Source organism: Homo sapiens, chromosome Y (assembly GCF_000001405.40).
Source record: "Homo sapiens chromosome Y, GRCh38.p14 Primary Assembly".
Lineage (NCBI taxonomy): Eukaryota > Metazoa > Chordata > Mammalia > Primates > Hominidae > Homo > Homo sapiens.
The window spans coordinates 11,276,610-11,402,033 of NC_000024.10; the positions used below are offsets into that span (position 1 = coordinate 11,276,610).

General features: G+C 41.5%; 7 pseudogenes, besides 24 other annotated features; 6 read left to right on the forward strand and 1 right to left on the reverse strand.

The window, feature by feature from the left end:
- Window positions 5,340–5,841: an enhancer, noted in NCBI's record as "OCT4 hESC enhancer chrY:13437625-13438126 (GRCh37/hg19 assembly coordinates)". NCBI's record gives its function as "activates a minimal SCP1, AML or CMV promoter by ChIP-STARR-seq in naive and primed H9 embryonic stem cells {active_cell/tissue: H9 hESC(naive and primed)}" and the evidence as "EXISTENCE:reporter gene assay evidence [ECO:0000049][PMID:30033119]".
- Window positions 19,136–19,637: an enhancer, noted in NCBI's record as "NANOG hESC enhancer chrY:13451421-13451922 (GRCh37/hg19 assembly coordinates)". NCBI's record gives its function as "activates a minimal SCP1, AML or CMV promoter by ChIP-STARR-seq in naive H9 embryonic stem cells {active_cell/tissue: H9 hESC(naive)}" and the evidence as "EXISTENCE:reporter gene assay evidence [ECO:0000049][PMID:30033119]".
- Window positions 20,499–21,115: an enhancer, noted in NCBI's record as "OCT4-NANOG-H3K27ac-H3K4me1 hESC enhancer chrY:13452784-13453400 (GRCh37/hg19 assembly coordinates)". NCBI's record gives its function as "activates a minimal SCP1, AML or CMV promoter by ChIP-STARR-seq in naive H9 embryonic stem cells {active_cell/tissue: H9 hESC(naive)}" and the evidence as "EXISTENCE:reporter gene assay evidence [ECO:0000049][PMID:30033119]".
- Window positions 21,116–21,733: an enhancer, noted in NCBI's record as "OCT4-NANOG-H3K27ac-H3K4me1 hESC enhancer chrY:13453401-13454018 (GRCh37/hg19 assembly coordinates)". NCBI's record gives its function as "activates a minimal SCP1, AML or CMV promoter by ChIP-STARR-seq in naive and primed H9 embryonic stem cells {active_cell/tissue: H9 hESC(naive and primed)}" and the evidence as "EXISTENCE:reporter gene assay evidence [ECO:0000049][PMID:30033119]".
- Window positions 21,734–22,349: an enhancer, noted in NCBI's record as "OCT4-NANOG hESC enhancer chrY:13454019-13454634 (GRCh37/hg19 assembly coordinates)". NCBI's record gives its function as "activates a minimal SCP1, AML or CMV promoter by ChIP-STARR-seq in naive H9 embryonic stem cells {active_cell/tissue: H9 hESC(naive)}" and the evidence as "EXISTENCE:reporter gene assay evidence [ECO:0000049][PMID:30033119]".
- Window positions 22,968–23,584: an enhancer, noted in NCBI's record as "OCT4-NANOG hESC enhancer chrY:13455253-13455869 (GRCh37/hg19 assembly coordinates)". NCBI's record gives its function as "activates a minimal SCP1, AML or CMV promoter by ChIP-STARR-seq in naive H9 embryonic stem cells {active_cell/tissue: H9 hESC(naive)}" and the evidence as "EXISTENCE:reporter gene assay evidence [ECO:0000049][PMID:30033119]".
- Window positions 23,585–24,201: an enhancer, noted in NCBI's record as "OCT4-NANOG hESC enhancer chrY:13455870-13456486 (GRCh37/hg19 assembly coordinates)". NCBI's record gives its function as "activates a minimal SCP1, AML or CMV promoter by ChIP-STARR-seq in naive H9 embryonic stem cells {active_cell/tissue: H9 hESC(naive)}" and the evidence as "EXISTENCE:reporter gene assay evidence [ECO:0000049][PMID:30033119]".
- Window positions 25,510–26,183: an enhancer, noted in NCBI's record as "OCT4-NANOG-H3K27ac-H3K4me1 hESC enhancer chrY:13457795-13458468 (GRCh37/hg19 assembly coordinates)". NCBI's record gives its function as "activates a minimal SCP1, AML or CMV promoter by ChIP-STARR-seq in naive and primed H9 embryonic stem cells {active_cell/tissue: H9 hESC(naive and primed)}" and the evidence as "EXISTENCE:reporter gene assay evidence [ECO:0000049][PMID:30033119]".
- Window positions 26,184–26,859: an enhancer, noted in NCBI's record as "OCT4-NANOG-H3K27ac hESC enhancer chrY:13458469-13459144 (GRCh37/hg19 assembly coordinates)". NCBI's record gives its function as "activates a minimal SCP1, AML or CMV promoter by ChIP-STARR-seq in naive and primed H9 embryonic stem cells {active_cell/tissue: H9 hESC(naive and primed)}" and the evidence as "EXISTENCE:reporter gene assay evidence [ECO:0000049][PMID:30033119]".
- Window positions 26,860–27,533: an enhancer, noted in NCBI's record as "OCT4-NANOG-H3K27ac hESC enhancer chrY:13459145-13459818 (GRCh37/hg19 assembly coordinates)". NCBI's record gives its function as "activates a minimal SCP1, AML or CMV promoter by ChIP-STARR-seq in naive H9 embryonic stem cells {active_cell/tissue: H9 hESC(naive)}" and the evidence as "EXISTENCE:reporter gene assay evidence [ECO:0000049][PMID:30033119]".
- Window positions 28,359–28,859: an enhancer, noted in NCBI's record as "OCT4-NANOG-H3K27ac hESC enhancer chrY:13460644-13461144 (GRCh37/hg19 assembly coordinates)". NCBI's record gives its function as "activates a minimal SCP1, AML or CMV promoter by ChIP-STARR-seq in naive and primed H9 embryonic stem cells {active_cell/tissue: H9 hESC(naive and primed)}" and the evidence as "EXISTENCE:reporter gene assay evidence [ECO:0000049][PMID:30033119]".
- Window positions 28,860–29,360: an enhancer, noted in NCBI's record as "OCT4-NANOG-H3K27ac hESC enhancer chrY:13461145-13461645 (GRCh37/hg19 assembly coordinates)". NCBI's record gives its function as "activates a minimal SCP1, AML or CMV promoter by ChIP-STARR-seq in naive and primed H9 embryonic stem cells {active_cell/tissue: H9 hESC(naive and primed)}" and the evidence as "EXISTENCE:reporter gene assay evidence [ECO:0000049][PMID:30033119]".
- Window positions 30,309–31,582, forward strand: DUX4L16 (double homeobox 4 like 16 (pseudogene); annotated as a pseudogene).
- Window positions 32,522–33,023: an enhancer, noted in NCBI's record as "OCT4 hESC enhancer chrY:13464807-13465308 (GRCh37/hg19 assembly coordinates)". NCBI's record gives its function as "activates a minimal SCP1, AML or CMV promoter by ChIP-STARR-seq in naive and primed H9 embryonic stem cells {active_cell/tissue: H9 hESC(naive and primed)}" and the evidence as "EXISTENCE:reporter gene assay evidence [ECO:0000049][PMID:30033119]".
- Window positions 35,266–35,767: an enhancer, noted in NCBI's record as "OCT4-NANOG-H3K27ac hESC enhancer chrY:13467551-13468052 (GRCh37/hg19 assembly coordinates)". NCBI's record gives its function as "activates a minimal SCP1, AML or CMV promoter by ChIP-STARR-seq in naive and primed H9 embryonic stem cells {active_cell/tissue: H9 hESC(naive and primed)}" and the evidence as "EXISTENCE:reporter gene assay evidence [ECO:0000049][PMID:30033119]".
- Window positions 35,768–36,267: an enhancer, noted in NCBI's record as "OCT4-NANOG-H3K27ac hESC enhancer chrY:13468053-13468552 (GRCh37/hg19 assembly coordinates)". NCBI's record gives its function as "activates a minimal SCP1, AML or CMV promoter by ChIP-STARR-seq in naive and primed H9 embryonic stem cells {active_cell/tissue: H9 hESC(naive and primed)}" and the evidence as "EXISTENCE:reporter gene assay evidence [ECO:0000049][PMID:30033119]".
- Window positions 36,453–37,013: an enhancer, noted in NCBI's record as "OCT4-NANOG hESC enhancer chrY:13468738-13469298 (GRCh37/hg19 assembly coordinates)". NCBI's record gives its function as "activates a minimal SCP1, AML or CMV promoter by ChIP-STARR-seq in naive and primed H9 embryonic stem cells {active_cell/tissue: H9 hESC(naive and primed)}" and the evidence as "EXISTENCE:reporter gene assay evidence [ECO:0000049][PMID:30033119]".
- DUX4L17 (double homeobox 4 like 17 (pseudogene)) lies at window positions 38,312–39,736 on the forward strand (annotated as a pseudogene).
- Window positions 41,917–42,436: an enhancer, noted in NCBI's record as "OCT4 hESC enhancer chrY:13474202-13474721 (GRCh37/hg19 assembly coordinates)". NCBI's record gives its function as "activates a minimal SCP1, AML or CMV promoter by ChIP-STARR-seq in naive and primed H9 embryonic stem cells {active_cell/tissue: H9 hESC(naive and primed)}" and the evidence as "EXISTENCE:reporter gene assay evidence [ECO:0000049][PMID:30033119]".
- Window positions 44,016–44,517: an enhancer, noted in NCBI's record as "OCT4 hESC enhancer chrY:13476301-13476802 (GRCh37/hg19 assembly coordinates)". NCBI's record gives its function as "activates a minimal SCP1, AML or CMV promoter by ChIP-STARR-seq in primed H9 embryonic stem cells {active_cell/tissue: H9 hESC(primed)}" and the evidence as "EXISTENCE:reporter gene assay evidence [ECO:0000049][PMID:30033119]".
- DUX4L18 (double homeobox 4 like 18 (pseudogene)) lies at window positions 44,949–46,374 on the forward strand (annotated as a pseudogene).
- Window positions 49,069–49,744: an enhancer, noted in NCBI's record as "OCT4-NANOG-H3K27ac hESC enhancer chrY:13481354-13482029 (GRCh37/hg19 assembly coordinates)". NCBI's record gives its function as "activates a minimal SCP1, AML or CMV promoter by ChIP-STARR-seq in primed H9 embryonic stem cells {active_cell/tissue: H9 hESC(primed)}" and the evidence as "EXISTENCE:reporter gene assay evidence [ECO:0000049][PMID:30033119]".
- Window positions 49,745–50,419: an enhancer, noted in NCBI's record as "OCT4-NANOG-H3K27ac hESC enhancer chrY:13482030-13482704 (GRCh37/hg19 assembly coordinates)". NCBI's record gives its function as "activates a minimal SCP1, AML or CMV promoter by ChIP-STARR-seq in naive and primed H9 embryonic stem cells {active_cell/tissue: H9 hESC(naive and primed)}" and the evidence as "EXISTENCE:reporter gene assay evidence [ECO:0000049][PMID:30033119]".
- Window positions 50,804–51,321: an enhancer, noted in NCBI's record as "OCT4-NANOG hESC enhancer chrY:13483089-13483606 (GRCh37/hg19 assembly coordinates)". NCBI's record gives its function as "activates a minimal SCP1, AML or CMV promoter by ChIP-STARR-seq in primed H9 embryonic stem cells {active_cell/tissue: H9 hESC(primed)}" and the evidence as "EXISTENCE:reporter gene assay evidence [ECO:0000049][PMID:30033119]".
- Window positions 51,633–52,134: an enhancer, noted in NCBI's record as "NANOG hESC enhancer chrY:13483918-13484419 (GRCh37/hg19 assembly coordinates)". NCBI's record gives its function as "activates a minimal SCP1, AML or CMV promoter by ChIP-STARR-seq in primed H9 embryonic stem cells {active_cell/tissue: H9 hESC(primed)}" and the evidence as "EXISTENCE:reporter gene assay evidence [ECO:0000049][PMID:30033119]".
- Window positions 53,053–53,587: an enhancer, noted in NCBI's record as "OCT4-NANOG hESC enhancer chrY:13485338-13485872 (GRCh37/hg19 assembly coordinates)". NCBI's record gives its function as "activates a minimal SCP1, AML or CMV promoter by ChIP-STARR-seq in naive and primed H9 embryonic stem cells {active_cell/tissue: H9 hESC(naive and primed)}" and the evidence as "EXISTENCE:reporter gene assay evidence [ECO:0000049][PMID:30033119]".
- DUX4L19 (double homeobox 4 like 19 (pseudogene)) lies at window positions 55,722–57,244 on the forward strand (annotated as a pseudogene).
- Window positions 56,112–56,649: an enhancer, noted in NCBI's record as "H3K27ac-H3K4me1 hESC enhancer chrY:13488397-13488934 (GRCh37/hg19 assembly coordinates)". NCBI's record gives its function as "activates a minimal SCP1, AML or CMV promoter by ChIP-STARR-seq in naive and primed H9 embryonic stem cells {active_cell/tissue: H9 hESC(naive and primed)}" and the evidence as "EXISTENCE:reporter gene assay evidence [ECO:0000049][PMID:30033119]".
- Window positions 59,794–60,500, forward strand: PABPC1P5 (poly(A) binding protein cytoplasmic 1 pseudogene 5; annotated as a pseudogene).
- On the reverse strand, window positions 63,781–109,086 carry SLC9B1P1 (solute carrier family 9 member B1 pseudogene 1; annotated as a pseudogene).
- Window positions 119,065–120,907, forward strand: ACTR3BP1 (ACTR3B pseudogene 1; annotated as a pseudogene).

Genomic DNA, 125,424 nt, shown 5'->3' on the forward strand with positions numbered 1-125,424 from the left:
ATGAAGGGCATTAGCTGTGCCTCATAGGATGTTAAAACTCTAGGTGCTGAATGAGACAAATAGGGTTCCCACATCAAGTGCCTGGGCTCCTGTTATAACCTGGACTGTGCTTCCAATGACTTCTCTTGTTTCTGTTTTGGTAAACTCATCATTTGGCTTAGTCCCTATCCTTGCCATGCTCACCCACCAGTAGGTGGACCTCCTTGACCATAACTACAGGCATAGATCTTTCATTGTTTCTTTTCAAATGTTTGCTTACTTTAGAGCCGCAGTCAAATGTTGTTTGGACCATAAGACTCTGAGGGTGTGTGTGGTTGAAACTGTCTTGAGACTCAAAGAGCTATTGAGGAAGGGATTTGGTAGCTGAACTCTTTTTAAGTTTTTCTCTGTCTCTCACACATCTGGGGCTGAATAGCTTAACATATTGTTTAATTTCTACGTCAATGATAGTTTAATAGGCATTCATGCAAATCAGTTGTGCTGGGAGTTTATTATCCTACTCCAATAGCAAGTAACGCATTCCTTAAATTTAGTGTACGTATAAATTCTACATGGTAAGTGAAGCTGTCTTTATGAATTGCTGCTATAGAATATACTAGATTGTGTAGGTTTTAGTACAATCCAGGTAATTATCAAGCCTTTGTAATATTTTCAGGAAAGTGATCCTTTCACTTCAGTTTATGGAACTTGGAAAGTTTTCAATGGCCACCCACTTGTTAGATCATAAACTTAATTCTATGTATCTGAATTTATTTTTCTATTTATAAATTTATCTGGATGTTTTCTCAAAGGTTTCCCAGATTAAAAAAACCTATGGCTTTGTAAAATAAAAACAGAAGTAATAAGAATTGTGTTAAAAAACAGAATCAGGCCAAGCATGGTGGCTTATGCCTGTAATGCCAATACTTAGGGAGGATCATTTGAGGTCAGGAGTTCAAGACCAGCCTGGGCAACCTGGCAAAACCCCACCTGTATTAAAAAAATACACAAATTAGCTGGCGTGGTGGTGAATGCCTTTATTCCTAGCTACTCAGGAGGCTAAGGCAGGAGAATAGCTTGAACCCCGGAGGCTGAGGTTGCAGTGAGCCAAGATAGAGCCACTGCATTCCAGCCTGGGTGACAGAGTGAGATCCTGTCTTAAAAAAAAAAGAAAAAAAGAAAAGAAAAAGAAAGAAAACCAGAATCATACAATGAGAGAGATTGAATAGCCCTTTTAATTGTCCATAATGGATACATTTCTTTTTCTGTGTAATAGTTTATCAGCATGAAAATTTTCTTTTTCTGTGTAATAGTTTATCAGCATGAAAAAAAAGAGTCACTGAACACTGATAATTTTTTTTCTCTCTTTCTCTCTTTTTTTTTTTCCTTTTTTTGGAGATGAAGTCTCACTCTGTTGCCCAGGCTGGAGTGCAATGGCAACATCTCTGTTCACTGCAACCTTCACATCCTGGGTTCAGGCGATTTTCCTTCCTCAGCCTCCCAAGTAGCTGGGATTCCAGGTGCATCCCGCCATGCCTGGATAAGTTTTTGTATTTTCAGTAGAGACGGGTTTCATCATGTTGGCCAGGCTGGTCTCAAACCCCTGACCTCAAATGATCTGCCCTCCTTAGCCTCCCAAATTGCTTGTGATGATTTTCATTTAATGGTGTTCTACAAAGTGAGTTTAGGCAATGAAAGCGCACATGTCATCTATAGTTTACCAGAAAGTAGTACCAGTCACCAGCATTGAAGCATACTCCTAACACTGGAAAATTTCTTCAGCAGCCAGAATTAATCTGATTTTGAGACTGGAGCAAAGACTAATTTGGTATGTGTTCATTCATATTAGTAAATCTCCATGGTGTTCGAACTGTATAATACCAAATCTAAAATAAGTCAAAAGAGTTGAACAATATCTCATCTCTGAGAAAAAATGCATTATTTTCAACAGATTTAAGACTGAATTTAAAATCCAACTGCCTATTCTAGTGTATGTTTCTCTAGAATAAGGCCAAGCCCTACAAATTCTGGATAGTGTCCTCCAAGTTGTGTTTCAGTGATAATTGATAAATCTATGGTTTAGATACATATGGAATTCCATATAACTCTAGCTCCAGCCTTTGTGAGTAAAAATTGGCAGTGATCATGGCCTTAATGGGGGCATGTCGTTAATTGGAATTTTCGGTACCAAAAGTCGTCTTCTTAGTAGTTTACCAGAGTACCCTATAATAATATCCATAACTCATTGCTCACTTGTCTGTTTTGATTTCTTTTTTAAAAAGACAATTTTAAACTTAGAGGATTTGTACCTCAAGTCACATATGTGGCACATTTATAAAATAATCATGACTTTGCATATTTTTCCTTTGATATCTTAGCTATATATCCAAGCCATTTATGTTTTTTAATTGCCACAAATATTGCACTGAAATAGAGCTCTAGTTGCAAAAATGCCTGGTATAACATTTCTTCTTGTTCTTGAAAGTTATTTTAATACCCCATGTTTAAGATATTCCTAGACAACTATATGTAACTATAATTATTTCTGCTAGGTAGAAACATCTTTGTGGTCAACATTTGTGAAGTTCCTTGTAAATAAAAATATGCTTGAGTAGAAATAGTATTTTGCAAATATTTCCCTAAATAGAGCTACTGATTTTACAAAGAATTAAAGACTCCAACCTCTGTCTTTGTCTTTCAAATTAGGTTTATAGGAACATCTCATTACAATGAGCCAAAAGCCTATCTGATCATTAATGAGATAATTTTGACACTTCCAAATGACACAGCTAATTTGTAGTAGGTTTTTGAAGTGCAAATTACATGTTTCTGTTTAAATAATGACAGTAAAATATGGACACTATCTAGTCACACTCTATATACACAACTACAACATGTCTCTAGAAGAAAAGTTTGATTTTTAAGGTCTCATCCACAAAATGAAGTGTTAATAAGCTGTATCTTTATTCTCACTTTTAAGTAATTTCTTCTTAACCATCGTATAACACTACCAAAGTTTGTACGGAGATAAAATAAATCATGGTGAGAAATCCAGTTCTTTAAAAAATCATTTTACCTTCAATCACTTTTAGGATATATATGGTTTTAGAGTAAGGACAAAAATTTATAAACATTGTTAAATTATGCAACTGTTTTTGAAGATGTTTCAAAATTACATTTTCCTTATTTTACAACTAGTTTTCTTGTATTCACAAATGAGACACATGAGAATTATTAATGCAAAAGCAAAGCATATCAACAAAGTTTATAATGTAAATAGTTTAGTTCGGAAAGAATGTAATGAGTGAATTATCAAAGGTATTTTATTGGTTCCTAGATTTACCATAGAAGAAAATAAAGCAGCCTTATAAAAATTTCTCAGCACTGAGTCCATTTAAGGTCTATTTTGTATGCTGTAAGTTCTACAAAATGTTATTGCCGGTAAAAATAGGGTGCCTATCTAAAATTGTCTTTTTAAAGGTTCTCTCTTATTCTTCTTCCCTTCCTATGTGTGCACAGAATACTGTCATCGTCTTGATTGGAACACTGTGTCTCTTTCTCAGAGGGTATACGTTTGTAGAAGGGAGAAAATATTTGTTAATTTTCTTCCTATAAGATAAGGTCTCAATGGTTGAAGGTCAGTTAACAAACATTTTTTTGTCTTCATACTATTATCTTGGAATTACCAACTGGCTTCTATTTAGATTTTGAATAATGAAAGAAAAGAACTAGCATTTGTTAGAACTTACTGTGTTCCAGAAACTTTATTGATACCATTTCTTCTCATTATCACATTCGTTCTTTCAATTAGTATTATTTTTTTTCATCTTAATAAGGTGGGACCAGAGGTTTTGTAATATCTACTAACCCACTGTGGATTTCATGGCTTGCAAGAGGAAGAAAGCATGGTGGAACTCAGGTTTCTCTGATTCCAAATTCACGTCCTTTCATGTCTCCATGAAAAATAGAAAAGATAAGTTGGGCTCTATTCTAACAAGAGAAACACAATTTTCCGTCAGTTAAATGAATAATTCTTAAACCACAAAAATAAAACGTAGCAAAACCTCAATTCAAGAGTAGACATAAAGCTTGTGGCATGGGTAGAAGGGAATTATGTCTAGTGACATAGATTTGCTATGCTTATCTGACGAAAAATCTCCCTCATGATTTTCAAATCAGATGCATAACTGCATTTAATGAGTGTCACGAATCATTAATATCAGTCTCTGAAAACAGGATCATTAAAAATGATTAAGATTTTCAACAACAAAGATTTTATCTAAATATTAAGGAAATTATATTAAATGGCTCCATTCCCTGAGCAGTCTAGTTAATAATTCAACTTGTTCAAAGCTATAAAATATGGCAACTTAAAAAATTATGAAAGTTTTTCTAACATTTTGCTTAAGGTAGTTGGCCATTCTTCCTCTTGGGAATAAGAAGGGCAGATTTTCTGTCGAAGCATTTTGCTATTGTTATTTCAATTTCCATTTATGGAAAATAGATAAAATAGCAATTTTTTAGTTATAAATTTAAAGTCTAAATGGAGATAATTAAGTATCTCCATTAATTAAGTAAAGATTAATTTTTCAAAAAATAACATTTACTAAATTCTAATCAATCGATTGACTATTTTTATCCCTGGCTCAATGTAACTCTCTTTGACATACTCTTGTCTTAATTCTAGTTTATGTCAACAATGTGTAATCATAGATGACTCTTTGCCATTTTGATCTCTCAGTTCTATAAACACCTTTGATCTAAGGATAATGTTTTCCAACAGAATTATTTCTACTCAAAATTCTGAGATGGAATTTGTGGATTTAGTCTCACCCCAATCAATTTTTCAACTCTCAGGACACCAGATGGTGTCCTACAATTCAATTCAATCCTGAGACTATCTATCTGGAGATAGCATCAGATCCCACAAGTTCAGGGGTCAGGCCCACAAGACTGCCCCCCCACCATTAGAGAGAAGTTGTGGGCCTCCCATACTCCTGACCAACTGGCTATAAATTAGGACTTCCATGGATTCCTTCCCCAGGTTCTATAATTTGCTAAGATGGCGCACAGAACCCAAGAAAGCACTTTGCTTACAGTTACTGTCTGATACAAATCAGGAACTGTCAAATAGAAGAGACACATAGGGCCAGGTATGGTGAAAAGGGGCACAAAGCTGCCATATGACCTCTAAGTATATCATAGTATCACCTTCCCAGCACCTCAGAGGTGATGGAGGAGAGGGCTGACAGTTTCAACCATCTAGTTATGCCTTCATGTTTCTGGTGTCGAGCACCCACCCTGAAGCTATACAGGTCTCCAGCTACCACTCATGTCATGTCAATAGCATAAACTCAGGTATGTCTAAGAGGGACTTATGACTAGTAAAGGATGGTCCTCTCATCTCTATCAGGAAATTTCAAGTTTTAGGAGCTCTGTACTGTGAACCGGGGAGGAAGACCAAATAGGACATACACTAGACCAGTTGTGCTAACTACTGTGTGCCTCAAAATTGCCTACAGTTGTGTTACAATAAGAGATTGCTGAGACCTGCTATTGGAATTTCAGATTTGGTAGATCTGGGGGTGTAACCTGAGAATATGCAGTTCTAGTAAGTTCCCAGGTGATGCTGTTGCTGCTAGCACAGGGACCACACTTCCAGAGGGACTGAGTGAAGCATCGTCGTTACTTATAGTAGCAACTTCTCTGTAGTCACAATTTCATTCATCCCATTCTCTGAGCTCCTCCTTTAATCATTCCCTTTCATACGCTGACATAAAATTTTTCAATCTCTCTGAGACCTCCAAAATATATTTTGTCATATTCATAATGACCCTTACCTACTGATGTACTCTGTTTCCTGTTCTCCTGCCTAAATTCCATGGCCAACCATTCCCAGGAAACTTCAACTTCCTTCTTTCTCTTTCACTTTGCTGAACCTAACCAGGAAAATAACCCTGGTTACATCCAAATTTCCACCAAATCCCCACATATATTTTAGCAACTAGCTATATGGATCAAATTGAAAAATATCCCACTTGAAACTGAGAATCTGAGTGCCGCCTATCAATCAATCATACTACATATGTTCCAATCTATTCACTCTCTAATTTACCTAGTTTTGTATCTTATCCTGTCTCTAATCCCTAACACTTCCCCATAAATCCTCAATGTCTTTTTGGTTGTGCTTCCCTGAGAACATTGAATCACCCAAAGACAATTTCCACAGACTCCTGAAACCATTTAAGTTCACTTTCCCATGTCTACACCCACATACTCTCTATTTTCACCTATTATTATCTGTGAAATAACTGGCCCCTATCTTTATATTGTCTGATGATGATTTCTATATTACAGGTGAAGAAAATGAGAATAGGGTTAGAGCTACTTTCTCATTATAGCATAGCTTAGAATCAAACCCACGCAGTCCACCACTGAAACTGGGGTTCCAAGTCAGTGTATTTGGAGAAGGAGAGCTAGTAGAAAAACAATGATGAAAAGATCCAGGATGAAGTTTCTGATGGAAGAAAAGGACATTTTTACTATTATGAACTCCTTGAAGTAAACCCTAAGCATTCTCATCTAGACAAATATCCATTCATCCACTCCAGTGAGCTGATTAAGTTTTAGGATTTTAAGGGTCAGTGAACAATTATTACTCTTTCAGCAATTAAAGAAAGATTAATATGAATATTATATTGGAGAAATTTCATTTAAAACATATTTGACTGATTTTTGGCAATTGTCTTCTATCAGATCATTACCAATCCATATGAGTTGGTAGGAAGGGAGAAAACCCAAAACTTAACCAGATGCCTGAAGTTAGGGCATATTTTATAGCCAACCCAGGGGGGAAAAATGCTCAAAAGGGGAAAGATGAGGACAGAAAATACATTTCAAGGATTTTAACTTTTTGACAAAATGTCAATTATGTGCAAGAAAAACTGATTGTGTGAATATAACTTTGTCATTTACATCTGCCAATTTATTCAGAAATATATAATCTATAAGTTTTTTTAATAGTAGTTTGTTAACACAAAATTTATTCATCAAAGTATCTAAAACATTCTAAAAACACTAAAAATTTTCAATTTAAAGATTAAGCTAAACAGCTCTGTATATATAAGTAAGCTCAAACAAACGTGCATGCTCTCCAACAATAACACTGCTACAGATATTGACTGGTGGTTTTGGTTTCATTTCATTTTATAATGGCAAATCTGGTTAAGACCCAGATTCTGGGCTGGGCGCAGTGGCTCACGTCTGTGATCCCAGCACTTTGGGAGGCTGAGGCAGGCAAATCACAAGGTCAACAGATCCGGACCATCCTGGCCAACATGGTGAAACCCCATCTCTACTAAAAAAACATACAAAAGTTAGCTCGGCATGGTGGCACGTGCCTGTAGTTCCAGCTACTTGGGAGGCTGAGGCAGGAGAATCACTTGGACCTGGGAAGCAGAGGTTGCAGTGAGCTGAGGCTGTGCCACTGTACTCCAGCCTGGTGACAGAGAGAGACTCCATCTCAAAACAAAACAAAATCCCAGATTCTGAATTGAATCTCACAATAAGGATCTCAATTGCCTCAAAGAGAATAAAATACCTAGAAATCCAACTTACAAGGGATGTGAAGGATCTCTTCTAGGAGAACTACAAACCACTGCTCAATGAAATAAAAGAAGATACAAACAAATGTAAGAACCTTCCATGCTCATGGGTAGGAAGAATCAATATTGTAAAAATGGCCATACTGCCCAAGGTACTTTATAGATTCAATGCCATCCCCATCAAGCTACCAATGACTTTCTTCACAGAATTGGAAAAAACTACTTTAAAGTTCATATGGAACCAAAAAAGAGCCTGCATTGCCAAGTCAATCCTAAGCCAAAAGAACAAAGCTGGAGGTACGACGCTACCTGACTTCAAACTATATTAGAAGGCTACAGTGACCAAAAGAGCATGGTACTGGTACCAAAAGAGAGATAGAGGCCAATGGAATGCAACAGAGCCCTCAGAAATAATGCCGCATATCTACAACTATCTGATCTTTGAGAAACCTGACAAAAACAGGAACTAGGGAAAGGATTCACTATTTAATAAATGGTGCTGAGAAAACTGGCTAGCCATATGTAGAAAGCTGAAACTGGATCCCTTCCTTACACCTTATACAAAAATTAATTCAAGATGCATTAAAGACTTACATGTTAGACCTAAAATCATAAAAACCATAGAAAAAAACTAGGCAATACCATTCAGGAGATAGGCATGGGCAAGCACTTCATGTCTAAAACACCAAAAGCAATGGCAACAAAATCCAAAATTGACAAATGGGGTCTAATTAAACTAAAGAGCCTCTGCACAGCAGAAGAAACCACCATCAGAGTGAACAGGCAACCTACAGAATGGGAGAAAAATTTCACAACCTACTCATCTGACAAAGGGCTAATATCCAGAATCTACAATGAACTCAAACAAATTTACAAGAAAAAAACAACCCCATCAAAAAGTGGGCGAAGGATATGGACAGACACTTCTCAAAAGAAGACATTTATACAGCCAAAAAACACATGAAAAAATGCTATCACTGCCCATCAGAGAAAAGCAAATCAAAACCACAGTGAAATACCATCTCACACCAGTTAGAATGGCAATCATTAAAAAGTCAGGAAACAACAGGTGCTGGGGAGGATGTGGAGAAATAGGAACACTTTTACACTGTTGGTGGGACTGTAAACTATTTCAACCATTGTGGAAGTCAGTGTGGTGATTCCTCAGGGATCTAGAACTAGAAATACCATTTGACCCAGCCATCCCATTACTGGGTATGTACCCAAAGGTTTATAAATCATGCTGCTCTAAAGACACATGCACACATATGTTTATTGTGGCACTAGTATCAATAGCAAAGACTTGGAACCAACCCCAATGTCCAACAATGAGAGACTGGGTTAAGAAAATGTGGCACATATACACCATGGAATACTATGCAGCCATAAAAATAATGAGTTTATATCCTTTGTAGGGACATGGATGAAGCTGGAAACCATCATTCTCAGTAAACTATCGCAAAGACGAAAAGCCAAACACCGCATGTTCTCACTCACAGGTGGGAATTGAACAATGAGAACACATGGACACAGGAAGGGGAACATCACACACTGGGAACCGTTGTGGGGGGGGGGAGGGGAGAGGGATAGCATTAGGAGATATACCTAATGTAAATGACGAGTTAATGGGTGCAGCACACCAACATGGCACATGTATACATATGCAACGAACCTGCACGTTGTGCACATGTACCCTAAAACTTAAAGTATAATAATAATAATAAAAAGAAATGAAAACATATGTCCACACACACACACAAAAAGAAAAAAAAAAAGGTTCTCAAAGAGGTCAATATGTATATAATCTATTCTTAAAAAAAATTTCTCCAATTGTTTATTGAAATATCACACAGGCTCTGCCTTTTTTATACCCTTAAGAAGTAAGTATATTTATGTGTAGCTTTTATAAGTGAAAGCTCAGATTGTCTACTCTGTTCTGGTACCACTTTAGTTTAATTATTGGAAAATATTTAATAAAAATGAATTACTCAACAAATGGAAAATTTGAACTTCGCATACTAAATTTTTACTTCATATTATCAACTCTTGAAAAATAAGTGTGTCTATTAGAAATGACACTCATTTGACTATACCATAATATATTTCAGACTTTTTATCTTCAGCTACAGAATTTCTCTGTCCTTTGAATTATGTTAGTGGGCATTATTTTGCCAGTATTGGTGATCCACCTCCACTAATTCGCAACTCTATTATCTTACCCCCAGGGATGCATTTCCATAGTTCTGCCTTGTTATGAGTGTCATTTTTTTTCTTCTGTTTTGTTGACTGCCATTCAAGTAGTTTTGGCTTTATGAGAGATTTTCACTTTATTGTTTATCACCTCCTCATTTTTTTAGCTTCTCATAATTTACTGTATTATATCTGCCTGGGCTTTTGGTTCCTTTACAGATTTGTTTCATTTTATTTTTAGCTTATGATACTTCTAAAGTCTGTACCCTTTTAATTTTCACTTGCTTCATCGTCACATTCTTTTGTTTTGTTTTTATTTCAAAATACCAGAAAGTAGGATGTCTCAGCATATTGGTGAGTGGAATAGTTTATTTATAATCCAAAAAAATCCCATACATTTTGAGAGCTATCTGCTTCTGAGTAAAAATTTTATATATAAATTCTTGAAAAAAACCTTAAACTTCTGAGGGATTGAATGAGATTTTAAAAATCATTTTATACAACAACAGGTGCAAAATTTGTATTCCTCTACTCAAGAGAAATAATGAACATTTGTTATTAGTTTACTAACATCTAAAAGTTAATGTATTCAATTATACATTAATAAAACACAGTTAGGCTTAAGAGGTGGAAAAGTGTAAAACAAACAAGTGTATAATTTACCTTTATTCATATGAAACATCTTTTTGTCTCCTGAAAATAAAGATTAACCAGTGGTGTGCTGAGGCGGGAGGGGGTGTGTTGGAGGGAGAAAAGCCATGATTTGCCAATTTCAGCACAAAACTGAAAATGGTTATTAATCTTTACTAGCTCCAGATATCTTTTAACATATATTGAAATATATGACCCTTAAAAAGAAAACATATATATAGATTTTGACAAAACTTTGCAGTTCCACTCATGGATCCCTGTGTAAGAATCACTTTTCTATGTGTGTTTGCAATTTAAAGAGTTCAGACTTTATGATTCACAGGTAACAACTAATGATTTAATCTCAACACTTAGGCTTTTATAATATGGGAGTCAGGTGTTTAACTGCTGTAGTAGTAACTACTTCTTCTCAGAGAAACTTAGTAGCTAAGACCAGGGAAATGTCTCTTGGTGTGCAACACACCTCTTCTTTCTGAACCTAGAGTATAAGAAGCTAACTTTGTCTCAAAGTTTATATGACTTTTGCATGTGCAGTTACTAGCTATTTTCTTTTGGAACTGTAGGACTTGGAGACCTTTCCCTCTACCCTCTGAGGGTATGATAACAGAGTCTATTGAATAAATGGATAACAAGCATGTCAAAAGAAGAAAATGTGTACACATTTATTACACTCATGGGGGAATCATGGAAAGAAAAGTGGAATCAAAAACAAAACAAAACAAAACAAACAAAACACCACCAAGAAAAAACCCCAGTGAGATTTAGGAGCTTATAAGGAAGGCAGGAGGAAGAATGTAGGAAACTTAGGGGAGAGCAAATGATTTTTGGGAAAGATGACCAGACCCCTAGGAGAATAGATGATAGTTTGTGGCAGTCTGTCTTGGTGTGGAATGGACTCTTAGTCTTGTCTCCTGTGATATGAGGAGTCAATTTTCCCTGGCTGATGAAACTCCTAGGAAGGAGATGAATGTCTTTGTGCTGACAAGACAGTATCTTGAAGCTTTGTTTTCCAATTCAGTTCTAAATCTGCAGTGTATAAAAATCTCCTCATCATGCTTTGGATGTTATGGTAGATAAATGGTATCTTTACAAAGATGCATTCATTCTGGTATTGAAAGTTCCTTTTGGAGGATCTCTCTTGAGGAACGTAAAGAGAGTGCAGAGAAAGCATGTCCCGCAGTTGTTATTTTTCAAATATTTTCAGTTCGATGTAATCAGTACACCAAAGCAATCCATTCAGGACTGACATTTCCTGAACACCTTCAGAACTCTTTTTATCCCATGTTATTTCTATGAGATCACGTGATTTAAGAATAACTTTTACTTGCCACTTACATATATATTGAAAAGGCAAACTTTCCTTTCATAATTTGCTAATTTTGGCAAAGTACTTTAACAAAAGTTAAATTAAGTGAGTAAGTGAAATTTTCTGTTCTATTGTTTTGAAAACAATTCTAGAAACAGTCCTTGTAAGAACAGCAAAAAGAAAAAGATAATTCTCAACTGCAGCTTCAACCATTCTTTGCGTAACAATGTATCTAATTAAAAGGCAAAACTCTCTATTTCAGGTTTATATATATCAATTGCTTGATTAGAACGTAAATTATTTACCCCACATAATCTGGTGTCAAAAAACTTATAATAAAATTACTTTGATTTTATTGCTTATAAGTTTGTGAATTTAAATCTCAACTGACAATGATGAATTTATTTGCTTTGTGCTGACAAGACAGTATGTTGAAGTTTTGTTTTCCAAGTTAGTTCTAAATCTGCAGAGTATCAAAATCTCCTCATTGTGCTTTGGATGTTATGGTACATAAATGGTATCTTCACAAAGATATATTCATTCTGGTACTGAAAGTGCATACTTCAAATTCTTCATGAACAGTTTTATTGAAAAAATATGTAGACAAGCCATTAATTATACACAGTGATCTGGAACAAATTCTTACAAGAAGCATAGCGTGTCTTCCATTAACTGTATACAATTTATAAAAAGTTACTGAAAGCCTTCCTGAGGTTAAACAATAAATCTTTTAAATTTAACCACTGTGCTCCCTCAAAGGTAATTTTTTCTTTATGACACTCACTTAGGGGATACAGTCAGATCTCAGCCTACTTTAAACAACTAGGCAGTATTTTTAGTGCACTTTTCTGTTTGTTAAAAAGCTAGTTGTCAAGAATAAGTTGCTCAATTATCTTCCTCAATTACTTTTTATTTTGTTTTATAATTATTATTCTATTTTGGTTTTCCTTTAGAATTGTGGACTACCTTGAATCAGAAATTGCAGAGAATATATCAATATGTAAGAATGCACTCTTCAATCAAACTAGATCTCGAAAGTGTTTTGTTGTAGTTTATACCTTGAATTCAAAGGCCATTCTATACAAGGCACTTGAATAATTTTCAAGCTCTTATATTTCATAATAGTACAGAATTTATTGTTCTTGTATTTGCAAGGAGATAGACCAGATAAAATATCACTTTATTTTTTACAGTGTTGACTTTGATATTCTAAACTTGTCAGTTTATACAGATCAATGAAGACTCTGTACATGTAAAATTCACTATAATTTTTTTCTGGTATGACAGTCCAAACAAATAGTAACTACATACCCAAACAGGTAAAGTAAAAATATACAATAGCTTGACAAAAAAAAAAAAAAAGAAGAAAAAAGAAACCCCTATACATTCCTTAACATTCTAAAACTCTGAGGACCAAATTGAATTCAAAAGAAACATTTCTGGTGGGCACAGAAAGGGCTAAAAAGCTAAAGTATATAATAAGTAAATTCCTCATTGCTATAAAATATATGACCAGCATGACATTTCAATACATGTTCAAGTTTTCTGAAAAAAGTTCTAGGATAATAGGATTTCAACTTTTGATTCTACAGATATCATTCTTGTGATTGGTATGGTAGGATCATCCTCTTCATGTATTAGTGGATTCAAATGAAAAAAAAATCAGGCAGCTAGTTCCTTTCCAAGAAGCCTTAGAGATTGTTGTACATAAAAATGTGAGCCATATTTCTGATTCAAATTTTAATTAGAGAATTCTCTTTATTCCCTCTTCTGCATAAAATTATGCACTTGCACTCTGCTCTCCAGACAAGTAAAACTTCTTACCTGCTATAATTTGAGATAATCAAGACTCAGAACATATTACCTCCTAGCTGAAAGTCCCAACAAACTTCTCAGGACAAAAACAACAAAAAGTTAAATACACAGAGATAGAGTATAAAACAGTGGTTACCAGGGGCTGGGGGTGAGAAGAGAAAATGGAGATAGAGAATTCGAAGGATGCAAAGTTGCAGATATGTAGAATTAATAAATTGAGGTATCTAATGTACAACATGAGGACTGTAAGTATTAATATTTATTGTATATGGCATTTAACTGAAAGGGTAGTTTGTAGGTACTCTTTCCTCACACACATATCCAAAAGAAAGGTAACTGAGATTTTCAAAGGGAATGCTTCCAGGTTTTGCCCATTCAGTATGATATTGGCTGTGGGTTTGTCATAAATAGCTCTTAATATTTCGAGATACATCCCATCAATATCTAATTAATTGAGAGTTTTTAGCATGAAGGTTGTTGAATTTTGTCAAAGGGCTTTGCTGCATCTATTGAGATAATCGTGGTTTTTGACGTTGGTTCTGTTTATATGATGGATTACATTTATTGATTTGCATATGTTGTACCAGCCTTGCATCCCAGGGATGCAGCCCATTTGATCATGGTGGATAAGCTTTTTGATTTGCTGCTGGATTTGGTTTGCTAGTATTTTATTGGGGATTTTTGCACTCCACTCCACTCCATTCCATTCCATTCCATTCCATTCCATTCCATTCCATTCCATTCCATTCCATTCCATTCCATTCCATTCCATTCCATCTCATTTCATTCCACTCCCTTCCACTCTACTCCACTCCATTCCACTTTACTCCAGTCCACTACACTCCATTCCATTCCATTCCATTCCATTTCATTCCAATCCATTCTATTCCATTCTTTTATTTCGTCAGGAACTCACTCTGTCACCAGGCTGTAGTGAAGTGGCACAATCTCAGCCCACATTTCATGTCACCGTGCCATTCCATTCCATTCCATTCCATTCCATTCCATTCCATTCCATTCCATTCCATTCCATTCCACTCCACACCACTCCATTCCACTCTACTCCACTCTACTGCATTCCTTTCCATTACATCCGATTCCAATCCTCTTTATTCCACTCTACTCCACTACACTCAACTCCACTCCACCCCACTCAATTCCATTCCACTCTAATCCATTCCATTCCTTTCTTTCGATAGAATCTCACCTGTAACCCAGGATGGAGTGCAGTGGCACAATCTCAGCTCACATTTCATTTCACCATTCTATTACTTTCTATTCCATTCCATTCCATTCCATTCCATTCCATTCCATTCCATTCCATTCTACTCCATTCCTCTCCACTCCACTGCACTCCATTCCATTCGATTCCAATCCACTCAACTCCACTCCGCTACATTCCATCCCATCCCATTCCATTCCACTCAATTTCACTCCACTCCATTCCATTCCACTCCATCCCATCCCATTCCACTACATTGCATTCCACTCCACTCCACTCCACTCCACTCCACTCCACTCCACTGAATTCTACTCCATTCCATTCCATATCATTCCATTCTATTCCTTTCTGTCGACAGGATCTCACTCTGTCACCCAGGATGGAGTGCAGTGTCATAATCTCAGCTATCATTTCATTTCACGATTACATTCCATTCCATGGCATTCCATTCCATTCCATCTTTTCCGATTACACTACATTCCACTCCATTCCTCTCCTCTCCGTTCCATTCCATTCCATTGCATTCCATTGTATTCCATTCCATTGCAATGCATTCAATTCCATTCCATCCCATTCCGTTCCACTCCTGCGAGCTCCACTCCACTCCACTCCACTGCATTCCATTCCATTCCATTCCATACCATAACATTCCATTCAACTCCACTCCACACCACTCCCCTGCATTCCATTCCCTTCCATTCCATTCCATTTCACTCCATTGCATTCCATTCCTTTCTTTTGACAGGATATCACTGTGTCACCGAGGCTGGAGTACAGTGGCACAATCTCAGCTCACATTACATGTCAACTTTCCATTGCATTGCATACTATTCCATTGCATTCCGTTCAATTCCATTCCATTTAATTCAATTCCATTCCATCCCACTCCGTTCTACTCCACTCCACTGCATTCCACTACATTCGATTCCATTCCACTCCATTCCACTCCTATTCACTCTACTGCGCTCCACTCCATTCCACTCCATCCACTCCATCCCATTCCATTCCGCTCAATTCCACTGCTCTCCACTCCACCCCACTCCACTCCACTTCATTCCATTCCATTCCATCCCATTCCGTTCCGCTCCTTTCTATTTCAATCCACTTCATTCCAGTCCACACCAATCCAGTCGACTCCATTCCATTCCATTCCATTGCATTCCATTCTACTCCACTCCACTCCACCGAATTCCACTCCACTCCACTCTACTCCATTCCACTCCACTCCATTCCACTCCACTGCATTCCATTCCACTCCACTCCACTCCATTCCAGTCCATTCCACTCCACTAAACTCCACTCCCCCCTATCCCATTCCACTCCTTTCTTTCTACAGTATCTCTCTCTGTCACGCAGGCTGTAGTGCAGTGGCACAATCTCAGCACCCATTCCGTTCCGTTCCGTTCCATTCCGTTCCATTCCAGTTCGTTCCACTTCACTCCACTCCAGTGTACTACATTCTATTACATCTGATTCCATTCCACTACATTGCACTTTTCTCCACTTCACTGAAATCCACTCCACTCTATTCCATTCCATTCCTTTCCACTCCTCTCCACTTTGCTCCACTCCACTTAATTGCATTCCATTCCATTCCATTCCATTCCATTCCATTCCATTCCATTCCATTCCATTCCATTCCATTCCTCTCCACTCCACTCCACTCCATTCCATTCCACTCCATTCCACTCCACTCCACTCCACTCCTCTCCACCCCATTCCACTCTACTCCACACCACTCCACTCCGTTCCACTCCACTCCACTGCATTCCATTCCATTCCACTCCATTCCATTCCACTACAGTCCATTCCAGTCCACTTCATTCCATTCCACTCCACTCCAGTCCACTCCACTCCATTCCACTCCACTCCACTCTGCTCCAACCCATTGCACGACTATCTTTCGACAGGATCTACCTCTGTCACACAGGCTGTAGTGCAGTAGCACAATCTCAGCACCTGTTAAATTCCTTTTCATTCCATTCCACTGCATTCCATTCCAATGAGTTCCACTGCACTTCACTCCACTGCACTCCACTCCATTCCACTCCACTCCACTCCATTCCGTTCCACTCTACTCCACTCCACTACATTTCATTCCATCACATTCCGTTCCACTCCACTTTACTCTATTCCGTTACATTGAAATCCATTCCATTCCAATATTTTCTTTCGACAGGATCTCACTCGGTCACCCAGGCTGGAGTGCAGTGCCACAATGTCAGCTCACATTTCATTTCCCCATTCCCTTCCCTTCCATTGCATTCCCTTCCTTTCCCTTCCATTCCATTCCATTCCCTTCCATTCCATTCCACTCCACTCCACTCCATTCTTTTCCATTCCACTACACTCCATTCCATTCCAATATTTTCTTTCAACAGGATCTCACTCTGTCACCCAAAATGGAGTGCAATTACAAAATCCCAGCTCACATTTCATGTCACCATTCCATTCCATTCCACTCCCCTAAATTCCATTCCACTCCACTCCACTCAACTCCACTCCACGCCACTCCACTCCACTCCACGCCACTCCAGTCATTCCATTCTACTACATTCCATTCCATTCCTTTATTTCAAAATGGATCTCTCTCTGTCACCCAGACTGGAGTGCAGTGGCACAATCTTAGCTCACATTTAATTTCTCCATTCCATTCCATTCCATTCCATTCCATTCCATTCCATTCCATTCCATTCCATTCAACCCCATTCTATTCCATTCTATTCCATTCCACCCCATTCCATTCCATTCCCTTCTTTCGATGGGATATCACTGTGTCAAAAATGGCTGGAATACAGGGGCAAAATCTCAGCTCACATTTCATTTCACCATTCCATTTTTTCTTTCCTTTCCATTCCATTCCATCCCACTACACTCAATTCCACTCCACTCCCCTCCCCTCCCCCATTCCATTCCATTCCATCCCATTCCATTTCACTCCATTTCTCTCCACTCCACTCCCGTCCACTCCACTCCCCTCCACTCCATTCCTTCCACTCCATCCCATTCCATTCCATTCCATTCTATTCCACTCCACTCCACTCCACTCCACTCCACTCCACCCCATCCCATCCCATTCTATTCCATTCCATTCCATTCCATTCCATTCCATTCCATTCCACTCCATTGCATTCCATTCCTCTCTTTCGAGAGGATCTCACTCTGTCACCCAGGCTGGAGTGCAGTGGCAGTATCTCAGCTCACATTTCAATTCACCATTCCATTCCATTGCATTCCATTCCATTCCATTGCATTCCATTGCATTTAATTCCATTGCATTCCATTCCATTGCAATGCATTCAATTCTATTCCATCCCATTTCATTCCACTCCTGCGAACTCCACTCAACTCCACTCCACTCCATTCCATTCCATTCTATTCCATTCCATTCCATTCCATTCCATTCCATTCCATTCCATTCCATTCCTTACCATACCATACCGTTCCATTACACTCCACTCCACTCCACTTCACTCCACTCCATCCCATTCCATCCCATTCCATTCCACTCCATTCCAATATAATGCACTCCACTCCGCTCCATTCCATTCCATTCCATTCCACACCTGTCCATTCCATTCCTTTCTTTTGACAATATTTCACTCTGTCACACTGGCTGGAGTGTAGTGTTACAATCTCAACTCATATTTCATTTCATCATTCCATTCTATTCCGTTACATTCCTTTCCATTCTATTCATTTCCATTCCACTATATTCCATTCCACTCCACTCCACTTGGCTCCACTTCATTCAATTTCATTCCGTTCCACTCCACTCTACTCCACTCCTCTCCACTCCACTACATTCAATTCCATCCAATTCCATACCACTCCACTCCCCTCCATTTCATTCCATTCGATTCCATCCCATTCCATTCCATTCTACTCCACTCCCATCCACTCCTATCCACTCCCTTCCATTCCATTCCTCTCCACTCCATTCCATTCCACTTCACTCCTATCCACTCCACTACATTCCAATCCATTCCACTCCAATCCATTCCATTCCTTACATTCCACACTATGTCACTCTGTTACCCATTCTGGAATACAGTGGCATAATCTCAGCTTACATTTCATTTCGCTAATCCATTCCATTCCATTCCACTCTATTCCACTGCACTCCACTCCACTCCTTTCATTCCATTCCATTCCACTCGACTCCATTCCACTCTCTGCCACTCCATTCCACAGCACTCCATTCCATTACAGTCCATCCCATTCCATTCCACTCCACACCACTCCACTCCACACCACTCCACTCCAATCCATTCCATTCCATTTCTTTCTTTCAACAGCATCTCACTCTGTCACCCAGGCTGGCGTGCAGTGGCACAAATTCAGCTCACATTTCATTTCACCATTCCATTCCATTCTATTCCATTGCATTCCATTCCTTTGCATTCCATTCCATTGCATTCCATTCCATTCTATTCTGCTCCATTCTATTCCACTCGACTCTATTCCACTCTCCGCCACTCCAGTCCACTCCACTCCACTCGATGGCATTCCATTCCATCCCATTTAATTCCACTACAATCCACTCTACTCCTCTCCAATCAACTCCACTACACCATAATCCATTCCATTCCATTCCATCACATTCCATTCCACTCCATTCCACTCTACTTCATTCCACTCCACCACATTCCATTCAACTCCACTCCACTCCAGTCCATTCCACTCCACTCCACTCCATTCCACTCCGTTTCACTCAACTCCAATCCACTCCACTGCTTCCGATTACAATTCTTTCTTTTGACAGGATCTCCCTCTGTCCCACAGGTTTTTATGCAGTGGCACAATCTCATCACCCATTCCAGTCCATTCCATTCCATTCCATTTCATTCACCTCAAATCCACTCCAGTCCACTCCACTCCCTTCCACTCCACTGCATGCCACTCCGTTCCATTCCATTCCACTCCACACCACTCCACTGCTCTCCAATCCACTCCAATCCATTCCACTCCAGTCCATTCCAATCCATTCCACTCTACGCCATAACATTAAGCTCCACTCCACTCCATTCCATTCCACCACACTCCACCCCATTCCATTCCACTTGATTCCATTCCACTGCACTCCATTCCACCCCCATCCACTCCATTCCAGTCCACTCCACTCAACTCCATTCCATTCCACACCAATCCGTTCCACTCCATTTCACTCCACTCCACTCCACTGCAATCCACTCCACTCCATCCCAGTCCACTCCTTTCTTTCCAGAGGATCTCCCTCTGTCACACAGTCTGTAGCACAGTGACACGATCTCACCACCGATTCCATTCCATTCCATTCCATTCCATTCCATTCCATTCCATTCCATTCCATTCCATTCCATTCAAATACACTCCTTGCCACTACATTCCTTTGCATCCGATTCCATTCGAATCCATTCCACTCCACTCCACTCCATTCAATTCCACTCCACTCCACTCCATTTCATTCCACTTGAGTCCATCCACTCCTCTTCACTCTATTCCACTCCACGCCACTGCATTCCACTCCACACCACTGCATTCCACTCCACTCCACTCCATTCCATTCCACTCCACTCCATTCCATTCCATTCCAGTCCAGACCATTCCACTCCATTCCACTAAATTCCACCCCACTTTATGCCATTCCATTCCACTGCAATCCATTGCACTCCTCTCCACTACTCTCCACTCCTCTGCACTCCATTCCACTCCATTCCACTCCACTTCTTTCAACTCCACTCATCTCCATTCCAATTCATTCCATTCCATTCCACTGCACTACATTCCACTGAATTCCACTCCACTCCACTCCTCCTTTTCATTCCATTCCATTCCATTGCATTCCATTCCATTCCATTCCATTCCATTCCATTCCATTCCATTCCATTCCATTCCATTCCATTCCATTCCGCTCAGGTTGATTCAATTGCATTCTATTGCATTCTATTCTATTGCATTCAATTCCATTCCATTGCATTGCATTCCCCTCCCATTCATTCAATTAGAGTCTATTCCATTCCATTCCTTTCCATTCCATTCCATTCCAATGTGGTTGATTCAATTCCACTCTCTTCCATTCCATTCCATTTCATTCCATTCCATTCCATTCCATTCCATTCCATTCCATTCCATTCCATTCCATTCCATTCCATTCCATTCCACTCGGGTTCACTCAATTCCATTCTATTCCAATCCATTCCATTCCATTCCATTCCATTCCATTCCATTCCATTCCATTCCATTCAGTTTGATTCCATTTCATTCCATTCCTTTCCTTTCCATTGCATTCCATTCCATTCCATTCCATTCCATTCCATTCCATTCCATTCCATTCCATTCCATTCCACTCGGGTTGATTCCATTCCTTTCCTATCCATTCTATTTCATGCCATTCCACTCGGGTTGATTCAATTCCATTGTATTCCATTCCATTCCATTCCATTCCATTCCATTCCATTCCATTCCATTCCATTCCACTCGGTTTCATTCAATTCCTTTCCATTTGTTCCATTCAATTCTGTTCAATTCAATTCCATTCCATTCCTTTCCACTCGGAGTGATTCAATTCCATTCTATTCCTTTTAATTCCATTCCATTCCATTCCATTCCATTCCATTCCATTCCATTCCATTCCATTCCATTCCATTCTATTCCATTCCATTCCATTCCATTCCTTTCCACTCTGGTTTATTCAATTCCATTCTATGAAATTCCATTCCATTCCATTCCATTATATTCCATTTCCTTCCATTCCAATCCATACCACTATTGTTGATTCAATTCCATTCTATTCCATTCCATTCCACTCCATTCCATTCCATTCCATTCCATTCCATTCCATTCCATTCCATTCCATTCCAATCCATTCCATTCCATTCCACTCCACTTGTTGATTCAATTCCATTCTTTTCCATTCCATTGAATTCCATTAAATTGCATTCCACTCCATTGCATTCCATTCCACTCCACTCGGGTAGATTCAATTCCATTGCATTCCATTGCATTGCATTACATTCCTTTCCATTCCATTCCATTCCATTCTATTCCATTCCATTCTACTCTTTTTCCTTTCCATTCCTTTCCATAGCATTCCATTCCATTCCATTCTATTCCATTCCATTCTATTCCACTTGTGTTGATTCAAATCCATTCCATTCCATGGCAATCCATTCCATTCCATTCCTTTCCTTTCCATTCCATTCCATTCCATTCCATTCCATTCCATTCCATTCCATTCCATTCCATTCCATTCCGCTCGAGGTGATTCAATTAAATTCTTTTCCATTCTATTCTATTCCGTTCAATTCCATTCCATTGCATTCCATTCCCCTCCCGTTCATTCAAGTAGAGTCCATTCCATTCCATTCCATTCCATTCCACTGTGGTTGATTCAATTCCACTCTATTCCATTCCATTGCATTCCATTCCAATCGGTGTGATTGAATTCCACTCTATTCCATTCCTTTCCCTTCCATTCAATTTCATGCGATTACACTCGGGTTGATTCCATTCCATTCCATTCCATTCCTTTCCATTCCATTCCGTTCCGTTCCATTCCATTCCACTCGGTTTCATTCAATTCCTTTCTATTTCTTTCCATTCCATTCTGTTCAATTCCATTCCATTCCATTCCTTTCCACTCTGGTTTATTCAATTCTATTCTATGAAATTCCATTCCATTCCTTTCCATTATATTCCATTATATTCCATTTCTTTCCATTCCATTCCATTCCACTCTTGTTGAATAAATTGCACTCTATTCCATTCCATTCTACTCCATTCCATTCCATTCCATTCTATTCCATTCTATTCCATTCCATTCCATTCCATTCCATTCCATTCCATTCTATTCTATTCCATTCCATTCCATTCCATTCCACTCCACTTGTTGATTCAATTCCTTTCTTTTCCATGTCATTGAATTCCATTAAATTGCATTCCATTCCTTTGCATTCCATTGCGTTCCATTCCACTCCACTCGGGTAGATTCACTTCCATTGTATTCCATTCCATTCCATTCCATTGCATTCCATTCCATTCCATTCCATTCCATTCCATTCCATTCCATTCCACCCTGTTTGTTTCCTTTCCATTCCATTCCATTCCATTCCATTCCATTCCATTCCACTCCACTCTGTTGCATTCCATTCCATTTCACTCAGGTTGTTTCAATTCTATTCTATTCCATTTCATTCCTTTCCATTCCATTCCATTCCATTCCACTCGTGTTGATTTAATTCCATTAAATTGCATTTCATTCCATTTTATTCCCTTCCATTCCATTCTATTCCAATCCCTTCCATTCACTGGGGATGATTCAATTCCATTCTTTTCCATTCCATTCCGTTCCATTCCGTTCCATTCCACTCCATTCCATTCCGTTCCATTCCATTCCATTCCATTCCACTCCATTCCATTCCATTCTACTCCACTCGGGTTGATTCAATTCCATTACATTCCATGGCATTCCATTCCATTCCATTCCGTTCCAATCCATTCCACTCTGGTTGATTCAATTCCACTCTATTCCATTCCATTCCATTCCATTCCATTCCATTCCATTCCACTCCATTCCATTCCATTCTACTCCACTCGGGTTGATTCAATTCCATTACATTCCATGGCATTCCATTCCATTCCATTCCGTTCCAATCCATTCCACTCTGGTTGATTCAATTCCACTCTATTCCATTCCATTCCATTCCATTCCATTCCATTCCATTCCATTCCATTCCACTCAAGTTGATTCAAGTCCATTCTATTCCATTCCATTCCGTTCCATTCCATTCCATTCCATTCCATTCCATTCCATTCCATTCCATTCCACTGGGTTTGAGTCAATACCATTCTATTCCATTCAATTTCATTCCATTCCATTCCATTCCATTCCATTCCATTCCATTCCATTCCATTCCACTCCACTCAAGTTGATTCAAGTCCATTCTATTCCATTCCATTCCATTACATTTCATTACATTCGTGTTGATTCCATTCCATTCCATTCCATTCCATTCCATTCCATTCCATTCCATTCCATTCCATTCTATTCCATTCCTATCCATTCCATTCCATTCCCTTCCATTCCATAACCCTCGGGTTGATTCAATTCCATGCTACTCCATTGCATTCCACCCCAATCCATTCCATTCCATTCCAAAATCCTCGGGTTGATTCAATTCCATTCTATTCCATTGCATTGCATTCCATTCCATTCCATTCCTTTCACTTCCATTCCACTCGGGTTGATTCAAATCCGTTCTATTCCATTCCATTCCATTCCATTCCATTCCATTCCATTCCATTCCATCCCATTCCATCCCTTTCCATTCCATTCCCTTCCACTCGGTTGATTCCATTCCATTCCATTTCATACCATTCCACTCCACTGCATTCCATTCCATTCCATTCCATTCCACTCAGTTGATTCCATTCCTCTCCTTTCCATTCCTTGTCAGTTCATTCAATTCCATGACATTCAATTCCACTCGGGTTGATTCCATTCCATTGCATTCTATTCCTTTCCATTCCATTTCATTACATTCTGTTGCATTCCACTCCTGTTGATTCCATTCCATTCCATTCCATTCCATTCCATTCTATTCCATTCCATTCCATTCCACTTGGGTTGATTCCATTCAATTCCATTCCATTCCCGTCCTTTCCATTCCCCTTGGGTTGATTACATTCCCTTCCATTCCATTCAATTCCCCTCGGGTTGTTTCCATTCCATTCCGTTCCATTCCATTGCATTCCATTTTATTCCTTTCCACTCGGATTGACTCTATTACATTCCATTCCATTCTATTCCATTCCATTCCATTCCATTCCATTCCATTCCATTGCCTTCCATTCCACATAGTTTGATTCAATTACATTCTATATCATTGCTTTCCATTCCATTCCATTTCACTCCACTCCACTCTCATCCATTCCATGCCATTCCTGTTGATTCCGTTCCATTTAATGCCATTCCATTTAATTCCATTCTATTCCATACCATTCCACTCCGGTTGATTCCATTCCATTCCATTCCTTTCCATTCCATTCAATTCCACTCGGGTTCAATACATTCCATTCCATTCCATTCTTTTCCTTTCCATTCCATTCCATTCAAATCGTGTTGATTCCATTCCATTCCATTCCCTTCCATTCCGTTCAATTCCATTCCTCTCGGGTTTATTTCATTCCATAGAATTCATCTCAATTAAATTCCATTCCATTCCATTCCATTCCATTGCACGCGGGTTGATTCCGTTTCATTCCTTTCGATTTGATTCCATTCTATTCCCCTCGTTTTGATTCCATTACATTCTATTCCATTCCATTCCATTCCATTCCATTCCATTCCATTCCATTCCATTCCACTCGAATTGTTTCCATTCCTTTCGATTCCATTCCATTTCATTCCATTCCATTCCATTCCATTGCATTCCATTCCATTCCATACCATTCTATGCCAATTGGTTTGATGCCATCCGATTCCATTCCATTCCATTCTATTCCATTCCATTCCATTCCATTCCATTCCTTTCTTTTCCACTCGGGTTTACTCTATTCCATTTCATTACATTCCATTACATTAAATTCCATTCCATTCCATTCCTCTCGGTTGATTCCACTCCATTCCAATCCATTCCATTCCAATCCATTCCAATCCATTCCACTCCATTCCACTAGTGTTGATTCCATTCCATTCCATTCCATTCCATTCCATTCCATTCCATTCCATTCCATTCCATTCCACTCGGATTGATTCCATTCCATTCCATTCCTTTCCATTCCATTCCACTCTTGTTGATGCCATCCAATTCCATTACATTACATTACATTCCCTTCCATTCCATTCCATTCTAGTAAATTCCGGTTTATTCCATTCCATTCCATTCCATTCCATTCCATTCCATTCAATTCAATTCCACTCCACTCCACTCCACTCCACTCCGTTCCGTTCCGTTCCGTTCCGTTCCGTTCCGTTCCATTCCATTCCATTCCATTCCATTCCACTGTGGTTAATTCCATTCCTTTCAATTCCATTCCATTGCATTCCATTCCATTCCATTCCATTCCATTCCATTCCATTCCATTCCAGTAAATTCCGGTTTATTCCATTCCATTCCATTCCATTCCGTTCCATTCCATTCCATTCCATTCAATTCCACTGTGGTTGATTCCATTCCTTTCAATTCCATTCCTTTCCATTCCCTTCCTTTCCATTTCATTCCTCTCTTGTTGATTTTTTTCCATTCCATTCATCTCCATTAGTTTCCATTCCATTCCATTGCATTCCCTTCCCTTCCTTTCCATTCCGTTTCATTCCCCTAGTTTTGATTCCATTCCATTCCATTCCATTCCATTCCTTTCCATTCCATTCCATTCCATTCCCTTCCATTCCATTCCACTCGGAATGATTCCATTCCATTCCATTCCATTCCATTCCATTCCATTACATTACATTTCATTCCGTTCCTTTCTATTCCATTCCATAACATTCCATTCCAGTCTTGTTGATGCCATCCGATTCCATTCCATTCCATTACATTCCCTTCCCTTCCATTCCATTTCATTCCAGTAAATTCCGGTTTATTCCATTCCATTCCATTCTGTTCCATTCCATTCCATTCCATTCCATTCCATTCCATTCCATTCCACTCCACTCCACTCCACTCCACTCCATTCCACTCCATTCCATTCCATTCCATTCCATTCCATTCCATTCCATTCCATTATATTCCATTCCATTCCTGTTGATTCCATTCCATTGCATTCCATTACACTCGGATTGATTCCTTTCCATTCCATGCCATTCCATTCCATTCCATTCCCCTCGTGTTGATTCCATTCGATTCCTTTCTATTCCATTCCACTCGGATTTATTCCTTCCCATTCCATTCCATTCCGTTCCATTCCATTCCATTCCATTCCATTGTGTTCCATTTCTTTCCATTGCATTCCATTCCATTCCAGTCGGGTTGATTCTATCCCGTTCCATTCCGTTCCGTTCCATTCCATTCCATTCCATTCCATTCCATTCCATTACATTCCATTTCTTTCCATTGCATTCCATTCCGTTCCAGTCGGGTTGATTCCATTCCATTCCATTCCATTCCATTCCATTCCATTCCATTCCATTCCAATCCATTGCATTCCATTCCGTTCCATTCTATTCCGTTGCATTCCAACTGACTCAATTCCATTCTATTCCATTCCATTCCGTTCCATTCCATTCCATTCCATTCCATTCCATTCCATTCCATTCCACTCCACTGCACTCCATTCCATTCCATTGCATTCCATTCCATTCCATTCCATTCCATTATATTCCATTCCATTCCTGTTGATTCCATTCCTTTGCATTCCATTACACTCGGATTATTCCATTCCATTCCATGCCATTCCATTCCATTCCCCTCGTGTTGATTCCATTCGATTCCTTTCTATTCCATTCCACTCGGGTTGATTCCTTCCCATTCCATTCCGTTCCGTTCCATTCCATTCCATTCCATTCCATTCCATTCCATTCCATTCCATTCCATTCCATTCGATTCCATTCCATTGCGTTCCATTTCTTTCCATTGCATTCCATTCCATTCCAGTCGGGTTGATTCTATCTCATTCCATTCCATTCCGTTCCATTCCATTCCATTCCGTTCCATTTCTTTCCTTTGCATTCCATTCCGTTCCAGTCGGGTTGATTCCATTCCATTCCATTCCATTCCATTCCATTCCATTCCTTTCTGTATATGTCCACGGATATCCCTGTATAAAACCTGGGTGATCAGTGCAGTGATATGTCACAATGCCATTTAGCCATGGCGTACAGTATAGTTACATCACCTGGGAGATCATTGTAGAGATATGTCACAATGTCCCCAGTAGGCAGAGACCAGACAATATTTGGATCTCCTTGGGATCAGTGCAGAGATATGTCTCAATACCCCTGTGGGCATAGCATAGATTAGTGTTACATCACCTCGGTTAACATTGCAGAGATATGTCTAAATGCCCCTGTAGGCACAACCTACACAACTGTTACATCACTTAGGTGATCACTGCAGAGATATGTCACATTGCCCCCTGTAAGCAGAGCCTAGACAAGAGTTACATCATCTGGGTGATCAGGGCAGAGATATGTGACAAGGCCCCTTTAAGCAGACCCTCGACAATAGTTACATCACCTGAGTGATCACTGCAGAGATCTGTCACAAGGCCCCTTTAGGCAGAGCTTAGACCAGAGTTACATCACCTGGATGATCATTGCAGAGATATGTCACAATGTCCCCATAGGCAAATCCAAGACAAGCGTTCGTCACCTGGGTGATCATTGCAGAAATATGTGACAATGCCCTCAGGAGGCGGAGCCTACAGAAGAGTCCAATCACCTGCGTGATCAGTGCAGAGATATTTCACAATGCCCCTGCAGGCAGAGTGTAAGCAAGAGTTACATCACCTAGATGATCAGTGCAGAGATATGTCACAAGGCCCCCTATACGCAGAGTCGGACAAGAGTTACATCACCTCAGTGATCAATGCAGTGATATGTCACTATGCCCCGTAGGCAGAGCCTAGTCAAGCGTTACATCACCTGGGTGATTACTGCAGAGATATGTCACAAAGTCCCCATACACAGAGCCTAGACAAGAGTCCCATCACCTGGGTGATCAGTGCAGAAATATGTCACAATGCCCCTATAGGCCGATCGAAGACAAGAGTCCTTCACCTGGGTGATCAGTGCAGAAATATGTCACAATGCCCCCTTAGGCAGAGCCTAGATAAAAGCCCCATCACCTGGATGATCAGTGCAGAGTTATGTCACAAATTCCCTTTAGGCAGATCCTAGAGAAAGGTTACATCACTTGGATGATCAGTGCAGAGATATGTCACTATGCTACAGTAGGCAGAGCCTAGACTAGAGTTACATGACCTCGGTGATCAGTGCAGAGATACATCGCAATGTCCCTGTAGGCAGAGCCTTGACAAGTGGTACATCACCTGGGTGATCATTGCAGGGATATGTCACAAAGCACCCTGTAGGCAGATCCTAGAAAAGAGTTACATCACCTGGGTGATCAGTGCAGAGATATGTCACAATGCCACTATAGGTAGAGCCTAGAAAAGATTTACATGACCTAGGTGATCAGTGCAGAGATACATCGCAATGCCCCTGTAGGCAGGGCCTTGACAAGTGGTATATCACCTGGGTGATCATTGCAGGGATATGTCACAAAGCACCCAGTAGGCAGATCCTAGAGAAGAGTTATATCACCTGGGTGATCAGTGCAGAGATATGTCACAAGCCCACTTTAGGCAGAGCCTAGACAAGAGTTACATCTCCTCGGTGATCAATGCAGTGATATGTCACTATGCCCCGTAGGCAGAGCCTAGTCAAGCGTTCCATCACCTCGGTGATCAGTGCAGACATATGTCACAAAGCCCCCATTCACAAAGCCTAGACAAGCGTCCCATCACCTGAGTGATCAATGCAGAGATATGTCACAAAGCCCCCATACACAGAGCCTAGAGAAGAGTCCCATCACTTGGGTGATCAGTGCAGAAATATGTCAAAATGCCCCCATAGGCAGATCCTACACAAGAGTTACATCACCTGGGTGATCTGCGTAGAGATATGTCACAATGCCCCCATAGGCAGAGCGTAGACAAAAGTCCCATCACCTGGCTGATCAGTGCAGAGTTATGTCACAAAGCCCCTGTAGGCAGAGCGTAGACAAGAGTTACATCACTTTGTTGATCAGTTCAGAGATGTGTCCTGCTGACTGTTTCCTCCCGGAGCTCTGCGGGCACCCAGAAACATGCAGGGAAGGGTGGAAGTCTGGCATGGTGCCCTCGCTCTCCTTGCCAGTTTCCAAACCGGCCACACTGCAGACTCCCCATGTTGCGGCACACGGGAATCCATCGTCTGGTCATCACGCCGGGGTGGCATCTTCTCTCTGGGTTCTCGCTCTTGTCTCCTACTTGGAAATGAACGAGAGCCACACGCCTGCGTGTGTGAGACTGTCCTGGCAACAGCGACACCCACAGGCACTGCCTCCTTCACTGAGAGAGGGCTTGGAACACTCCAGACTCCAACGGAGGTTCAGTTCCACACTCCCCTCCACCCTCCCAAGCCGGTTTCTCCCTGCTGAAGACGCATGGGAACCCAGAGAGCAGCTTCCAGTTCCCGCGGGATTCCTGGAGTGGTCCGGAGAGCCAGCCCCCGAATCGTGCCCCCCTCACCCCTACCCCCTCGCCCCCTTCATCTTCGTGTCTCTGGCCCCACCACCGCCATCACCACGCCCACCCCCCACACTCCACCATCCCCCGGCCTCAGGCCTCGACGCCCTGGGACCCTTCCGGGGTGGGGCGTGCTGTCCCAGGGCTCACGGCCATTCATGAAGTTCTGGAACCTGCCTACCTGAGGGCCTTTATAAGAGTCGCTGGCTGGCTGTCCGGGCACGCCTCCTGGCTGCACCTGCCGCAGTGCACAGGACGGCTGTGGTGCACGGGAGCCCGCTGGCCTCTCTGCCCATGTCCGTCCGCGAAATTTCGGCCGGGGCTCCCCGCGATGTCCCACCCGACACCTTCGGACAGCACCCTCCCTGCAGAAGCCCGGGGACGGGGACGGCGAAGGAGACTCGTTTGGACCCGGAGCCAAAGTGAGGCCCTGCGAGCCAGCTTTGAGCGGAACCCATACCCGGGCATCGCCACCAGAAAACGGCTGGCCCAGGCCATCGGCATTCCGGAGCCCAGGTTGCAGATTTTGTTTCAGAATGAGAGGTCAAGCCACCTGAGGCAGCACGGGCGGGAATCTCGGTCCTGGCCCAGGAGATGCGGCCCGCAAGAAGGCAGGCGAAAGCAGACTGCGTCACCGGATCCCAGACGGCCCTTCTCCTCTGAGCCATTGAGAAGGATCGCATTCCAGGCATCGCCGCCAGGGAAGAGCTGGCCAGAGAGACGGGTCTCCCAGAGTCCAGGATTCAGACCTGGTTTCAGAATCGAAGGGCCAGGCACCCGGGATATGCTGGCAGGGCGCCTGCATAGGCCGGCGGCCTGTGCAACGCGGCCCCCCACGGGTATCACCCTGCTCCCTCGTGGGTCGCCTTCGCCCACACCGGCACGTGGGGAACAGGGCTTCCCGCACCCCACGTGCCCTGTACGCCTGGGGCTCTCCCACAAGGGGCTTTCATGAGCCAGGGATCGAGAGCCATCCCCGTGCTCCAGCCCAGCCAGGCCGCGCCAGCAGAGGGGATCTCCCAACCTGCCCCGGCATGCGGGGATTTTGCCTACGCCTCCCCGGCTCCTCTGGAAGGGGCTCTCTCTCACCCTCAGGCGCCTCGGTGGCCTCCGCACCCAGGCAAAAGCCGGGAGGGCTGTGACCCGCAGCGCCACGGCCTGCTGGGCCCTTGCCTGGTGGGACAGCCTGGGCCGGCTCAAGCGGGGCCACAGGGCTAAGGAGTGCTTGCGCCACCCGCGTCCCAGGGGAGTCTGTGGTGGGGCTGGGGCCAGGGACCCCAGGTCCCCGATGCGGCGTGGGAACCACAAGCCGGGCCGCTCCACCTCGCCAGCCCGTGCCCCCGGATGCCTCCACGCTGCAGGGGCAGTAGCAAGCCATCCCGGTGCCCTCCCAGGCACTCCAGTAGCCTGGGCGCTCGTCTGCACTCCCCTCCGGCCTGCTGCTGGATGAGCTCCTGGTGAGCCCGGAGTTTCTGCAGCAGGCGCAACCTTTCCTAGAAACGGAGGCCCGGGGGAGATGGAGGCCTTGGAAGAGGCCGCCTCACTGGAAGCACCCCTCAGCGAGGAAGTATACCGTTTTCTGCTGGAGGAGCTTTAGCACGCGGGATTGGGACGGGGTCGGGTCGGGGCAGGGTGGTGGCCTCTCTTTCGCGGGGAAAACCTGGCTGGCTATGGAGGGGTGTGTCTTCCCCCCCCTCCACTGGGCTGACCGGCCTGGGATTCCTGCCTTCTAGGTATAGGCCCGGTGAGAGACTCCACACAGCGGAGATCTGCCATTCTTTCCTGGGCATCCCGGGGATCCCAGAGCCGGCCCAGGTACCAGCAGGTGGGCCACAGACTGTGCACGCGCCGGTTAGCGGGCAGCCACGTGGGCTGTGGGAGCAGCCCGGGAAGAGCTCTCATGCCTTTCCACCCCCACAACCCCGCCTGACCAACGCCTCCCCACCCCCACCCACCAGCCCCGGAAAGTGCATCCTCCCCTGGGATGGGTGGAAATCCCCATCCCACGAAACACCGGCCCGCACAGCTCCAGGCCTGACACCCCTCTGGCAGCTCGCATCCTCTGGGCCTCTGCGCCACCGTCGCCCAGCCGCCGGTACCCTGCAGCATCCCAGCTGCCACCATGGAGCACTTGGCGGTGGAACACAGACCTCTAGCTCTCCTTGCCGGCCTCCTGGCTAGACCTGCGCTCATTGCGCACTCCGGCTGACGTGCAAGGGAGCCCGCTGGCCTCTCTGTGCCCTTTTCTGTCCCTGAAATTCCTGTTGAGGCTCTCCCAACACCTTCCGACGCTCGTTAGTCAAAGCCTGGAGAATAGTTACATATCCTGGATGAGCAGTTCAGAAATATGGCACAATGTCCCCTCCCTGTGGAGCCTAGAGAAGATTTGCATCATTTGCGTGATCAGTGCAGAGATATATCACAATGTCCCCTGTACAAGAAGCCTGGAAATGATTTACATCACCTCGGTGATCAGTGCATAGGTATGTCAGAAATCCCCAGTAGGCTGAACTTAGACAAGGGTTACATCACTTAGGTGATCAGTGTAGAGATAAGTCATAAATCCTCCTGTAAGCAGAGTGTAGAAAAATGTTTCCTCCCTCGGGTGATCAGCGCAGAGATATGTCACAAAGCCCCTATAAGCAGAACCTTGACATGGGTTACATCACCTGTTTGATCAGTGGAAATATATATCACAAAGCCTCCTGTAGGCAAAGCCCAGACAATTGTTACATCACCTGGGTGAGCAGTGGAGAGATCTGTCACAATGCCCCTGTAGGCAGAGCTTAGACAAGGGTTACATCACCTGGGTGATCAGTGCAGAGATATGTCAAAACGCTCCTGTAGGCTGAACCTAGACAGGAGTTACATCACCCAGGTGGTCAGTGCAGAGACATGTGAGAATTCCCATGTAGGCAGAGCCTAGACAAGTGTAATATCACCTAGGTTATCAGTGCAGGTATAAGTCATACAGCCTCCTGTAGGCAGAGAGTAGACAAGAGTTCCCTCCCCAGGGTGATCAGTGCAGAGATGTGTCACAAAACCCCTGTAGGCAGAGCTTAGACAAGAGTTTCATCACTTGGTTGATCAGTTCAGAGATGTGTCACAATGTCCATGTAGGCAGATCTAAGACAACAGTCCATCACCTGGGTGATCAGTGCAGAGATATGTACCAATGACCCAAGTAGGCAGTGCCTAGACAAGAGTTGCATCACCTCAGAGATCAGTGCTTAGATATGTCAGAAAGCCTTCTGTAGGCAAAGCCCATACAAGGCTTACATCACCTAGGAGATCAGTGTAGTGGTATGTCACAAAAATCCCTGTAGACAGAGCCTAGACAAGAGTTACATCACCTGGGTGATCATTGCAGCTATTTGACACAATGCCCCCATAGACAGAGCCTAGACAAGACTTCCATCACCTGGGTGATCAGTGCAGAGAAATGTCACAAATCCCCCTCTAGGCAGAGTATAGAGAAGATTCCTATCACCTGGGTGATCAGTGCCGAGATATTTCAAAATGCCTCCTGTAGGCAGAGAGTGGATAAGAGTTACATAACATATGTGATCTGTGCAGAGCTATGTGAAAACGCCCCTGTAGGCAGAGCCTAGAAAAATGTTACATCACCTGGTTGATCAGTGCAGAGATACGTCACAATACACCCTGTAGGTGGAGCCTAGACAAGAGTTACATCACCTGGGTGATCAGTACAGACATATGTCACAGAGCACCTGTAGGCAGAGCCTAAACAAGTGTTACATCTCCTGGGTGATCAGTGCAGAAATATGTCACAAAGCCCCTGTAGGCCGAGCCTAGACAAAAGTTACATCTCCTGGGTGATCAGTGCAAATATATGTCACAATGCCCCCATAGACAAATCGCAGAAAATTGTTACATCACCTGGGTGATCAGTGGAGATATCTGTCACAATTCCCATTTAGGCGCAGCTTAGACAAGCTTTACATCCCATGAGTGATCAGTGCAGAGATATGTAACTATGCCCCCATAGGCAGATCCAAGACAAGAGTCCATCACCTGGTTGATCAGTGCAGAAATATGCCACAATGCCACCAGTAGGCAGATATAGACAAGAGTTACATCACCTGCGTGATCACTGCAGAGATATGTCACAATGCCCCTGTAGGCAGAGCCTAGACAAGAGTCCCATCACCTGGGTGATCAGTGCAGAGTTATGTCAAAATGCCCCCTTTTGGCAGAGGCTAGACAAGGGTTACATCACCTGGGTGATCAGTGCAGAGATGTGTCACAAGCCCCCTGTACCCAGAGCCTAGACAAGAGTTACATCAGGTGTGTGATCAGTGCAGTGACATGTCACAATGTCTCTGTAGCCATATCCTTGAGAATAGTGACATCACCTGGGTGATCGGTGCGGAGATATGTCACAATGCCTCCAGTATGCAGAGCGTAGACAAGAGTTACATCACCTGGGTGATCAGAGCAGAGATATGTCACAATGCCCCCGGTAAGCAGATCCCAGACAAGAGTTGCATCACCTCGGTGATCAGTGCACAGATATGTCTCAATGCCCCCTGTCGACAAAGCCTATACAAGAGTTACATCATCTCGGTGATCAGTGCAGTGCTATGTGAAAATGCCCCTGTAGGCAGAGCCTAGACAAGAGTTACATCACCTGGGTGATCAGTGAAGAGATATGTCATAAATCCCACTGTAGGCAAAGCCTAGACAAGTTTTACATCACATCAGCGGTCAGTGCAAAGATATGTCCCAATGTTCCTCTAGGCAGAGCTTATACAATAGTCACATCTCCTGGGTTATCAGGGCAGTGATAAATCACAATGCCCCCATAGGCAGAGCCTAGACAAGAGTTACATAACCCGGGTGATCCGTGCAGAGTAATGTCACAATGCCCTCTGTAGGCAGAGCCTAGAAAAGAGTTACATCACCTGGGTGATCCGTGCAGAGATATCTCACAATACACCCTGTAAGCAGAGCCTAGAAAAGAGTTACATCACCTGGGTGATCAGTGCAGAGATATGTCATAAACCCCACTGTAGGCAAAGCCTAGACAAATTTTACATCACCTAAGTGATCAGTGCAGAGATATGTCCCAATGTCCCTCTAGGCAGAGCTTAGACCAGAGTCACAACTCCTAGGTGATCAGTGTAGAGATAAGTCACAATGCCCCCATAGGCAGAGCCTAGACAAGAGTTAAATAACCAGGGTGATCCGTGCAGAGTGATGTCAAAACGTCCCTTGTAGGCAGAGAAGAGAAAAGAGTTACATCACCTGGGTGATCAGTGCAGAGATATGTCACAATGCCTCCTGTAGGCAGAGCATAGAGAAGAGTTGCATCACCTTGGTGATCAGTGAAGAGATATGTCACAATGTCCCCTGTAGGAAAAGCCTAGAGAATAGTTACATCACCTTTGTCTTCAGTTCAGGGATATGTGAAAACGCCACTGTACGCAGAGCCTAGACAAAAGTTACATCACCTAGTTCATCAGTGCAGAGATATTTCACAACACCCACTGTAGGCAGAACCTAGACAAGAGTTGAATCACCTGGGTGATTTTGTGCAGAGATATTTCACAGTGCCCCCTTTGGGCAGAGGGTAGACAAGAGTTACATCACCTAGGTGATCAGTGCAGAGATTTGTCAGAATTCCCTGTAGGCAGTGCTTATAAAAGTGTTACATCACCTAGGTGATCAGTGCAGAGATTTGTCAAAATTCCCTGTAGGCAGTGCTTATAAAAGTGTTACATCACCTAAGTGATCAGTGCAGAGATATGTCACAAAGCTCCTGTAGGCAGAACTTGGATGAGTTATATCACCTGGGTTATCAGTGCAAAGGTATGTCACAAAGCCCCCTGTAGGCAAAGCCTAGACAATAGTTACAACAGTTGGTTGATCAGTGGCGAGATCTCTCACAATTACCCTGTAGGCAGAGCTTATACAACAGTTACATCACCTGGGTGATCAGTGCAGAGATATGTCACAATGCCCCCATAGGCAGATCCAAGACAAGAGTCCATCACCTGGGTGATCAGTGCAGAAATATGTCACAATGCCCCCTTAGGCAGATCCTAGACAAAAGCCCCATCACCTGGATGATCAGTGCAGAGTTATGTCACAAAGTCCCGTTAGGCAGATCCTGGAGAAGAGTTACATCACTCGGGTGATCAGTGCAGAGATATGTCACAATGCCACTGTAGGCAGAGCCTAGACAACGGTTACATGACCTAGGTGATCAGTGCAGAGATACATCGCAATGTCCCTGTAGGCAGAGCTTTGACAAGTGGTACATCACCTGGGTGATCATTGCAGGGATATGTCACAAAGCACCCTGTAGGCAAATCCTAGAGAAGAGTTATATCACCTGGATGATCAGTGCAGAGATATGTCACAACCCCCTGTAGGCAGAGCTTAGACAAGAGTTATATCACCTGGGTGATCAGTGCAGTGGTATGTCACAATGCCATGTAGACGGAGCCTAAACTAAAGTTACAGCACCTGGGAGATCATTGCAGAGATATGTCACAATGTCCCCAGTAGGCAGAGACCAGGCAAGAATTGGATCACCTCGGGATCAGGGCAGAGATATGTCTCAATCCCCCTGTGGGCACAGCCTAGACAAGAGTTACATCACCTCGGTTAACAGTGCAGAGATATGTCAAAATGCCTCTGTAGGCAGAGCCTACACAATTGTTATATCACTTAGATGATCAGTGCAGAGATATGTCACAATACCCCTTGTAAGCAGAGCCTAGAGAAGAGTTACGTCACCTGGGTGATCAGTGCAGACATATGTGACAAGGCCCCTTTAAGCAGAGCCTAGACAATAGTTACATCACCTGAGTGATCAGTGCAGAGATCTGTCACAATGCCCCTTTAGGCAGAGCTTAGACCAGAGTTACATCACCTGGGTGATCAGTGCAGAGATATGTCACAATGCCTCCATAGGCAAATCCAAGTTGAGATTCTGTCACCTGTGTGATCAGTGCAGACATATGTGACCATGCCCCCAGTAGGCAGAGCCTAGAGAATAGTCCCATCACCTGGGTGATCAGTGCAGAGATATTTCACAATGCCCCTGAAGGCAGAGTGTAAGCAAGAGTTACATCACTGAGATGATCAGTGCAGAGATATGTCACAAGGCCCCCTATAGGCAGAGCCTGGACAAGAGTTACATCACCTCAGTGATCAATGCAGTGATATGTCACTATGCCCCGTAGGAAGAGTCTAAACAAGCGTTACATCACCTAGGTGATCAGTGCAGAGATATGTCACAAAGCCCCCACACACAGAGCCTAGACAAGAGTCCCATCATCTGGGTTATCAGTGCAGAAATATGTCACAATGCCCCCATAGGCAGATCCTACACAAGAGTTACATCACCTGGGTGATCAGTGTAGAGATATGTCACAATGCCCCCATAGGCAGAGCCTAGACAAAATTCCCATCCGCTGGGTAATCAGTGCAGAGATACGTCACAAAGCCCCGTAGGCAGAGCATAGACAAGATTTTCATCACTTTGTAGATCAGTTTAGAGATGTGTCATGCTGACTGTTTGCTCCCGGAGCTCTGCGGGCACCCAGAAACATGCAGGGAAGGGTGGGAGACTGGCATGGTGCCTTCGCTCTCCTTGCCAGTTTGAAAACCGGCCACACTGCAGACTCCCCATGTTGCTGACCACGGGAATCCATCTTCAGGCCATCACGCCAGGGAGGCATCTTCTCTCTGGTGTCTCGCTCTGGTCTCCTACGTGGAAATGAACGAGAGCCACAAGCCTGCCTGTGTGAGACTGTCCCGGCAACGGCGACACCCACAGGCACTGCCTCCTTCTCGGAGAGAGGGCCTGGAACACCAAAGACTCCCACAGAGGTTCAGTTCCAAACTCCCCTCCACCCTCCCAGAGGGGTTTCTAGCTGCTGAAGACGCGTGGGAGCCCAGAGAGTGGCTTCCAGTTCCCGCGGGATTCCTGGAGTGGTCCGGAGAGCCAGTCCCTGAAACGCGCCCCCTTCACCCCTTCCCCCTCACCCCCTTCCTCTTCATTTCTCCAGCCTCACCACAGCCATCAGCACGCCCTCCCCACCACCCCACCACCACACGGCCGCAGGCCTCGACTCCCTGGGAACGTTCCGTGGTGGGGTGGGCTGTCCCAGGGCTCACCGCCATTCATGAAGGGGTGCAGCCTGCCTGTCTGCGTGCCTTTATAAGAGCCGCTGGCTGGCTGTCCGGGCAGGCCTCCTGGCTGCACCTGCCGCAGTGCACAGGCTGGCTGAGGTGCACGGGAGCCCGCCAGCCTCTCTCTGCCAGTGTCCATCCGTGAAATTCCGGCCGGGGCTCCCCGCGATGGCCCTCCCGACACCTTCGGACGGCACACTCCCCGCGGAAGCCCGGGGACTGGGACGGTCTAGGAGACTCGTTTGGACCCCGAGCCAAAGTGAGGCCCTGCAAGCCTGCTTTGAGCGGAACCCATACCCGGACATCGCCACCAGAGTACCGCTGGCCCAGGCCATCGGCATTCTGGAGCCTAGGGTCCAGATTTGGTTTCAGAATGGGAGGTCACGCCAGCTGAGGCAGCACCGGTGGGAATCTCGGCCCTGGCCTTGGAGACGTGGCCCGCAAGAAGGCAGGCGAAAGCGGACCGCCGTCACCGGATCCCAGACCACCGTGCTCCTCTGAGCCTTTGAGAAGTATCGCTTTCCAGGCATCGCCGCTAGGGAAGAGCTGGCCAGAGAGACGGGCCTCCCGGAGTCCAAGATTCAGATCTAGTTTCAGAATCAAAGGGCCAGGCACCCGGGACAGGGTGGCAGATGGAACACGCAGGCAGGCGGCCTGTACAACGCGGCCCCCAGGGGGTGTCACCCTGCTCCCTCGTGGGTCGCCTTCGCCCACACTAGCACGTGGGGAATAGGGCTTCCAGAACCCCACGTGCCCTGCGCACCTGGTGCTCTCCCACAGGGGGCTTTCATGAGCCAGGGAGCGAGGGCCGCCCCTGTACTGCAGCCCAGCCGGGACACGCCAGCAGAGGGGATCTCCCAACCCGCCCCAGCACGCGGGGATATTGCTTACGCCACCCGGGCTCAATCGGAAGGGGTGCTCTCCCACCCTCAGTCTCCTCGGTGGCCTCCACAACCAGGCATAAGCCAGGAGGACAGGGACCCGCAGCGCGACGGCCTGATGGGCCCTTTCGCGGTGGGACAGCCTGGGCCTGCTCATGCGGGGCCACAGGGCCAAGTTGTGCTTTCCCCACCCACATCCCAGGGGAGTCCGTGGTGGGGCTGGAGCCGGGGTCCCCACGTCGCCGGGTCAGCTTGGGAACTCCAAGTTGGGGCAGTTCCACCTCACCAGCCCACGTCCCCGGAGGCCTCCGCGCGGAAGGGGCAAATGCAGGGCATCCCGGCGCCCTTCCAGGTGCTCCAGGAGCCGGGGCGCTCATCTGCACTCCCCTCCGGCCTGATACTGGATGAGCTCCGGGCGAGCGCGGAGTTTCTGCAGCAGGCGCAACCTTTCCTAGAAATGGAGGCCCCGGGGGAGCTGGAGGCCTTGGAAGAGGCCACCTTGCTGGAAGCACCCCTCAGCAAGGAAGAATACTGGGCTCTGATGGAGGAATTTAGGTCGCGGGGTTGGGACGGTGTCAGGTCGGGGCAGGGCGGTGGCCTCTCTTTCGTGGGGAACACCTTGCTGGCTATGGAGGGGCGTGTCTTCCACCCGCCCCCTCCACTGGGCTGACCGGCCTGGGATTCCTGCCTTCTTGGTCTAGGCCCGGTAAGAGAATCCATACAGCAGAGAACTGCCATTCTTTCCTGGGCATCCTGGGGATACCAGATCCGGCCCAGGTACAAACAGGTGGGCCACCCACTGCGCACGCGCAGGTTTGTGGGCAGCTGCCTGGGCTGTGGGAGCAGCCCGGGCAGAGCCCTCATGCCTTTCCACCACCCCACCCCCGCCTGACCAGACCCACCCCACCCCCACCCCCCACCCACGGAAAATGCTTCCTCCCCTGGGCTGGTTGGAGAAACCCGTCCAGCGAAACACTGGGCCCCTGCAGCATCCAGTCCTGACAGCCCTCCGGAGGCTCGCCTTGTGTGCGCCTCCACGCCACCGTTGCCAGCCCGCGTGTGCCTCTGCAGCCTCCTAGCTGCCACAATGGATAGCCTGGCGGCGGAACGCAGACCTCTAGCTCTCTTTGCCGGCCTCCTGGCTAGACCTGCGCTCATTGCACACCCTGGCTGATGTGCAAGGAGCCCGCTCGCCTCTCTGTGCCCTTGTCCATCTGTGAAATTCTGGCTGAGGTTCTCCCAACACATTCCGACGCTCTTTAGTCAAAGTCTGGAGAATGGTTACATCTCCTGGATGATCGGTTCAGAAATATGTCCCAATGCCCCCTCCCTCCGGAGCCTAGAGAAGATTTGCATCATTTGGGTGATCAGCGCAGAGATATATCACAATGTCCCATGTACAAAAAGCCTGGAAATGATTTACATCACCTCGGTGATCAGTGCATAGGTATGTCAGATATCCCCAGTAGCCTGAACCTAGACAAGGGTTACATCACTTAGGTGATCAGCATAGAGATATGTGAAAATTCCCGTCTAGACACAGCCTAGAGAAGTGTTACATCACCTAGTGATCAGTGCAGGAATAAGTTGTAAAGCATCCTGTAGGTAGAGTGTAGACAACTGATTCCTCCCTGGGGTGACCAGTGAAGAGATATGTCACAAAGCCCCTGTAAGCAGAACCTTGACAACGGTTACATCACCTGTTTGATCAGTGGAAATGTATATCACAAATTCTCCTGTAGGCAAAGCACAGACAATTGTTACATCACCTGGGTGAGCAGTGGAGAGATCTGTCACAATGCCCCTGTAGGCAGAGCTTAGACAAGGGTTACATCACCAGGGTGATCAGTGCAGAGATATGTCAAAACTCTCCTGTAGACTGAACCTAGACAGGAGTAACATCACCAGGGTAATCAGTGCAGAGATATGTGAGAATATCCGTGTAGGCAGAGTCTAGAAAAGTGTTACATCACCTAGGTTATCCGAGCAGGTATAAGTCATACAGTCTCCTGTAGGCAGAGAGTAGACAAGAGTTCCCTCCCCAGGGTGATCAGTGCAGAGATGTATCACAAAGCCCCTGTAGGCAGAGCCTAGACAACAGTTTCATCACTTGGTTGATCAGTTCAGAGATGTGTCACAATGTCCATGTAGGCAGATCTAAGACAAGAGTCCATCACCTGGGTGATCAGTGCAGAGAGATATACCAATGTCCTCTGTAGGCAGTGGCTAGACAAGAGTTGCATCACTTCAGAGATGAGTGCATAGATATCTCACAAAGCCTTCTGTAGGCAAAGCCCGTACAAGGCTTGCATCACCTAGGTGATCAGTGCAGTGATATGTCACAAAAATCCCTGTAGACAGAGCCTAGACAAGACTTACATCACCTGGGTGATCAGTGCAGATATTAGACACAATGCCCCCATAGACAGAGCCTAGACAAGACTTCCATCACCTGGGTGATCAGTGCAGAGATATGTCACAAACCCCCTCTAGGCAGAGTATAGAGAAGAGTCCCATCACCTGGGTGATCAGTGCAGAGATATTTCACAATGCCCCCTGTAGGCAGAGAGAGGATAAGAGTTACATAACCTAGGTGATCTGTGCAGACCTATGTCAAAACGCCCCTGTAGGCAGAGCCTAGATAAATGTTACATCACCTGGGTGACCAGTGTTGAGATACGTCACAATACCCCCTGTACGTAGAGCCTAGACAAGAGTTACATCACCTGGGTGATCAGTGCAGAGGTATGTCACAAAGCCCCTGTAGGCAGAGCCTAAACAAGACTTACATCACCTGGGTGATCAGTGCAGAAATATGTTACAATACCCCCTGTAGTTGGAGCCTACACAAGAGTTACATCTCCTGGGTGATCAGTGCAAATATATGTCACAAAGTCCCCTGTAGACAAATCCCAGAAAAATGTTACATCACCTGGGTGATCACTGGAGGTATCTGTCACAATTCCCCTTTAGGCGCAACTTAGACAAGTGTTACATCACATGAGTGATCAGTGCAGAGATATGTCACTATGCCCCCATAGGCAGATCCAAGACAAGAGTCCATCACCTGGGTGATCAGTGTAGAAATATGCCACAATGCCGCCAGTAGGCAGATATAGACAAGAGTTACATCACCTGCGTGATCACTGCAGAGATATGTCACAATGCCCCTGTAGGCAGAGCCTAGACAAGAGTCCCATCACCTGGGTGATCAGTGCAGAGTTATGTCACAATGCCGCCTTTTGGCAGAGCCTAGACAAGGGTTACATCACCTGGGTGATCAGTGCAGAGATATGTCACAAGCCTCCTGTAGCCAGATCTTAGACAAGAGTTACATCAGCTGTGTGATCAGTGCAGTGACATGTCACAATGTCCCTGTAGCCATATCCTTGACAAAAGTGACATCACCTGGGTGATCAGTGCAGAGATATGTCACAATGTCTCCAGTAGGCAGAGTCTGGACAAGAGTTACATCACCTGGGTGATCAATGCAGATATTTGACACAATGCCCCCATAGACAGAGGCTAGACAAGACTTCCATCACCTGGGTGATCAGTGCAGAGATATGTCACAAGTCCCCCTCTAGGTAGAGTATAGAGAAGAGTCCCATCACATGGTGATCAGTGCAGAGATATTTCACAATGCGCCCTGTAGGCAGAGAGTGGAGAAGAGTTACACAACCTAGGTGATCTGTGCAGAGCTATGTCTAAACACCCCTGTAGGCAGAGCCTAGATAAATGTTACATCACCTGGGTGATCAGTGCAGAGATACGTCACAATGCCCCCTGTAGGTGGAGCCTAGACAAATGTTCCATCACCTGGGTGATCAATGCAGAAATATATCACAAAGCCCCTACAGGCCGAGCCTAGACAAGGGTTACATCTCCTGGGTGATCAGTGCAAACATATGTCACAAAGCCCCCTGTAGACAAATCCCAGAAAATTGTTACATCACCTGGGTGATCAGTGTAGATATCTGTCACAATTCCCCTTTAGGCGCAGCTTAGACAAGTGTTACATCACATGAGTTATCAGTGCAGAGATATGTCACTATGCCCCCATAGGCAGATCCAATACAAGAGTCCGTCACCTGGGTGATCAGTGCAGAAATATGCCACAATGCCGCCGGTAGGCAGATATAGACAAAAGTTACATCACCTGCGTGATCACTGCAGAGATATGTCACAATGCCCCTGTAGGCAGAGCCTAGACAAGAGTTCCATCACCTGGGTGATCAGTGCAGAGGTATGTCACAATGCCCCCTTTTGGCAGAACCTACACAAGGGTTGCATCACCTGGGGGATCAGTGCAGAGATATGTCGCAATACCCCCTGTAAGCAGAGCCTAGACAAGAGTTACATCACCTGGGTGATCAGTGCAGAGATATGTGACGAGGCCCCTTTAAGCAGAGCCTAGACAATAGTTACATCACCTGAGTGATCAGTGCAGAGATCTGACGCAATGCCCCTTTAGGCAGAGCTTAGACCAGAGTTACATCACCTGGGTGATCAGTGCAGAGATATGTCACAATGCCCCCACAGGCAAATCCAAGACAAGAGTCCGTCACATGGGTGATCAGTGCAGAAATATGTGACAATTCCCCCAATAAGCAGAGCCTATAGAAGAATCCCATCACCTGGGTGATCAGTGAAGAGATATTTCACAATGCCCCTGCAGGCAGAGCGTAAGCAATAGTTGCATCACCTAGGTGATCAGTGCAGAGAAATGTCACAAGGCCCCCTATAGGCAGAGCATGTACAACAGTTAAATCACCTCGGAGATCAATGCAGTGATATGTCACTATGCCCCGTAGGCAGAACCTAGTCAAGCGTTACATCACCTGGGTGATCAGTGCAGAGATATGTCACAAAGTCCCCATAAATAGAGCCTAGACAAGGGTCCCATCACCTGGGTGATCAGTGCAGAAATATGTCACAATGTCCCCATAGGCAGATCTAACACAAGAGTTACATCACCTGGGTGATAGGTGTAGAGATATGTCACAATGCCCCCATGGGCAGAGCCTAGAATAAAGTCCCATCAGCTGGGTGATCAGTGTAGAGATATGTCACAAAGCCCTGTAAGCAGAGCCTAGACAACTGTTACATCACTTTGTTGATCAGTTCAGAGATGTGTCATGCTGACTGTTTTCTCCCGGAGCTCTGCGGGCACCCGGAAACATGAAGGGAAGGGTTGAAGACCGGCATGGTGCCTTCTCTCTCATTGCCAGTTTCCAAACCGGTCACACTGCAGACTCCCCATGTTGCCGCACACGGGAATCCATCGTCAGGCCATCACTCCGGGGAGGCATCTTCTCTCTGGGGTCTCCCTCTGGTCTCCTACGTGGAAATAAACCAGAGCCACAAGCCTGCCTGTGTGAGACTGTCCCGGCAATGGCGACAGCCACAGGCACTGCCTCCTTCACGGAGAGAGGGTCTGGAACACTCAGGACTCCCACGAAAGTTCAGTTCCACACTCCCCTCCACCCACCCAGGCCAGTTTCTCCCTGCTGAAGACTCATGGGAGCCCAGAGAGCGGCTTCCAGTTCCTGCTGGATTCCTGGAGAGGTCCGGAGAGCCAGCCCCCAAAACGCGCCCCCTTCAGCACTTCCCCCTCGCCCCCTTCCTCTTCGTGTCTCTGGACCCACCCACGCCCTCCTCCCCCACCCCACCAGCCCCCGGCCGCAGGCCGCGACGCCCTGAGACCCTTCTGGGGTGTGTCAGGCTGTTACTGGGCTCACCGCCATTCATAAAGGGGTGGAACCTGCCTGCCTGCGGGCCTTTATAAGAGCCGCTGGCTGGCTGTCCGGGCAGTCCCCCTGGCTGCACCTGCTGCAGCGCACTCGCCGGCTGAGGTGCACGGGAGCCCGCAGACCTCTCTCTGCCCATGTCCGTCCATGAAATTCCGGCTGGGGCTCCCTGCGATGGCCCTCCTGACAACTTCGGACAGCACCCTCCCCGCGGAAGCCCGGGGACGGGGACGGCAAAGGAGACTCGTTTGGACCCCGAGCCAAAGGGAGGCCCTGCGAGGCTGCTTTGAGAGGAACCCGTATCCTGGCATGGCCACCAGTGAACGGCTGGCCCAGGCCATCGGCATTCCAGAGTCCAGGGTCCCGATTTGGTTTCACAATGAGAGGTCACGCCAGCTGAGGCAACATCGGCGGGAATCTTGGCCCTGGCCCGGAAGACGGGGCCCGCAAGAAGGCAGGCGAAAGCGGACCGCCGTCACAAGACCCCGAAACACCCTGCTCCTCTGAGCCTTTGAGAAAGATCGCTTTCCAGGCATCGCCGCCAGGTAAGAGCTGGCCAGAAAGACGGGCCTCCCAGAGTCCAGGATTCAGATCTGGTTTCAGAATCAAAGGGTGAGGTACCTGGGACAGCCTGGTAGGGCGCCCGCCCAGGCAGGCGGGCTGTGCAACGCAGCCCCCGGCGCGTGTCACCCTGCTCCTTCGTGGGTCGCCTTCGCCCACACTAGCGTGTTTGGAACAGGGCTTCCCACACCCAAAGTGCCCTGAGCACCTGTGGCTCTCCAACAGGGGGCTTTCGTGAGCCAGGGAGCAAGGGACGTCCCCGTGCTCCAGTCCAGCTTGGCCGCACCGGCATAGGGGATCTCCCAACCTGCCCTGGCTTGTAGGGGTTTTTCCTGTGCCTCCCCGGGTCCTCCGTAAGGAACGCTTTCCCAGCCTCAGGCTCCTCGGTGGCCTCCGCACCCGGGCAAAAGCCGAGAGGACTGGGACCCGCAGAGCGACGGCCTGCCGGGCCCTTGTGCAGTGGGACAGCCTGGGCCCGCTCAAGCGGGGCCACAAGGCCAAGGTGTGCTTGCATCACCTGCGTCCCAGGGGAGTCCGCGGTGGGGCTGGTGCCGGGGTCCCCAGGTCACCGGGGCGGCGTGGGAACCCCACGCCGGGGTAGCTCCACCTCGCCAGCCCGCGCCCCCGGAGGCCTCCGAGTGGCAGGGGCAGATGCAAGGCATCCGGGCGCCTTCCCAGGCGCTCCAGGAGCCGGGGCGCTCGTCTGCACTCCCCTCCGGCCTGCTGCAGGATGAGCTCCTGGCGAGCCCGGAGTTTCTGCAGCAGGAGCAACCTTTCCTAGAAACGGAGGCCCCGGGGGAGCTGGAGGCCTTGGAAGAGGCCGCGTCGCTGGAAGCACCCCTCAGCAAGGAAGAATACCAGGTTCTGCTGGAGGAGCTTTAGGATGCATTGTTGGGACGGGGTCGGGTCGGGGCAATGCGGTGGCCTCTCTTTCGTGGGGAACACCTGTCTGGCTATGGAGGTGCGTGTCTTCCCCCCACCCCCTCCACCAGACTGACTGGCCTGGGATTCCTGTCTTCTATGTCTAGGCCCGGTGAGAGACTCCAAACAGCGGAGAACTGCCATTCTTTCCTGGGCATCCTGGGGATCCCAGAGCCGGCCCCGGTACCAGCAGCTGGGCCGCATACTGCACATGTGCGGGTTTGCGGGCAGCCGCCTGGGCTGTGGGAGCAGCCTAGGCAGAGCTCTCATGCCTTTCCACCACCACACACCAGCCTGACCACCCCCTCACGAACCGCACCCGCCACACCCGGAAAATGCGTCCTCCCATGTGCTGGGTGGAGACCACCGTCCCGCGAAACACCGGGCCTGTGCAGCGTCCAGGCCTGACACCCCTCCAGCTGCTCGCTTCCTCTGCGCCTCCGCGCCACCGTCGCAGGCCCGCCCGTGCCCCTGGAGCCTCCCAGCTCCCACCATGGAGTGCCTGGAGGCAGAACGCAGACCTCTAGCTCTCTTTGCCGGCCTCCTGGCTAGACCTGCGCTCATTGCGCACCACGGCTATTGTGCAAGGGAGCCTGCTGGACTCTCTGTGCCCTTGTCCATCCGTGAAATTCCAGCTGAGGCTCTCCCAACACCTTCCGACGCTCTGTAGTCAGAGCCTGGAGAATAGTTATATCTCCTGGATGATCGGTTCAGGAATATATCAAAATGCCCGCTCCCTGCGGAGCCTAGAGAAGATTTGCATCATTTGGGTTACCAGTGCAGAGATATATCACAATGTCCCCTGTACAAAAAGCCTGGAAATGATTTACATCACCTAGGTGATCAGTGCATAGGTATGTCAGAAATCCCCAGTAGGCTAAACATAGACAAGGGTTACATCACTTAGGTGCTCAGTGTAGAGATATTTGAAAATTCCCGTGTAGACACAGCCTAGACAAGTGTTACATCACCTAGTGACCAGTGCAGGGTTAAGTCGTAAAGCCTCCTCTAGGCAGAGTGTAGACAAGTGTTTCCTCCTTGGGGTGATCAGTGCAGAGATATGTCACAAAGCCCCTGTAAGCAGAACCTTGACAAGGGTTACATCACCTGTTTGATCAGTGGAAATGTATATCACAACCTGTAGGCAGAACGTAGAAAAGAGTTCCCTCCCCAGGGTGATCAGTGCAGAGATGTGTCACAAAGCCCCTGTAGGCAGAGCCTAGACAAGTGTTTCATCAATTGCTTGATCAGTTCAGAGATGTGTAACAATGTCCATGTAGGCAGATCTAAGTCAAGAGTCCATCACCTGAGTGATCAGTGCAGAGATATGTGCCAATGTTTCTTGTAGGCAGTGCCTAGACACGAGTTGCATCACCTCAGAAATCAGTGCATAGATATGTCACAAAGCCTACTGTAGGCAAAGCCCATAAAAGGCTTACATTAACTAGGTGATCAGTGCAGTGATACATCACAAAAATCTCTGTAGACAGAGCCTAGACAAGAGTTACATCACCTGGGTGATCAATGCAGATATTTGACACAATGCCCCCATAGACAGAGCCTAAACAAGACTTCCATCACCTGGGTGATCAGTGCAGAGATATGTCACAAATCCCCGTCTAGGCAGAGTATAGAGAAGAGTCCCATCACCTGGGTGATCAGTGCAGAGATATTTCACAATGCCCCTTGTAGGCAGAGAGTGTACAAGAGTTACATAACCTAGGTGATCTGTGCAGAGCTGTGTCAAAACGCCCCTGTAGGCAGAGCCTAGATAAATGTTACATCACCTGGGTGATCAGTGCAGAGATATGTCACAATACCCCCTGTAGGTGGAGCCTAGACAAGAGTTACCTCACCTGGGTGATCAGTGCAGAGATATGTCACAAAGCCCCTGTAGACAGAGCCTAAACAAGGGTTACATCACCTGGGTGATCAGTGCAGAAATCTGTCACAAAGTCCCTGTAGGCCGAGCCTAGACAAGTGTTATATCTCCAGGGTGATCAGTGCAAAGATATATCACAAAGCCCCTGTAGACAAATCCCAGAAAATTGTTACATCACCTGGGTAATCAGTGGAGATATCTGTCACAATTCCTCTTTTGCCGCAGCTTAGACAAGCATTACATCACATGAGTGATCAGTGCAGAGATATGTCACTATGCCCCCATAGTCAGATCCAAGACAAGAGTCCATCACCTGAGTGATCAGTGCAGAAATATGCCACAATGCCGCCAATAGGCAGATATAGACAAGAGTTACATCACCTGCGTGATCACTGCAGAGATATGTCACAATGCCCCTGTAGGCAGAGCCTAGACAAGAGTCCCATCACCTGGGTGATCAGTGCAGAGTTATGTCACAATGCCCCCTTTTGGCAGAGGCTAGACAAGGGTTACATCACCTGGGTGATCAGTGCAGAGATGTCTCACAAGCCCCCTATAGCCAGAGTCTAGACAAGAGTTACATCAGCTGTGTGATCAGTGCAGTGACATGTCACAATGTCCCTGTAGCCATATCCTTGACAAAAGTGACTTCACCAGGTTGATCATTGTGGAGATATGTCACAATGTCTCCAGTAGGCAGAGCCTAGACAAAAGTTACATCACCTGGGTGATGAGGGCAGGGATATGTCACAATGCCCCCGGTAAGCAGATCCCAGACAAGAGTTGCATCACCTCGGTGATCAATGCAGAGATATGTCTCAATGCCCCCTCTTGGTGAAGCCTATAAGAGAGTTACATCATCTCGGTGATCAGTGCAGTGATTTGTTAAATTGCCCCTGTAGGCAGAGCCTAGACAAGTGTTACATCACCTGGGTGATCCGTGCAGAGATATCTCACAATACACCCTGTAAGCAGAGCCTAGAAAAGAGTTACATCACCTGGGTGATCAGTGCAGAGATATGTCATAAACCCCACTGTAAGCAAAGCCTAGACAAGTTTTACATCACCTCAGCGATCAGTGCAGTGATAGCTCCCAATGTCCCTCTAGGCAGAGCTTAGACAAGAGTCACATCTCCTGGGTGATCAGTGTAGAGATAAGTCACAATGCCCCTATAGGCAGAGCATAGACCAGAGTTACATAATCTGGGTGATCCCTGCGGAGTGATTTCACAACGCCCTCTGTAGGCAGAGACTAGAAAAGAGTTACATCACCTGGGTGATCAGTGCAGAAATATGTCAAAATGCCCCGTGTAGGCAGAACATAGAGAAGACCTGCATCACCTGGGTGATCCTTGCAGAGATATGTCACAATGTCCCCTGTAGGCAGAACATAGAGAAGAGTTGCATCACCTGGGTGATCAGTGCAGAGATAGGTCTCAATGTCCCCTGTAGGCAAAGCCTAGGCAAGAGTTACATGACCTTTTTCATCAGTTCAGGGATATGTGAAAACGCCCCTGTAGGCAGATCCTAGACAAGATTTGAATCACCTAGGTGATCAGTGCAGAGATATTTCACAATGCCCAGTTATGGCAGAGGGTAACAAGAGTTACATCACCTAGGTGATCAGTGCAGAGATTTGTCAAAATTCCCTGTAGGCAGTGCTTATAAAAGTGTTACATCACCTAAGTGATCAGTGCAGAGATATGTCACAAAGCTCCTGTAGGCAGAACTTAGATGAGCTACATCACCTGGGTGATCAGTGCAAATGTATGTCAAAAAGTCCCCTGAAGGCAAAGCCTAGAGTATAGTTACATCACTTGGGTGATCAGTGCCGAGATCTCTCACAATTCCCCTGTAGGCAGAGCTTATACAACAGTTACATCACCTGGGTGATCAGTGCAGAGATATGTCACAATGCCCACATAGGCAAATCCAAGACAAGAGTCCGTAACCTGGGTGATCAGTGCAGAGATATGTGAGAATTCCCGTGTAGACAGAGCCTAGAGAAGTGTAACATAACATAGGTTATCAGTGCAGGTATAAGTCATAAAGCCTCCTGTAGGCAGAGCGTAGACAAGAGTTCCCTCACCAGGGTGAACAGTGCAGAGATGTGTCACAAAGCCCCGTAGGCAGAGCCTAGACAAGAGTTTCATCACTTGGTTGATCAGTTCAGAGATGTGTGACAATGTCCATGTAGGCAGATCTAAGACAAGAGTCCATCACCTGGGTGTTCAGTGCAGAGATATGTACCAATGCCCCTGTAGGCAGTGCCTAGACAAGAGTTGCATCACCTCAGAGAACAGTGCATAGGTATGTCACAAAGCCTTCTGTAGGTAAAGCCCATACAAGGCTTACATCACCTAGGTGATCAGTGCAGTGATAAGTCACAAAAATACCTGTGGACAGAGCCTAGAAAAGAGTTACATCACCTGGGTGATCAGTGCAGATATTTGACACACTGCCCCCATAGACAGAGCCTAGACAAGAATTCCATCACCTGGGCAATCAGTGCAGATATATGTCACAAATCCCCCTCTAGGCAGAGTATAGAGAAGAGTCCTATCACCTGGGTGATCAGTGCAGAGATATTTCACAATGCCCCCTGTAGGCAGAGAGTGGACAAGAGTTACATAACTTAGGTGATCTGTGCAGAGCTAAGTTAAAACGCCCCTGTAGGCAGGGCCTAGATAAATGTTACATCACCTGGCTGATCAGAGCAGAGATACGTCACAATACACCCTGTAGGTGGAGACTAGACAAGAGTTATATCACCTGGGTGATCAGTGCGGAGATACTTCACAATACCCCCTGTAGTTGGAGCCTACACAAGAGTTACATCTCCTGGGTGATCAGTGCAAAGATATGTCACAAAGCCCCCTGTAGACAAATCCCAGAAAATTGTTACATCACCTGGGTGATCAGTGGAGATATCTGTCACAATTCCCCTTTAGGCGCAGCTTAGACAAGCGTTACATCACATGAGTGATCAGTGCAGAGATATGTCACTATGCCGCCATAGGCAGATCCAAGACAAGTGTCCATCTCCTGAGTGATCAGTGCAGAAATATGCGGCAATGCCCCCTTAGGCAGAGCCTATACAACATCACCATCAGCTGGATGATCAGTGCAGATTTATATCACAAATTCCCCTTAGGCAGATACTAGACAAGAGTTACATCACCTGGGTGTTCAGTGCAGAGTTATGTCAAAATGCCCCCTTTTGGCAGAGCCTAGACAAGGGTTACATCACCTGGGTGATCAGTGCAGAGATCTGTCACAAGCCCCATGTAGCCAGAGCCTAGACAAGAGTTACATCAGCTGTGTGATCAGTGCAGTGACTTGTCACAATGTCCCTGTTGTAGCCATATTCCTGACAAAAGTGACATCACCTGGGTGATCAGTGCGGAGATATGTCACAATGTCTCCAGTAGGCAGAACCTAGACAAGAGTTACATTACCTGGGTGATCAGGGCAGAGATATGTCACAATGCCCCGTGAAAGCAGATCCCAGACAAGAGTTGCATCACCTTGGTGATCAGTGCAGAGATATGTCTCAATGCCCCCTGTCAGCGAAGCCTAAACACGAGTTACATTATCTCGGTGATCAGTGCAGTGATATGTGAAAATGCCCCTGTAGGCAGAGCCTAGACAAGAGTTACATTACCTGGGTGATCAGTGCAGACATATTTCACAATACCCCCTGTAAGCAGAGCCTAGACAAGAGTTACATCACCTGGGTGATCAGTGCAGAGATATGTCATAAATCCCACTGTAGGCAAAGCCTAGACAAGTTTTACATCACATCAGCGGTCAGTGCAAAGATATGTCCCAATGTTCCTCTAGGCAGAGCTTATACAATAGTCACATCTCCTGGGTTATCAGTGCAGTGATAAGTCACAATGCCCGCATAGGCAGAGCCTAGACAAGAGTTACATAACCCGGGTGATCCGTGCAGAGTAATGTCACAATGCCCTCTGTAGGCAGAGCCTAGAAAAGAGTTACATCACCTGGGTGATCAGAGCAGAGATATGTCATAATGCCCCCTGTAGGCAGAGCATAGAGAAGAGTTTCATCACCTGGGTGATCAGTGCAGAGATATTTCCCAATACCCCTGTAGGCAGATCCAAGACAAGAGTTGAATCACCTGAGTGATCAGTGCAGAGATATTTCACAATGCCCCCTTTGGGCAGAGGGTAGAAAAGACTTACATCACCTATGTGATCAGTGCAGAGATTTGTCAAAGTTCCCTGTCGGCAGTGCTTAGAAAACTGTTACATCACCTAAGTGATCAGTGCAGAGATATATCAAAAAGCTCCTGTAGGCAGAACTTAGATGAGTTACATCACCTGGGTGACAAGTGCAAAGGAATGTTACAAAGCCCCCTGTAGGCAAAGCCTAGACAATAGTTACATCACTTTGGTGATCAGTGGCGAGACCTCTCACAATTCCCCTGTAGGCAGAGCTTATACAACAGTTACATCACCTGGGCGATCAGTGCAGAGATATGTCACAATGCCCCCATAGGCAGATCGAAGACAAGAGTCTGTCACCTGGGTGATCAGTGCAGAAATATGTCACAATGCCCCCTTAGGCAGAGCCTATACAACAGCCCCATCAGCTGGATGATCAGTGCAGATTTATATCACAAAGTCCCCTTAGGCAGATACTAGACAAGAGTTACATCACCTGGTTGATCAGTGCAGAGTTATGCCACAATGCCCCTGTAGGCTGAGCCTAGACAAGAGTTACATGACCTAGGTGATCAGTGCAGAGATACATCGCAATGCCCCTGTAGGCAGAGCCTTGACAAGTGGTATATCACCTGGGTGACCATTGCATTGATATGTCACAAAGCACCCTATAGGGAGATCCTAGAGAAGAGTTATATCACCTGGGTGGTCAGTGCAGAGTTATGTCACAAGCCCCTGTAGGCAGAGCCTAGACAAGAGTTATAACACCTGGGTGATCAGTGCAGTGATATGTCACAATGCCGTATAGCCAGAGCCTAGACTAAAGTTACAGCACCTGGGAGATAAGTGCAGAGATATGTCACAAAGTCCCCAGTAGGCAGAGACCAGGTAAGAGTTGGATCATCTCGGGATCAGTGCAGAGATATGTCTCAATCCCCCTGTGGGCACAGCCTAGACAAGAGTTACATCACCTCGTTTAACAGTGCAGAGATATGTCAAAATGCCCCTGTAGGCAGAGCCTACACAAGTGTTACATCACTTAGGTGATCAGTGCAGATATATGTCACAATACCCCCTGTAAGCAGAGCCTAGACAAGAGTTACATCACCTGGGTGATCAGTGCAGAGATATGTGACAAGGCCCCTTTAAGCAGAACCTAGACAATTGTTACATCACCTGAGTGATCAGTGCGGAGAACTGTCAAAATGCCCCTTTAGGCAGAGCTTAGATCAGAGTTACACCGCCTGGGTGATCAGTGCAGAGATATCTCACAATACCCACTGTAAGCAGAGCCTAGACAAGAGTTACATCACCTGGGTGATCAGTGCAGAGATATGTCATAAATCCCACTGTAGGCAAAGCCTAGACAAGTTTTACATCACCTCAGCGAAAAGTGCAGAGATATATCCCAATGTCCCTCTAGGCAGAGCTTAGCCAAGAGTCACATCTCCTGGGTGATCAGTGCAGAGATAAGTCACACTGCCCCCATTGGCAGAGCCTAGAGAAGAGTTATATGACTGGGGTGATCCGTGCAGAGTGATATCACAACGCCCTCTGTAGCCACAGAGTAGAAAATAGTTACATCACCTGGGTGATCAGTGCAGAGATATGTCACAATGCCCCTGTAGGTAGAGCATAGAGAACAGTTGCATCACCTGGGTGATCAGTGCAGAAATATGTGACAATGCCTCCAGTAGGCAGAGCCTAGAGAAGAGTCCCATCACGTGGGTGATCGGTGCAGAGATATTTCACAATGCCCCTGCAGGCAGAGCATAAGCAAGATTTACATCACCTAGTTGATTAGTGCAGAGATATGTCACAAGGCCCCCTATAGGCAGATCCTGGACAAGAGTTACATCACCTCGGTGATCAATGCAGTGATATGTCATTATGCCCCGTAGACAGAGCCTAGTCAAGCGTTACATCACCTGTGTGATCAGTGCGGAGATATGTCACAAAGCCCCCATACACAGAGCCTAGACAAGTGTCCCATCACCTAGGTGATCAGTGCAGAAATATGTCACAATGCCCCCATAGGCAGATCCAACACAAGAGTTACATTACCTGGGTGATCAGTGTAGAGATATGTCACAATGCCCCCATAGGCAGATCCAACACAAGAGTTACATTACCTGGGTGATCAGTGTAGAGATATGTCACAATGTCCCCATAGGCAGAGCCTAGACAAAGTCCCATCACCTGGGTGATCAGTGCAGAGATATGTCACAAAGCCCCTGTAGGCAGAGCCTAGACAAGAGTTACATCACTTTTTTTTTTTTTTTTTTTTTTTTTTGAGACGGAGTCTCGCTCAGTGGCCCAGGTGGGAGTGCAGTGGCGCAATCTCGGCTCACTGCAAGCTCCGCCTCCCGGGTTCACGCCATTCTCCTGCCTCAGCCTCCCAAGTAGCTGGGACTACAGGTGCCCGCCACTACGCCCGGCTAATTTTTTTGTATTTTTTTTAGTAGAGACGGGGTTTCACCATTGTAGCCGGGATGGTCTCGATCTCCTGACCTCGTGATCCGCCCGCCTCGGCCTCCCAAAGTGCTGGGATTACAGGCGTGAGCCACCGCGCCCGGCTATCACTTTGTTGATCAGTTCAGAGATGTGTCATGCTGACTGTTTGCTCCGGCAGCTCTGCGGGCACTCGGAAACATGCAGCTAAGGGTGGAACACTGGCATGGTGCCTTCGCTCTCCTTGCCAGTTTCCAAACCGGCCACACTGCAGACTCCCCAAGTTGCCGCATAAGGGAATCCATCGTCAGGCCATCACGCCGGAGAGGCATCTTCTCTCTGGGGTCTCGGTCTGGTCTCCTACTTAGAAATGAACGAGAGCCACACGCCTGCGTGTTTCAGACAGTCCCGGCAACGGCGACACCCACAGGCACTGCCTTCTTCATGGAGAGAGGGCCGGGAACACTCAAGAATCCCATGGAGGTTCAGTTCCACACTCCCCTCCACCCACCCAGGCCAGTTTCGCCCTGCTGAAGACGCCTGGGAGATCAGAGAGCGGCTTCCAGTTCCTGCTGGATTCCTGGAGATGTCCGGAGAGCCAGCCCCCATCACCCCTTCCCCCTCGCCCCCTTCCTCTTCGTCTCTCCGGCCCCACCACCAGCATCACCACGCCCTCCCTCCCCACCCCACAACCCCCCGGCCACAGGCCTCGACGCCCTGGGACCCTTCCGGGGTGGGGCTGGCTGTCCCAGGGCTCACCGCCATTCATGAAGGGGTGGAGCCTGTCTGCCTGTGGGCCTTTATAGGAGCTGCTGGCTGGCTGTCTGGGCAGGCCTCCTGGGTGCACCTGCCGCAGTGCACAGGCCGGCTGAGGTGCACGGGAGCCCGCCGGCCCCTCTCTGCACGCGTCCGTCCATGAAATTCCGGCTGGGGCTCCCCGCGATGGCCTTCCCGACAACTTCGGACAGCACCCTCCCCACGGAAGCCTGGGGACGGGGACGGTGGAGGACACTCGTTTGGACCCCGAGCCAAAGCCAGGCCCTGCGAGCCTGCTTTGAGCGGAACCCGTACCCGGGCATCGCCACCAGAGAACGGCTGGCCCAGGCCATCGACATTCCGGAGCCCAGAGTCCAGATTTGGTTTCAGAATGCGAGGTCACGCCAGCTGAGGCAGCACCGGCGGGAATCTCGGCCCTGGCCCGGAAGACGCGGCCCGCAAGAAGGCAGGCGAAAGCGGACCGCGGTCACCGGATCCCAGACCGCCCTACTCCTCCGAGCCTTTGAGAAGGATCGCTTTCCAGGCATCGCCGCCAGGGAAGAGGTGGCCAGAGAGACGGGCCTCCCAGAGTCCAGGATTCAGATCTGATTTCAGAATTGAAGGGCCAGGCAGCCGGGACAGGCTGACAGGGCGCCCGCGCAGTCAGGCGGCCTGTGCAAAGCGGCCCCAGGCGGGTGTCACCCTGCTCCCTCGTGGGTCGCCTTCGCCCACACCGGCGCGTTGGGAACGGGGCTTCCCACACCCCACGTGCCCTGCACGACTGGGGCTCTCCCACAGGGAGCTTTTGTGAGCCAGGGAGCGAGGGCCGTCCCCGTGCTCCAGCCCAGCCAGGCCGCGCCAGGAGAGGGGATCTCCCAACCTGTCCCGTCACGCCAGGATTTTGCCTACACCGCCCCGGCTCCTCCAGAAGGGGCGCTCTCCCACCCTCAGGCTCCTCCGTGGCCTCCGCACCCGGGCAAAAGCCGGGAGGACCCGGACCCGCAGCGTGACAGCCTGCCGGTTGCTTGCGCGGTGGGACAGCCTGGGCCCGCTCAAGCGGGGCCACAGGGCCAAGGTGTGCTTGCGCCACCCGCGTCCCAGGGGAGTCCGTGTTGGGGCTGGGGCAGGGGTTCCCAGGGCCCAGGGGCGGCCTGGGAACCCCAAGCCAGGGTAGCTCCACCTCGCCAGCCCATGCCCCTGGAGGCCTCTGCGCGGCAGGGGCGGATGCAAGGCATCCCGGCGCCCTCCAAGGCGCTTCAGGAGCCGGGGCGCTCGTCTGCACTCCCCTCCGGCCTGCTGCTGGATGAGCTCCTGGCGAGCCCGGAGTTTCTGCAGCAGGCGCAACCTTTCCTAGAAACGGAGGCCCCGGGGGAGCTGGAGGCCTTCGAAGAGGCCGCCTTGCTGGAAGCACCCTTCAGCGAGGAAGAATACCGGACTCTGCTGGAGGAGCTTTAGGATGCGGGGTTGGGACAGGGTCGGATCGGGGCAGGGCGGTGGCCTCTCTTTCGCAGGGAACACCTGGCTGGCTATGGAGGTGCGTGTCTTCTCCCCGCCCCCTCCACCGGGCTGACCTGCCTGGGATTCCTGCCTTCTAGGTCTAGGCCTGGTGAGAGGCTCCACACAGCGGAGAACTGCCATTCTTTCCTGGGCATCCTGGGGATCCCAGAGCCGGCCCAGGTACCAGCAGGTGGGCCGCCTACTGCGCACCCGCGGGTTTGCGGGCAGCCGCCTGGGCTTTGGGAGCAGCCGGGGCAGAGCTCTCATGCCTTTCCACCACCCCACCCCCGCCTGACCACCCACCCCCACCACCACCCACCACCCCCGGAAAATGCGTCCTCCCCTGGGCTGGGTGGAGACCCCCGTCCCATGAAACACCGTGCCCGCACAGCGTCCAGGCCTGACACCCCTCTGGCCGCTCGCCTCCTCTGCGCCTCCGCGCCACCGTACCCGGCCCGCCTGTGCCCCTGCAGCCTCCCAGCTGCCCCCATGGAGTGCCTGGTGGTGGAACGCACACCTCTAGCTCTCTTTGCCGGCCTCCTGGCTAGACCTGCGCTCATTGCGCACCCAGGCTGACGTGCAACGGAGACCGCTGTCCTCTCTGTGCCCTTGTCCGTCCGTGAAATTCCGGCTGAGTCTCTCCCAACACCTTCCGAAGCTCTTTTGTCAAATCCTGGAGAATACTTATATCTCCTGGATGATCGGTTCAGAAATATGTCACAATGCCCCCTCCCTGCGGAGCCTAGAGAAGATTTGCATCATTTGGGTGATCAGTGCAGTGATATATCACAATATTTTCACTTATTTATTTTTTATAAGGTAAATCAAATGTTCCAGAACCACTAATGAGCATCAGTCATTTCCTCTAGTTGAGCTGCAATGCCAATATCAAGGGCCATATACTGTTTATCAAGTTTCTATTTATGTTCCAGTTTAATCTTATGAGACCACCGCAGTGTAGATGGTGGACTAGTTGACTGAAATGTGTTACATTGGGCTTGACTGTTTATATTTGAAAATATTTGGGAGTTGAATAATTTTAAGGAATTACTGATAACTTGGTGTGAAAGGATAAGGGAATTTTGGTCATGAAAGAAAATGGCCTTAGTTTTTGAATATGCAGGCTTAAGTATACACAGGCAAATTAGCATGATGCCTATAATTTACTTTTATTTCAAATTGAAATATTACATAAAGAAAACTTGACAAAATATTAACAATTAATTGGATTTAGGTGGTGGTTATGTGGGTGTCCATTTTTTCTACCTTTCTGTAGGCTCCAATGTTTCATAATTAAAAGGGAAAAAACGGGGCCACAAGAGAAGGTACAATTAAACATTAATGGGTCCCTTCTCCCAAGCGGTTAGTGCTGAGAGTGTGGAGTGTGTTCTCCAGGATCAGCACATCGTTATTATCTTGAAAAATCCATTCCCCCGAAAAAAATCCCATGAAAAAAACTTAAAAGAAAAAAAAAGGTTTCTGTTTTAACAACCGTCACCCCTGCAAAACACTTTACCAAAAAATCCTTGTCTTCACTGCCAGAGACATTTTCCTTTTCTTCTTGTATAAGATTACCCGGTGAGGCAGCCAAGAGTGACCCACCCACCACCTCGCTGCTCCGAAGCAGCTTCAAGAAGGAACAGGATCCCGAGGCCTGGACGCTGGACCTTACAACGCCACCCTCGTCCCAGCCCGCTGCGGGCCTCAGTTCCTCCGACGTGGAGTAGTTTTGGATCCCAGGTGATTTTGTCTCTCTGCGCTGGCCCAGGCTTCTGCCTCAGCCCTTACTCTCCTTTCATTGAAATGTCGCAGCCTGTGGCCCTACCGACAGACAGGTGCAGAGGTGAGCCCAGCTTCCCAGCCATCCCCTGTCCTCGCACCGCACGTGACCAGGCCTGCTGGCCGGTCCTTTCTATCCCGGGCTACAGGAACCAGATCACCGGCGCTCCTTGGGAAACGCAGGATGTGGAATGTGCTTAAGACCCCATGAATTTTGATGTTGTAAAAGACTAGCCAATACACACTAAGTGGTCTCGGTGTGATCCATCACTCCGCAAAATTGGAGTGGGCAACATGTTCATAAAAAAAATTGGACAAATCTATTGTTTATAAAGCATTGCATGATACATCTGCTTTTGGTAATATCTTTTTGTTGTAGAAAAAACCAGGTTCTTGTCATACCACCATGAAAAGGCATGCAAACACTTGAAGGGTGAGGGGGAATGGAGTTTATTGGGTGGAAAGGAAAAAAGAAAAATAACTCTCTGCAAAGAGAGAAAGAGTCCTGCTAGCGGGTTTCCCGCCTCATAGATTAAATCCTAGGTCACTACATGGGAACACGCCAGACTCCTCTCCACTGCACACTGCACAAACTTCCCGAGGCTCCACCCTGTAATCCCAGTGCACAGGTGGGCATTATTCAGAATCAGTGAGGAAAGGGAGGCTTCAACCAGGACCTGCAGTCCAGTTTATCAACGTTCAGGCTGTTTTAGTCTTGAAGGTGGGGTTTTACCAGGGGACCCTTGGCTGCATCCTGTCTCTATCACTTTCACATTAGGTGCTTTGTGGTGAAAACGGTTTCAGGGGTGATGGCATTGTACATTTTGAGACACAGAAGCAGCTGAAAGATCTATTCAAAAATGAAATGGATGCTTCTAAATGATAGCAAATTCTTTGTTGGATTAAGTCTTGTAAACAATGAGAAGCAAAACTCAGAGTTAAAAAGCTCACCAATGTTTACAGGAAGATTTTTGGAGAAGACATGGATGGTAGGTGCCTTAAAGATCTCTTTGGCAAGTTGGGATGTGTCTTAAGTGTGATAGTAGTGGTTAATGAAAGTGCAAAACCCAAAGGTTTTGGATTTGTCAGCTTTGAAAGGCATAAAGATGCGCAGATGAGATGAACAGAAAGAAGCTCAATGGAAAACAAAATGATGTTAGTCAAGCTCAGAAAGAAGTAGAATGGCACATGGAACTTGTGTGCAAATTTGAAAAGATCAAGTAATATAGGATCACCAGATAACAAAGTGTTAACATTTATGCAAAAAATCTTGATGGTATTGATGAATGTCTCTGGAAAAACTTTGTCCACTTGGTACAATCACCAATGCAAAAGTTATGAAGGATGGTTTTCACAACAAAGGGTTTGATTTGTGTATGTTTCTCCTCTCCAGAGGAAGAAACTAAAGCACTTTCAGAAATGAATGGTAGAATTGTGGGCACTGAGCCATTGTATATAGTGTTAACTCCATGGGAAGAAAAGCAATGAACAGAAACAGGCTCAGCTCATTAACCAGTACAGTATGTGCAAAGAATGGCAAGTGTAAAAACTATGCTCAACCTGGGAATCAGTCCCTATCAGCCAGCACCTTCTTCAATTGACTTCATGGCAGTTATCCCACAGACTGAGAGCCATGCTGCAAAGTATTCTCCTAGCCAAACTGCTCAACTAAGATCAAATCCTCCCTAAATTGCTCAGGGTGCCAGACCTCATCCATTGAAAAATATGCCGAAGCCACTCCTAGCTCACTACATTTAGTAGTAAGAGACCAGCTTCTTCCCAGCTTCCATGAGTCATGTCAACACAGCTGTTGTAACACATCGACACAGACAATAGGAGCACATCCTGCAGTTGCCGCTACTGCTACTACAGATACTCCTGCTGTTTGTACCATTTCACAGTATAAATATGCTATGGAAGCTCACAATCCTCAATGGCATTTTCATGCACAGCCCCAGGTTACCATGCAGCAGCCTGCTGTTCATGTAGAAGGTCAAGAACCTTTGACTTCCATGATGGCATCTGCTCCTCCTCAAAAGCAAAAGGAAAAGAGTGAATGGTTGTTTCCTCTTCTCAAGCCATGCCCTAGTCGTGCTGCTAAAATCATTGGCATGTTGTTGGAGATTGGTAATTTAGAACTCCTTCATATACTTGAATCTCCAGAGCCTCTCTATACTAAGGTTGACAAAGGTATAGTTGTACTACAAGACAACCAAGCTAAAGAGGCTGCCCAGAAAGCAGTTAATGGTGCCACTGCTGTTCCAATTGTTTAAAACTGATCAGGGACCAGAGAAAGAAACTTGAGCATCACTGAAGAAAAATATCTCCATATCGAAAACCTTAAATACTATGGAAAAAATTTGTAAAATATAAAATAAATTTAAAAAGGAAACTTTGAACTTTACATACCAAACAAATGTCAGATCTAACAAATGCAATGATAGTCCTAGATTACTTATTGATTTGAAAAGAAAAAATCCTCCCAAAATAATAAAATATAAAAACACTGTAATGCTTTTCAGACTCTGTGATACATAATTTTCAGCAAAGTATAAAAATTTAAAGCATTCCTTTAATTTTGGAATTCATTAGTGTGGAATAGCTAAGAATGTCACTTCTGTTTTAAGTAACAGAATTGATAACTGAGCAAGGAAACATAATTTGGATTATAAAATTTTGCTTTAATAAAAATTCCTTAAACAGTAAAAAAAGATACAAAAAAACTTTATAAGAAACAACAATCTTGTATTTATTTGTTATTTTATTTTATTTTATTTTATTTTATTTTATTTTTTTGAGATGGAGTCTTGCTCTGTCACCCAGGCTGGAGTGCAGTGGCGTGATCTTGGCTCACTGCAACCTCTACCTCCCAGGTTCAAGTGATTCTCCTGCCTCAGCCTCCTGAGTAGACGGGACTAGAGGCACCTTCCATCATGCCTGGCTAGTTTTTTGTATTTGTAGTAGAGACAGGTTTTCACCATGTTAGCCAGGATGGTCTCCTTCTCCTGACCTCCTGATCCACCCGCCTTGTCTTCCCCAAGTGCTGGGATGGTGTGAGCCACTGTGCCCAGACTTATTTATTTAAATACTATAAACACTAATATCATACACATGGTTAACTGGTTGTAATTTTCAAATTATATTAATAAATTTTTATAAAAACTTTTATAAATAAAACACATAAAATTTCAAATAAATAACAACATCTGCCACACTACCTTAAAACGGCGACTATTTCAGTATAATAAACATATATCACAGACACTTAGAGAAAGTTCAATAAATAAAGAATAAAAAGAATAGGTACAACAATTTTCCTCCTAATCAAAAACACAATTCCTCATTTTGAAAATTATTTATTATATCTCTTTTATTAAAATAAACTTTCTACTTTGAAATCTAATCCTCTTGTGAATGTAAAATACTATCTTGTAAATATATATATATACATATATTTTATTTTTTTTTTTTTGAGACAGAGTCTTGCTCTGTCTCCCAGGCTGGAGTGCAATGGTGCGATCTCAGCTCAATGCAACCTCTGCCTCCTGGGTTCAAGCGATTCTCCTGCCTCAGCCTTCTGAGTAGCTGGGATTAGAGGTGCGTGCCACCACACCTGACAAATTTTTGAATTTTTAGTAGAGACGGGGTTTCACTATGTTGGTCAGATTGGTCTCGAACTCCTGACCTTGTGATCTGCACACATTGGCCTCCCAAAGTGCTGGGATTACAGACATGAGCCACAACACCCTGCCTATATTTTTATTTTTTTATAAGTGACAATGAGATGTCTTCATTATTTAAATAGTAGTCAAAACACTGGCACAGTTTAAATTTTTAGAATTTGAGTACTAGAATTACAATATTTGAAAATGGAGTCTGTACTTTGCTGTAAAACTATAAAGAGAAAATATCACTAAAACAGTAGCTATTTTATCTTTTCCCAGAGTTATTCTCCCAGAGTGTATTTTCTAAGTTATTTCTCAGACGGTTTTAGAACTTTTGGCAGTTTCGGTGATATATTCTGTAAAAGCCCTTAGACTTAACAGGAATAACACATAGTTTTGATTGCCTTAAATTTTAATTGCTTCACTTGGCAAATTTATGTGCAAATTTCATATTCTGTGGTATTTTAATATCTTGCTTGTGGAGAAGAGGAAATAGATGAATGAAAGTAATATTCAGTCCTTGCATTGAGCTTTTGCCAAAGAAGTCTAAACAATTTCTAAAATGTCATTCAATAAGACCATTTTAGAAGTGTTTATATGACTCTTATAACTTTAAAATAAAGAGTCTTGAAGTAAATTAAAACTCACTTTGCTTGTGATGGGTTCTACATTAACATGGCAGATTTAATCAGCCAGAATTAAAAGGTAATTCTACATTACTAAGGAGAAGAAACTGCCACATGACAGTAGTCTCCAAATCTTTCATTTTTGGAGGCCGCCTTTTATGCCTAGATTTTAAAATACTAATTGAAAAAAATATAGTTTACTTCCATTTGTGATTTAATTTTATTTCTATAAATAAAAATATAGATAGTGTTTCATCTAAAAACTGCTAAATCAGACTTTCATTTTAAGGGCATGGCAGAAATAAGGAAAGACTAACTTGGTTCTATTAATTAACATATTATTTATTCAGGCAGTCACCAAAACCAGAATTTAAAATCTATTCAGTTAACCCATTTAAAGTTGATGTGTTTTACTCCTTTTATTTTTCTTTTTGTAGTGATCTTTCTAACTGAATTACTGGACATCATGGGGAGTTCTACTCCTCCTATTTGGAAACTTAGGCTATCTTACCAAGTTCAATATTCAAAGTTTTTCTTTCTGCCATTAAGTTTGTTTAATTTTATAGTAAGCTCAGTTTGTATTATGATATCAAATTCAGCCTGACGGATTACTTTAAACTTTCCTAGGGTATTTACAGATTTAATTTGTTCTTACACTATGTAAATTCCAAGAGAGCATTCTTTTTAATATTATTTTTATTAAATTAACTTTGTAGTAAAAAGTCCAAGAAAAGCCCTGTACAGAAATCACATGTTTACTAAATCCTGGATTTTCTGTACAGTCCCTACATACTTCTACTTTAAAATTCTTCTGTCATGTGAAATAATTCATTAAAAGAAGCAGGCAGATGATGACAGGTAAACTTTTTAATGATGTTCTAATGTTGACAATTGCAGTTTTATTTTGCTTGGATCATAATGGCGTGTAAGCATTTTAGGCCCCAGAATGCCCATAAGTAGAGCTCCATTTGGAGCTGTGATCATGATGGCTAAAAATGCTACTGTCATCACATCCTTCGCATATGTTTCCAAGTGGGGTGTGGAGACTCTTGCTGTTTCTAGAGCCAGAGGACCTAACACAGCCTACATTTAGGGGTAAAAATGGGGCATAAAGAAAAATATTAAACTGAGTTAATATATAATGTAAATGGCTCTGTTAAAATAAACAAAATCTAGTACTAGACTATTAGAAAAAAAAGGACTCAGTAATTTTCATAAGTTACTCATCAGTTCCATGTTCTTCCTAGGAAATATATGTGGAGGAAGAGTACAATAGTGACAAATCAGCATGCAAACATTTTTGGGCTGATTTTGCACTCTTGTCCTCTCAGTGTTCCTCTATTGAAATATCTCTTTTGAGTGTTGCCCTCATAACACCAGGAGTTCTAATGAAGCCGGTTTTGCTTAGTTGCCTTTATTGTGTACCAGTGGTTTTTGACTACAAGAAGACAAAATAAAATATTAAGTTTTCTTATGGTTCTCTAGGATTTGTTGCCCTTCTTTTCATTGTTCTCCTTATTCAGGGGGCACTGGGTTATAGCAGAACTGACAGCAGGCTTGGAATCTAGCAAACTGGGTTTGAATTCTATTTTTGCTGCAACCAGGCTAGTGACCTTGTACAAATGACTCACACTCTTACTTGTACATGTACTTACTTACATGTAAAACGAAGAACAAAATATTTATCTTACTGGACGGTTGTGAAAATTAAATATGAGAATGTGAAGAATACCTGGCACAGAGTAGGTATTCAGATAGTAGTAAGTTTCTTTCTCCTTCACTCCTCATCCCCTGCCAGGTCAGAGAATGAGTTCCTTTGAAGTTTTTGTTTTAGAATGACTCTACTGGGTCACAAGTTTTTTTCCCTAGTTACCTTCTACCATATTATTTTTAATAACATAAAGCAAATTTCTTGCTAACTCTCTTTCCTTGTGTTTAATAACTAGGGATGAAATTGCCTTAAAATTTGGGGGAATTAAATACCAATATATAACATATTTTCTATGGAGTTGCAAAGTAACAACATAATGGTAGAAACATTACCTCTGATATGGAACATTATGGCAAAAGAACCCCTCAATTTAAGATCAATTTATATATCCTAAATCAATAATTTAAAATGGTATTATTTTTATATCATAACTTTAAATGTACTGAACATGATCCAGTGTGCTGGAGGATGCTAGGGAGAAAGAAATAATCATGCAGAAAACCACCTTGAAAGAATCTTACAGTTTAGAAGAGGATTTGAACATAAAAGAACTGCCAACAGAAAAAAACAAAAACAAAAACCAAACCCATTGACTTTTAAGAGATGATGACGATAATGGTGAAACTAGAAATAATATTTTTATAGTTATATGGCATTCATCATATGTCAGGTATCATTCTTAAAGCTTTCCATTTATCAATTCATTTAATTCTTATGACAACCTTATTATGTGAGGACTTTTATTAGATGATAAATGATTTCCTCCTAGTGACTGAGATTTAATATTATTTCTTCAAAAAAATCCAATTACCAAGCTGATCTTACATTTGTAAACTAAATTATTTATTTAATCTCCTAATAGCTTCTATTTTTCCAGTCCAATTTTTATCAGTAACTCAAAACTGAGGAACAAGAGAAAGCTGAATCTTAGCCAATTTTATTTTAGCAGCAGAGAATGGCAGAAGAGGATAAAGGTGAAAATAATTTAAAATTGAAATTTAAATATTTGTTGATTGTATTTACTCATGACATTATTGTTATCTATTATTGCTGTTGTGACTCTACTTGTATAAATAATTAATTTTTTATGTCTTGCCAGTTTCTGGGACCAGCTTGATATTCTTTGTGTAGAAGCTAGCCTGGAGCCAGCAGACAGGAATAGGCAGAAGCAGAATAATACTGCAGGACTCAAGTGAGTGGTCTCTTTCCTCATACCTGCTTTTCTTTTTTCCCTGCTTTATGAAAATTATGAAATAATGAAACAAAATTGCAAGAGTATTGTTGGAAGGAGAGAGAACAGATACTCCTTTTGTAGATTTATTATTCCCTACAGTAGACATTAAAAATAAAAGTTATTTATATTACTTGGAGGTAAGATAAAATAACAACATTGTTTGCTAACTGAGCACCACCATATGCCAGAGAGAGTGCTAAGCACTTTACGTAGATTATCTCATTGAGTCCTGACAACACTGCTAAGAAACAGATACAGTCATAGACTTCATTGTAAGATGAGAACACTGAAGAACTGATAAACTAGAAAATAATTTTCCTGAGGTTATAGGCAAGTAACATGGTATTTGAAACAGGTAGTCTGGCTCTATGAACCTGCTTTTCTAACATGATAATAGAGGTTTTTTTGCATGAAAATTTAGGAGCTTCTGTTTTAGAATAACAACTAAGAAAACAGCCACAGGAAATTAAGGTATATTATGTTGCCAAGTTAAACAGTCTAACAAGAAGTAGCCATATATTTTAGTAGGAGGAGAATATCCTTGAATAACAGGGCAAAATTACAAGGTTTCCCTTTCCGTTCATTCATACTTGTAGGCATGCAATACGTATTTGCCTCCTGCATGTCAGGCACTGTGTTAAGTGCCAGGGAGAAATAATGAAAAACAACTGCAACTACCAGACACTGTCCCTGTCCTTAAGTAGTCTATCAAGGGGGCGGGGGCAGGGGTTTAGCCATTAACCAAATAGTATACAAATAAATGTGTAATTAAAAATATATGTGCATTTGTGTGATGGAGTGAGTGGCAAGGTAGGAAAAGTATTTTTTAAAAAATCAATGTGTCTCCATTTTACTTTACTTTTTTTTTTGCGACAGGATCTCACTTTGTCACCCAAGCTGGAGTGAAGTGGCATGACCTCAGCTCACTGCAGCCTCAACCTCCTGAGTTCAAGCAATCCTCCTGCCTCAGCCCCCAAGTAGCTGTGACTACAGGTGCGTGCCACCACACCTGACTAATTTTTTTGTATTTTTTGTAGAGACGGGGGTTTTACCATGTTGCCCAGGCTGGTCTTGAACTCCTGAGCTCAAGTGATCTGCCTGCCTCAGCCTCCAGAAGTGCTAGGATTACAGGCATGAGCCACCATGCCTGGTCTGTGTCTCTACTTTTTAAAATCATAACATTCAGCTTTGTTATATTCAGCAACATATAAAAACTCTAATTTTCAGATATATTCTTATTATGTATTTTAGGAAAATAAAAAACATATTTTCATAAACTTAGGAAGTACTTATTGAAACAATACCTTTTGATTTCAAATAGGGGTTGCTTTTAAAACTGAGATTTCAAATGTTATGTTGGCTAGGCCCAGTGGGTTATGCTTGTAATCCCAGAACTTTAGGAGGCTGAGGCAGGAAGATCACTTGAACCTAGGAGCTCAAGATCAGCCTGGGAAACATAGCAAGACCTCCTCTTTAAAAAAAAAAATCAGAAAGAAAAGGCCAGACACAGTGGCTCATGCCTGTAATCCCAGCATTTTGGGAGGCTGTGGCGGGTGGATCACTTGAGGTCAGGAGTTTGAGACTAGACTGGCCAACATGGTGAGACCCCATATCTACTAAAAATACAAAAATTAGCTGGGTGTGGTGGTGTGCAACTGTAATCCCAGCTACTGAGGAGGCTGAGGCAGGAGAATCGCTTGAACCTGGGAGGTGGAGGTTGCATTGAGCTGAGATCATGCCACTGCACTCCAGCCTGGGCAACAGAGTAAGACTGTCTCAAAAAAAAAAAAAAAATCTGAAAAAAAGCAGTTGGGTGTGGTGGCAGGTGACTGTGATCCTAGCTACTCAGGAGGCTGATGTGAGAGGATTGTTTGAACCCAGGAGGTTGAGGCTGCAGTGAGCCGTGATCGTGCCACTGCACTCCAGTTTGGGTGACAGAGTGAGACCTGGTCTCAAAATGAAAATAAAAATAAAAATAGAAAAAGTTTACATTGAGTTTCTTTGTTTGTTTCTGTTTATTTATTTATTTATTTATTTGAGATTGAGTCTTGCTCTGTCGCCCAGACTGGAGTACAGTTGTGCCATCTCAGCTTACTGCAACCTCCGCCTCTTGGGTTCAAACGATTCTCCCATCTCAGCCTCCTGAGTAACTGGGACTGGTTACGTTAATTTTAATGAATAGTTATGATCAATCAAACATTTAAAAATAAGGATAATAGCTCATATTTTGTGATTGGAGTAACATTTTTCATTTTAAATTTTAAAAGCATCAAAATGAAAGCATTAAGCAATAGGCTTAATATGTTCTTACCTGTACTGTAGCTTTGGGCATCCATGCTAAAGCAATAAATATTTTCTCCTTAAAACTAAAACCAGCAAAGCACATCAATAGATATATGTTTAAAATTCGAACACATAATGCCAAACTCAGAGTGGAAACAGATATGCCTACAACAGATGAAAACAAACATAAATAACAAAATATTTGTGAAGAAATGTTCTTTATGCCCAGGAATATGATTTCTAAGACTTTTGAAAGCATTTTAAGGCTTTTTTCTCTTCATGTGTTTAATTTTTACATAAAACAATGATAATAAAAAATGAATATGATGGAGGATTCTCTGTAAAGTGCAAGACAGTATCTGATGGTGGAGGTACCATGAAAAATAAGGCAGATGACATTTATACAATTCTGAACTAATAGACTTTTTTTGAATACTTTTATTATTATTAATAATAATTTACTTTTTGAGAAGGATTCTTGCTCTGTCGCCCAGGCTGGAGTGCAGTGGTACAATCTCAGCTCACTGCAACTTCCGACTCCCGGGTTCACGTGATTCTCCTGCCTCAGCCTCCTGAGTAGCTGGGATTACAGGCGTACACTACCACACCTGGCTAATTTTTGTATTTCTAGGAGAGATGGGGTTCCCCATGTTAGCCAGGCAGGTCTTGAATTCATAACTTCAAGAAATCTGCCCGCTTCGGCCTCCCAAAGTGCTAAGATTACAGGCATGAGCCACCACACCCAGCCAATAGTTTTCAATGAAAGTATTCAAAAAGTGCTGATCGTATCAAATATGCTCCCTCAGAAAAGAAATCTTATATTTATTTCCTTAGATAACTCAGGGAAGATATTCAAGGCTGTCCTTGGTTTAAAAAAAAAGAGCACACAGTGTAAAGGAAGAGCAATATGAAAATATGACACTGTATCAACATGTGTTTCTGAAGAAGGTCCTTGTAGCCATTCAAAGATATATTGTAAATAAAAATAAATGTATTTATAACTTTTTAAATATTTTTGAATTTCATATTTTTTGTGCTCTAATTATTCTTACCAACAATATTTGATTCAAGCAATGAAACAGATACTTCTGCTCCAACTAAACCAAAAAGAAGTGGTTGAAAAATATCCCATACATTTGTAATAATCTTTTGGACTTTCATCTATAGAAAAGAGAAAAACATTTTTAATTATTTTGGCACATAAATATATTTCAGAAAGTTAAAGTCTCCCTCACCTTTTTTTTTTCACTTTTTAAGTATTTTAGAGATGGGGTCTTGCTCTGTTGCCCAGGCTGGAGTGTAGTGTCATAATCATAGCTCACTGTAGCCTTGAACTCCTGGGCTCAAATGATCCTCTCACAGTCTCCGAAGTAGAACTACAGGTGTGTACCACCATGCTGGGCTAATTTTTAAATTGTTTATCTAGATGGGGCCTCGCTATATTGCCCAGGATGGTCTAGAACTCCTATCTTCAAGTGGTCTCTGGCTGTGGCCTCCCAAAGCACTGGCATTATGGACATGAGCCACCATGCCTGGCCTAAAGTCACTTAACATTTAATAAATTTAAGACACTTTATTTTAATAAAAATGTTAAACTTAATTAATAAAAACTGAGCACTTCAATAGTTTTACTCAAACACTTAGGTAGAATTTGAATAAAAGAAATGCACAAAGCAATAAAATAATACTATTTGGCCATTTTGTCACAGAATAAGTGATGTCCTTAGGGTTCTAGCCATGTTTCGTATGAGTTCCAGATTTTGTCTCTAAGTTAACTGAACAAAGATAGAACTACGTCATGCCTGATGAGAACATACCCAGTTCATGCAAACATTTGGGTTCTCAGAAGGGGATTGGGAAGCCTTCCACTAACAACCATCCTGGAACTCAATCCTATTAAAGTGAATCCTGATATATATAGCATATGCTACTAAGAAAAACAATTTGGAAGTCTGCTAGGCCTGCTTCCAAAGAACCCATGTTGAGTACTTTAGAGTTACTTTTTCCTTAAAACAAAACCAAAACATATATTAGATTCTCATTTAGCTGCCTACCCAGCTTCCCTTTCTGGAAAAGAATGTCTCCCAGTGCCACTTTCCCAATTAAAAGGTTACAGGAAAGGCCCCTATTGGCCTACATTACTCTGGCTCTTCTCCAGGAATTTGGATGAAGAGATTTCAGTCTCAGTCTGGGTTTAATTTTTTTTAAAACAGAAGATACATAAGAACTTTGATGCCTCTTCCTTGAGGCATAAACTATCTTCATAACTATTTCCCTTATGACTGTGTTTTCTGATCCCCACTTATTATAGTTTAAAAAAAGAAAAACAAAGAAAAACGATGTTACTACTCTTTACAGCATAATTATCCTATTTGTTACTTTTAATCTTTAAAACTTGTTTTAGTTCTGTTTCTTTTACCATTTAAAAAAATTCTAGCAGTTTTAATTTTATTTATTGATTTGCATTTCATTCATTTCATTTCTTTTATAATTATGATTATATAAGAATACTAAGAAAAATGCCACTATGATTTTTGATTAGGGAACTTCTCAAGCTGATTCTAAAATTTATCTAAGAAAGAATGTATGTAGGAACAGCCAAAAAATACTTTAAAAAGAAGTATAATCTATATTAGATTTTGACACATAAAACTGCAGTGATGTAAAACAGTAGTGTTGGCACAGAAATAGAGAAGTAGGATTAAATAGACTTCAGAATTAATATATATGGGAGAATTTAGTTCATGTTAAAAAACTGAATTATTAATGAATTGGTCAATAAATAAACAATTTGGCAAAAAATGACTGTCTAGTTTATGTGCATATATCTGTATGTACATATTCATCACATGCAAATATATATGTGTGTCTGAATATGTATATATATTTATGTGTGTGTATATATATATATATACACACACATCAGGCATGATGTAGTTCTATCTCTGTTCAGTTAACTTACAAAATGTATGTGTGTGTGTGTGTATATATATATAGTTTGTAATATACACATATGTATATATGTATAACTTTACCTCACAAAATGTATGTGTGTGTGTATGTATATATATATAGTTTGTAAGATACACATATGTATATATGTATAACCTTACCTCACAGCATTCACAAAGATAAATTCCAGATAGATTAAAAGACTAAATGAAAAAACAAATTAAACAAACCAAAACTACCAAAATATTAAATGATAATACACAAAATAGTATATATTTGTAATGTTTATATGTTATAATCTTCAGTGAGAAAGTCCTTCTTAAATGAAATGCAGAATCCAAAACAAAAAAAGGAAAACCCAATAGGTTTGGTCATAGGAAATTTTACTTTCATACATCAGAAACCATAAACAAAGTTGAAGATAAGCAAAAATTATATGCAATATATACATAACAAAGGATCAGTAGCACTAACACTAAGAGAAACTATAAATTAGAAACAAAAAAATAAATAACCCAATAAAAACGGTCAAAGAAGATCATTTAAAAAGAATATATGAAGAGAAGCTTACTATACTACTAATCAGAGAAATGTAAATAAAGAATAACAACATCACATAATTGTAAGAAACTATAAGAATTGGATGGTGAGGTCATTTAATAGTAAAAAGAATAGAACTAGTGACAATACCAAGTGCTGTTGATGAGTTAAAGTATTAGATATTTTTGTGCACTGTTGACAGAGTGTAAATAACCAAAATTTTTGAAGGGATAATTTAGCAGTGTCCATCAAAATAAAACACAGATCATTTCCAGCCAGGTGTGGTAGCTCATGCTTATAATCCTAGCACTTTGCAATGTCAAGTTGGGAGGATCCCTTGAGCTCAGGATTTTGAGACCAGCCTGGGCAACATAGACAGAGACTCTGTCTCAAAAAAAAAAAATCATTTCTGGGACTCTATTCCTACAGATGTACCTGTAATCCCAACACTTTGGGAGGCCGAGGCAGCAGTATCACCTGAGGTCAGGAGTTCAAGACCTGCCTGGCCAACATGGTGAAACCCCGTCTCTCCTAAAAATACAAAAATTTGCTGGGCCTGGTGGTGCACGCCTGTAATCCCAGCTACTAGGGAGGCTGGAATAGAAGAATCACTTCATGAGCAACACTGTTTATGACAGCACTGTTTATAAATAACAAAAAGTGGAAACGATCTAAATGTCTATAAATAGAATACTGGTTACTTAAAAAATGTAAGGGGGTTAGATATTTGACAGTGGTGGAGAATAAAGAAATCTTTTACATTTTATTCTATATGCTTTATTCTTTTACAAGCATTTCTATTTTTATTATTTATTTGTTTATTATTATTTTTTGTGTGTGTGATGGAGTTTTGCACTTGTTGCCCAGGCTGGAGTGCAATGGCATGATCTCGGCTCACTGCAGCCTCCACCTCCTGGGTTCAAGCAATGCTCCTGCCTCAGACTCCTGAGTAGCTGGAATTACAGGTTCCCACCACCATGCCACCATGCCCAGCTAATTTTTGTATTTTTAGTAGAGATGAGTTTTCAACATGTTGGCCAGACTGGTCTCAAAATCCTGACCCCAGGTGATCTGTCCACCTCGACCTCCCAAATTTCTGGGATTACAGGCATGAGCCACCATACCTGGCCTTTTACAAACATTCTTCATGGATTAATTGTATAATTAAAATTTCAATGAATAAAATAATTAGATTGATATAAGTAATATAATAATATTATATAAAACTTGGGAAAAAGAGAAGCCTGATGTGATTAATTCAACTTCTGATTCCATATTAGTATTCTTCCAGCTGCTTTTCCTAAATATTTTATTTCCTCGATTGATTCATACACTTTCTTGAGGGTAGCAAACCTTTGGAATATTTTACAACCAGAATGAGGGGATTTCCTAAATATATGCAAAAAATTCAGTTGTCTTAGCTTTTAAAATATAGCATATTAAAAATATTCACCTTTTCTTGGGACCATTTTGTCCATTCAATGAAATGCAACACTAGTGTGCATAATCCTCCAGATCCATGTAAACCAATAGGTTGGCTGCCTAAGACAGCAGAAACAAACGTAATCAAAACAAGGAATCCTCTCTTCAATGTAATTTTTTTCTAGAATTAGATAGATATTTAGAAATTAGTTTATATTAAATATATAATACAAGATTTGACATTATCTACTACATATGTTTGACCCTTTGACATTATGTCTTTAAATGTTATACTAAATCTCTAAAATTTTGATTTTCTTTCTCACCATACATTTTAGCAGACTTACTACCAAGTAACAAAATTTCCAATTAATAACGTTTTACCTTCTGCCACATCTCTGATACTAGTATCAGTAAAATGGTTAAAGTATTACTTTAAGTGAAGAAGAAAAGAGACCCATAAAATCTCCAGTTTCATATAACATATCCAATGAATTCTTAAAAAATATTTGAATATCTCTTTGGTCAGTATGTTGCAACTAAATTTGGATGGAAATTACAGAAATATGAAAGTAATGACATGTTTTCCTTTAAGGCAGGAAATGGCTAAGTTTGAGAGCTGCCTTTGTCAAAGGATAGCTGGAGTGAATTTCAGTCAGAAAATATGCATAAATAAATGGGAACCTATCTCCCCCTAAAATGTTTAACGGAAAATTTGGGGGAAATTATCAAACATCAATAGGCAATTTAGTAGAGAAAGGGAAAGTATAATTCAGAGAGATACTCTGCATTAAGTATATTTTTTGACATTCCTTATTTGCCAAATCAGGAAGCAGAGACTTTAATCAAAGCCATTGTCCTGTATCAATCACTGCTGTGCTCAGTTTTAAATACAGAGTAGGCATTGGAGGCTAGTTTTAGAAAAATAGAGTTAAGTATTAAATTTCATGGATCTTACCAAAGTTTAATATTTTGGAAAAAATGTCTAATACTATACTTCTATAAAATAGATTTTGTATTTACCTGGTCTTCACTTGGAAAATATCGAACAAAAAATCCCAAAACAATTCCGGCCAGCAGACTAATACATACGTTCCTTAGAGAGGCTATGGCGTTATTAATCATACCACCTGTAGGGGCACACAATAAAAAAATTCACAAAGAAATATTTTCACATACACTACACATCAGAAAAGCAAATCTAGGTGGTTCATGAAGAAAAGTAAGCATTTTATAGAACAAATATATGCAAATGGTCTTTTTATAGTGACATGTATGAAAACACGTAGATCTATTTAGTACATTAAATATATATGCTCAAATAATTTAATATATACACACAACTCAGAAATGTCCATTATATAAATAGGCCAGAAAACAAAGACTTAACAAGCACAAGATGCTCCCCTTATATAGCCAATTTAAAAGACAGAGTGAGGTAGTCTGGGCGCAGTGGCTCATGTCTGTAATCCCAGCGCTTTGGGAGGCTGAGGAGGGTGGATTACTTGAGGTCAGGAGTTCAAGACCAGCCTGGCCAACATAATTAAACCCCATCGCTACTAAAAAACAAAAATTAGGTGGGCATGGTGGCACACAACTGTGATCCCAGGTACTCAGGAGGCTGAGGGAGGAGAATCACTTGAACCCGGGAGACAGAGGTTGCAGTGAGCTGAGATCGTGCCACTACACTCCAGCCTGGGTGAAAGATGGAGTCTACACCTCCAAAAGAAAAAAAAAAGACCAACTGGGGTACAAGAATGGAAAGAGACCGAAACTCTTGTGGCACTTAGCATATGGCTGGAAAGGGCTATATTAACAATTCTTCTTTGATGTACTATATGAAAAAGAAACAAATGATTTTAACATGAAAAGAACAATGTAATAACCACATAAAAAATTTTGTTCCAGGGTCAGTCCTAGAAACATTCAAGGGTCATTTAAGATTTCAGTACATTTAAGTTTCTGCTTTTGGTGAAGAAAAAAGGAAAAAAATATACAAAAGATTCAAGTATATTTTATATTAATTAATATTAATATATCCATACTTGTAGTTCATTGTAATAAGTAAAAAACAAAAAATAAAAAAACAGAATGAGTCACAAAAATAGTTCAGTTAAGCTCTGGGTAGTGGATTCAATATAGTACGTAAGTATATTTTTAGATATATTTTCTATTAAATATAACAGGCAGCACATGGTGGGCTCACACCTTTAATCCTAGCACTTTGGGAGGCCAAGGCAGAAGGATTGCTTGAGCCCAAGAGTTGAGACCAACTTGGACAACAGAGTGAAACCCCATCTTCACAAGAAAATAAGAAATTAGCCCGGTATGTGGTGTGTGCCTATTGTCCAAGTACTCAGTAGCCTGAGGGAGGAGGTCCCTTGAGCTCAGGAGTTCGAGGCTGCCCTCTAGCCTGGCTGACAGAGCAAGATCCTGTCTCAAGAAAATAAAATATAATAAAAATAAAAAATAATATAAACAGAGTGTTGTCAGCCAGATGGTGGAATGGGAAGCTCCAAACCTTGATTCTCCATAAAGATACCAACTGAAAAACAATATATGGTCTAAAAGCCTTTATGGAGCTACATAAACCATTAAGAAGTTGTAGTAGCACAGACAAGTGCTAAGCCAAGAATAGTGGCATTGAACAAATAAGAAAAGCTGTTGCATTATACTCATGATACCCCTTCCCCAAGCTCGAGCAGGTTGGTTTGGCTGGGAAGCACTCAACTTGCAGCTTCTCCGTTAGCAGGGAAAGAGAAGACTGGAACGGAATAGTTTTATGAGGTTACCTGAAACTCTCTCTCTCTCTCTAACTTGACGCCCAACGGGCATAATTTGGATGCATGGGAGCCACTGGGAATAAAGGAGAAGTCAGAGATGATGCAGCACCAGGGAACCTGCAGTACCACAGACAGATACCAAAGGGAGCAACAGCTCTAGAAAAAGAAACTGGCAAACCTCTACTTGGGATGTTACAATGTATAAACCCAAAGAAGATGCATTCTCAGAAAAAGTTTGAGAGGCTGCTGGAACCTATAGCCATGCTGATTCAGGTATGAAGGTCTTCCGTGTGAAGCCAGCTGATAAAAACTGGGAGAAGTGGCAGTTTTTTCAAACGCCCAAATCTTGGCAAAAATAAATAAAAAGTAAAAAATAACAAGACATAAGAAGAAACAGAGAAATCTGATGACTAAATTAAAGGAGCAAAATAAATCTCCAGAAACCAACCCTACAGAAATAGGTAAATGAGTTACCTGACAAAGAATCCAAATTAACTATCTTAATGAAGCCCAGTGACAACAGAAATAAACAACTAAGTGAAAGCAGGAAATAATTCATGAACAAAATGAAAATATTAACAGATATAGAAACTGAAAAAAAAAGGAACCATACAGAAACTCTGGAGCTAAGGAATACAATAGCTTAATTGAAAAAATCACTATCAGAAATCACCATTAGACTGTGTAACTGCCCAATGGGTTCACCTCGTGCACTGCTTAGACAGAGCTGATTTATCAAGACAGGGGAATTGCAGTGGAGAAAGACTAATTCAGGCAGAGCCGGCTGTGCGGGAGATCAGAGTTTTATTATTCCTCAAATCAGTCTCCCTGAGCATTCGGGGATCAGAACTTTTAAAGATAATTTGGCAGGTCGGGGCTTGGGAAGTGGGGACTGCTTATTCATCAGGTTGGAGATGAAATCATACGGGGTTGAAGTGATGTTTTCTTGCTGTCTTCTGTTTGTGGGTGGGGTGGCAGAACTAGTTGAGCCATATTACCAGTCTAGGTGGTGCCAGCTGATTCATCCAGTGCAGGGTCTGCAAAATATCTCAAGCACTGATTTTAGGTTTTACAATAGTGATTTTATCCCCAGGAGCAATTTGGAGAGGATCAGACTCAGAGCCAGAGGCTGCATAATCCCTCAACTGTAATTTATAATGTTATAGCTAATTTGTTTATCCTGCAAAGGCAGACTGGTTCCAGGCAAGAAGGGTATCTTTTTGGGAAATGACTATTATCAACTTTGTTTCAGAGTCAAACCATGAACTGAATACCTTCCCAAAATTAGTTCATACTACTGCCAGGAATGAACAAGGACAGTTTAAATGCTAGAGGCAAGATGGAGTTGATTAAGTCTGATGTCTTTTGCTGTCATAATTTCTTCAGTTACAATTTTTGCAAAGGCAGTTTCAATAACATCAAGCAGAAGAAAGAATCAGTGAAATGGAAGACTAGTCATTTGAAATTATGGAGTCAGAGGAGCAAAAGGGAAAAGGAGTGAAGAGTGAGGACAGCCTAAGAGACTTACAGGATGCCATCAAGCAGACCAGTGTATGCATTATGAAAGTACCAGAAGGAGAAGAGAAAAATAAAGGGGCAGAGAGCCAGTTAAAAAAATAATGATCAAAAACTTCTCAAACTTAAGGAAGGAAGTGGACATACAAATCCAAAAGGCTCAAAGAACTCCAAGTTGGCTAATTTGCAAAAGACCTACAATGAGACACATTACAATCAAACTGTCAAAAGTCAAAGACAAAGAGAGAATTTTGAAAGGAACAGGATCAAAGCAACTTGTCACATACAAGGGAGATGCCATATGGTTATCAATGGAATTCTCAGCAAAAACTCTACAGGCCAGAAGAGAATGGGATGATATATTAAAAGGGCTGAAAGAAAAAAAAAAACTATCAACCAAGAACTGTATAGCCAGTAAAACTCTACTTCAAAAATGAAGGACAAACAAAGATTTCCCCAGAGAAGTAAAAGGTGAGGGAGTTGATCACCACTAGACCTACCTTACAAAAAATGTTAAAGAGAGTCCTCCAAGTGGAAGTGAAAAGGTATTGGATAGAAATACAAAAGAAAACAAAATATAAACTTCTTTGCTAAAGGTAAATACATGAGTGAACATAGAATCCTTTAATACTCTAATGGTGGTAAGCAAAACACTTTTTTTCCTTTACTTTTTTTTGAGACAAAGTCTTGCTCTGTTGCCCAGACTGGAGTGCAGTGGTTTGATCATGGCTCACTGCAGCCTTGCAGTCCTGGGCTAAAGCAATCCTCCCACCTCAGCCTCCTGAGTGGCTGGGACTACAGACATGCACCACTACACTCAGATAATATTTTTAAATTTTTAGAAGAGATAAGGCCTTGCTGGTCTCAAACTCCTAGGCTCAAGTGATCCTCCCATTTTGGCCTCTCAAAGTGCTGGGACTACAGGTGTGAGACACCACACCCAGCCTGTAATTCACTTTTAATTGAAGCATAGAATTTAAAAGGTAAAAGCATAATATTACTGTATTAAATTATGTGAATAAACAATATAAAATATATAGTGTGACATTGATAACAAAGTGAGAAGGAGGTGTAAAGAAGTAGAGTTTTTGTATGTGATTAAAGTTAAGTTGTTGTCAATTTAAAATAGATTATTATAATTATAAGATGTTTTTATGTAATTCTACAGTAACCACAAAGAAAAGACCTACATAAGATACACAAATAAAAATGAGAAAGGAACGAAAGCACGTCCCTACCAAAAAAAAGAAATCAGTGAAACAAAGGGAGGCAGAAAGAGAGGCAAAGAGGAAAATAATACCTTTAAGACATGTATAAAATAATGAACAAAATGACAATAGTAAGCCCCTCCCTATCAGTAACTAATTTAAATGCAAATAGGCTAATTTTCCAATCAAAAGACAGAGAATTTGCCGAATGGATTAAAAAATGTAAATATATACTATATGCAAGAGACTTATGTTAGATCTAAACATACACAAAGGTTGAAAGTGGAAGGATGGAAAAAGATATTCAATGCATTTGTTAACCAAAAGAGAATAAGGATGGCCATACTTAGACAAAATAGAGTTAAGTCAAATAATAGCACAAGAGACAAGGATATTACATAATAATAAAAGGGCCAATTGACCAAGAAGATATAACAATTATAAATGTATATGCAACTAACAGTACAGCATCTAAATATATGAAGCTAACATAGACAGAATTGAGGGGTAACATAGCTAACAACATCATAATAACAGAAAACTTCAATATTCCACTTTCAATTATGGATCCAATAACCAGACAGAAGATCAACTGGAAAACACAGAACTTGAACAACATTGTAGACCAATTGGACCTGTCTGACATATACAGAACACTTCACCCAATAATAGCAAAATATGCTTTCTTCTCAAGTACATACCAAGACTTTTCCTGGATAGACGGCATGCTAGTCCACAAACAAGTTTTTAAAAGTTTAAGAGAACTGAACTCATACCAAGTATCTTTTCTGACCACATTAAATGAAATTACAAATTCATAGCAGAAGGAAAAAGGAAAAGTAATAAATATGTGGAAATTACAAAAATATACTCTCTTAACCAATTGGCCTGTGTGGTTAATATTAATTGTCAATTTGATTGAGGGATGCTTAGATGCCTGATGAAGCACTGTGTGTGGTTATATCTGTGAGGGTGCTGCCACAGGGGAATGATGGATGAGTTAGTGGACTGAGAGAGAAAAACCCATCCTCACTGTGGGTAGGCATCATGCAATTGTTTGCAATTGTGACTAGAACAAAAAGGCAGAAGAAAGGGAACATTCAGCTTGCTTTGATTTCTTTTTTATGCACTGTCTCTCTCTTCCAGAGCAGTATGCCTTTTTCTCCTCTTGCACTTGCACATCAAACTCCAGGTTCTTTGGCCTTTGGACCCTGGGACTTGCATCAGCAGCCTTTTGGGAGCTCTCAGGCCTTGGGCCTCAGACTAGTGGCTTCACTGTCTGCTTCCCTTGTTTTGAGACTTTCAGATTTGGACTGAGCCATATCACTGGCTTCCTTGGGAGCCATGCTGTAGGCTTCTCTCATTTCCCACTTATAGATGGCCTATTGTGGGACTTTGTCTTTGTAATTATGTGAGCCAATTCTCCTTAATATATTATATTTCATATATATGTAAATATATTCTCTTATAGATGCATGTATATGTATCTATATCTATATCTATATATCTATATCTATATCTATGTCTATATTTCCTATTGGATCTGACCCTCTGGAGAACTCTGATTAATACATAGTCAAAGAATAAATCACAAGGAAAATTAGAAAATGTCTTGAGACAAATAAAAATGGAAACACAACATTCCAAAGCTTGTGGGATGCAGCAAAATGAATATGAAGAGGACAGTTTATATATCTAACTACCTACCTTAAAAAAGAAGAAAGATCTAAAATCAGCAACTTAGCTTTACACCTCAAGAAACTGGAAAAAGAAGAACTCAACCCAATGTTAGCAAAAAGAAGGAAATGATAAAGTCTAGAGCAGAAGGCCAGGTGCAGTGGCTCACAACAGTAATCCCAGCAATTTGGGAGGCCGAGGCAGGTGGATCACCTGAGGTGGGGAGTTCGAGACCAGCCTCAGCAACAAGGAGAAACCTGTCTCTAATAAAAAATACAAAATTAGTCGGGCAAGGTGATGCATGCCTGTAATCCCAGCTACTCTGGAGGCTGAGACAGGAGAGTCACTTGAACTGGGAGGCGGGGTTTGCAGCGAGCGGAGATCACAACATTGCACTACAGCCTGGGCAATAAGAGCAAAACTGCATTCCACCCCCCCCCAAAAAAAAGGCTAGAGAATAGAAAAAAACCAATGAAACTAGTAGTTGTTTCAAAGTTCAACAAAATTAACAAATCATTAGCTAGAATATTTAAGAAAAAAAATAAAGAAGACTCAACTTCTTTTAGGAACAAAAGAGAAGACACTGCAACAGATATTACAGAAATAAAAAGGATTCTAAGAGTCTACTATGAATGATTATATACTGACAAGTTGGATAACCTAAGAGAAATGAACAGATTCCTAGTAACATGCAAGTTACCAAGACTAAGTCACAAAATAAAAAATCTTAATAAACCTATAACTAGTAACTGAATCAGGAATCAAAAACCTCCCAGCAAACCAAATACCTGATACGGGGTTAATATCTAAAATATATACAGAATAACAACTCAATAACAAAACAACCTAAATGAGAAATGGTCAGTTGACTTTGCTATGGTCCAAATGTTCTCCCAATATTCATATGCTAGAGCCTAAGAGGTGGGGCATTTTGGAGATGATTAGTTCATGAAGTCATCGTCCTCAGAAATGGGACTAGGGCCTTTATAAAAGAGGCTTAAGGGAGTTTGTTTTCCCTTTTGAACATGTGAGGACACAGAGAAGGTGCTATGTATAGTGAATATAGTGACCTCACCAGTCACTGAGTCTGTTGTAGCCTAAATCTTGGACTTCTCACACTCCAGAATGCAAGAAATAAATTTCTGCTGTTTATAAATTACCAGCCTAAGGTATTTTGTTATAGCAGCAGGAATGGACTAAGATAGACTTGAATAGACATTTTTTCCAAAAAAAATACAAATGACCAACTAGCATATCAACCCAACACTACGTGGAAGCTGCCAAGGCTTGGGGATTGAACTCTGAAGCAACAGCCTGAGCTTTACATTGGCTCCTTTTAGCCATGGCTGGGACACAGGGCACCAAGTCCCAAAACTGCACAGAGCAGCAAAGTTCTGGGCCTGGCACAAAAAAACATTTTTTCCCTCCTAGGCCTCCAACTCTGTGATGGGAGAGGCTGTTGTGAAGAACTCTGACATGTCCTGGAGACAATTTCCCCATTATCTTGTCAATTAACATTTGGCTCCTTGTTACTTCTGCAAATTTCTGCAGTCAGCTTGAATTTCTCCCCAGAAAATGGGTTTTCTTTTCTATCACATCATCAGGCTGCAAATCTTCCAAACTTTCATGCTCTGCTCCCTTTTAAACATAAGTTCTAATTCCAAAACATATTTTTGTGAATGCATAAAACTGAACACTTTTAAGAGCACTCAGGTCATAAATTGAACACCTTGCTGCTTACAAATTTCTTCTACCAGATGTCCTGGATGGTTTCCAAGATTGCCAAATAAGAAAAGTTCCGGTCTGCAGCTCCCAGCATGATCGACAGAGAAGACGGGTGATTTCTGCACTTCCAACTGAGGTACCTGGTTCATCTCATTGGGACTGGTTGGACAGGGGGTGCAGGCCCACAGAGGTGAGGTGAAACAGGTTGGGGTGTCGCCTCACCCGGGAAACATAAGGGGTTGGGGGATTTCCCTTCCTAGCCAAGGGAAGCTGTGACAGACAACCTGGAAAAACAGGGCACTCCCACCCAAATACTGCACTTTTCCCAAGGTCTTAGCAACTAGCAGACAAGGTGATTCTCTCCTGTGCCTGCCTCAGTGGGTCCCACACCCATAGAGACTTGCTCACTGCTAGCACAACAGTCTGAAATCCATCTGCGAGGTGGCAGCCTGGCTGAGGGGGGGGGGGCGTCCAACATTGCTGAGGCTTAAGTAGGTAAACAAAGCGGCCAGGGAAGCTTGAACTGGGTGGATTCCACCGCAGTTCAACAAGGCCCATTGCCTCTAGACTCCATGTCTGTGGGTGGGGATAGCTGAACAAAAGGCAGCAACTTCTGCAGACTTAAACGTCCCTGTCTGACAGCTCTGAAGAGAGCAGTGGTTTTCCCAGCATGGTGTTTGAGTTCTGAGAATGGACAGACTGCCTCCTCAAGTAGGTCCCTGAACCCTGTGTAGCCTAACTGGGACACACCTCCCAGTAGGGGCTGACAGACACCTCATATAGGCGGCTGCCCCTCTTGGACGAAGCTTCCAGAGGAAGTATCAGGCAGCAATATTTGCTGTTCTGCAATATTTACTGTTCTGCAGCCTCCACTGATGATACCCAGGCAAACAGTGTCTGGAGTGGAACTCCAGCAAACTCCAACAGATCTGCAGCTGAGGGTCCTGACTGTTAGAAGGAAAACTAAAAAACAGAAAGGAATAGTGTCAACATTAACAGAAGATCATCTACACCAAAACCCCATCTGTAGGTCAACAATATCAAAGACCAAAGGTAGATAAAACCAGAAGGATGGGGATAAACCAGAGTAGAAAAGCTGAAAATTCTAAAATTCAGAGCACCTCTTCTCCTCCAAAGGATCATAGCTCCTTGTCAGCAATGGAACAAAGCTGGATGGAGAATGACTTTGACGAATTGACAGAAGTAGGCTTCAGAAGGTTGGTAATAACAAACTTCTCTGAGCCAAAGAGGATGTTGGAACCCATTGCAAGTAAGCTAAAAACCTTGAAAAAAGATTAGACGAATGGCTTACAAGAATAAACAGCGTAGAGAAGACCTTAAGTGACCCAATGGAGCTGAAAACCATGGCACGAGAATTTTGTGATGCATGCACAAGCTTCAATAGCCGATTCAATCAAGTGGAAGAAAGAGTATCAGTGATTGAAGATCAAATAAATGAAATAAAGTGAGAAGAGAAGGTTAGAGAAACAAGAGTAAAAAGAAATGAAGAAAGCCTCCAAGAAATATGGGACCATGTGAAAAGACCAAATCTATATTTGGTTGGTGCACCAGAAAGTGATGAGGAGAATGGAACCAAGTTGTAAAACACTCTTCAGGATATTATCCAGGAGAACTTCCCCAACCTAGCATGGCAGGCCAACATTCAACTTCAGGAGATACAGAGAACAACACAAAGATACTCTTTGAGAAGAGCGATTCCAAGACACATAATTGTCAGATTCACCAAGGTTGAAGTGCAGGAAAAAGTGTTAAGGGCAGCCAGAGAGAAAGGTCAGGTTAGCCACAAAGGGAAGCCCGTCAGACTAACAGCTGATCTCTTGGCAGAAACCCTACAATCCAGAAGAGAGTGGGGGTCAATATTCAACATTCTTAAAGAAAATAATTTTCAATCCAGAGTTTCATGTCCAGCCAAAATAAGCTTCATAAGTGAAGGAGAAAATAAAATTCTTTACTGATAAGCAAATGCTGAGAGATTTTTTCACCACCAGGCCTGCCTTACAAGAGCTCCTGAAGGAAGCCCTAAACATGGAAAGAAACACCTGGTACCAGCCAGTGCAAAAACATGCCAAGTTGTAAAGACCATCAATGCTAGGAAGAAACTGCATCAATTAACGGGCAAATAACCAGCGAATATCATAATGACAGGATCAAATTCACACATAACAATATTAACCTTAAATGTAAATGGGCTAAATGTCCCAATTAAAGGACACAGACTGGCAAATTGGAGAAAGAGTCAAGACCCATCAGTGTGCTGTATTCAGGAGGCCCATCTCATGCACAAATTCACACATAGGCTCAAAATAAAGGGATGGAGGAAGATCTACCAAGAAAATGGAAAACAAAAAAAGGCAGAGGTTGCAATCCTTGTCTCTGATAAAACAGACTTTAAACCAACAAAGATCAAGAGACAAAGAAGGCCATTACATAATGGTAAAGGGATCAATGCAACAAGAAGAGCTAACTATCTTAAATATATATGCAACCAGTACAAGAGCACCCAGATTCATAAAGCAAGTCCTTAGAGACCTACAAAGAGACTTAGACTCCCACACAATAATAATGGGAGACTTTAACACCCAACTGTCAATATTAGAAAGATCAACAAGACAGAAGGTTAACAAAGATATCCAGGACCTGAACTCAGCTCTGCAACAAACAGACCAAATAGACATCCACAGAACTCTCCACCCCAAATCAACAGAGTATACATTCTTCTCAGCACCACATCTGACTTATTCTAAATTTGACCACATAATTAGAAGTAAAGCACTCCTCACCAAATGTAAAAGAACAGAAATCACAACAGACTGTCTCTCAGAACACAGTGCAATCAAATTCAATTTAGGATTAAGAAGCTCACTCAAAACTGAACAACTACATGGAAACTGAACAATTTGCTCCTGAATGACTACTGGGTAAATAACAAGATGAAGGCAGAAATAAAGATGTTCTTTGAAACCAATGAGAACAAAGACACAATGTACCAGAATCTCTGGGACACATTTAAAGCAGTGTGTAGGGGGAAATTTATAGCACTAAGTGCTCAGAAGAGAAAGCAGGAAAGATCTAAAATTGACCCCCTAACATCACAATTAAAATAACTAGAGAAGCAAGAGCAAACACATTCAAAAGCTAGCAGAAGGCAAAAAATATCAGAGCAGAGCTGAAGGAGACAGAGACACAAAAAACCCTTCAAAAAAGCAATGAATCCAGGAGCTGGTTTTTTGAAAAGATCAACAAAATTGATAGACTGCTGGCAAGGATAATAAAGAAGAAAAGAGAGAGGAATCAAATAGATGCAATAAAAATGATAAAGGGGATATCACCACTGAGCCCAGGGAAATAAAAACTACCATCAGAGAATACGATAAACACCTCTACACAAATAAACTTGAACATCTAGAAGAAATGGATAAATTCTGGGACACATACACCCTTGCAAGACTAAACCAGGAAGAAGTTGAATCTCTGAATAGACCAATAACAGTCTCTGAAATTGAGGCAATAATTAATAGCCTACCAACAAAAAAAAGTCCAGGACCAGATGGATTCACAGCTGAACTCTACCAGAGGTACAAAGAGGAGCTGGTACCATTCTTTCTGAAACTTTTCCAATCAATAGAAAAAGACAGAATCCTCCCTAATTCATTTTATGAGGCCAACATCATCCTGATACCAACGCCTGACAGAGACACAACAAGAAAAAAGGAGAATTTTAGACCAAAATCCGTGATGAACATCGATGCAAATATCCTCAATAAGATAATAACAAACCGAATCCAGCAGCACATCAAAAAGCTTATCCACCATGATCAAGTTGGCATCCCTAGGATGCAAGACTGGTTCAACACACGCAAATCAATAAACGTAATCCATCATATAAACAGAATCAAAGACAAAAACCACATGATTATCTTAATAGATGTAGAAAAAGCCTTTGACAAAATTCAACAGCCCTTCATGCTAAGAACTCTCAATAAACTAGGTATTGATGGGACGTATCTCAAAATAATAAGAGCTATTTATGAGAAACCCACAGCCAATATCATACTGAATGGACAATAACTGGAAGCATTCCCTTTGAATCCTGGCACAAGACAAGGATTCCCTCTCTCGCCACTCCTATTCAACATAGTCTTGGAAGTTCTGGCCAGGGCGATCAGGCAAGAGAATGAAATAAAGGTTATTCAATTAGGAAAAGAGGAAGTCAAATTGTCCCTGTCTGCAGATGACATGATTGTATATTTACAAAAATCCATCATCTCAGCCCCAAATCTCCTTAAGCTGATAAGCAACTTCAGCAGAGTCTCAGGATACAAAATCAATGTGAAAAAATCACAGGTATTCTTATACACCAATAACAGACAAACAGAGAGCCAAATCATGAGTGAACTCCCATTCACAATTGCTTCAAAGACAATAAAATACCTAGGAATCCAATTTACAAGGGACGTGAAGGGCCTCTTCAAGGAGAACTACAAACCTCTGCTCAACAAAATGACAGAGGACACAAACAAATGGAAGAACATTCCATGCTCATGGATAGGAAGAATCAATATCGTGAAAATGGCCATACAGCCAAAGGTAATTTATAGATTCAATGACGTCCCCATCAAGCTACTAATGACTTTCTTCACAGAATTGGAAAAAACAACTTTAAAGTTCATATGGAACCAAAAAAGAACCTGCATTGCCAAGACAATCCTAAGCAAAAAGAACAAAGCTGGAGGCATCACACTACCTGACTTCAAACTACACTACAAGGCTACAGTAACCAAAACAGCATGGTACTGGTGCCAAAACAGAGATACAGACCAATGAAACAGAATAGAGCCCTCGGAAATAATACCACACATCTGCAGCCATCTGATCTTTGACAAACCTGACATAAACAAGAAATGGGGAAAGGATTCCCTATTTAATAAATGGTGCTGGGAAAACTGGCTAGCCATATGTGGAAAGCTGAAACTTGATCACTTCCTTACACCTTATATAAAAATTAATTCAAGATGGATTAAAGACTTAAATGTCAGACCTAAAACCATAAAAACCCTAGAAGAATACCTAGGCAATACCATTCAGGACATAGGCATGGGCAAGGAATTAATAACTAAAACACCAATAGCAATGGCAACAAAAGCCAAAATTGACAAATGAGATCTAATTAAATTCAAGAGCTTCTGCACAGCAAAAGAAACTACCATCAGAGTGAACAGACAACCTATAGAATGGGAGAAAATTTTTACAACCTACTCATCTGACAAAGGACTAATATCCAGAATCTACAATGAACTCAAACAAATTTACAAGAAAAAAACAAACAACCCCATCAAAAAGTGGGCACAGGGTATGAACAGACACTTCTCAAAAGAAGACATCTATGCAGCCAACAGACACATGAAAAAATGCTCATCATCACTGGCCATTAGAGAAATGCAAATCAAATCCGCAATGAGATACCATCTCACACCAGTTAGAATGGCAATCATTAAAAAGTCAGGAAACAACAGGTGCTGGAGAGGATATGGAGAAATAGGAAAGCTTTTACACTGTTGGTGGGAGTGTAAACTAGTTCAACCATTGTGAAAGACATTGTGGCGATTCCTCGAGGATCTAGAACTAGAATTACCATTTGACCCAGCAATCCCATTACTGGGTATATACCCAAAGGATTATAAATCATGCTACTATAAAGACACATGCACATGTATGTTTATTGCGGCACTATTAACAGCAAAGAATTGGAACCAACCCAAATGTCCATTAATGATGGACTGGATTAAGACATGTGACACATACACACCGTGGAATACTCTGAAGCCATAAAAAAGGATGAGTTCATGTCCTTTGCAGGGAGATAGATGAAGCTGGAAACCATCATTGTCAGCAAAACTATCACAAGGACAGAAAACCAAACACCGCATGGTCTCACTCATAGATGGGAATTGAACAATGAGATCACTTGGACACAGGGCTGGGAACATCAGGCACTGGGTCCTGTTGGGGGTTGGAGGGCTCGGGGAGGGAGAGCATTAGGAGAAATACCTAATGTAAATGATGAGTTGATGGGTGCAGCAAACCAACATGGCACATGTATACCTATGTATCAAACCTGCACGTTGTGCACATGTATCCTAGAACTTAAGTTATAACAACAACAACAACAAACGTTTCTTCTACCAGATGTCCTCAGTCATCTCTCTCAATTTCAAAGTTCCATAAATCTGTAGGGCAGGGGCAAAATGCCACCAGTCTCTTTGTTAAAGCATAGCAGGAGTGACCTTTACTTCAGTTCCCAACAAGTTGTTCATCTCCATCTCGGACCTCCTCAGCATGGACTTCACTGTCCAAGTCACTATCAGCAGTTTGGTCAAAGCCATTCAACAAGTCTCTAGGCAGTTCCAAACTTTCCCACATCTTCTGATCTTCTTCTGAGTCCTCCCAACTGTTCCAAACTCTGCACATTACACAGTTCCAAAGTCACTTCCACAACCTCAGGTATCTTATAATAATACTTCATTACCTCATTATCAAAATCGGTATTAGTCATGGTTCTCTAGAGGGATAGAACTAATAGGATATATATATATATATATATGAAAAGGAGTTTATTAAGGAGAATTGAATCACACCATCACAAAGTGAAGTCCTACAACAGGCCGTCTGCAAGTTGAGGAGCAAGGAATCTAGTATTGGCTCGAGTCCGAGTCCCAACACCTCAGAAGTAGGGAAACCGACAGGCCAGCTTTGAGTCTCTGGATGAAGGCCTGAGAGCCCCTGGAAAACAACTGGAGTAAGTCCAAGAGTCCAAAAGCCAAAGAACCTGGAATCTGATATTTGAGTGCAGGAAGCATCCAGCATGGGAGAAAGATGAGGGCCAGAAGGCTCAGCAAGTCAGCTTCTCCTAACCTTCTTCTGCCTGCTTTATTCTAGCCATGCTGGCAGCTGATTGTATGGTGCCCACCCACATTGAGGGTGGATCTGCCTTTCCCAGTCCACTAAATAAATGTTAATCTCCTTTGGCAACACCCTCACAGACACAACCGGGAAAAATACTTTGGATCCTTCAATCCAATCAAATTGACAATTACTTAATATTAACCTTCACAATGTAATATTCATCCCATTTGTAATTTTTCTTTAATATACAAGCTCCTTGAGAACATGCACCATTTGATCTTGTCTCTCTGTTGTGTTGGGAGGCAGTGGAGAAGAGAAGAGTTAAATGTGTGGGTGTGGAGTGAGACTGCCAGATTTGCATCTTGGCTCCCCTACTTATTGGATCTCTGTCCTTGAGAAAATTACTTAACATCTTTCTCAGTTTCCTTACCTGTAAATGAGTGGTGACATATATGGAACTTAGAACAAGAGCCAAGCAAGTATTCAATAAAAGCTGATGTTGTTGCCTACTGTTTATTCTCAGTGTTTGGCATAGTAGCCGGCAAAAGGAAGAGGATTTTTTTTTTCTTTTTCTCAGACAGTCTCCCTCTGTCACCCAGGCTGGAGTGCAGTGGTGTGATGTTGGCTCACTGCAACCTCTGCCTCTTGGGTTCAAGCGATTCTTCTGCCTCAGCCCCCTGAGTAGCTGTGATTACAGGCCTGTGCCACCACACACAGCTAACTTTTTGTATTTTTAGTAGAGATGGAGCTTTGCTATGTTGGCCAGGCTGGTCTTGAAGTCATGTCCTCAAGTGATTCCCCCAGCTTTGGTCTCCCAAAGTGTTGGGATTATAGGCGTGAGCCATTGGGCCCAGCCTGGAAATATTTTTTTGAAACATGACTGATAACAATATTTTTTGAAAGAATGACAGATACCAATCATGAAGGAAAAGATTTTCACAATTGACAATAAAAAGCTTTAACTTCTGAATGGTAAAAAGAGTGAGAAAATTAAGAGCGAAATTACAAATTGAAAAAACTAAAGTATATAAAACAAAGGTTTTCATTCTCAATTTAATGCAGAATCTTGACAAATCAAAAAGAATAAAAGGTGAACCCACCTAAAAGAAATAGGGAAAAAACTTTCAAGAAAAGCAATTTACAAAATGGCAATGACTAATAAACATGGATATTTAACATCACTAATATTCAAAGTACTTCATTTATAGAGATCCCTCCTTCACCTATCAAATTAGCAAAGATGAAAAAGGCTAGTAATACCAAGTTTTGAAGAGAGGTGAGAGGAAATGACAAGTTTATGTACCCTGGTAGGACATGATATTGTGGCAATATGTTTCAGAACACTCATAAATGTATATACCTTTTAGATCAACAATTACACATTTAAGCTTAAGAAAATATGAAGATTAGCTACAAATATTTCTCTATGTGTTCAATTAAGTATTAATTTTTAATTAAAAAAAAATTTTTGAGACAGAGTCTCGCTCTGTTGCCCAGGCTGTATAGCTCAATACAGCCTCCGCCTCCTGGGTTCCAGTGATTCTTCTGCTTCATCCTCCTGAGTAGCTGGGATTACAGATGCCCACCACCATGCCTGGCTATGTTTTGTATTTTTAGTGGAGACGGGGTTTCACCATGTTGGTTGGCCAGGCTGGTCTTGAACTCCTGACCTCAAGTGATCCACCCTTCTTGGCCTCCCAAAGTGCTGGGATTATAGGTGTGAGCCTCCATGCCCGGCCAATTTTTTAATTTAAAAAAATATTTTTATAGCAGCACAACGAGTTATTGTTTTAATAGTAAATATTGGAGTTTACTTTAATTTTGAACAGGATAATTAATCATGATGCAGCACATTGAATACTCTTTCATTAAGCTAAACAACTATTAAAAATGATATACAAATACATTTACTGAAAAGAAACATGTTTGTGATATACAGTTAAGTGTAAAACAATTCAGGTTATAAGAACATATTAGGCCGGTGCGATGGCTCACGCCTGTAATCCCAACACTTTGGGAAGCCGAGGCAGGTGGATCACGAGGTCAGGAGATCAAGACCATCCTGGCTAACACGGTGAAACCCTGACTCTACTAAAAATAATTAAAAAAAAATTAGCCGGGCGTGGTGGCGGGCGCCTGTAGTCCCAACTACTTAAGAGGTTGAGGCAGGAGAATGGCATGAACCCGGGAGGCAGAGCATGCAGTGAGCTGAGATTGTGCCACTGCACTCCAAGCTGGGTGACAGAGCAAGACTCCGCCTCAAAAAATAAAAAAATAAATAAAAGGACATGTTGGTAAATATTCACTGATTTTTATAAGAATATTTGACAGAGAGAGAGGGGTAAGGGAAGGGAAGGGGAGGAGAGGGGAAGGGAAGGGAAAGGAAGAAGGGAAGAAGGGAAGGGAAGGGAATATGGGTGGATTTATATCAAAAGGTTCAGAAGGAAATGATTCTTTTCTTCTGGATGTGACTATTGCAGATTTTATTTTTAACTTTTCCTCTTTTTCTTATTTATTTATATTTTCTTATTTTAAGAGAAACTATAAAACTATATATATTACTTTTCAACTTAAAAATAGTTTAGCGCTTCAATAATACAGAAGTCTCAAACATTGCAGATAATTAAAGCATTACTAAATGTGGAAACGTTTAGTTTCACAATTTCTGTAGTGATATTCAAGACCAGATATCACCTTGGGAATCAGAACTGGTGCAGGATCTTGTCCTAACACTACCAAAAAGGCACATGGCTGTCCCAGCTCTGTATGTTTATGTTGTCTTATAATAGAGCAACCAGTTGTTTATTAGGATGGCCAAAAAGGTGCATTTCAAATAAATGCCTATTAAAATATTAGTAGTACAAATAATACTGCTGCTTAATTTTTTCTAATGAGAACTGATAAAATTCAAAAGCAACATAAGCAGATAAATAGTAATAATATGGTTTATCAAATTAATTGTCACATGATTATTAAAGTGAGATCATGTGTGTTAAGTAGTGGTATCTTAAGCCACTGAAATATCTTCCTTGGTCTGGAATGAGCTTTCTATGGAGATTAAAAAGATGTTAAATTGAACAGTCTTGGTTAATAAATGAAGAAGCAAAGCCAGAAACCCTGTTTAAAGAACTAATAAAAAAGGTCACGAATGATCTGGCGGTTGTTATATTTTCTTGTTTACCCGAGTAGAAGACTATGCTCAAGCATGTATTGAATCCAGTGATAGCCAGAAGGTCATCCATACTGCTAGCAGCCATTAGTAAGGTTGGAATGTCTTCCTCAACACCATATCCATTTTCTTGCAACACCATCGTGTAAAGGACAACAACAGCAGGAGAGACAGCACCTAGAACAAAACTGAAAGAAAGAATGAAAATTAATTTAAAAGCAGCTTTTTAACCAAGTAGTGTTTTATAAGTACAAGTAGTTTATAATAAATTTATAACAAACATTGTTTAGAAGAATTTCAAATTTGAGTGAATGCAATTTAATGGTGATAAAACTTTTCATGTATTGTTTAGTGCTGGCTAAAATTTTATACAGACGTGGTTTCAAATGTTGGGCTGAGCACAGGTTACAGCCTCTCCCTCTATTCCTAAATCCTTTGAAGTGAAGATGTAAAGGTAATAGAAAAATCCATAACCTAACTAGAAAGCAAAAGGTGAATCATCAATGGACAAGAAACTAAGTATATGCCAGAAAGATAAGAGACAGACAATTTAGGATTGAAAAAAGGAAACCATAAACCAAAATGTATGTAAATAAGATTGCCTCAAAAGATACATGTGCTTCTACAAGTGGTCCAAGCCCTGAAATGACACATTCTGGGAGCAGGAGAGACCGCTGGGGAAACCAAATAGTTGATTATTTGGAGTGCCACTGTAAGAATGGTCAGACACATCTACCTTCCACACATTTCCTACCTCTTGAGTAAATAAGTAAGTAAGGAAGGAAGGAACAGAGTTGTCTGCCCAAAAAAACAAGTGTGGCCATCTAAGTTACAAAGGCAAATGAGAACATTTCTGGAGTGGTTGATGACACTCATGAGGAAGGGCGAGGTTCCTGCACAGAATACCTTCTATTGGCATATCTTATCCTGATTTTCACCTCATCTCTTCTACATTTACTTTATAAAGCGTAAAGTATATCCTGTGTAGAAATGCTTTTGGTGCTTCTGCCAGAATCCATTTACCAGGTCAATGAACACATCTCCCAGTGCTTCTTGTTGGCTGCTAATATCTGCAGGTTTCTAGAACCCTTGTCCTGCTGACAAGCACCTACCTGGGAATACGAGGGAGGTTGTGCACCCCTCTACTTTCCCTCCAGACAGCATCTGCCAATGACGGACTGATGTGAGATTTGCTTCTGGCTGTACAACTCTATGGCACAGTTTATGCTACAGATTTCCCTGTGGGCTGAAGAAGAGACTAGACTTATCTAAGACCACATACTGGTCTAGTTCAGTGGTTCCTCAACTCTGCTGTACATTGTAATCATCTGTTGTATTATTTTTCTCATTTTGCTTAACAAGTCATCCCCAAACATAGCAGCTTAAAACAACAAATATTTATTGTCTTATGACTTCTGTGGGTCAGGAATCTGGGCATGGCTTAGTTGTATGTCTTGACTTAAGATTTACCATGAGGTAGGGTGGGGTGGAGAAGATCTGCTTCCAAGTTTATTCATGTAACCATTGCAGGCTTCAGTTTTTTCCAATGGGGTTTTCTCCACAGGGCTGCCTCAGAACATGGCAGCTGGCTTCCCCAGGAATAAGTGATCAAAGAGAATTTAATCCACAACATCAATTAAAAACAAAGTATCTAAGAACAAAACTGTGAAGACAGTCTATAATTTTATAAAAAATTGTGAATATAATATAATAATTAAGATAATACCTGAATACTTAGAGAGACATTTCACAAGTGTGAACTAAAAAGCCCCAATTTTACCATTGCCCAACACCACGCCTGGCTAGTTTTTGTGTTTTTAGTAGATACGGTGTTTCACCATTTTTGCCAGGCTGGTCTTGAACTCCTGACCTCAAGTGATATGCCTGCCTTGGCCTCCCAAAGTGCTGGGATTATAGGTGTGAGCCACCACCCCCGGCCAAAGCCTCAATAATATATAGATGTAACCTCTCCCCCAAATGAATTAATCAGAGATACACCAATCAAAATCTTTGCTGGGATTTTTACTGAGCATGAAATGCTGATTATAAAATTCATTTGGAAGAATAAGATCTTAGAATGAAAGATCAAGTAAACTTAAGAAAACAAGATACTGTTTTTGTAAAGGTAAAATAGTTAAAACTGAATAATAATGACATATAAAAAGAAAAAATAAATTGGAAGAAAAGAGAATACAAAGTGTGGAAACAAATCTATGGGATTTGTTACATCATACAACTGGTACTTTAAATCAGTGGGAGAAAGAAAGAAATCTTTCAAAAATGGTGTTGAGATAACTATTTATGTGGAAAGGAATATAGATAGATCCTTACACAAAATAAATGTTAAAAGCTCAAAAGGAAAAGTAGTAATAAGAAAATGTAGTGGGCTAGGTGTGATGGCTCACACCTGTAATCCCAGCAATTTGGGAGGCTGAGGTGGACAGATCAGGAATCTGAGAACAGCCTGGCCAACATGGTGAAACCAATAGCTGGGTGCAGTGGTGCATGCCTGTAGTCCCAGATACTTGGGAGGTTGAGGCAGGAGAATCACTTGAACCTGGGAGGTGGAAGTTGCAGTGAGATGAGATCATGCCACTGCACTACAGCCTGGGTGACAGCAAGACTCTGAACAACAACAAAAAGATGTAGAATAATATATTTGTGATCATGAGGTAAAAAGGACCTTTTGACTGATACATACAAAGGCATTAGACATAAAAAGAGATTGTGATACGTTCAATTATATTAAAGGAGTACTTCAAAAGCAACTTCAAAAGTACTATAATAAAGTACTACTTCAAAAGCAATTCTGCTCTTTCTCCCCCTTTTTCTCTTTTTCATTTTCAAAGTCAAGTGAACGGTGTGGTATATTGGCAATTCTCTCTGTTGAAAATAACAAAACACACTTTTTAGAGTGAAAAAAAATCATCACAAACAAAATTAAATATCTACTGATATTTGCAATACATATAATTTACAAATGCCTATAACAGATATAACTAATAAAGAAGACCAACTCAACAAAAAAATGGACAAAGGATATGAACAGGCTAAGGAAAAGCTGAAGGACAACACGTATATAAAAGATATTCAAGCTTGTGAATAATCACAGAAATACAAATTAAAATAAAAATACGCCATTTTTTCAATTATCAGACTGGAAAACATTATAAAATTTAATAATATTAAGGATTTGCAAGGATTTTCAAGAACAACAGGTATGCTCCTAAGCTATTGTTATTAGGGCAAATTAAAGTGGCCATACCGAAAGTATTTTGGCAGTATACATCAAACTAAAAATGCATGTAACCCAGGTAACTATTCTAAACAAACTTGTATTTATGTAAAATGAGACAAATAAAATGCTATTTTTGTTATAACATTGTAAATAAAATCTGCTGTTGACATACAATGTAATCTTATACAATTAAAAGGAATAAACTACATGTGTATCCATCTTGAGATGGATAAACCTCAAGACTATTCTTGAGTGAAAAGAAAAAATTGTTAAGTAAAATTTTCTTGGGTATGATTAAGTAAAAATGCACAAAATAAAACTCTTTTTTTCTCTGGGTTCACAAATACATTTGTTAGAAGTCCAGAACATTATTTTTAAAGATCTAGAATGATAACATAAAACTCATAAAGATGCTGCCACTCTGTCTTCAGCGGCACATGAGTGCACCCCACAACACCATTGCCCTGGCTGGCACGTGCAAGTATGCAGAACACTCCCATTCCACTCCTGCCAGCACTGCACCCCTGCCAACACATGCATACCTGCTGTGTGCTGCTGCTCCTGGCACATATGTGTGAGTGAGGACCTTGCTACAATCACTACAATGAAGCACTTTGTCTGGCACACCCCATCAGAGTGTTGTTGCCAGTCGACTGGGAACACCTCAGTGCTTAACATTGAAGGGCCAGACAACAAATCTGTGGGTATGTTACCAGCGTTGCAAAATTAGAGCGTGCAGTTCAGGAGTGCTGGGCTGAGCCTTTGCCCCCTGAAATCTTCCAGAAATGAAGCCATTTGACTGAAACTACCTTGTGCCACAGTCAAATCCTCAAGGGCATTAAAGAATATAAAAAAGGAAAAAACTCCATCCAAAGGACAGTGATTCAAAACATTAAAGGAACCTTAGCCCACACAGATGTGAAAGAACCAGTGCAAGAACTCTGGCAATATAAAAAGCCAGAATGTCTTCCTGTCTTCAAGCAATCATACTAACTCTCCAACAATGGTTGTTAACCAGGATTAAATGACAGACATAGATTTCAGAATCTGGATAGAAACAAAGATCATTGAGATTCAGAAGAAAGTCAAAATCCAATGCAAATGATCTAAGAAATCCAATAAGACGACATAAGAGCTGAAAGATGAAATAGGCATTTTAAGAAAGAACCAAACTAAACTGATAGAGCTGAAAAATGCACCTCAAGAATTTCATAATACAATAACAAATACTAACATCAGAACGGACCAAGCTGAGGAAAGAATCTCAGATCTCAAAGACCACTTCTTTGAATCAACTCAGTCAGATGAAAATAAAGAACAAAAAAGAATGAACAAAACCTCTGAGAAATCTGAGATTATGTAAAGAGACCAAACATATGACTCAAGGCATCACTCAAAGAAAGGGAGAAAGAACAAGCAAGTTGGAAAACATATTTGAGGTTACTGCCCACAAAAATTTCCCAAATCTTGCTAGAGAAGTCACCATTTAAATCCAGGAAATGCAGAGAATCCTGTGAGATACTATACAAGATGACCATCCCCAAGACAGACAGTCATCAGATTCTCCAAGGTCAACATGAAATAAAAAAATAAGAAATGCAGCTAAAGTGAAGGGCAGGTCACATACAAAGGGAATCCCATCAGGCTAACAGTGGAACTATAAGATACTCTACAATCCAAAAGAAATTGGGGACCTATATTCAGCATTCTTTTTTTTTTTTTCGAGACGGAATCTCACTCTGTTGCCCAGGCTGGAGTGCACTGTTGCTATCTCGGCTCACTGCAACCTCCACTTCCCGGGTTCAAGCAATTCTTCTCCCTCAGCCTCCCAAGTAGCTGGGACTACAGGTGCGCACCACAACACCCGGCAATTTTTTGTAATTTTAGTAGAGACAGGATTTCACCATATTGGCCAGGGTGGTCTCAAATTACTGACCTCATGATCTGCCCACCTCGGCCTCTCAAAGTGCTGGGATTACATGTGTGAGCCACCATGCCCGGCCTTCAGCATTCTTAAAAAAAAAAAAAAAACTTGGCCGGGTGTGGTGGCTCATGCTTGTAATCCCGCACTTTGGGAAGCTGAGGGGGGCGGAACACAAGTTCAAGAGATCAAGACCATCCTGGCCAACATGGTGAAACCTCATCTCTAATAAAAATACAAAAGTTAGCTGGGCATGGTGGTGCGTGTCTGTAGTCCCAGCTACTCAGGAGGCTGAGGCAAGAGAATCACTTAACCCAGGAGGTGGAGGTTGCAGTGAGCTGAGATAGCACCACTGCACTCCAGCCTGGTTACAGAGAAAGACTCTGTCGCAAAAAAAAAAAAAAAAAAAAAAAATTCAACCAAGAACTTAATATCCAGCCAAACTAAACTTCATATGTGAAGGAGAAGTAAGATCTTTTCCAGACAAACAAATGCTAACGGAATCTGTTACCACCAGACATGCCTTAAAAGAGGTCCTTAAGGGAGTGCTAAGCATGGAAGTGAAAGACTGTTAATGGCCACCACAAAAATACATTTAAGTACATAGACCATTGACATTGTAAAGTAACAACACAATCAAGTCTGCATAATAACCAGCTAACAACATAATGGCAGGACCAAAGCTATAAATACCAATATTAGCTGTGAATGTAAACAGTATAAATGCCCCGCTTAAAACTCGCAGAATGGCAAGTTGGGTAAAGAAGCAAAGCCCGACCGTATCTGTTGTCAAGAGACCTAGCTCATATGCAACAATACCCATTGGTTTGAAGTAAAAGGATGGAAAAAAATCTACCAAGCAAATGCAAAACAAAACAGGGTAAGCATTGTTATTCTAATTCAGACAAAATAGACTTTAAACCAACAACAATCAAAAAGACAAAGAAGGGCACTACTTAATGATAAAGGGTTCAATTCAACAAGAAGACTTAACAGTCTGAAAGATAAATGTGCTCAAAACTGGAGCATTCACATTTGTAAAACAAGTTCATAGAGACCTATAGAGAGACTTAGATAACCACAGAATAATAGTGAGAGACTTCAACATCTCACTGACGGTACTAGACAGATCATAGAGACAGAAAATGGACAAAGATATTCAGGACTTGAAGTCAACACTTGGCTAAATGGACATAACAGCCTTCTACAGAACACTCCACCCAACAACAACAGAATATATCTTCCTCTCATCTGTACATAGCATATATTGTAAAATTGATCACACTATCAGTCTAAAATTATTTTCAATAAATTAAAAGAAACCCCTGAAATCATGCCAACCACACTCTTGAACCGCTCAGTGTAACAAAAATAGAAGTCAATACTAAGAAGAACTCTCAAAACCATACAATTACATGGAAATTAAACAACCTGTGCCTGAATGACTTTTGGGTAAACAATGAAATTAAGGCAGAAACCAATAAATTCTTTGAAACTAATTAAAACAAAGATATAACATTCTAGGCTCTCTAAGAGACAGACAAAGCAGTGTTAAGGGAAAAGTTTATCGTGCTAAATGCCCATATTGAAAAGTTAGAAGGATCTTAAATTAACAACCTAATATCATACCTAAAGGAAATAGAAAAACAAGAGGAATCCAACCCAAAGCTAGCAGAAGAAAATAACCAAAATCAGAGCAGAATGGAATGAAATTGAGTCATGAAAAGCCATACAAAAGATAAATGAACTAAAAGCTGGTTCTTCGAAAGAATAAATAAATTTGATAGGTCACTAGCTAGACAAATAAGGAAAAAAAAAAGAGAAGATACAAAAAATACAATCAGAAGTGGTAAAGTGGACATTACCGCCAACCACACAGAAATACAAAAAACTGTCAGAGACTATGATGAACATGTTTATGCTAACAAAGTAGGACACCTACAACAAATGGGTAAGTTTCTGGAAACATACAACCTCCCAAGATTGAACTAGGAAGAAATTGAAATCCTGAACAAACCAAAAATGAGTTTCGAAACTGAATGAGTAATAAAAAGTCTCTGAGCCAAAAAAAAAAAAAAAAAAAAAAACAGCAAGCCCAGGACCCAACAGATTCACAGACAAATTCTACCGGAAGTGTAAAGAAGAGCTGGTACCAATGCTACTGAAATTATTCCAAAAAATGGAGGAGGAAGGATCCCTCCCTAACTCATTTTATGAGGTCAGCATCATTCAGATATGAAAACCTGGCAGAGACACAACAAAAAAGAAAACTTCAGGACAGTCATCCCTGATGATCATAGATGCAAATATCCTCAACAAAATATAAGCCAACTGAATCCAGCAGCATGTCAAAAAGCTAGTCCACTATGATCAAGTAAGCTTTATCCCTGGGATGCAAGTTTGGTTCAAGATATGCAAATCAATAAACGTGATTCATCATAAAAAAGGACTAAAAATAAAAATATCCCTTCATGATATAAACCCTCAACAAATGAGTTACTGAAGGAGCATACCTCAAAATAATTGGAGCCATTTATGACAAACCCACAGCCAACTTCACACTGAATGGGAAAAAGCTGGAATATTCCCTTTAAGAACTGGAACAAGACAAGGATGCCCACTCTCACTACTCCTATTCAACATAGTGCTGGATGTCCTAGCCAGTGCAATAGGCAAGAGAAAGAAACACAGACATCTAAATAGGAAGAATGGAAGTCAAACCATGCCTCTTCATAGGTGAAACACTTTTATACCAAGGAAACCCCATAGTAGCCTCTCGAGAGCTCCCAGATCTGATAAATGACTTCAGCAAAGTTTCAGGATACAAAAATCAATGTACAAAAATCTGTAACATTTCTATACATTAACATCATCCAAGCTGACAGCCAAATAAAGAATGCAATCCCATTCCCAGTAGCCACAAAAAAAACTACAAAATACCTTGGAATACAGCTAATCAGGGAGGTGAAAAATCTCTAAAATGAAAATTACAAACAAGTGCTCAAAGAATCAGAGACAACAGAAACAAAAGGAAAACATTCCATGATCACAGATAGGAAGAAGCAATATTGTTAAAATGGCCATACTGTCTAAGGCTATTTACAGAGTCAATGCTATTCCTATCATACCACCAATGACATTTTTCACAGGATTAAAAAAAAAGCATTCTAAAATTCATTTGGAGCCAAAAAAAAAAAAAGAAAAAAAAAAGCCCAAATTACCAAAGCAATCCTAAGCAAAAAGAACAAAGTCGAAAGCATCACACTACCTGACTTCAAACTGTACTACAATGCTACAGTAAGCAAAACAGCATGGTTATGCTCATCAAAAGAAATAATCAGCAGAGTAAAAAGACAACCTATAGAGTGGGAGAAAATCTTTACAAACTATGCATCCAGCAAAGTACTAATATCCAGAATCTATAAGGAACTCAAAAACAGACATAGACCAGTGGAACAGGTTACAGAATGCAGAAATAAAGCTGTACACCTATAGCCATCTACTCTTCAACAAACTTGACAAAAACAAGCAATGGGGAAGGGAATCCCTACTTGGAAATTGTGCTGGGATAACTGGCTAGCCGTATGCAGAAAATTGAAATGACTCCATACGTTTCACCGTTTACAAAAATCAACTCAAGGTAGATTAAAGACTTAAATGTAAAACCCAAAACTATAAAAACCCTGGAAGATAGCCTAAGAAATACCATTCTCCATACAGGCCATTCTGGACATATCCTAGGAAATTTCAATTCTGGAAAACACTTTATGACAAAGATGTCAAAAGCAATTGCAACAAAAACAAAAATTCACAATTGCGACCTAATTAAACTAAAGGGCTTCTGCACAGCAAAAGAAATAATCAACAAACAACCTATGGAATGGAAGAAAATATTTTCAAACCATGCATTCGACAAAAGTCTAATATCCAGAATACAAAAAGAACTTAGAAAAATCAACAAGCAAAAATCTAACAACCCCATTAAATGGGCAAAGGACAGGACAAGACACTTCTCAAAAGAAGACAAACACATAGTCAACAAGTACACGGAAAAGTATTCAACATCACTAATCTTTAGAGAAATGCAAAACAAAAGTGCAATGAAATACAACCTCACAGGAGGCAGAATGGCTATTAATAAAAAGTCAAAAAGTAATAGATGCTGGCGAGCTTGGGGAGCTACTCCCAGGTCTTTGGAAGGCTGAGGCATGAGAATTGCTTGAACCTGGGAGGCAGAGGTGGCAGTGAGCTGAGATTGGGCCATTGCGCTCTAACCTGGGCAACAGAGCAAGACTCCATCCCCAAAAAAAAATACAGAAAGAGAAAGAAAGAAAAACCCACAGCCAACATTATACTGAATGGGAAAAGTTGAAAGCATTCTCCCGAGAACTGGAACAAGACAAGGATGCCCACTTTCACCACTTCTATTCAACATAGTACTGGAAGTCCTAGCCAGAGCAATCAGACAAGAGAAAGAAATAAAGGGCATCTAAATCAGCAAAGAGGAAGTCAAACTGTTGCTGTTCCTGATGATATGATCATATAATGAGAAAACCCTAAAGACTCATCCAAAAAGCTCCTAGATCTGATAAATGAATTCAGTAACGTTTCAGGATACAACATCAATGTACACAAATCAGTAGAACTGGTATACACCGAGGGTGACTGAGCTGAGAATTAAATCAAGATCTCAACCCCTTTTACAGCAGCTACAAAAAAACCAAACCAAACGAACAAACAATACCAAAGAAAAAACCCAAGCAAACCAATTTAGGAATATACCTAACCAAGGAGGTGAAAGATCTCTACAGTGGAAACTACAAAACACTGCAGAAAGAAATCATAGATGACACTAACAAATAGAAACACATTACATGCTCATGGATAGGTAGAAAAAATATTGTGAAAATGACCATACTGCCAAAAGCAATCTACATCATCATTCTTCCCCGAACTAGAAAAAGCAATCCTAAAATTCATGTGGAGCCCAAAAATAGCCCGCATAACGAAAGCAAGACTAAGCAAAAAGAACAAATGTGGATGCATCACATTGCTTGACTTCAAGCTATGCTATAAGTCTATAGTCACCAAAGCAGCATAATACTGGTATAAAAATAGGCACATAGACTAATGGAACCGAATAGAGAACTGAGAAATAAAGCCAAATACTTAAGCCAACGGATCTTTAACAAAGGAACCAAAAACATAAAGTTGGGAAAGGATACCATATTCAACAAATGGTGCTAGGATAATTGGCAAGCCATATGTAGAAGAATGAAACTGCATCCTCATCTCTCACCTTATACAAAAATCAACTCAAGATGGATCAAAGACTTAAATCTAACACCTAAAACAGTAAAAATTCTAGAAGGTAACATTGGAATTACCCTTCTAGACATTTGCTTAGGCAAAGACTTCATGACCAAGAACCCAAAAGCAAAGGCAACAAAAACAAAGATAAATAAATGGGACTTCATTAAACTAAGAATCTTCTACACAGCAAAAGAAATAATCAGCAGAGTAAAAACACAACCTATAGAGTGGGAGAAAATCTTTACAAACTATGCATCCAACAAAGTACTAATATCCAGAACCCATAAGGAACTCAAACAAATCAGCAAGAAAAAAACCAAATTATCCTATCAAAAAGTGTGCTAAGGACATGAATAGACACTTCCCAAAAGAAGATATAAATGGCCAAGAAACATGAAAAAATCCTCAATATCACTAATTATCAGGGAAATGCAAACAAAACCACTTAAATAATTAAAAGTTGATCTACAATTTGATCTAGCAATCCCACAACTGGGTATCTACCCAGAGGAAAAGAAGTCATTATATTAAAAAAACGCTTGCACACACGTTTACTGCAGCACAATTTGCAGTTGTGAAATATATGGAAATAGCTCAAATGCCCATCAATCAATGAACACATAGAGAAAATATGGTGTATATATATATATATATATATATATATATATATATATATATATGTGTGTGTGTGTGTGTGTACATACACACATATATGTGTATATATGTATATATATATATATGTGTATGTGTGTATATATATACACACACAGACCATAGAGGGAATACTACTCAGCTATAAAAAGGAATGAAATAATGGCATTCACAGCAGCCTGGAAAGAGTCGGACACCATTATTCTAAGTGAAGTAATTCAGGAATGAAAAAATCAAACATTGTATGTTCTGACTTATAAGTGGGAGTTATGCTATGAGGATGCAAAAGCATAAGAATGATACAATGGACTTTGGGGACTTAGGGGGAAGAGTAGGAGGAGGGTGAGGGATAAAAGACTACACCTTGGGTGCAGTGTACACTGCTTTGGTGATGGGTGCACCAAAATCTCAGAAATTACCACTAAAAATATTTTCCATGTAAACAAACACCACCTGTTCCTTAAAAACTAATGAAAAAAATATAAAAGACATGAGATCAACCTAAATGCCCATCAATGGTGAACTGGATAAAGAAAATGTTGCACATATACACCATAGAATAATACACAAAGTGAATTAACGGAGGAACAGGAAACCAAATATCCCATATTCTCACCTATAAGTGGGAGCTAAACACTGAGTACACATGGACAGAAAGAAGGGAACAATCGTCACTAGGTGAATTTGAGGGTGGAGGGTGGAAGGAGGGGGAGAATAGAAAAACTACCTATTGGGTATTATACTTACAACCTGGGTGACAAAATAATCTCCTTACCAAACCCCTGTGACATGCAATTTATCCATATAACAAGCCTGGTCATGTACCCCTTGAGCCAAAATAAAAATTGGAGAAGAAAAAAACTCCTAAGAGTTGTCACTTTGGGTAGAGTTATGGGCATTATGATTTGAAGGCATAGTTTAAGGTCATTCCTCCTTTATTTATAAGTTCTAATTTTTAAAATAAAAGTGCATTTGACTATTTTATCATATACATTAATTTAAAAATTCACTGGATTTTATAGTAACTATGTAATGGATGAACTTTGCTATGAATGTCATTGGAATGGATAAGCAGAGACAAAAGTTGATGAATTAAGAAATGAAAAGGAGTTAGGATCTAGAGACAGTAGTTATAGACTTATTCTGAGGAATTCAAACATAAGACAAATGGATGGTAGATAAAGATGGATGGGGTATTGGATATACGGCAAGAGTTTTTGTTTGCTTGCTTTCTTCAAAATGGGAGAGTTTATATTTATACACCTATGTCTATATAAAATGTTTCTCAAATATATATATAAATACACATACATATATATGAAATGTGCAACTGTATTTACATATAGCTATGAGGAAGAGGCCATTAGATAGATTAAAACATTCAGATATGTTATAATACAGATGAAAAGGAATAAATTGATCACTTGAATTTTCTTGATGATAAACATTTAGGTGCTATGAATGTTTGTTAAAAAGATTTCGTGCAATTTGGGACATGCTCTGCTTTTAATCAACTGCTTTCCAAGGATTTTAACACTGTGAAATGAATTTTAATAGAGCTTTTCTATACAATATTCTGAATATTTTAACAGTTTTAACCAAGCATCCTTAATTGAATATTTCCGTAAGAAAAAATGAGATAGAAATTACCCTAATAGAATTGCCCATTGCCAGGGAAATTTCATAATGAAGTGGGAAAAAACAGCAGCTGCACTTGCCTCCATAAGGCATGGACCTAAAGCCATTCTGAAACAAACCACCTTCAAATGCCTCAAAGCCTGAAACAGAAAACAGTCACATTTGATACATTTACAATGGCCAAAAATAAAATTATTTTAACAAATGTTGGACTATAAAGTCTTTTTTCATAAGAAGCTTTCACTAAACAAAATCTCATTTCAACAGATTGTCCCACAGGACTTTGAACCCTATTATATTTTATATGTCATCATAGGTTGGATTATAAACAATTTCATCTTTTATAAAATATTATTGTATTTTAATTATTAAAAGATCAATTTTACTGTGATTAAATAGCTAATGCTACCTTCCTGAACTTTCCTAATACATAGTATAATAATAGTGTCATATTAGTGTTTTCCCATTAACTTTTTGATATGAACTCTTTGATTAACTTAATAAGTATAAATACAATACTAACATGCCAAAGAAAATAACTTAAAAACTGCATAATTCATTTTAAAAGGGAGAACTTTTCAATTTTCTCCTTGGTTCATACTTTCTACTGGAGAATATAATCTCATTAGCTATAATTATTTATGCTCTTGAGCTATTTCTATTAAACCACATTTGCCACATTTATTTGAGTGGCTGTCATATTCATGAATAGTCATCTTCTTATAGATGGGATTTATGATCCCTAGAATGTAATATTTTAAGAAATGCTTTAAAAGATTAGATTTTACAATAATGCAAAGATAATCAGGAACATAATCCTGTAGAGAAAACGTCATAAAAAATAACTGAAATCCTTAATCACCCTAAAAAAAGAAAAAGAATTGTATAAGGTTTTTCTTATAAAACCTTTGTTTGTTTGTTTTGTTTTGTTTTTTGAGACGGAGTCTCACTCTGTCCCCCAGGCTGGACTGCAGTGGCACTATCTCAGTTCACTGCAACCTCTGTCACTCAGGTTCAAGTGATTCTCTTGCCTCAGCCTCCCGAGTAGCTGGGATTACCAGGTAAATGCCACCATACCCGGCTAATTTTTGTAGATTACAGACATGAGACATCATGCCCGGCCTTTTTTTCTTTATCTTAGGTTTGTTTACAGACTCCACTTGGAACAGGTAAATAAAATTTTTGCTTCTTTTTCTTTCTCACCATCCTCTAATATTTGAAATAATCTTACTCGATTTGTAATTGTAAATCTACCTGTGGATCGAGTCCAAACCCAGCTCGTATTAGAATAATGTTAAGGGCAATGCTTCTTAAAATTGAAGATCATGCGTTAGGAACATGGATATGTTCACTGATGAATGGAACATTCCTAATTGTAAAACCAGCCACTAACATCCCTTAAAAGGAAGAAAATAAACATACATGACAGTTCATTTTTCTGAGAAAGAAAACAGAAATGTTTACTTTATTTTCTAATGCACTATGTCTCTCATTATTTTGGTAAAGGGCACGTTACAAGCAAGTAGAGAAGGCAGCATGAATAAAGGAATGGTGATAAGAAACAATACACCAAAATGGGGTTCAACAAGTAATTTAGTGTTGCTGGAACATACAGGGCAAGGAAAGGAGGGAGGAGAATTAGTTTGGTGGGCCAGATCATAGAAAGGTCTCCCCCCACTTTGGCAAAGTAAGGCACCATTGGAAGGTTTTAGGCAGGAAGTAACATAATGAGTCTTGTGATTTTTATATGAGGGTCTTGGTGAATTAGTTATGGATAAAACTGGAGACAGAGACCAAATTGAAGGCTCTACCACAGTCCACGCAAAAGTTGGAAGCAAATAGCCTAAGCTAGAGCAAAAGAGGAAGTTTGGAGAGGAGGAAAATGATTCAATAAATACTTAGAAGGTGCTGCAAGAAAACTGTGGATACAGAAGTGACAGCAGAGATAAGATGTAGAGATTATCTGTAATGACATTGTACTGAATATATATTTATTTTTGGGGACAGGGTCTCATGCTGTTGCTCAAGGTGAGTGCAGTGATGCAAACATGGCTCACTGTAGGCTTAATCTCCTGAGCTCAAGTGATCCTCTTGCCTTAGCCTCCTGAGTAGCTGAGACCCAGAAAAATTTTTAATATTTTGTAAAAACAAGGTCTGCTATGTTGCCCAGGCTGGTTTTGAACTCCTGGGCTCAGGTGATCCTCCTGCCTTGGCTTCCCAAAGTGCTGGGATTATGGGCATGAGCCACCATGCCTGGCCCACTGTACTGAATATTTAGATATATTTGAATACAGTAAGGTCTCACTTAACATCGTCGATAGGTGATTGGAAATGGCAACTTAGAGTAAATTGCTATATAACAAAACCAATTTTAGCATAGGCTAAATGGTATAAACAAGAGTCAATTTCCTACAGTATATTTCTGGTCACAAAACATCATCAAACTTCTAAATAAAGATCCAAAACACTTCTAGTATTAAACAATGAAATAAATGTGAGCTCTACATACATTTTACAAAGTTTTATAAAAACAAATAAGATAATTATTTACTTATTTTTTGGTGAATCCACGAGTGATGGTGGTTATAGCAGTGAATGTTAAAATCAAAGGATAAATGTTTACAAAGTGAAAATTGTAAGGAGCTCCTCCTCCCACTATGCAGTTCAAAAACAAACACAAATATGGTAGGCTGGCTGAGAGTTTTCATATCACGTTGTTTATTGTCTTGCATTTGTATGGCTATCATATACTTAACAAAATTTTATTTTACAATAATTTATATTAATTCATTTATTCATTGTACAATCCACTAGTTCAGGGTCATTGTACAATCCACTAGAATACTAGTTCAGGGTCAAAGGTGACTGAAACTTAATCCAAAAAAATCAAGGAGGGACTCCCTTCCTAACACATTCTATGAATCTAGTATCACAATTATACCCAAATCAGGCAAAGCCATAAACACACACACACACACACACACACACACACACACACACACACACACAACTGGTCAATATCCCTGATGAACATAGATGCAAAAATTCTCAACTAGCAAAATGAATTCTATAGTACATCAAAAAGATAATATAGTTAGGTGGGTTTTACTCCAGAAATACAAGGATGGTTTAACATGTGAATCATTCTTCCATAAAGACATACACACACACATGTTCATTGCGGCACTATTCACAATAAAAAGACATGGAATCAACTTAAATGACTAAATAAAGAAAATGTGGTACATATACACCATGGAATACTATGCAGTCATAAAAAAGAATGGCATCATGTTCTTTGTAGCAACATGGATAGAGCTGAACACCATTATCCTAAGTGAAATAACTCAGAAACAGAAAACTCAAATATCACGTTTTCACTTATACGTGGGAGCTAAACAATGGGTACATATGGACATAAAGATAGAAATAATAGACACTGGGGAGTCCAAAAGGAGAGAGGGTTGGAGGGTTAAGGTTGAAAAATTACCTATTGGGTATAGTATTCACTGTTTGGTGATGGGTTCACTAGAGCCCAAATCTCACCATTGTGCAATATATCCATGTACCAAACCTGCACATGTACTCCGTGAATCTAAAATTTTTAAAGATTCTATTAAACAATAAAGCAACAGGAATAATGTACTAAGGATATTAAATTTATTTTTAAAATAAATTTTGGATAAAACTTGTGTGTGTATATATGTAGACAGAGAGAGAAATAAATGCCCCTATAAAGGAGCTGTACACATACACACACACACAGTAAATACACATATGAAGAAACTATATAAAACATACTATATTGAAATATTTCTGAATTATAACTAATTCAACAAGAAAATGTTCAAAATTTGCATATAGTCAATAATAAAGAAAAGAGAGCTAATTATATACTTACCAAGAAAAGGTGGAAGTGGAGGCACTAAAGGTATTCTAAAGAGTTGTAAAATTTTTCCCCCAATAATGGCACTATAAAAAATAATTAACAATCCAGATAAATTTCCACCAGGGAGAGCTTCAGAGCCTAAGATTGCTAAGGTCATACACCATATCACAAACAGTGTAACTCCTGAAATACAAAAAAGTGTACAGCTATATATCTACATACACATAGATGTATACAAAAAAAGGATCAATTCTCTTTTATCATATATACTAATAGCCAGTTCTATAAAATGATACAGGGTATAGATCAACATTGCTTACTAGTTTGGTGAAAGAGATACCTGCTTAACATATACTCCAAATAACCTGTCAATTTATGAATTAGGTTTTAAACAAAGTGTTTTCACTTTAAAAATATTTAAAAACTATATGTGGGCCAGGTGCAGTGGCTCACACCTTAATCCCAGCACTTTGGGAGGCTGAGGTGAGCTGGATCACATGAGGTCAGGAGTTTGAGACCAGCCTGGCCAACACAGTGAAATCCCGTCTCTACTAAAAATGCAAAACTTAGCCAGGTGTGGTGATGCGTGTCTGTAATCCCAGCTACATGGTAGGCTGAGTCAGGAGAATTGCTTGAACCCAGGAGGTGGAGGTTGCAGTGAGCCAAGATTGTGCCACTGCACTCCAGCCTGGGTGACAGAGTGAGACTCACTCTCAATAAAAAAATAAAAAATAAATTAAAAAAACCTATATGTGAACTCTTGAAAATGTTAACTTATAATATATGATAGTTAAAAACTTCATGGCAATATGATGAGATTTACTTCATTTTATATTTTAAAATAGCTTTTTTATCAGGATGGAAAATAAGAGGATGATTGGTTGTGATAAGAATTCACGACCTTATTGAAGATCACAGTGTCAAGGTGCCAAATCTTTTAACAGGAACCTGCTAAATCTTTTTATTGAAAGGATAATTCAACTGATATTTGGCATAAATGTATTATAGGAGGTATTGGCTGGAAGAAATGAACCTAGATTTTGTGGGAATAAATATAAAATATCTTAGATTATGTGTAGAAGGTAGAGGGAGATTAAGATGAGTAGATATAAGTTACTAGACATCTTGTTTCTGGCAACTAGGTGCTACTCACTGAGGAATCCATAGGTTTCTGTAAAGGACAGAAAATAACTTGGTAAATTTCCATTTGCTAATTAAATGGCTACCTTTATTTGCTATGAATCATAATTGCTAATGTTTTTAATATTCTTAAAACAGCTTACATGAATTTTTTAGCTATGACCCTTTTCTGACTGTATAGAATTTGCCAGGGTAGAAAAGGAGGATTTTGACTCACTCCAGGCAGAAAGTTAGAACAAAGTTTCTTTCTTCCTCCCCTCTGATTATTGTCATCTTGCAAAACTGGAAGCCTTGGAGGGTTAAACTGTCACTAAAATAATGGACCAGGCTGGGCATGGTGGCTCGCGCCTGTAATCCCAGCACTTTGGGAGGCCGAGGTGGGTGGATCACCTGAGGTCAGGAGTTCAAGATGAGCCTGACCAACACGGTGAAACGCCGTCTCTATTAAAAATACAGACAATTAGCCTGGCCTGGTGGTGCATGCCTGTAATCCCAGCTACTTGGGAGGCTGAGGTACGAGAATTGCTTGAACCCAGGAGGCAGACATTGCAGTGAGCTGAGATGGTGCCACTTCACTCCAGCCTGGGTAACAAAAGCAAAACTCCATCTCAAGAAAACAAAACAAAACAAAACAAAAAACAAAAAAATAAAAAACACGGACCAGAAAATGTCATCCTACTGACAAATTGAGAAGACAAGGCAGTTTGTATTAGCTGGTCTCTTTGTGGCAAAGTCTTTTTTGAGAATTCATATGTAAAACTGGCCTCATCCAACTTATGTGTAGGGCTCAAATTACATTACGTGCACAGGTTAGGGATCCCAAAGTTCTAAACCTACCATAAAAGTGTCCCTGCATAGAAGTATCCCTAGAACACTTAGTAGATGCTAATTCAAAAAATCTCTAATAGACACTCCTGATCCCAGACTGCATAAAGTCTCAAAGGTAAAGCAAAGTGAATCTGAACTTAAAATAAGAAGAAATATCCCATGAGCAAAAGTTAACAGATACAACAAAGAATGGGATTACATGTCTAAAAACCTCAGCTAATAGAACCACTAGATAGACACTATAAAATATGTATTTTCAAAGGGACTAGAGACAATTTTTAAAAATTGGAAACATGAGAAGAAGAAATTACTTGAAAGTATTGTAAAATAATTAAATAGAACATCTAGAAAAAAACTTTAAAATTTACTCAACTGAAAAAAAACCCACTAACTACCCAAATAGCAATTTAGACAAAGCTGAAGAGACAACACAGCAAAGTAGTAGATATGAGGAAATTATTTAAGAGCATAGCACACACACACAAAAAAACGAGGTGGAAAATGAGAGATTTAGATTATGGAAAAGATCTAAAACACAACTAATGGTAGTTTTAGAAACATAATTGAAAGAATGAAGAAGATATAATATTTGAGAAGAAAACTGACTTCAAATTTTACAGAATTGATTAGGGTTTTCATTGATTTGGACACAGGAAGTCAAATGAGTTCTAATCAGGATTAAGTAAAAATAGATACTTAGATAAAATGTTGAGAAACTATAGACTACCAAAGGCAAAAATAAAATCTTAAATAATCTAGACAGAGAAAGAGAGATTAATCATAATTGAATAAACAATAGAACAGATTCTCAATTCTTATCAGCAACAATAGAAGATGGAAGATAGTTAAATAAAGTCTTCAAAGTAAATAAAACATTCAATGTTGAATTCTGTAGCCAGTTAACTGTCACTCGAACAAAAGACAAATGAAAGATATTGTCAAATAAACACAGTTAAGAACATATGCCATTTTTTACCAGGGAAAAATCTACTGAAAGATATGCTTTAGAAATATGACATAGAACCAAAAAAGATGGAACAATGTGCAAAGAAATTGGTAAAATGTAGGTTAGTCTAAACAAGTATTTGTTGTGTAACACATTACTAATGAAATTTGTTAATCAGAGGATATAAAGATAAGGTTGGGAGGTGACATGAAAAGGTTGGCAATTTATTTCCCCACCAAAACTTCCCCCAGAAATTGCAGAAATACCAAAAACAATCATTTCAGGACCCCGAAAACTCATCAAAGGCAGTTATCATATTTAAGAAGCATTTTTTCTTGAAAAAAGTGTTAAGGTTTTGGGTAGGATTGGTAAAATCTGAGCCCTTCCTGACTGGGGTTGTTCCTTGATATGGTTTGGCTTTGTGTCCCCATCCAAATCTCATCTTGAATTGTGCTCCCATAATTCCTATGTGTTGTGGGAGGAGCCTGGTGGGAGATAATTGAATTATGGGGGTAGCTTCCCCGCATACTGTTCTCGTGGTAGTGGATAAGTCTCACAAGATCTGATGGCTTTATCAGGGGTTTCTGCTTTTGCATCTTCCTCATTTTCTCTTGCCGCCACCATGTAAGAAGTGCTTTTCACCTCCCGCCATGATTCTGAGGTCTCCTCAGCCACCTGGAACTATAAGTCCAATTAAACCTCTTTTTCTTCCCAGTCTTGGGTATGTCTTTATCAGCAGAATGACAACGGACTAATACACTCCCATCTCTCTTCTCACCCCCAAGCTCAGTTGGGAAAAACTGTAGTTTTACAAGTTTGAAGCTGAATGTAAAACCCAGCAGCTTTCCTGTTAGGGCTGGGGACAGGGGTGGATTTGATATGGAGTAGAGGGAAGAAATCAATGGTTTTGCCAGTTAAATATAGCAGAGTGGTTTGGGAATGAACAGAGAGAATTGCAGATTTGCTAGTCTGAGGTTGCAGTTTCAATTGGGGAAGTGGAAGACAAGATAAAAATTTAAATGAGAGATCCTGAGGTTCAATAGGTACAGCAAACCACCATGGCACATGTATACCTGTGTAACAAACCTGAATGTTCTGCACATGTATCCTGGAAATCAAAGTAAAATTAAAAAAGAAAGAAAGAAAGAAAGAGAAAGAAAGAAAGAGAGAAAGAAACAAAGAATGAAAGAGGAAGAAAGAAATAAAGAGAGAGAGAAAGAGAGAAAGAAGAAAGAAAGAAGGAAGGAAAGAAAGAAAGAAAGAAGAAAGAAAGAAAGAAAGAAAGAAAGAAAGAAAGAAAGAAAGAAGGAAAGAAAGAAAAGAAAGACCCACATGCAAGGCTAGAGTTTTCGAGTTCCAAGTTCCAATTCTCTCATTGAGAAGAGTGGCTCACTGTGCCTAAACTGTTTATACAAACAATGTGGTTTACTCTGAACAGCTGCTTTTCCTCTGGGAGTCTGGAATTCTGGTACATGTGAAGGAGAGTAACCTCCATAAAATCCTGAGTACTGAGTCTCTAATGAGACTCTGGTCCTGGTAGATGACATTGCACATGTGCTGTCAAAATTTCATGCTGGGAAAGAGAAACACATCCTTGTAACTCCACAGGAGATGATTCCAGGAAGCTTGTGCCTGGTATCCTCCAGACTTTACCACATACAACTTTTTCCCTTTGCTAATTTTGCTTTGTATCCATTCACTATAATAAATTAAAAACCTGAGTATTACTAAAAAAAAAAAAGAGAGAGAGAGAAATCCTGGAAAGCAGAGAACCATAGAAAGTTTGAGAAAAGTTCTCCACACATATGGCCGATTGGAAAAGTATGGAAGTGCAGGAAAGACTCAAGAGAGCATGACAAAAAGTAAAAATGAAGTAAGACTTGAGTATTAATTGCAACTTTGAATGCATTCACCTACCCACCCACAGATTATTTGGCAGAGAGCGGAAGCCTTACTAGCTTTAATATAATGTCTCTCAAAAATCATGCTATGCAACAGACACAAAGGAAATCCCTAGAAAAACAGGCTAAAACAACAGTAACAACAACAACACAATATAAAAGACATCAATGTTGAAAACCACTAGGCAGAAGGATTACACAGCACAAGTATAGGCCAATTACAAAAACAGAACAACAACAAAGACAGTAACAAATAAAAACCAAATCCAGATTTGCTATAATGTGTAATTAAAGTGTTTAGTTTTAAATTAAAAATTATCAGACATGTAAGGAAACAGGAAAATATGACTCATACTCTGGAAAAAAAGCAGTGAATAGAAACTGTCTCAATTCAGATATTGGATTTAGAAAGAAAGTTTTCAAAGTATATATTATAAATATGTTCAAATTAAAAATATGATAATGTGTTGTCTAATAGAGAATATGAATAAGGAGACAGAATACGTTTAAAAATAGAATCTAGAATTTAAAAGTACAACAGTTAAAGTGAAAAAATCACCAGCGAGGTTCAGTAGCATATTTGACCTTGTGAAAGAAAGTATCAGTGAACTTGAAGGTAGACCAATAGAGGTTAATCAATCTGAAGAACAAAAAGAAAAAAGAATGAAGGATAATAAACAGATCCTCAGAAACTTATGGGATACGATCAGGAGCACTAACATACGCATAATGGGAATTCCAGGAGAAGAGAGAGATAAGAGGGCAGAAAAATATTTGAAAACATAATGTCTGAAAACTTCAAAAATGCTATGAAAAACATTAATCTTCAGATATAAGACATCCAACAAATCTCAACTAGGATAAACACAAAGAGATTCACACCTAGAGCCATCCTTGTCAAATTGGTGAAAACCAAGGATAATAAGAAAATCATGAAAGTAGCAAGAGACGGCTTATCACATACAGGGGAACAATAATGTTATCAATACTGGCATTTTTTTTTTTTTTTTACTTTTTTTACTTTTTTTTTTATTATACTCTAAGTTTTAGGGTACATGTGCACATTGTGCAGGTTAGTTACATATGTATACATGTGCCATGCTGGTGCGCTGCACCCACTAACGTGTCATCTAGCATTAGGTATATCTCCCAATGCTATCCCTCCCCCCTCCCCCGACCCCACCACAGTCCCCAGAGTGTGATATTCCCCTTCCTGTGTCCATGTGATCTCATTGTTCAATTCCCACCTATGAGTGAGAATATGCGGTGTTTGGTTTTTTGTTCTTGCGATAGTTTACTGAGAATGATGGTTTCCAATTTCATCCATGTCCCTACAAAGGACATGAACTCATCATTTTTTATGGCTGCATAGTATTCCATGGTGTATATGTGCCACATTTTCTTAATCCAGTCTATCATTGTTGGACATTTGGGTTGGTTCCAAGTTTTTGCTATTGTGAATAGTGCCGCAATAAACATACTGTGCATGTGTCTTTATAGCAGCATGATTTATAGTCCTTTGGGTATATACCCAGTAATGGGATGGCTGGGTCAAATGGTATTTCTAGTTCTAGATCCCTGAGGAATCGCCACACTGACTTCCACAATGGTTGAACTAGTTTACAGTCCCACCAACAGTGTAAAAATGTTCCTATTTCTCCACATCCTCTCCAGCACCTGTTGTTTCCTGACTTTTTAATGATTGCCATTCTAACTGGTGTGATATGATATCTCATTGTGGTTTTGATTTGCATTTCTCTGATGGCCAGTGATGATGAGCATTTCTTCATGTGTTTTTTGGCTGCATAAATGTCTTCTTTTGAGAAATGTCTGTTCATGTCCTTCGCCCACTTTTTGATGGGGTTGTTTGTTTTTTTCTTGTAAATTTGTTTGAGTTCATTGTAGATTCTGGATATTATCCCTTTGTCAGATGAGTAGGTTGCGAAAATTTTCTCCCATGTTGTAGGTTGCCTGTTCATTCTGATGGTAGTTTCTTTTGCTGTGCAGAAGCTCTTGAGTTTAATTAGGTCCCATTTGTCAATTTTGGCTTTTGTTGCCATTGCTTTTGGTGTTTTGGACATGAAGTCCTTGCCCACGCCTATGTCCTGAATGGTAATGCCTAGGTTTTCTTCTAGGGATTTTATGGTTTTAGGTCTAACGTTTAAATCTTTAATCCATCTTGAATTGATTTTTGTATAAGGTGTAAGGAAGGGATCCAGTTTCAGCTTTCTACATATGGCTAGCCAATTTTCCCAGCACCATTTATTAAATACGGAATCCTTTCCCCATTGCTTGTTTTTCCCAGGTTTGTCAAAGATCAGATAGTTGTAGATATGCGGCATTATTTCTGAGGGCTCTGTTCTGTTCCATTGATCTATATCTCTGTTTTGGTACCAGTACCATGCTGATTTGGTTACTGTAGCCTTGTAGTATAGTTTGAAGTCAGGTAGTGTGATGCCTCCAGCTTTGTTCTTCTGGCTTAGGATTGACTTGGCGATGCGGGCTCTTTTTTGGTTCCATATGAACTTTAAAGTAGTTTTTTCCAATTCTGTGAAGAAAGTCATTGGTAGCTTGATGGGGATGGCATTGAATCTGTAAATTACCTTGGGCAGTATGGCCATTTTCACGATATTGATTCTTCCTACCCATGAGCATGGAATGTTCTTCCATTTGTTTGTGTCCTCTTTTATTTCCTTGAGCAGTGGTTTGTAGTTCTCCTTGAAGAGGTCCTTCACTTCCCTTGTAAGTTGGATTCCTAGGTATTTTATTCTCTTTGAAGCAATTGTGAATGGGAGTTCACTCATGATTTGGCTCTCTGTTTGTCTGTTGTTGGTGTATAAGAATGTTTGTGTACCATTCCTTCTGAAACTATTCCAATCAATAGAAAAAGAGGGAATCCTCCCTAACTCATTTTATGAGGCCAGCATCATTCTGATACCAAAACCGGGCAGAGACACAACCAAAAAAGAGAATTTTAGACCAATATCCTTGATGAACATTGATGCAAAAATCCTCAATAAAATACTGGCAAACAGAATCCAGCAGCACATCAAAAAGCTTATCCACCATGATCACGTGGGCTTCATCCCTGGGATGCAAGGCTGGTTCAATATACGCAAATAAATAAATGTAATCCAGCATATAAACAGAACCAAAGACAAAAACCACATGATTATCTCAATAGATGCAGAAAAAGCCTTTGACAAAATTCAACAACCCTTCATGCTAAAAACTCTCAATTAATTAGGTACTGATGGGACGTATTTCAAAATAATAAGAGCTATCTATGACAAACCCACAGCCAATATCATACTGAATGGGCAAAAACTGGAAGCATTCCCTTTGAAAACTGGCACAAGACAGGGATGCCCTCTCTCACCGCTCCTATTCAACATAGTGTTGGAAGTTCTGGCCAGGACAATCAGGCAGGAGAAGGAAATAAAGGATATTCAATTAGGAAAAGAGGAAGTCAAATTGTCCCTGTTTGCAGACGACATGATTGTTTATCTAGAAAACCCCATCGTCTCAGCCCAAAATCTCCTTAAGCTGATAAGCAACTTCAGCAAAGTCTCAGGATACAAAATCAATGTACAATACTGGCATTTTTATCTGAAAAAATGGAGGCCTTATGAAGTGACATTTCAAAATTGGAGGGAAAAATAACTGTCAATTAAGAATTCTGTATCCAGTTAATGATCCTTCAAATATGAAGCTGAAATAAAGACATTTCCATATAAATAAAAATAAAAAGAACTTATCCTTGCTAAAGAAACACTAAAGAAAATGCTTTTAAGATAAAAGGATATGACACCAGATGACAACTTGAACCTATAAGGAATAAACGGCACGGGAAATGGTAAATAAATTTGTAAGTATAAAAGATTGTGTGTGTGTGTGTGTGTGTGTGTGTGTCTGTGTGTATTCTGATTTCATCTCTTTTTTTAAAAAAGCATCTGATTATTATAGGCAATAACTATAACAATACTACTGAGTTCATAGCATATAAGAGATACATTGGATCAAAGTTGCTATATAACACTGGAATTAAGTAAAAATTATTAAACCAAAGTAGATTGTAAAAAGTGAAGGTGATTGATTATTATAATCCCCAAAGGTACTTGGGAGGCTGAGATAGAAGTATTGCTTGAGGCTAGGAGTTTGAGACTAGCCCGAGCAACACAATGAAGCTCTGTTGATATAGTTTGGATATGTGTCCCTGCCCAAATCTCGTGTTGAATTGTAATCCCCAAAGTTGGTGATAGGTCCTGCTGGGAGGTGAATGGATCATGGGGGCACATTTCTCATGAATCGTTATTGCTGGCTAATTTGGTATTTTTAGTAGAGACAGGGTTTCTCCATGTTGATCAGGCTGGTCTTGAACTCCTGACCTCAGGTGATCCACCCGCCTCAGCCTCCCAAAGTGCTGGGATTACAGGCATGAGCCATGGTGACTGGCCTAAGCTTTACTTTCTAAAAATTATATTAAAATTGATATTTCTCTATTATCTAATCATAAATTATATCAAATATTCTGTTTTGAATTTTATTTTTCCCTTTAAACATAAAGACACACATTCAGTTCATTGTGCTAGATAAATTACCAGTGCAATCACAAATTAAGAAATGCAATTCAAAGAATTTTGCATACAAGGAGTCCTGAAAGTGTTAATAACTTTTGATGCAAAGATAATTTTATGAAAGTAATAGAAGACTAAAAAGGTACAAAACAATTATTATGTAAGTAGCTTCCTTTTTCTGAATCACCCATGATTACTTTTTCCACCAAACAAAAACTGACAATATATGTCAGACCTGTCTCAAATCTCCCCAGCCTCTTTTCCTAAACCTCCCCAGCTTCTCAGGACAGACAGGCTGCTACTGTACTTTGTGCATTCTGCTATTTTTAGCAAGAGGCCTATTTTGTCAGTGTTGTCTGAATAATATTTGCCAACTCTCAGACTTTCAGTCACTTATTTGTTTAGTTATTTATTTATTTGTCTCCTTTTCTTGTATTTCCCTTTTCCTTTTCTTTCCTTTCTTTTTCCCTTTCCTCCTCCCTTCCTTTGCTTACTTATTTTTTTCCCTTTAATTCTCATTCACTATTTCCATGACTGTCAAATAGTAGGTTGATCCTTTAAAATATTCCTTTTTAAAAATTTATTGTACTTTAAGTTCTGGGATACATGTGCAGAACGTGCAGGTTTGTTACATAAGTATACACGTGCCATGTGGTTTGCTACACCCATCTACAATATATCTTAAAATAAATAAAAGTGGAAACACACAGGAGACAGGTTGTATGGGGTGAGTGGGTTGCCAAGTGGATGGTGGCAGTGTAATCCAGGGTGGCCAGTGGGGCTAAGTGTTGTGTATTCCAAGCATGGCGGGGTTCCTGCCTTCCTGTGTGGCAGACTGTGGCATCAGGTAAGAGCCACTCAGTGCCCACCCTGGCTCCTCCATTGCCTTGCTCTCAGCCCCTGACATCCAGCCCACACCTGGAGATTGAACTGCACCCACTGCTCTGGGTCTCAGCTCTGTGATCACCTCAGTAGATATTCCGAGCTTGGCTATGCAGGCAACACTGAGCCATAGTTTACTATTCTTTCATGCATTACTATCAGAGAGTCAGCAAAGGTAGTTGACAAAGCCCAAGGGAGAATGTTGAGGGGAGTTGATGAGCTTGACTTTTTCATACAGGATGAAGCCATTGATAAATCTATGTATGCCACAAAGTGGTCAATATGACATGGAATCACTGAAGACTGGGATATTATGGAAATGTTCATGGAGCAAGTGGTTTTTAAATATCTTTGAGCAGAATCTGAGGACCATTATTTTTTAATGACAGAACTTCCACTGAATACACTAGAAAATACAGAATATTTTTTCAGAAATTATGTTTGAATTATTTAATGTACCAGGATTCTACATTGCAGTTCAGGAGGTACTAGCCTTGGAAGTATCTTGGACATCTCAACAAGTGGGTGAATATATGTTAATGAGTATAGTCATTGACAAAGGAGATGGAGTCACCCTTATTCTCCCAGTTGTAGAAGGTTATGTAATTGGGAGCTGCATCAATCACATCCTGATTGTAGGTGATACTGTGTATTTCATTCAACAACTGCTAAGGGAGAGGGAGGTAGGAATCCCTCTTGAACGTCACTGGAGACCACAAAAGCCATTAAGGAGAAATACTGTTACATTTGCCCTGATATAGTCAAGGAATTTGCTAAGTATGATGTGGATCCCTGGAAGTGGGTCAAACAGTACACAGGTATCAATGTGATCAACCAGGAGAAGTTCATAATAGACGTTGGTTACAAAAGATTCCTACAACCTGAAATATTTTTTTTACCCAGAGTTTGCCAACCCAGACTTTATGGAATCCATCTTGAATGTTGTTGATGAATACAAAACTGTCCTATTGATGTGCGTTGTCCACTGTATAAGAATGTTGTTCTTTCAAGGGGTTTGACCATATTCAGGGATTTGAATCTCAACTACAGAGAGATTTGAAGAGTGGTACATGCCAGATTAAAACTCAGTAAGGAGCTCAGTGGCAGGAGAATCAAACCTAAGCTTACAGAGGTTCGGGTGGTAATCCATCACATGCAGCACTATGCCTTATGGTTTGGAAGCTTAATGCTAGCCTCAACTCTGGAGTTATTTCAGGTCTGTCACACCAAGAAGGACTATAAAGAATATGGCCCCAGCATCTGCCACCAGAGCCTTCTCTTTGGAGTAATGTCTTAGTGTCTGCCTTGAAAGCATCATTTAATAGTGTCATGTTGGGGAACAAGTGTCCTTCAGAACCCAGAGAAGACTACCATTTCTAAATGACATTTAGTGTTGATGTCTGAGCAGCATGCTTGCATCACCTAGTGCATGAGGCACAGGGCAGAGTCATTTCAGTAAAAGCCGTTTCTTTATGTGTTGACTATTGTATGCCCACTCCTCATTCTTTCACTCCCTTTCTTCATGCTTCCGCAGTTTCCCTCCTCCTTTTCACTTGAACTTTTTTGTTGACAAATATCATTCGGAAAGAATTCAAATGTGACTCTGAAAATTGTTAAGAGGAAAAAAAATTTCAAAAATGGCCCAAAATAGTTCTCCCCCAGGAAAGAATGCAGTGGTATAAATCATTTTCCCCCAGCCTATTTTTCTAAATAAAATGTTATAAACTTAAAATACAAAAAACCAATAACATAGCAATATTTACAGGATACAATTAAAGCAGTGTATAGAGGAAAATGTATAGCTTTAAAAACAGAAAAAATAATCTAAAATTGATAATTAAAACTTCCATCTTAAGACTCTAGAAAAAGAGGAGTAAACCAAGCTGAAAGTAAGTAGGATGTATGAAATAAAAATGTCACAGTGGAAAACGATAAATACAGAACAGGATAACATTAAAAACAACCAAAGAAACCCAAAATTGCTTATTTCAGAAAGTCAAGACGATAAATAATATTTAGTGAAATTGACCAAGAAAAAAGAAAGAAGACACTAATTCCCAAAATCAAGAATCAAAGAGAAATATCACCACAGACCCTACCCTTAAAAGGATGTAAAGAAAATAGCATAATAACTTTAAGGCAAAAAATTTGACAACTTAAATAAAATAGAACAATTCCTAGAAAGACACAAATTACCAAAACTGACTCAAGGCAAAAGAAAAAAAAAAAACAAATACCAATATCAAGTAAAGAAATTGCATCAGTAATTTCAAATCTTCCTATAGAGAAAAAAATATACTTCACTGGTGAATTCTATCAAACTATTAAGGGAGGAAATAATACCAGTGTTACAAAAACTTTATTCAGCAAATAGAGGATGAAGGAAACTTCCCAACTAACTTTATTTCATTTGATATCAATATTACCCTGATATCAAAACAAGACAAAGACATTACAAGAAAACATAGCTATATATCAATATCCCTTGTGAAACTAGACATAAAAATTCTTAACCAAATATTAGCAAATGTAATTGAGCAACATATGAAAAGGATTTTATACCACAATCAAATGAAGTTTATCTCAAGAATGTGAGGTTGACCTAACATCCAAAAATCAATGTAATAAACTATATTAACAGAATAAAGGACAAAACCATATGATCACCTCAATAGATGCAGAAAAGCATTTGACAGAATTCAACACTCATATATTTAAAAAAATCTCATCAACTTATGAATAGAAGGGAACTACTTCAAATGATCAAGGCATCTACCAGAAGCCTATAGCCAACATACTTAATGGTAAGAATGTGCTTCCCTCTAGATTAGGAAACATGCAAAGATATCTGTGTTTACCACTTCTATTTAACAATGCACCACAGGTCTTAATTTGTGCAATAGTCAAGGAAAAAGGTATGGAAAAAAGATAACTCTTTTTATTGTTAGCCTTTATGCAGAAAATCCTAAGGAACACACCCACACACACACCCACATACCACACCCCCTCCCAGATTTACTAGAACTAAGAGGGGGGGTTAGTAAGTTTGTAGAGTATATGATCAATATACAAAAATCGGTTATATATATAGTAGCAACAAACAAAACAAAGATGAAATAAAGAAAACAATTCCAATCACAATAGCATCAAAAATAAATGTCTTAGTTTGTTTTATGTTGTTATAATAGAACACCTGAGACTGTATAAAGAGTTTTATTTAGCTCATGTTTCTCCAGACTGGGAAGTTCAAGAAGCATGGCACCAGTATCTGCTTAACTTCTGGTGAGGGCTTTAGCAGTACATCACAACATGGCAGAAGAGGACGTGGGAATGTGCCAAGAGGCCAAACACAAGGTACAACCTTGTACAATGGGTTGCTTTATAACAATCCATTCTCAGGGCAACTAATCTATTCCCACAGGAACCAATCCAGTTTCATGAGAGCAAGAACTCACTCACTATATGAGGACTGCACCAAGCTGCTCAAAATGTCAGAGTCCCCATGACCCAAGCATCTCCCATTAGGCCCTACCTCTTAGAGGTTCCAACATGATTTTTGACAGAAACACGGAAACCATGGCATTCCATACTTGGAAACCCAAACTCATGTCCCTCTTACACTACAAAATATAATTATTCAATCTCAATGGTCCTCAAAGTCTTAATGTATTCCAGTAACAATTCAAAGGTTAAAGTCCAAAGTCTTAATGTATTCCAGTAACAATTCAAAGGTTAAAGTCCAAAGTCTCATATAAGACTCAAGGCAAGTTCCTTCTAGCTATGAGCCTGTAAAATAAAATAAAAAAAAAAACAAACAAGTTATTTACTTACAAGATACAACGGTGGAATAGTCATATGGCAGACAGTTCCATTCCAAAAGGGAGAAATAGGCCAAAAGAAGAAAGAGGTGACAGGCCTCAAGCAAGTTCAAAACTCAGCAGGGCAGACATTAAATCTTAAAGCTCCAGAATAATTCTCCACTCCATGTGCTACCTCCTGAGCACAGTGGGAAGTTTTTATCCTTTAAGCCTTGGGCAGCCCCACCTCCATTACTTTGTTGGGCATAGCCACATGGCTACTCTCCCTGGTTGGATTTGGATACCAGTGGCCTTTCCAGGCTGAGGTTGCATGGTGGCAATGGCTCTATAGTTCTGGAGTCCCAGTGGTGGTCCACTTCATGGATTCACTAGGCATTGCCCTTGTACAGACACTTTGTGGCAGCTCCAACCCTACATTTCTGCTCAGCATTGCCCTAGGGGAGGTACACTGCAGTGGCTCTGGCCCTGCAACAAGTCTCCACCTGAGCTCCCAGTCTTTTCAGTACATTCCTTAAAATCTAAGTGGCAGCCACCATGCCTCCACTTCTCTTGTATTCTGCGCATCTGCAAAACAAGTACCACATGGTTGTAAAAGCCATCAAGGGTTACCGCTTGCACCCTCCAGAGTGCTGTCATGAGCTGTATCTGAGGCTGCTTGATCAATGACTGCGTGCCACCAAGGTTTATGGTTTGTATCTTGAGGAATGGCAGCCTGAGCCACACCTGAGTATGATTGTGCCATGGCTGGGGTGGCTGCTGAGGGCTGTGCCAGAATTTGGGGAGCAGGATCTCAAAACAGCACAGGGCAGTGATGCATGGGTTCTGTCTCTTAAAACCATTCTGTCCTCCTAGACCTCTGGAGAGGCAACCTCAAAAATTTCTGAAACGTCTTCAGGGCCTTTAAAAAATTGTCTCAATAATTGTCAACTGGCTTTCTTCTCTCAGTGCTAATCTCTTTAGTATTGGTTGTTCTGCTGCACCCTTGGATTCCTCACCTGAAAATGCTCTTTCATTCTCTTCCACATGGCCAGGCTATTAATTTTCAAATTTTTGTGTTTGCTTCCCTTGTCGTTTTGCATTTCACTGAATGTAGTAAGGAGTAAGTACATAGCTGCTCTATATTTTGCTTAGAAATTTCTTCTGCCAGGTACCGTAGTTCATCACACTTAAGTTTGGCCTTCCACAAAACCTTAGGGTACAAAGCCTTAGAAACAACAAAGTCAAATTTTTGCTATTGTCTAACAAGGATTATTTGGTCTCCAGTTCCTAATACCTTGTTCCTCATTTCTATCTGAGATCTCATTAGAATGGCCTTTGCTGTCCATATTTTTATCAGCATTGTGGTAATGACTACTTAACCAATCTCTAAGAAATTCTAAACTTTCTCTAATCTTTTTGTTATCTTTTGAGCCCTCAGTGAAATTATCCTTAATGCTCTGTTTATGGCAATACAGTCTTTTTCTAGTCTGCTCCATCAAACTTTTCCAACTTCTGCCCATTACCCAATTCCAATGATGCTTCTGCATTTTTGAGGATCTAAATAGCAACATCCCACTCTCAGTACCAATTTTCTGTCTTAGTCTGTTTTGTGTTGCTATAACAGAATATTGGAGACTGAGTAATTTATAAAGAGATATATTTGGCTTGCAGTTCTGCAGGCTGGAAAGAAAGACACTGGCATCTGCTTGGGTTCTGGTGAAAGCTTTAGTGTTGTGTCACAACATGGTAGAAGAAGGTCAAAGAGGAGTAGGCATGTACCAGGAGGCCAAACATGAAGTGTGACCTCACCGTATAGCAACTCATTCTCATGGTAACTAATCCATTCCTGAGAGAACTAATCTCACGACAGTGAGAACTCACTCACCAGTGTAAGAATAGTACCAAGCTGCCCACAAAGGAAGAGCTCCCAAGACCCAAACACTTCCCATTAGGCCCCACCTCTTAAGCATTCCAACATGAGTTTTGGTAGAGACACTCAAACTATAGCAATAATAATTAGGAATAAATTTAACAAAATAAGTGTGAAACCTTTGCACTGAAAACTAAAAAACATCACTCAGATAAATGCCTAAATAAATAGAGAGATATATCATATTAATGGATTAGATGACTCAATATTGTTAGTTGTCAATTGATCTACAAATTAACTTCAATTCCTGCCAAAAGTCTAGAAAGATTATTGGAAAAATTGACAAGCTGATTCTAAAATTATATAGAAATAGAAAAATACCTAGAATAGCCAAAACAATCTTGCTAAGTAAGAATGAAGTTAGAGTACTTAATACTGCCTTATTTTAAAATTCAGTGTAAAGCAACAGTAGTCAAGACAGTGTAGAATCCACATTAAGAGAGATAGATAGATCAATGGAACTAAGTGGATTTCAGAATCCAACCACATAAATAGTCAATTAATTTTCATCAAAGATGCTAAGACAAT